The 139,858-nt window shown below is 41.0% G+C and overlaps 3 protein-coding genes and 1 non-coding gene across 4 annotated transcripts; 3 read left to right on the top strand and 1 right to left on the bottom strand.

The window, feature by feature from the left end:
- The first annotated feature begins 1,826 nt into the window (after window positions 1–1,826).
- AXDND1 (axonemal dynein light chain domain containing 1) lies at window positions 1,827–43,133 on the top strand. The gene is made up of 25 exons (XM_054587548.1): window positions 1,827–1,902; window positions 2,864–3,036; window positions 3,480–3,583; window positions 7,827–7,947; window positions 8,543–8,628; window positions 10,576–10,632; window positions 11,813–11,915; window positions 13,600–13,721; window positions 17,499–17,639; window positions 18,341–18,445; window positions 19,720–19,840; window positions 21,590–21,691; window positions 22,456–22,619; window positions 24,135–24,210; window positions 26,045–26,279; window positions 28,037–28,238; window positions 29,063–29,156; window positions 31,591–31,790; window positions 32,614–32,710; window positions 35,586–35,696; window positions 36,902–37,015; window positions 38,407–38,511; window positions 39,179–39,261; window positions 40,179–40,417; window positions 43,054–43,133. Exons 1-25 carry the CDS (start codon window positions 1,827–1,829, stop codon window positions 43,131–43,133), a joined length of 3,111 nt encoding a protein of 1,036 aa, XP_054443523.1.
- A 5,162-nt stretch (window positions 43,134–48,295) lies between these two features.
- On the bottom strand, window positions 48,296–61,263 carry NPHS2 (NPHS2 stomatin family member, podocin). The gene is made up of 8 exons (XM_054587518.1): window positions 60,747–61,263; window positions 58,979–59,082; window positions 56,794–56,866; window positions 56,440–56,522; window positions 53,681–53,884; window positions 51,259–51,314; window positions 49,732–49,810; window positions 48,296–48,574 (listed from the first exon to the last, which is right to left on the bottom strand). Exons 1-8 carry the CDS (start codon window positions 61,261–61,263, stop codon window positions 48,296–48,298), a joined length of 1,395 nt encoding a protein of 464 aa, XP_054443493.1.
- A 10,599-nt stretch (window positions 61,264–71,862) lies between these two features.
- TDRD5 (tudor domain containing 5) lies at window positions 71,863–112,820 on the top strand. Its single transcript, XM_054587547.1, has 16 exons — window positions 71,863–72,094; window positions 72,680–73,087; window positions 74,773–74,969; window positions 83,965–84,048; window positions 86,127–86,187; window positions 90,927–91,076; window positions 92,179–92,351; window positions 93,434–93,654; window positions 98,974–99,186; window positions 99,697–99,763; window positions 100,684–100,884; window positions 101,387–101,545; window positions 105,092–105,274; window positions 106,062–106,202; window positions 107,349–107,565; window positions 112,573–112,820. The coding sequence occupies exons 1-16, from the start codon at window positions 71,863–71,865 to the stop codon at window positions 112,818–112,820; spliced, it is 2,955 nt and encodes a 984-aa protein (XP_054443522.1).
- A 16,417-nt stretch (window positions 112,821–129,237) lies between these two features.
- Window positions 129,238–129,339, top strand: LOC129082105 (U6 spliceosomal RNA). Its single transcript, XR_008530368.1, has one exon. It is a non-coding gene; the product is annotated as a U6 spliceosomal RNA (small nuclear RNA).
- Window positions 129,340–139,858: the final 10,519 nt, after the last annotated feature.

The following is a 139,858-nucleotide window of genomic DNA, read 5'->3' as shown; positions in this document are numbered from 1 at the left end:
TTGGTTATGGTTCCAAACTGCAATGTAGAGTCACAATACCAGTGAGGAGCAAGGAAGGCAAATAAATTTGGGAAGAAAAGATTCCAACTTGTTGTGTATTTTATCACTGTTTTTTTGATGGTTGCCAGTACTTAAAGGTGAACTATATGTGTGCTGTATGTGTATTTTAATCCTTTGAAAATCTAGAGAAAAATTAGGGTGATAAGAGAGAGGGGCCTAAAATGCTGACATCCAGTGTTTTACTAGGAAAATTAAAACAGGTCTTGAGATTTATTTTTTTAAACCCTCACTGAGGATATGCTTATTAGAGGAAGGGGAAGGGAGAGAGAAAGAGAAACATGGTGTGGGAGAAACAGTTGCCTCCTGAAAGCGACCCACGGGATGGAACCGGCAACCCTTGGGTGTACAGGACTACGCTCTAGCTGAGCCACCCGGCCAGGGCTTAGACATTGTTTTCATTTTCAACATTTTGCTCATATTTCTCATTGCGATTTCTCTGGAAACCAGAAACCAGAGGTTTAAGCCTATCAACGTAGAAGCCGTTGGGATTCCAGCAGCATTATTTGGCATTAAGGCCCCATCTCCTACAAAACGATCCGTGGTTATGGGGCGGGGTCTCAACTCCATGGTGCAAATGCGTTTTTCACATTCCTTCTAAGGACAGGTTGTTATACGACAAGACCCAACGATTTTACTTCCGTTTGCTCTGCATAAAGTGCAATCTCCTTTCTGTCTCCGGCCTTAAAAAAAAAAAAGAAAAGAAAAAAAGAAAAGGAAAAAAGCCCCAACCAAGGAATGTCTTCCACGTGTTAGGGAGGGCAGTGCTTGGTGTCTAAAGACTTGATCGAGAGGCGGCAAGCATGGGGCAGCATCCACAAATAAAGCCTTAACCGATGGTAACTAATGAGTATTTAATTACCCCATTTCCCCGAGATTTTGGCTTTTAGAAAAATATGCACAACAGCAAGAAAGCGGGTGAGACAAAGTTAAGGGACCCTCGCTGAAGTTCTGTGCTTTCCCTTCGTGAGCCCCCGAGGTTGTCCCGGAGGGAGGGGTAGAGGGACGACGGCCACCGCCAGCGCCTGCGCACTGTCGCCAGCCGGCGGGCAGAAGCGTCGAGCTCAAGACACTTGAAGTCTCCGTTGGAACAGCCCGATTAAAAATTTTTATTCTCTTTACTACGGATCGTTTAAAACGCATCGAGTCTACGAGAGACTGTTGGAATTTTTCTTGCCTGTCTCCCTCCTCCGCAGGCACCGCCGAAGGCAGCCCCACTGAGAGCGGCTAAGGCTCGGGGTCCTGGGTTGCTATGACGACACCGAGGCGTTCCGAGAAAATGCGAGGCCGAAGATGGGTGGCGGGAAACATAACTTAGCCAGTGTCCGTTTCCCATCACTTCTGAGGCACAAACGGTGTGACAGGTGCCTGACCAGAGTCTGTGGAGTTGGCGTGCCAGGGCACTACCCGTGGGGGAGGCCGGAGACCGAGCCGACAGGGGTGCCGGCGGTCGGTGGGTGGTCGGGGGTGTCCCTTCCTGGCCTGGATGCAGACCCTGGCACACCCACTGCCTTCTTAGTCGTGTCAGGTGACCCGAGGGAACGCAGAAAACTTCCCAAAGAGGGGAAACCCATGCTGGATGAATTGTCAACTCCAATGTTTAGCATAAGCTCCTAACGGCGCGCGTCTCTCTCTCTCTCTCTCTCTCTCTCTCTCTCTCTCTCTCTCTGCCTGCACCCTGCCCAACATGTTGCTGACCTATTTCTAGGTTAGCTTTTTGGAAGACTATTTCAAATTACTAAAAAGAGTGATTGGAGGCATTGTTTATTATGGCTCACCCGCAAACGCCCTCCACGTCGCTTGAGGACAAAAAATTAGAAGTCTCTGCATCCAAGGAAGGGACAGGTAAAGTTCTTTGAGGGTCCGCAGGACATAAATAATCATGGCTATAGACAGAAATCATGATCCGTCCAATTTTCCTTAAACTGAGATTTTAGGATACCTTACTTTGCTTCGTTTTTCCAATACACTTGTAATAAAATCAAAAGTCATTCCTTTTATAGTATTTTTGAGTCAGACTTCTGTTTCATTACCCCACCTAAGGACTGCTGGTTAATTTCAAAAGCTGGTGATTATACATTTTTTAAAATTCACCGTATTTTATTTTATTAATTATTTTTAGAGAGGAAGATGGAGAAAGAGGAAAAGAAACATTGGTGTGTGAGAGATACATCAATCGGTTGCCTCCTGCACGCCCCCAACTAGGGACCTGGCCCACGGCCCAGGCATGTGCCCTGATTGGGAATGGAATTGGTGACCCTTTGGTTCACAGGCCAGCACTCAACCCCCTGAACCACACCAGCCAGGGCTACTTTTACTTTTAAACCCAATGCAGATCCTTTTCACTCTATATAAATGCCCCAATTTAATGCAATTAATGTCACCTTTGAACTTATATAGAAAAAAATATACACGAAATAATTTCACAGTTTTGAGAACAGGAGGTTTCTCTTGTCATTTTTACTTCAAAGGGAAAATAGACATTCCCATCATCTTAGGGCTATCCCAGTTAATTGAGCAAAGTTAAATTTATTTTTCAACTTTGAATTTGGAATAATGGAAGTTCATCTTTGTACATGAGTTTGTGAACCTGTGTCTGATGGAAGCGTGAGTAGGGCAGGCAGTGTGAGTTTATTTTTCTGGTGCAGACGATGTTCGATGTTTTAAATATACTTACTCTTCTTGGCAGCCAGAAGCAATGTTTCCTCTGTTAGAAACATATAGATGGGGTTGATGAGACAGCCTGGGAATTTCCAACTAATTCCGAAAAACCACAGTAAGCTTTTCTTTCCCATTACTTTCTTAGGACTTCCTGAACTAAGGGAGAAAAAAAATACGGTGGATCGTTCAAAACCCCTTCCTACTTCCCTTCAGAATGAGTTCATCCCTGAAGAAGTTCTTCTTTCTCTGACCTATGCAGCCAGTGCTGGTCCTTGTCCTGAATACTTATTGCCTCCTAAGAAAATTAAAACCCCAAAGGTGTGTATCTACATACAGAAAGTTCTTAGGAACACTTCTTTTTTGGTATGCAGTTCATTAAGTATTTATTTGGTATCCAGTTCATTAAGTTATATATTCCAATTGTCTTAAAAAGTATTTTTAAATCAATTTCTTATATTGAAAACTAAAATCGTTTGCATGAATGTTTCCAAGGAAATACTTGAGTATTTTCCTTTCAACTTGTTTTTATATGATTTACCTAAATGATCACTACTACTCTTAGTCTTGATATTTTTCTTTCATATTAAATAGTTTTAGTTTTATTCTTTCTCAATGGTGTGGAGTAAGAATTTTGTTCTCTCTTTTTTTCTGTAAAAGAAAAAAAAAAAGCCTTGATGTAAATACTCCAAATGATTAAGAATAGATTTTATTTGACTAGTGCGCCCTCTGCTGTGCATTCATTTTGTTTTGCTCTTTACCAGGGCACCCTCCCGCGCCCTGTGGATCATGTCTGGCATCACCCTATTCGAAGGAATAAATTCAGATATCTGATTGACCATCCCGTTTCCCTAACGGGAGCTGGAAGGTAAAGAAGGAGGCTAGGAGGGGTAGATGCAGATAGTTACTTTCTCATTTCGTATTATTTCCTTGGGTGGAGCACAACTGGAAAAATCAGAATCAAAAATTCTGAAGTGTGCAGTAACTTTGATGAATCACAATACAGTCTGAAGAGGGGAGCACCTTGTCAACAGGGTAATAGCAAGTGCTAGCTGCACTTACTTTTAGTCTGTTTCCATTTTCCATTTTGCATGCCTCTCTGTACTTGTCCCCTAACTCTCCTCTTCCTTGTACCCTAGTAAAAGGGACAAGATCAAAGGGACAGGCAAATGCCTCTAGTGCCTCTTTTATTTGTGCATCTGAGAAATGCCGGGTAACACAGCTTCAAGATGTGGAAAACCTTGAAAAACAAGTGCTGAATCCCTGGTTTTCCTCAAAGAGAACCCTTACCCTCCACACTGTTTCAGATCAAATCTGTAAATTCTGTTTGTTGTTTTTATATCATTCCTAAAAATATTCTAAATGTTAACATTTTCCTGTGAAAATTGCAACTGTCTCATTTTCTACATATGGTCCATTTATCAACTGACTCCCTGAGTGCTTCTTACTGAACTATCACTTCATCTCAAAGAAATGTTTAAATTTTCTAGTACATGGGTAGGTTATTTAGTCTCTCTGAGTTCCGTTTTCTCATTTTTAAGAAGGGATCAATAGACATGCTCCATTCTGTGTACTTGCAGGGATCTAGGACAAACGAATGAAATGATGAATGGAAGAGCACTTGTAAAACTACACAAGGCTATCGAAATATAAGGTTCTACTCAGCAATACCAGTGCTAGAAAAAGTGGCAGAAAATTGGGCCATGGACTTTTGCGTCCTGGGGCCTAAGTGTCATAAAGTATCTATATTTTATGCCTTCAGATCATGGCTATGATTAGTAATAGTAACAGTAGTTATAAGATATTTCAAGTGCTTTGGAAAAATAATTAGCTATATCTGAAATTGGCTAATAATCGACATAAAAGCTTTAATGTAAATCAAGTGACTTCCGACTTGGAATTTTGCAAACGCGATGTATTGTGGCAGGCGCAGCAGTGAGCTCCACCCAGATGTGCCCTCTGTAATCCTCAGAACCTTTCTTGGCAAAAGGGACTTGGCAGATGTGATTAAGTGTAAGGACCTTGAGAGATCGAAAGATCATCCTGGATTATCAGGATGGGCCTGAACTAATTGCCTGAGCCTTTCCACGTGGAAAAGGAAGGCAGTTGAATGGGTTGGAGAGATGAGACAGAAGGAGGAACACACATTCGAAGTGTGAGAGGCATTCAGCCTGCTCTTGCTGGCTCTGAAGATGGAGGAAGCGAGAAAACAAAGAATCTTCATTGGCCACTAGAAGCTGGTGATGGCCCTCAGCTGACAACCATCCAAGAAACAGGGATCTCAGGCCTAGAACCACAAGGAACCGAATTCTGCCAACAACGCAAATGACCGAAAAAAAAAACAAATCCTGCCTTAGGCCATCTAGAAAGGGACATAGCCCTGTCAACACCTTGATTTTATCCCAATGAGGGCTGTGTTGGACTATTAACCTACAGAATTATAAGATAACAAACTGGTGGTGTTTAAGCTGCTAAATTTGTGGTGATTTTTTTCAGCACCAGTAGAAAATTAACACATGTATGCACAATTCATAGTATTCATAATAAGAAGTAACTTGTATAGCAACCTTAAATATTCAGAGCAAAGCAGTAAAATATAGAACAATCAGGCAAATAGCCTCTGAGTAATATTTCCAACAATGCCTTCAGTCAGAATTCAGTGTAGAAAATAAAACACTAGATATTTTAAGCAGGAAATCAAGTATTTACAAAAGTGTTGGAAGTGGTTCCGGAGCAGGTGTGAGGCAATGCCTTTGGGAGTGACTCCCAGAGCAGGATGGGATGGACCCCTTGTGGAGGCCGCTGCCTCCAAGGCTGCATAAGGGTCCAAGAATGTGACTGCTTGGATAGACATTTGTCCAAAGAAGATAAAAATGGCCAATAAGCACATGAAGAGATGCTCAACTTCTTTAGCTATAAGGAAATGCGAATCAAACCACAGTGAGATACTATTTTATACCCACTAGGATGGCCACAATAAAAAAGCAGACAATAACAAGTGTTTGGGAGGATGTAGAGACATTGGAAATTCTACTGCTGGTGGAAATGTGAAACGGTGCAGCCTTTTTGGAAAAAGGTCTGGCAGTTCCTGAATGAATTAAAATAGAGTTGCCATGTGACCCAGGGATTCTACTCCTAGGTATACACCCAAAAGAATTGAAAATATCTATCTGCACAGAAACTTTACATGAGTATTCATGGAAATATTCATATAACCAAAAAATGGATACAACTCAACTGTTCGTCCAGTGATGAAAGGATAATCAACATGTATATCCGTACAATGGGATATTATTTAGCCATAAAAAGGAATGAAGTACTGATACATGCTATAACATTAATAACCTTGAAAACATGCTCAGTGAAAGAAGCCATTTACAAGAAGGCACATATTGTGTGTTTCTGTTTATATGAAATGTCCAGAATGGGCAAATTCATAGAGACAAAAATGGGCAGGGAGAGGAGAGCGGGGAATTACTGCTAAGGGGTAAAGGGTTTCTTTTTGGGATGATTAAAATATTGTACAATTAGGTACTAGTGATAATACAGCATGAAAAAAATAAATATTGTGATATATGACACATAAAAATTGTATATTTAAGGTGTACAACTTGGTGTTCTAATAAATATGTAAATCGTGACATCTCCACAATTTACCACTCCCTCTTCTCACATTGGAGGTCACATAGTATTTGTGCTGCTTTGTCTGACCTATTTCATTTGGCATAATATTCTCCAAGTTCATCCATGTTGTAACAAATGTCAGGATTTTCTTCTTTTTTAAGGTTGAATCACGTTCTGTTGTAAATATGCTCCATGGTTTCTCTATCCATTCATTTGTTGATGGACATTTCAGTTATTTCCATGTCTTCATTATTGTGAATCATGCTGCAATGAACATGTGGGCGCAGATGTTTTTGAGATCCAAATTTCATTTCCTTTGCATATACCGTATATCCAGAAGTGGGATTGCTGGATCATATGGTAGTTCTGTTTTCTTTTGGTGAACCAACATACCTGTATTTCATAATGGCTATACCAGTTAAAATTGGGGGGAGGGGCAGAGACATCTGAAAATTATGTAAGAGACAGGATTATAACCTCTTTAGGGAGGTAAACCTGGCAGAAGTATGTAGAATATACCAGAGAAATTTGAGAATCCACATAAAAAGTAATTACAACTTGGACTAGTGATGTTGGCATTGGCAAAAGACAAGAAAACCAACCACTGGAATACGATGAGGGCGGCTGTAAAATTGATGTGTTAGTGACAGGTGGACATTGAGGGCTAAGGATGGGAAGGAATCAATTATGGGTGCTGAGGCTCTGATGAGTAGAGTGGTGGTGCTGGCAGAATTAGTGCAGACAGCAGGGTGAAAAGCTAGAATGGAGGGCAATATCAGCTGCGCCTGGAGGCAACACATGTAATAAGGTGGGATCTGGTGGCATTGCCAAGGGAGAAAGTGGAGGGGAAGGAGGAGAGCAGGATGAGGACAGAATGTCGTGGGGCGTTCCCATTTAGTAGCCAGCAGGTCACAGAGAAGCCCCAGGAGTAGTACTTAATGGAGGATGAAAGAACCAGGAGAGTCCAGAACTACAGAGGGTAGAGGAGGTATTTTTTGTGTTTTTGTTGTTGTTGTTGTTTTAATCAGTGACCAACCCTGGAAAAAATCCAGGGAAATAGTGGAAAATAAGAACTGATAACTTAGCAGTGGAAGGTCATTGTCAGGTTTCTGGAGAGTAGTTTCAAAACAGAGATGGAGCTGGAAATCAGATTTTGGGGAAATTTCAAGACATTTGATGTGTGACAATGTGAGAGATAGATGATAGATCATCGATTGATCACTGATCATGGTAACATGACAATGCATGATCAGGGGAGATTTTTAGAAGGGGGAAGGACTTGAGTTATAGACCAAGGGGGATGTTCCAATAGAGTAGGAGGTACACGGAAGTTACGGCTGATGAAATGAGGTCCCCCAGGATGCAGGCAAAGATGAAACCAAGAGCAGAAGTGGAGGAAATACCCCCAGGGAAACCTTACCCATTCTAATCCAGTTGCCAGATAGAAAATTGACTTTGTATATATATATGTATTTTTTATTTTTCAGGGATATTTCTTTTCTGTATGATGTTAAGTTTGTTAAAGGAAAGACCAGGGAGGGTGCGCTTTGTCCCCCACGTTCGGACCATTCATTACAGTCACATGATGGTGTCATTGTGCCTCATAAGGTAAAGTATTTGATAAATAACTTAATCTTCCTCTCTTTACTTAAAAAAAGTTTTCCCAAGATAGAAAGGAACATTGTACTGTAACAACAACCTGCATTGCTTACCAGTTTTCATAGCACTTTTAATTATTTCTAGGAAAGGCTATTTAATGAGAAAGGATAAAAGGTGTCTTATGTTAAGTCATTTTCCAAACTACAGTCCTCCACTTAATCTAGAAAATACAGTATAGGAGACTAGATTTCTTTTTTTTTATTTTTAGAAACCCACAGTTTAAAGTTATAGAATTCTTATTTTGGGGATATTGCCAAGGTGAATTTTAAATTCCTGTTGAATTTTGAGGAGTCAATGGACTTCTGAATAGTTTAAGGACACCTATAACTAATCTGAAAACCAAGGTTATTATGTAATTTATTTTTTTTAAAGTATGCTCTACTAAATTTTTTTTTACTACTTAACATGTCCCATATTACCAATATTGTTATTTTTCTAATCAAAATCTCTTAATAAATAGCATTCCTTTGGGACAGGAATTAGTTTTGTGCAATTTACTTTTTTTTAATCTACTAATGTTTTCATTCTTGCCATTCTTTTTAAGCCAAAGAAACTAACAGATACTTTGATTCCTGAAGAATTTCATATTGTGTCAAATACGGGAGTCTCAGGTTTGGAGTGTTATGATGAGTGAGTACTATGGTATATACTGAGTATCTGACAAATGAACTTTTTCCTCCTTCCGGACATAGAGGAGCCTGAACAGTTCACTCCTGTCCCTCGGCCATAGCTACCCTGGAAGGAGGAAACATAGGGCCTACCATCCTCATACAGTTTCAGAAAAAAAAATCACTTAAAGAAACCACTGAAAAAGTCTTGAAAGAGTTTGGGGTTTTAGTGGTTAAACTCTTCTCTGTCTTTTCCTACTGTTTAGTTTTGACTTTAAAAAAACCACAGATCTTTGTTCTCAATGCTTGATGCACCTCTTTATGAAAGGTTGTGAACAGTGACTGTGGAAACAGAGGGAAGCAGCCCTATAAGCTGAATTCTCGTATTGCACAATTCTGGGTTTAGCTCCACGCTGTAGACTATTCACCTCCAATTTTCCTCTTTATGGGATTGAAAATGGGATCTTGTTTTTATTTTTTGGAACAATACTTGACTGTTTCACAGTTTAAAAAACTAGAACTTTGGACTAAGTTTTCATAATAAAATACCCAGAAGCTGTCACCCTTTTTACCTTACCCAGTACAAACGTTTTGTGGCATTTCCTTATAATGGTGCGTTTCAGAACCATATTTTGCCAAAGCACTAAAGAGATCTGATTTGGGGGTACCTTTTAATTTTTATGTAATTTCAAAATTATAAAAAAGTTACAAAAATAGGACAAGGAACTCCCCGTACCCTCTATTCTGACTCACTGAGTGCTTCATTTGCTTTAATACACAAATGCACATACACACGCATGCACACTTAAACTATTCAAGAGTAAGTTGGAGACATCATGACCCTTGACCACTAAATACTTTAATTTATATTTTCTAGCAACCCCATAATTATAGATCTTCTTGATGACTTTTCTTAGCTCCATCATTTCTTCTATATTTATTTGCATTTTACCATATGGATCTATGCATTTCCTTTTTTCCAATGGGTTATTATTTTTTACTATGATTATTTATTTTGATATTAAAAAAAGTCAGATTTTGCCAAAGCTAGCTCCTTCAAGCTAGCTCTTGTGTTCTCCAGGCATGTTCCTATGGTTCTCTGGATGTTCTTCTATTTTCTGGCTCAGTAAGATCTCTAGGTTCACCTGGAATGAACTCTGAGTCATTTCTCCAAGGAGTACTGATTTTTTTTAATGGAGAATGATACTTAGAAATCAAGATCTGGATGCTAGATGTGCTCATTGCTCCTGGGATATCATTGCTTCTAGTCCTTTGTACACATTCATTTTTGAAAATGAGTCTTAATATAAAGACTGGAGATTTTTCACTGGAGATTTTCCTGGAGATTTCTCTGGAGATTTTTCGCTGATCTATATTCTGAAAGTGAACCTTATTAACCAACTGTGTTCCAGTAGGGGGAAGAACAGAAGGAAATGCTTATTTACTAAGGGAAGAAAAAAAAGTGCATAAATAAGAATGAATTTAAAGGATTACCTCATCATTCTCACTGTGACACTCATTCTGGTGTAAACAAGCACTGCTAGAGGCCAGATAAGGCTGGGGCAGGGCAGGAAAACTGTGTTCTGGTTTTGTCTTTGCTTCTTATTAATTGTATAACATGTTTAGTCACTTAACATCGTTGGCTTCGGTGTTCTTAGAAAATCATTCCACTTTTGAAAAGGCTGTTTTTAAGTGAATCAAAGAAATGTTCATATTGTGACATATTAAGGAATGTAATTAAAGCTCCTTTACTTAAAAAAGTTCCAAATATGGTAAATTTCATAACACCTGTATCTGTAGATGTCTCAACTATTGAAGTATGAATTTGTGTGCAAAACAGTGGCCCTTTCTGATTACCTTCAAGCTTCTCAGGTCTGTGAGGTCTTAGGTTGATCATGCTTAGGTGATATGTGATAAGCAGACCAGATAATTTTCTTACAGTAACATTTACCTGTCTTATTTATTGCAGCAAATATACTACTCTCCTCAAAGATAGTGAAAACAGGCTATTGCTCTTCCCATCCATGTAAGTACAGTTTATTTTTAGAAGGGTTTCTTAGAAAGAATAACTATATACATATATCTTAAAATGACAGCAGAAACCCAAGATAATAATTGCCCACCATTCTATCGTCTAATTTGTCCAATTGCATATTCAATTTTTACATATTTATAATATTAAGTATTACAATGTGCTTTTTAAAACGTTTGAAAATTCCTTTTATTGTTTTTAAATTTTATTTTATTGTGGTAAGAATACAACATGAGATCTACTCTCTTAACAAATTTTTAAGTGTTAACTATAGGTGCAATACAGTGTTAACTGCAGGAACAGTGTTGTGCAGCAGATCGGTAGAACTTACCTTGCATAACCGAACAGTTATTCCTGTAGATTAACAACTTCCCATTTCCCTCTCCTGCCAGCCCCCCGGAACCACAATTCCACGCTATGATTCTATGAGTTTGATTGTTTTAGATGCCTCATGTAAGAGGAATCATGCAGTGTTGTCCTTCTGGCTTATTTCACTTAGCATGATATCCTACAGGTTCATCCATGTTGTGGTGTGTGGCAGAATTTCTTTATTTTTGAAGGCTGAGTAATGTTCCAGTGTCTGTATACACCACCTTTTCTCCATCCATCCATTCATTCTTTGATGGCCAGCTATGTTGTTCCCATCTACTATGACTAGTACTGCAGTGAATACAGGGTGCCAGTAATCTATTTGAGATCCTGATTTCATTTCTTTTGGATGAATACTTAGAAGTGGGATTGCTAGATTATATATAAAATACTCTTATATGCTGCATGTAACCATTTGTATTTTTCCATTTTACTACAGTGTTTTTGGTTTTTCTTCTTATTTCCTTCCTTTCTCTTACAATGTGAAATAACCAGTATTAATAGCTTGGTGTCTCTCTCTCCACATTTTCCTGCTTTTACAATCATACACAATAGGTGTATAGAACTTGGGGAGGAGATGTTATTTTCTTTTATGAAATAGAGGGTTGTACTATTTGCATTTTTTCTTTTAAAAAAACTGTATTACTGATATTCCACTAGATCAATACTTATAGGTCCAATACTTTAATATGCCATTAATATTTCATAGTATATGCGTTTTCTTTATACATACTATATTCTTTTAGCACTTTGAGGAGGACCTATTGTAACAGTGGTTACTAAGTCTGCCACCTTAATCTTTCAGGAAGCCTAATAAAAGAGTGGAAGTGACACGGCTGAATGATGTGATGGACACTATGCTGGAGAGGGCTGGTGCGGAAGATCAGGAATATACAGGGCCGACCAAGGTAACTGTGGGGACCGATGTAACCCAGCTGGCGGTTACAAGCGCACCCTGGTAGAAGGCCTGGACTGGAATCCTGGCCCCGCCATTTGTTAGCTGGTGACCCTGGGCAAGTCATTTAACGTATTCCTGCCTCAATTTCCTCAGCTGTAAATTAGAGAGGAAAATAATATTTACCTCATATGTTGGTTATGGAGATTAAATGGCGTAATGATGTAAAAGGCAGAACAGTCAGTGCTTGGCATGTGGCAAATACCACATAATTATTTGTTAGTATAGCTGACCCTTGGCGAACATAGGTTTGATCTACATAGTCCTCTTATACGTGGATTTTTTCAATAAATATTGTAAATATATTTTCTCTTCCTTATGATTTTTTCCACTTTAATTTTTTATATGTAATCTTTATTATATTTTTTCCATTACCTTTAGCCTCCTCATATCTCCCTCCTCCCTGGCTTTCTTAATAACATTTTCTATTCTCAAGCCTACTTTATTGAAAGAATACAGTCTATAATACATATACAAAATATGTATTAATCAACTGTTTATGTGATTGGCAAAGCTTCTGGTCAACAGTAAACTATTAGTAGTCAAGTTCTGCGGGGAGTCAAAAGATGCGTATGGATTTCCCACAGCGTGGGCCTTGGCACTCCTATCCCCTGCCCTGTTCCAGGGTCGACTTTTATTATTTCCGTATTCCGTTGAGTATTAGGCACTGTAGATTATAAGACCCCTGTTGTTTTTTGTACCAATAAGAAACACTGCCATTTCAGTTGTGCTTTCTTACCACTTGTAATTTTTATTTTGTGCTTAATAGAAGCACTCTTTCAGGCTTACATAGATATAGGTTTTTTTTTTTTAAAGGAAGGCTATCTCTTTTTTGTTTTGTGAATTTTTACTTTTATAGAATTTGAAACATATACATATGTTCCATATAAGGCGCCCCGATGTAACTGTTACCTAGATTCGCCCGTTGTTTACGTTGTGTCCGTTTTGCTTTATTGTTCTCTCCCCTTCTCTACATGTCTCTGTAAGTGTAGTTTTTTTCCTGAGCCATTTTAGAATTAGCTGGAAACATCATGCCTCTTTACTACCAAACATTTCAGGTTATATTTCCTGTGGATAAAAACATTCTCTTACATATCCATAATACAGTTTTCAAAATCAGGAAATTTAACATTGTTACGATAGTCCAAATTCATATTTCAATTTATCAGTTGTCCCTATAATGGCTTTTATAGCTCTTTTCCCCTCCCTTTCAGCATCCCAGAATCACACAGTGCTATTATTTGTCACTTGTCTTTAGACAACTATAATCTGAAACAGTTCTTTATTTTTCTTGACCTTGATATTTGGGAGAGCATAGGCCAGTTATTCTGTAGAATGTTCCTCAATATTGGTTTGTCTGATGTGCAGTCATGATTAGATTCAGGTTTTATATTTTGGCTGGAATAACATAAAAGCTATATCATGACCTCAGTGCATCATATAAAGAGCTGCAATGATTAGACACTAATTTTTAAAAATAAGATATCATTTTTGTATATATTTATAATAGAAAATGCTAGTGAAATAAATTAATCAAGCTGCTTCTAAAACTTAATTCACATTCAGAATGATGAACTCCTAAAAGGGTTTTTACTGACAAGACCATAATAAATGCTAATTAACTTATCTTCTGCCAGATGCACAAACTGCTACATATACTGAAGAAGGAACAGACTATTTACAATACAGTGTTTCATGAACTTATTCGGCAAGTCAGTGTAGACTGTGCAGATAGAGGAGAACTCCTGTCCAAAATCAGGTGAGAACAGTTCCTGGAGTATCCCAGTTTCCTTTTGGATTTTATATTAGAATTCTGTTTTTTTTCTCTGCTTTGGAGAAAAAAAAATCACAAAAGTACACTTCTCTATCTTATTGATAATAAGGAACCTAACTGCATTTTATTATATTTTCTATAGTAAAAATAAAATAGTTGAAAACCTCCTTAAGATGATTCCTGTTGAGATGTTTGACAGTGTATTCTTTTATGTTTGGGAGTTAAACTGCTTTGTGAAATGGTAGAAAAAGTATAGATTCTGAAGATAGACTGATCTAGGTTTAAGTTACCATCTGTGTGTGACGTAAGTAAAAGTCTGAGCTACACCTGTAAATGAAGATAATAGCTACTGTGAAAATTTCCATTTGTGTATTTGGTTACTAATCAGCCAATAGTATTTATTGAGTGTCTACTCGGTTTCAAGCATTAAGATAGGAGTGTGGTGAGGTTTATATGAGAATACAGAATTAGGTGCTTGATACAGTTGTTATAGATGATGGTGATAAATTCTGTTGTTACTGTAATTCTTCTTATGACACTGGTACTTTCCAAGAGCTGAAAGGAATAGTACAATTAGAATACTGGATTCAATTACATATCTGCAGCTCACTTGCCATAGAACCATAGGCATGCTATAAGATATCTCTGAATACCTGTTTCTCCTGAATTGGCATGAATAATACAAATTTGCCCTATTTGTCCACTATCTGATTGATGGAAGCTGAGCCACCCTGTCTGGCAGTGCTGAGAAGCTAGGAGCAAAGCCGTTAATAAGACACGGGTGAAGATGAGATCCTAAGGAGTAAGTTGTTGGAACACCAAGAGCTGGAGAATGCCAAATTAGAGTGAGGTTAGGGACAACTACAGTCTGAGTTGTCAATATAAGAACAAAGCCAGGCGGGATGGGTGAGGAAGTGCGGCAAAGGACGTAGATGACGTGCAGCGTATCTGAACCTTCCCTTCTGAGGAGTCGGCCTAAGCCTGACTCTGCTAGCGGATTTCAGGAGTCAGCTTCTAGGGGCCAAAATAGGGTAGGGTCCTATCCCAGGAAGTCTAAGCAGAAAGAGACAGGCAGGCAAGTCAAAATCACAACCCTTTAAGAAAAGTGGAGTCAGACACTACAGAGACAAAAGTATGAGTCCCAAAGTTCCAGAGATAAAATCAGAGGACGTTTTGAAGCCAAGAATTTAGAATAGGGTAAAGTTGGAGTTAAGAATACAAAGAAGGCCAGATTAGGCAATGAGCTTTCAGAGCGGTTGCTGCAAACATTCACGATGTGCTGTGGAATGGTGAAATACTCAATAGTAGGTCCAGAATAATCTAGTGGCCGGCCTTTTGTTGTTATAGGAGCTCTTTTGAAAGTCTAGGGACAACCATCAATGAGAAAGTCTCTGCTGTCCAGGGCCTGGCATCTTACAAAGTCCTCCTTGCATCACAAGTTTGTTGTGAGGATCCAGTAGAAGTCCCCAGTGAATGGTAATACCACACAAGCCCAGGAAATGTTTGCTATCAGTCTCAAACCTCCTCTCTCTGTTTGCACGTTACTGTAGCTTTGTGCTCTGTCTCACTGAGCGCTTTCTGATCAGCCAGTGTGTGTCTCTGCTTTTCAGGCACCTGCCCTCTGAGGCCTGTTGCTACAGGAGGAGTTTATGTGAAACAGCATTTCATAGTCACTGTTTTTTGTAGGAGGAAGAATGAGTGCCAGATGGAGCAAGAGCTGAACAGGGCTCTCAGGTTACACAGAGCCAGGGCTGATGCTATAAGTCATTTTGGCTGACATTACAAATCTCTCTGGATGCAGGCACATGGCTTTTTTCAGTTCTTGTTATTTTTTCCCAAATATTTTTTCAGGGAAATTTCCAAATACCCATAAAAATCAAATGAATTTCACAGTGAGCTCGTATGTTCCCACCATCTAGATTGTGCCGTGAACACCTGACCCGGCTCCTTTGCCGTTTGTCGGGCCATGCAGCCATCCTTGCATTTATCCACCTGTTTCATGCCCTTCAGAGTAAGTCGCAGACATCAGTGTGTTGTCTCCTAAATATGTCCGCATGTATATTATTAAACAGGTTTATTATTTATTTGTCTTGCTTTCTGTCTTCCCGTCTGTTGAGTTTACTATTCAGTAATTATATCTTTCCCCTAAGTGTTCTGTTAGTTTGTTTCCATATCTGTCTCATCATATTTAATAAGTTTTTATCACTTAATTACTTTTAGATTCTATCTTTTGTTTCTCAAACATCTCATGCATAGTCTTAAATTCTAAATATGAAAATTCTAATATATGAAGGCCGTTAGTGTAGAACTCTACTGTTTGCTGTTTCTTTTGAGTCTCATTTATGATGGCTTATTTATACAGTATTTTGCAATCTTTGCTTATGTGGCTAATATTTGGCTAATCTTAAGCATGAAATCCTCAGAATATAAATCATGGGTGCTTCCTAAAGAGAGGATTTGCATTTTCTCCCTTCTGGAATCCTGGCTAGATGCAGTAGTTTTAAACTCAGGTCTCCCCTTTAAAGGTTGCCAACGACTTAGTTTCTGGGACGCAATGTTGGTATTTTTACTGGGGCAACCTTAATTTTTGGTTTGCCTAATGAATAGGGCTTACCACCTCCTACTCCATTCTTAGCTTATCATATTTTGTTTGTTATTTTTCTTTTTAAAAAAATATTTTATTTATTTATTTTTAGAGAGAAGGGAAGAGAGGGAGAAAGAGAGAGAGAGTAACATTAATGTGGTTGCCTCTTGTGCTCCCCCTACTGGGGACCTGGCCTGTGACTCAGGCACGTGCCTTGCCTGGGAGTTGAACCACCAGCCCTCTGGCTTGCAGGCCAGCACTCAATCCATTTAGCCACACCAGCCAGGGCTATTGTTTTTGTTTTTCATTCTTAGAGACTTCTTATTCTTGCTGCCAGACCATTGATGCTTCAGAAAGCATGCTCTATCATGAATATAGCGGTACTGTGTTGAGAAGGCCCTGCAGAGTACGTCGCCATATATCACTAGGAGGGGAAGTGCAAAAGAAGGTGGTTTTAAAATGGGGGTTTCCTGATGTATGACCTGCATATTGAGCTGATAAACTTCTTTTACTTTAAGTGTTTAAATAAGACTGGATAATTCTTTCTGTCTGTGAGAGATTAAACTAACTGACCATTCTGATTCAAATACATTATAATTCTGGGGTCTCAGGGTTAGGATATAAATACCTTGATCACTTTTAATATAAATGAAGACTGCTCAATTGTAGTATTTGTAATTTACAATCTGTGATCATTTCTAAATATTTTGTTTGGTTTTATTAAGGAGCAAAAGAAATGGCTTTTTATATTTAAGCTCTTTATTTTTAAACAACGGGTACATTTGGTCAGTTTGAGAAATGTGGTTTATTTACAAATTCAACTATTTATTAAAATTCCACTATATTTAAGGCACTCTGTTAGATGTTATAAACTATGTAAGTACTTAAGACATGTTTCCTACCCTCATTGAGTTTATAATTAGAGGAAGGGAAAAAAGAAGTCCTTATTTTGTTTTATGTCTCAGATATTATATTCCAAGTGATTATGACTGGTTAAAATTCTTCACAGTTCATTCACTTGTATGAGTATGGCGGGAACACACAGCCTGGATCCCTTTCTTTTTCTATCTTTGGTCTGTTCACTATTTCTTTCTCTAGCATTACTTTCTCTCAGACGTATTTTCACTCCTTTTTCCTTTTCTTCTGCATGATGTCTTGCTTTCCTTCTTTTTCATGAGAGAGCGGTATGTACAAATGCTTGACCAAATTGCCCGGCAGATGATTGACTTCTACAAAGACTTGGTGACTCAGCGAATGATGGACCAGCGCATTTTACAAGAATTGTACAATTTTAAGAATGTTATTGAGGAACTGACCAGGTAAAAACTGTGGTTATCTTAAACACAAAACAAAAGTTAAAATCTTGTCTCTCAAGAGAAGTGAGAAATATTTAGGGAAAGTAGAATCATTAAAGGTGAGGACTATTTTGTTCTTTCTTCATGTGTAGCAAGAGAACAGAAAGGACTGGATATAGATGTAGATATAGATGTAGAGACATGGGTTGCACAGGTTAACACAAAGCTAGGGCACTGTTTATATTCAATAGGGGAAAGAGCTCGTTCTTCTTTCTAAGATAGAGAAGTTTTTCTTAATCAGGTTGACAGAGCTGTGCCTTGATTATGGATGTTAAGGTTCAAATGCCGAAGAGAGTAAACACTGTATAGCAACCAAGGTTAGTGATCATCTAAACTTGAAGCAAGATAGTTATGGGCAAGAATGAAGAGGGTAGGACAGAGGCATCTGGAGGCCTTGCCTGTCAGCATCTGTCTTCACTCCATTCCAGAGGACCCCCCCACATCTTCTTTTTGCCTTTCTAGCTGGCCCAATTCCGTTACCAAACCTGGCAGGATTTCACCCAAGTGTACACTAGGCTTATTGATTTGGTTTGTAAGGTGGGAAAACCAGAAAAAGATGTACGCATAAAAACTAAGAAGATTCCTGAGTGTAAGTCCGATTTCCTGAGTACAAACTTTTTGGAAATCGTCAACTATGGTTATAAAATAGCTTTGCTTTATTTCAGGGAGCTGTGTTTGGTTCGGGCACATGATGTGAAATTAGCAAAGGAAGCAGAGAAGGCCCACAAGGATTTGGCACAAGCTCTTTTAGATGCTGAAAAAAATGCCAAGTGAGTTATTGAATATTAGCCATTATGTCATATTTGTTTCACACTTTGTTTCAAAACTTTATAGAAGCATGTGACTTTTCTTTATTATTATAACAGTGTAAAGTTCATTACATACATTAACTCCTTTAGGCACTATGGTAGTACTCACTGTGTAAATGTCTTCTTGAATGAGGGTTTTCCAGGGGTGTAGACCTAGAAGCTGAGTCACTGGGCCATAGGATGTGCATAGACTTGTTTTCCTAGATGTTGCCGAATATTCTATAAGGTAGTTGTACTTGTTGGTGTATATATGCTCTCATCAGTATATGAAAGTTCCCCTTTGCCCATGTCTTTTATTAACTGGATGGGTATGAAAAAGCATCTGATTTTTGTTTGCATTTTCCTATTGGGTAGTGTGAGTCTGGCTTTTTGGGGAGAGGAATCTTAGTGGGTACAGCTTGTGGAATTTTTATATTTGTATTCACCTGTATGACACCTCAGGTGATTAATTATTTTCCTAGTGAATTGAACAAACGGAAGCCTCTAAATAGCAGGGGCTTCAGGAACTCATGCTGGTGGTTCCTGGTTTTCAGCAAAATTAAAAGAAATCTGTTTAGCTGGCTTTTCATTACTGTAGCAAAGTTAACATTCCTTAGGAGGATGTGTTTCAAGAGGTTTGTTCAAATGCTTCTGTTCATTTTACTTCTGTGTTTGTGTCTAATCTCAGAAGGGCTTTTAATTCTAAGAGAAGCTTCAACGTAAGTTAGAAGAAAATGTATGCTCTGGTAAACATGAAGAAAAAATAATTAGGAAAAATGAAATTATACTAATCTTTTGGTTTGTTGGTAGAAAATTTCTTTAAATCTTATACTAATTATATGTACTTTAAAAATATAGCGGCTCACAACAATTGGGCTTTGTGTCTTTACTAAAGAATCCTAATTCTATGAGAAATAAAAATAACCCTACTGTATTATTGCTACTTGTGTTCTGAATGTTTCATTAGATATAGTGTTGCTATACTATTGGAATATTATGTTGTGAAAATTCTAGTAGAAGAATATGATGAAAAGTATTTAGATCAGGGAACAATATATTGAACTTTTTACTTAACATGTAAGATTTACAAATGAAATATATTTTCTCTTATTTCTGCTATATATTAGTGTTATTAATATGTCCAGAAATTTTCATAACTGTCTTATGATGAGTTTTAAAGGAACAACTTGCCTTTTTAAAAAACAATGTTCTCCTTTAAAAAATGCCTATAAAGCTGTTTCTTAATTTTTTTTTAGGATTGTAGAAGAATACCATGACTTGTATACATTACAACGAGGAAGGATGGAGAATGATATTAAACAGTTAATGGCAGAAAGAGATATCTGGAGCTCAGCCACATATGAATTGGCCCTAAAGGTTGGTTCATCAGGAATCGTAAATCAAACTTCTTTTTATGGATAAAATTTCATTTTGCAAATTTCAGTTAGACAGAAAGTTAAAAAATGAAGATGCATATTTAACTGACAAATACTGTAGGTACAATGGACCTTGTAAAGGGAAAGTTAACATTTTTTGTTTGTTTGTTTGTTTCTTCACTATTGAATACCTGGCTATTTCCCAATTAAGGGCTCTTTTATTTTTTTCGCCCACCAGAACTTAGGAAGTCTGAGCAAGATTCTTCTTCTGTTGTTTGTGAACATGTTAAAAATTTTAGCTTTAATTTTACCGGTAATAAACTAGTAAAAGTGGTACTTATGTTTTCACATAATATAACTGTATTAGGATCACTGTATACCTCACTTTGTTTCTATTACTTTGGTATCCAAGATGACAAACGAATTGAAATGTGCTAGCCTGTGGACCACTACATTAATGTTTTAGAGAAATAGCAAAGTCCCACGATATTTTATTTTCTAAATGTTTTTTGTTTGGTTACCTATTCTCACACCTTGGACTTACAGTATTAATAGCAAATTACGATCTGGAACAGATTCCTGTTTTTGCCGCGTTTTCCTCGGGAATGGTCAGAGCTCATCTAGGACACAGTGTTCCATCTGGATCCAGAATTGTAAAAGGGACATCATCATGTCCAGAAGAAATAATCATGACAGTAAATATGTAATATAAGAAACAAATCTCGGAGCTAGGCAAGTTCACTAAGAGAAAAAAAGAAGACTAGTGAGTTCCCTTGCCCTAGAAATGTTTAAACAGCAGAGAACTGACCCCTGGCAGAGGGTTCTGTAAAAGAATACCTTGAATTGTTGGGGCTTCATGCAGGTAGTTTATCCCTAATGTCCCTTCCAACAGGAAATGACAGCTAGCATCTCACCTCCCTGAAAATAAGGACTTTATTTCTTTTGCCTACTGCTCTATGCACAAAGTCTAGAACAGTCACTCACTGAATGACTGTATAATTAATTCAGTATATCAGTGGTTCTTAAAGGAAGGTCCAAGCACCTCTAGGGGGTCTCTGAGACCTTTTCATGAGGTCAAAACTGGTTTCATCGAAATACTAAGATATTATTTGCCTTTTTCACTCTCGTTTTCACATGAGTGTATAGTGGAATTTTTATTGAAGCTGCATGATATTGGATATAGCAACAGATTGAATGCAGAAGCAAATATGAGAATTCAGCTCTATTCTGTTAAGGCAGATGTTAAAGAGATTTGCAAAAATGTAAAACCATGTGGCTCTTTTCACTAATTTTTTTTTGTTTGGGAAAATAAAGTTATTTTTCCATAAAAATGATATTTATGTTGACATAATGCATATTAATGTTATGTTTAAGTGAATTAACAAGTGTTGACTTTAAATAACTTCATTTTAATTTTCAGTACAGTACACATCAATAGATATAATCATACACACAAGAGCTCTTTGAAGTTCTCAACCATTTTTAAGAGCATTAGGGTTTTTGAGATCAAATTGTGTGAGAACCTTTGTTATATACTATACGTCAGTTTGGTTTTGGTTTAGTAGTTTTAGAAAAAATGAATTCATGATACAAACTAGCTCATGATTTACATAAGAAATTGCGATTGAGTTAATGATTCAATGAAAAATTGATGTGAAAGTGGTTTGGGTATAACAAATCACAGCCAAAAGGTAAGTACAGTGGCTTGTTAATGATTTAGGTTCTTAATTTTAGTCCTTTTTTAAAATAGGTAATTGAAAGAAATAGGGTCCTATTGGCTAAAAGACTCTACCTCAATGAGAAAGGCTGGAGGAAATACGCTAAGCATTTCATCACACTGCTGTCGAGCAAGGTAAACCTCAGCTCACTCAGGCCCTGGGGGAGGCTCCAGCTGTGGTGGCTGAAGCTGTGCAGCGGCTTTGCTAAAGTGATAGATTAAATTTTAAATATAGTTTTACATCTGTGCTGTATTGTGGGCAGAATGAAAAATCTAAGGGAAGGCTCTTCTTCCTATTTGTCTTCTATCCTAATTAAAGCAATTTAAGCAATGTATCTAAGTTAGTAACATTGCATATGTTATTTATAGTGTTATTCTATTAGCATTTAAACTAAAAAATTTTAAATAGCTGTGTTTATTGAAATAGTTGTACTATCAATGTATTTTATGCAATTTAATGGGAAAATTCAATGAGCACACTAAGCTGCAAAGGAGGAAAGTAGCATTTAGTGTTCCTAGAGTCAAACTATTTACCCTTGTCATTCCATTTAATTCTTAATTTAATTCTTATAACAATCCTATGAGATATATAGATGTGTGTGTGTGTGTTTGTGTACTACGCTGCCTCCCATGAACATTTTATGGGGAAATTGGGGTCTGTTGCAAACGAAAAAAAATCTTGTCTCTAAGACTTTGTGCCATGGGAAATCTATCTCCAATGAGACTGAGTAGTAGTGTCACTGATGATATTTTGAAAAAGGAATGTCTTTTTAACTTTTTAATCCATTTTCTATGGATGTTTCTAGTGTTACAGTATTAACAATGGCCTGGCATATTCTGATAACTATTTGTTACATGAAAAAATGAATAAGTGGTTTGATTCTATGCATTTTATCTAGGACACTTCAGACCTTGTATTGTTGCAGAACTTGACACAGAAATGGAAAAATTTAGTGAGTAAATTTAAACAGGAAGTGGAAGAGAATGAAGAGTCTACAAGGGAGAAATTGCAAGTCATTAAGGATTGCCTTACCGAATGGCAGCAGTTCTTCAGAAATAATAAGTGAGCCTCCAAGAATCTTGTTTGTCCGATTATACTGTGCCATGCCTGAATACTCAGTTTACTTCCTTCTCCCTCTCCTTTTGTCTCTTTTGCCTTGGGAGTACTCTTAACATCAATTTTGTCAGATGCCTGACAAAACCCTTAGAGGGTACCATCCCGTAGGAGCTTGAATGGTCCTGCAGTTTCTAGCACTGAACATCTTGATAGTCCATCCTGATCTCTCTAGCCACCTAGTGCTACTTCTATTTAAAGTCCAACTCTTTTTCTTTTCTTTTCTTTCCTCTTTACTACTGGTAAACTTGGATATCTAGATCTATCTGCAAATTCTGTAGCATAGTGCACGTGCAGAGAAGTAGAGTCGATGGGTGGCAGTTCTAAGGAGATTGGTTTTGATTGGCTCTCATACTGTCAAACAGAGCAAGCTGACAAAGAAAGAGGCTGCCTATAAAGTTGGTAAGTCTATGCTGAATGACCAAGTCACAGCCAAATTTTGTGGGAATCTACACTTTCAGTGCAGGCTGGACTCATCACATTTAGGTACCGTTTCCATTTCAGATTGAGAACAGCGGTTTCAGTTTTCCATATCCCTTAAGAGGTTTCCCAGGTAACAGATTTGGAAGTTCTGGAAGCTGAAGCGTGTACCCAGCCAGGCTGGTTGCCGCTGCCATTTCCGTTTGGCGACTCTCAGCACAGATGGCAGTGGTTGTCTTCTCCCTTTCTCTTTAGGAACAACTTCCTTTTTTTTTTTTTTATTCTTCAAGTACATTTGTCTCCATTTTCCTGCCACTACTTCCCCCTGTCCCCCCATTCCCACCCCTCAGTCCTTCCCCACTGTGGCTTTGTCCATGGGTCCTTTATACATGTTCTTTGATTTGACCTTTCCCCTTCTTTTTCCCCGTTACCCCCTTCCCTCCTTCTCTCTCAAGACTATCGGTTTGTTTTTTCTTTCAATGTTGCTGGTTATATACTTCTTGCTTGTTTGTTTTGTTAATTAGGCTCCACTTACAGGTGAGATCATGTGGTATTTGTCTTTCACCATCTGGCTTATTTCGCTTAGCATAACACTCTCCAGTTTCATCCATGCTCTTTAGGAACTTCTTTATCAAGAGCTTTAGAGATACTAAAGGAAATGTCCTTACCAGGAGTTGGGGCTCCTGACCTTAATTATTCATTAGGCTTCCTTCCTATTCATATATTGTTTTGACAGCTGTATTCAACCGGGATTATTTTTGTGGTGGGCCAACTTCAGATGCCAAAGACTCAGAGATCACCCTTTCAATACTATTCTGGCCTCTGACCCTGTGACCTTGTTCTAAGGCCTGATTAGAGTCTGAATGTATCTTTTTACTCATAAATTTAAAGATGATTGCCTATGGAAGAGGGGCTGAACCTGGAAGGCAGGCTTCAAAATCATTAGGGAAAAACATAATATTGTCACAGAGTGAATGGATTTGAGATTTTCTTTCTTTATACCCTGTTTTCAGACCCTGCTCTTTGTCTCTTTTCTTCTTTTAGTGGAAAAGACAGTTCATCCCTTAATAAAGAAAAAATATTTGAATCAGTTATTCTAGACTTCAGGCAGTGGCAAAAGGTAAGGCTTTCTAATGAGCAATGTGGTAATCAAAATACTTGCTGCTCCTCACCTCTGGCTGAGTCACGTGTCAGCCTTTAGAAATTCCATACTAAGTTCTCTGAGAAACAAGGAAAACAGCAAGGCTACAGGGGCTTTTACAATATTATTAAGTATTTTATTTTCAGTTCTAATTTAGATTTTTGGGTCAAATAAAGTTAGATTGCCAGAAAAAAAAACCACCCCAAAACACAAGGAAAAGATACTTGGGTGTTAGGGACTATCATTCTGATTCTCTCCTCTAATTGTCAGACATAGTGACATTTGTGTCTCTCCTACACCTGGCTTTTGTCTGAAGGACAAATTGGGCTTTTAAAACCAGTAACATCTTCTGAAAAATTGTGGTAAATTATCCATAACGTAAAATTTACCATTTTCACCATTCAGTGGGATCAAGTACATCTATAGCGGGGAGCAACCGTCACCGCCCTCCACGTCCAAAGCTTCATCTCCCAAACTGAAGCTCTGCCTGTTAACCACTGACTCCCGGTCCCTGGCAAGCACCACTCTGCTTTCTGTATTTGACTCCTCTCAGTACTTCATGTAAGAGGAGTCATTTAGATTGGGCCTCTTGTGACTGACTTATTTCCATGTGCCCAAATTGCCTTCCTTTTCAAGGCTGAACAATTCCATTCTATGTATTATGTCACATATTGTTTATTTATAACATCTTTTAAAAGTGTCTGAGCTATGAAAATAAGTTTTATTAATCAAATTACTCTCACGTTATAGTGGTCTGACAAAGGAAAATATATAAGGTAGTGAAATCCCTCCGAAGTGAATATTGCACTCAGGACCTGATGAAATCTCATCCAGATCCCAGGAGAACACTTCCTTTTCTTCTGGAATGACCCGAGCAGAATATGCTCAGAATTGATGATGTCTGTTGTCCTACATACAGTATAGCTAGTTTAGTGACTTTTTTTACTGTTTATCTGGCCATTTTGACATTGCTTAAATAAAATTGAAATAAATTATGCTTCTTTATTTAGTAGGAATAATAAGAACTCTCATTCACTAAACACTCTGTTAGGCGAAAGGTGCTTTCCATACATTGTCTTACTCCTCATGGCAGCCACTTGATGCCAGTTTTATCGTCCCCACCTCACAGACAGGGAGACTGAAGCTTAGACGCACTCAGTAACCTGCCTAAGTTATCTATAAATGGCAAGTGGCTGAATCAGAATTTCAGTCCATGTCCCCCCAACTCCAAAAATCCTACCCTGGGTGCCCTGAAACATGGCCCCCCTGTGCTGGCTACTCCCTCTGAAGTGTAGGTGACGTGGTTCCATTATCTGAGTCACATATAATGGCAAGCTTTACATAGAAATTATACTGTACTCTTTCTATAAATATTTATTGATATGTCATATATTGGACTTGGGGTTAGACAGACAAGTAAAACATGAATAAAATACAACCATTACATTCTAGGAACTTTCCCAGTCTAGTAGGGATCAAGTAAACAGATGTATTATATCCTTACCAAAGCACGTAGAAATTAAATGTGCTCAGCTCTCTGGGACTTAATTGCCTGTCACCAACTTTTTACCTGTATAGGATTTAATATAATTATTTTCATCCTGGTTAACTATGGATTGTCTTATAGGGTATCAACTTAATTTAAAGTCACTTCAATTTTGAAAATAAAATGTATGTCGTGTGAAGAAATTATATGAACAAATAATAATAGGAGATTTAACTCCCAAATAATTGAAGTAAAGATCTGGGTCGGCATTGATAAAATCATTAGTAGATAATGTGCTAATTTCCTTACTCCCTTTTCATTCTCTAGATACTTACTGAAGAAAAAGAGAAGTTTACTGGGGACTTTTTAGTGTCAAAACACGACTCTCTCAAGATTATTAAATATTTACAGGAAAACTGGACAGATATCGGCTTTAGGATATTTCGTCGCCATAAAAGTATGGAGGGAGAGATGCCGCCAGAGCACCAACAGATGGGGGAAATTGTGAAAAGCATAGGAAAACTCTACAAAGAACTTGAATTAAGAATAAATGGGGAAAATGGTAAGAAAAAAATGATAATTAGATTGCATGACATAAAGGATTTTAATGGTAATTATTTTCAATACAATTAAGATTTAAAATCAAGGTGATACATGAATATAGTTTTAGAAATAAAGCAGAATAAACCGTTGAGCATCACTTATGGAGAGATGATTCACATACCTTACAATTCACCTATTTAAAGTGTACAATTTGATGATTTTTAGAGTTTTCATAAATGCATACAACCATCATGACAGTTGGTTTTAGATAATTGGGTGATATCTTATAGGTCTTTTTTTCCTATTTTTTTTCAGTGACAGTTGATATATAGTATTAGTTTCAGGTGTAGTAGGTTTTGTTTTATTGTCTGTATTTTGTCTTGGTTTTGAGTCAATTCTTTTCATATTCCTGGATGTTTTTAATTAACGTTGGACATTGTGTGTGAGAAATTCTAGAGGCAATTTAAGCTTCTGTATGGCGCTATATATCAAAAGAATGATTTTAGTTTTTATCCTGGCAGGTTACTTAGTGTAGGGGCAGATCATTTTACTCCAGACAGGCACTGAGCCGGAATGAGTGTGGCTTCAGGCTCTGCGAGGGCCTGTCTGTTTCTGGTCCCCGCTCATTGCTAAGGTGTAGCCTCTCGGGGATTCAGGGGTCCCAGGTGAGAGCCTGGTGTGCTTACTAGAGCCTCTACTCCTTGGCAGATTTTGAACTTCAATTTTATTCCCTAGTGGGGTAACCAAATATCCCAGTTTGCCATGAGAGAAATTGAAATAACCCTCTGCAACCCATGAGAGACATTAAGAACCCATCACAGCTCTTCCAGTCACTGTGTCATATGTTAAGAATCGGTCCTTCTCAGTAAAGTGTCCCAGGCAACCCCGAGGCATCGGCTGCCACTGTCGTTCCACATCACACTACTCTGGGTGGGAAAGCACAATTTTAATGATCTGTAGCAGCAGTAATATAGTTATAGACAAGATGGCAGTGCTCATCCATGGGAATACATGTAGAGTAGGCAGAGAAAAATGGGTTAGGAAATGGCTTAAAATAATGAGAAGTCAAAATGATCATCACTTTGAATACTCTCAAGAGATCAAAGTTTACTGATGAAGGCAGTGAAAATATTTCATCAAATATAAGAGAAAGTTTGTTTTTAAAGTATTTTTCTTTATATATCTCTTAGATGGGAGCATTTTTATTTCTTATTTTGCAAATGAGATAAGACAGAGGAATAGAGAGGTGGTTTTGCTGTGGTCCAACAGGGAATCATTCAAAGACTGGGACCCATATGTCCCGCTGGCTCAGACTGAAACCATAAACTTCATGAAAACCTGAACAGCGACTTAAAAAATAATTCAAGAAGTAGGTTCTCCTTTCTCTTACTAACTATACCTATAATCATTAAGGACCTGTTTATCATTATTGACTTCTTAACAAAAAGACTCAATGAATTAACGCCTTTTACAGAAAACTAGTTCATAGTTTCTAGATTTAATGTATTTGGTTCTCTGCTGAGAAGACAGGAAGCCTAGAATATAAGCTGTGATCAAAGAAATAGTCTGTCAGTCAGAAAAGCACCGATTACACAGTGATCATTCACTACACATTTATTTAGGAACTACTCCTTACACGATATTCTGCTAAGCAATATATAGGATAATAAAAAAGTGAAAAACAATATACCCAGGCCCATTAGTTTTTATAATTTATTATTGAAATGGTACACTTACAGATACTTCTAACAATTCATGCTTTTCTTATTTTTGTAGGTATCTCTAGAATTCTTACGAGTTTGATTAGTTCTACTGACTTCTGTTCTTTTAAGATGGAAAGCCTCCTGGAGCTTCCTGAAACGTTTCCTGAAGAATGGGAGGGACTTAATGAAAAAATTAATGAAATGAGATCTCAGTTGGATACATCGTTAAACATTATTGGCACTGTTCCACAGTACTTAGACACAGATTCTGGCTCGTAAGTTTGCAGAGCTCTCTGCTGGACAGAAGAAGGGAATCTCGGTTTCTCAACTGCATTTTCCCAGTATCTAGGCTCAGCAACAGGGAGCTGGGGTCAGATGAGGAGCCTTGAAGTCCTGTTCCTCCCAGGAAGAAAGCCATCTGATTGGGAGTGGGAGGGTGCAGAGCCCTGGGTCCCTGACTGCGCGAGTCCTCAGTGGAGAGTCTGCCTCGCTGAGCTGGGAAGAGGAAGAGAGCGGGTAGCCTTGGTTCAGTTACCATGGACTCTTGCCTTTCTTACTGAATCTTCATAGGTTGTCTTGAACAGAGGTTTCTTCATTTGCCGTTTGTTCTTAGGACCATTTCCAGAGGCTTACAATGCTTTTTTTTTTCCTTTCTGTTTTTGTTTTTGTGTTTGTTTTAAAGAGACAATCCTCCCAGTTTCCCTGGGGAATGGGTCAGCTTTACTCTGTCATGCTGGAAGCTGATCTCTTGAGAGAATTTAGAAATTCATGCTTCTCACTTTATGGTCTCCCTGGTCTAGAAGTGAATATAAAGGGAATAAATGTGAGTTTTTACAGTAGAGAGCTAACACCGAAGGTAATACCTGCATTGTCCAAAGAGCATCAGCCCGGTTGCTGTTGGCGTTCGGAAAGCCACGTGAGTGAGGTAGCCCATATACCAGAGAAACCAAGGCTTTGTTCACCTTTCCCTGCGTTCTCAAACATGGGTCCACACTGAGTTTACTCGGCCCACCCAAATAAAACCCTTTCATTTAACTGATAGTTACTTTAATATTCTAAGGAAGTCACTTATCTTTATTTTACTTAATTTTCCCTCCAGGGTGCTTGAAGCACATATATTTAACATGATTCAACAATGGCATTTGAAGATAGGCAATGAGATTACCAATGGTAACATTGAACTTCAGCGCCGTGTACGTACTAGTAGAAATCTGTGAGGTTAATTTTGCCTTGGCTGGGAATTTTCTTTACAGAAAAATCAGGTCATGCCTATGCAATTAAAGCAGGAGATTGGGAGGGCAAAATGGAAACTTAGATAATTACTAAAGGATTTAAATGCAAAATGTTCCTGCCTGTGGAATGAAGTTTCAGAGGCGATAAAAAAAATTTTGAATTATAATTATTACCTCTGCTCTTTACTTGGTACTGAATTTTTTTCCCTTAATAGGGATGTAGCCATTTTAAGGATTTATGTTGGTGCCCCTGACTTGCTGAGGGGATGACAGGAACCTGTTACTGGGAGGAAAGACAAGATGCCACAAAACTATTATTGGCCTGTAATTATTAGAACCAATAGAATTGTTCTGCGGTTCAGAACAACTGAACCCGTGGACTTCTTAACCAGCACAATGTGAAATAACTTCCAATGGCCAATAAGGCCATATTACTCCTGGCCTTAATTATAATCTAAATTTACACAGAAAAGAATCTTATTAGAAGACTTAATATGATCAAATAAATTTAATTCATTTTAATATTGCTTAAATTAGGAATTTGAAAGGCAGTTTCTCAGTTATATGGGAATACTACTTAGGCAGCATTACACGATATCACAGCCTGTGAGCATGTTATAAATACGATATATAGACACTAAGAGTTGAGGAGCAAATATATTAAGACTGGAAATATGGATCCAAGATTGGGAGAAATGTCTATGATTTGGAAGGCAATCTAAATTAATTTAAAAAGGGGAGCAGAGTGCCTGTCACAGTGGGACTCACTAAATATTTGTTGAATGAAGTAAGGATGAACATTCCAGATATGCAAACAATTAAAATAGAGAAATGTACAAAGTTCTATAGAAACATAGGAAAGGGACTGCAGAATAGATCATATGTAAGCCTAGAACACTTGGGAACTCACTGAACAGAGAACAGGGCTGGGCATTTGAAGCGAACGGTGTGTTCAACCAATGTCTGCAATTCATAAAGCTTTTGCATTTTGTTTCTGCCACCGGCCTCAGCAAACGCCCTGACACGGAGGTTCCCAAACTCCCTGTTCATGGTGCCTGTTACGCCCCAGTATTTTCACACTCCTCAGCCAAAAGAAATGCCACCCAGCTCAGTTTATTAAGTAGGTAGGTTCAAACAATTTACCAAGTATTGATGTCCTAACAACTTAGTAACTGTTTGGAAAAGCAAAAATTGTTACCAAGAGTTACAACACGGAGGTCTAGCACTGAAGCAGCCCCACTGCCCCCGCGCCCCTGCCAACCAGCCGAGGCCGGGCGAGTGCACTCGGAACCAAGAGAAGGAAACCCCAGGGCTGCCAGCTGCAAGCAGTCAAATGGGTTTTCCTGAATATGAAAAAATGAAACTCAAGACTAATTATCGTAACAGCCAAATAACTAAATGTTCCCAAATAAGGCAAATGTTTAAATAACTATAGGCAATTAAATAATTGCTTTACTTCAGTGTCTTCTCTATGAACATCTTTGCTCCACCCCCTGCTCACAGAGCTCCACCAACAATTTCTAGTTCTGGCATTGCTTAATTGGAACTGTTGCTTGCTGAAGGAAACTGAAAAATTTAATGTCTTAGCTTACTTTTTTATATATACAAACATTGAAAAGAAAAAAAACCCTTTTTTTTGCAGTCAGAATTACTAAGGGATGTTATGAACTTGGGCCTTGTATAACTTCTCTAACCTTGAACTCAGATTGGATGTTGCCACCCTAGCGTCCTGTTTCTCTTAGATTTTCACACAGTGCTTGTTTTTACCACACAACCACCAATAAAACCAGCTTTGCAAAGGTATAGTGTCATCAGAAGTGAAATAGAGCATCTAACATTGAAATTGTGAACTCTGTCAGGTTCATGCTGTGCCTCACCGGTGTTGTATTTAAAATCCCGTCCCAGGGGAGTGGCTCAGTTGGTTGGAGCATCGGCCTATACACCAAAAGGTTGCGGGTTCCATCCCTGGTGGGGTGTGTACAGGGGCAATCAATCAATGTTTCTGTCTCATCTCTCTCTCTCCCTTCTCCTCTCCCTAAAATCAGTAAAAATATCCCTGGGTGAGGATTTAAAAAAAAAAAGAATTTAAAATCCCATGGCAGCCTTGAGAGTTCACTGTGGAGCCTAGGATGTCTTGGTGCACGATTTAGGAGCTGCATTAATACCCTTGACCAAACTAAGGAAGAGTTAGTGTAGTTTAGTGAGAAAGAAAAAAAAACTTTGTACACACACACACCCCAGCTGAGTAGTGATAATTTAATTTCATTAAGAAGGAATGACAGTGTTGTTGGAAATTAGACACAGGTATGGTCATTTCTGTTTTTAAATTTGGCCTGGCTTTTACGGTTTGGTTTACTTTAAATGGGTCATTTATGTTATAATTACTTTTTAACAGGCAGATGAATTGCATATATCTATGATCCAGTGGGTGGTGAATTTGCTGATATTAATGGTCCCTGACTTTCCTGACCAAGACACTCTCCTAGAGTTGGAGGAGAAAAGTGCTGAAAAACGTGACATAGGTATTGTGACGCTAGAGATAGATGCGGTTGCCCTGACAAAAAAGTTGTCCAAGTACTCCAGCTATTTGAACAGGTAACACTGGTTTTTTTATCCCTGCCCCTTTGAAGAAAATTTGGGACATAAAGCAGGGGGGGAAAGGGCAGTTAAGCAGCAGCAATAAGAAATCGTTTTAAAACCTAGAAACTAGTACTAGTTCAGTTTTTAAACCAGCTTCAGCACTGCCCAATGGAATATGAGATTTTGGTGTTTTCCCAATGGCTTTAGCATACTTTTGGAAATAACGTTAGCATGGGCAGGATGGGAAGTATGTACAGATGTGGGAGTGAGAATTAGTGGGGGAAAAAAAAGAAAGAAAAGAAAAGGCCCATTTAATTAGACTAAGGAAGAGACGTCTTGCACTGTTGCGCAGGCTAGGGGCGTTTGTGAAGAAGCTTGTCGTTTCCTGTGTAATTTCATGCAAAACTGAATGTATACTCTTACCTATTTCAGTAAACACCAACCAAAACATCTCTTAAAAAAACAAAAAATAAAAAACCCTTATATCTGGAAAGCTAGAGGATTCTCACCAAATAAAGACGAGGTCTGAAAAAAATGTAAATTATTAACTAGTAAGCGTACTGTTACTATGGTTGCTTCAAATTTGGGAGGTCGCCTTTATAATCTAGCGACTTCCCCCCTTCACTTCCATTTAATGTTACCGATGGTCAAGAGCGAGAGGAGGGGAGGGGAGGGGAGGAGGAGGACAGCTGTGAGACACTGAGAGGCAATTTACACTCTGTGGTGAGTCTGGAGCTTAATTACTATGGGAAATTCCCACTGTATCTGGACTTAAAACACGCAGGAGAGGAACCAACAATAACAGGTCATGCTGTGTGTTGTGTGCTTTCCCCCCCAGTTCTTGTAAAGGGATGGTAACAGCGATGGCTCTGAGTATAGCCGGCAGCTTACAAAAAAATCCTGCTAAGGAGCTCCACGATCTAAATAACATGAAGGTAATCCCTCTGCCTTCCCCTTTTGTTTTGTTTAGAGCGGATATTTTAGGCTCGTTACCCCCTCACTAGGGTTTTCTTAATTTCAAATTTATCCCTATCCTTGACTGCTAGCATCTTCCCCCCATCTCCCGGACAGCCTCTTCCTGACAACAATCTTTATGACGTCGAACTCTGGGACTCCTGTGGCTTCATCCATAGCCCACGAAGTGACGGGCGGAGGCGGGCCTCCCGAGGAGCCTTGTCTGATGCGGGTACGCTGTGGTGCGTGCCGCTTGTGCCACCCCAGTCACAGTCTAGCATTTGAGGAAGACCATCTTGCCAACCTCCCGGACTGATACTTGGATGACATTAATGATAGTTCCCCGCAATCTAATATTTCAGGCAGTTCCTTTGCCATAAATGAGAGTTGCACGGTGTTGGATAGGATTCTGGAGTGGGAGGACTCTTAAGTAAGATTCTTTTGGAGTTTGGTCACTTACCAATGACTCTTACCCTGGCCTTCCACCTTAACTGCCAAAATTACTTCTGCAAAAAGTCTTGGGGATCACCCAGTTCCCCGCCAGCACCGAGGCAGCCCAGTAACTCATGGCCCTGTTTACCGTTCACCTGACCCCGGCCTGTGTTGATTCAGTCTGGCCGTGCAAACCGGAGCTACAGAAAAATGCCGGGGGTAGTTTTCCAAGAGGATTCAGTTCTAGAGATCCTTGTTCCTGCTCCTATTTCTGAAAGAAGCTGGTCAGCACATCAGCTGCTCCACTTGGGAGTGAGAATTGCTGGTCATTAAGGCTTCGTTTGAGGCGTGGAGACACCATGTCAGAGTCCTGGCATCCACCGAGAGTGGCCTAGGACCACTGCAGCCTAGACCACCTCCTGGCAACCTAGAAACTCAGCCCCCAGGAAAGAGACAGCCATCTTTTTTCATGGACTTTACAGGTGGACCATCTGCACTGGTCCAGGCATCTGGAATTAGAGTCACTGATGCCCTGGCGCTTAGTCACAATCCGAGTAAGTGACAGACTGCTTCGGAAGGATCTCTGAGATAACCCTCAGCAGGCCAAGACTGGGAAAGAGACACACACTGACCAACCCCCATAGTGCTGAGGATACGTGGGAGGGAAACGTCTCCTCTCGGTACCAAAGACACACCCGCCATGGTGGAAGAGAGAGGACTCCCAGCTCGGAGCCCGCCAGACGGGCTCCAGCTGCCGCTGACCCCCTCCTGAGTAATTCATTAGGGTCCTGCCATCCACCTGGGGCTGCAGTGACATTCATGTCGCCCAAGTGCTATTGCCAGTTTCAGGGCCTCGCCCTCTGGTAGGATTGTGACTCTGAAGGGGAGTGGCTGCCGCTTGCAGCGTTGCAGCCAGGGAACTCAAGGAAGTCCCAGCCTTCCTGCCTTTTGGGGGGGGCCTGGGATGATGGGTTCTTGAACTATCTTGCCACCACAGTCTCAACAGTGCCGCCCTATAAAACACTGTCTCCCACAGTCTTCTCTGCCTCCTGCTTTTGACCCACCGCAAGAGGCTTAACATGCAGGACTATCTTTTTCCTCTTAAATTCTCCTTCCTCCCAGACATGAATTTTAGCCCTTTTACTTCCCACCAGAAGCGTTTATTAACACAGTCCTGAGTCAGACTTTATTAGCATTAAGTAAGAGTATCGATGGAAGGAGATCCACATGCATTGATTAGCAACCAAGCTAACCTGGTCTAAAGCTGGTCAAAGGTAATGTTGAAGGTTTTGAAAGAAAATTTGCTTATCTCTGTAGATTACTGTGAACTTTTATCAAGAAACCCCTATTGACTTTTTCCTCCCATCAGATGTCTTATGACAGTATTTTCAATGTCTTAGAAGTTCATAAGAAAATGACTAGGATATGTTTGACATAATGCAAATTCAACTGTAGAGGTTTCTCATGAATGATGAATTAACTGTGAAGAAATAAAATTTCAAAAATATCATTACTATTTTCAGAATTAACTAATATTCTAGGTACAATATAGAAAGTTAAATAATCTGTGCATCAAATTTTGTAGCCGGAAGGACCTGAAGAACTTTCTGTGCCTCAGTAGACACGGGGTGAGCACCTTTTCTAGAACAGAGCTTCAAATCTTTATTCATTCACTTAATTGGGGCACGGTAATATTTTTGTAGTGGGAAAGAGCCCAGGTCACCTGGATTAGAATCCCAGGACCATGTTTCACTACATATAGGAGCTTGAGCAAGATATTCAACTGCTTCTATTCCTTAATTTCTTTATCTAAGAAAAATGAGGATAATAATAGTATAAATCTCAGTTCTCATCACAAGAATACAGATTTTATAACTATGGTGAGAAATGTTAACTGGATTTATTATGGTGATCTCTTAGTAATATATATAATATTGATTTTCTATGTTGTACACCTGAAACTAGTATAATGTCATTACAATTATACCTTAAAAAACAGTACATATCTCATATTGAAGATCAAATGAGTTAACATGTGCACAATGCTTAGAAAAGTCTGGCATACAATTAAGTACCATGTTAAGTGTTTGCCACTTTTATTGTTATGGTTAAGCAATCACAGTTGACCTGGTCAGCCGCATAGTTGTTGGGGCAGACCATTTGCCCACAGTAAATGCAATGTCTCTGCATCTGATTTTATGACACTTAACTACACCTTTTCTCATTCTAACAGTGTTAGTAAGCAATGATAAGGTTTTAGGTCTATATTCATAGAAAATCGCTGCTGCACAAATCTGTGAACTGAAGTGATACAATGTTAATTGAATGGAGCTATACTTGGAATTGCATTTAGCCGTTCCTCGTTCCTCGGTAGGAGTGAGTGAATAAATGAACTGGTGTAATCTGATTTTTTCTGCTTCTCAGAAAGAATGTTATGAGTGGATCACTACATGCTCTCACCTCCTTTCTGGGATGAAAGGCAAAAAAATAAGGTTATTGACACCTAAAGAAAAGGAACACCTGCTTGAAGAAGAGGTATTTGCCATGTGCTAGCACTGGTCATTATTCAGGTTCTTTGTGTGTTTTAGCAGACGAGAGGTCAGCGACATTTCCCAGTGCGCGTCCCTGGGATCCTCTCCTATGTCCCACACAACTCGGGGCCCCCTTTGCAGGTTTCTCTTTCTTCTCTAGTCCCTGATGTGAGTAGGTTCCTGTCCTAAGGCCTCGTCCTCCAGCCACTTCACAAGTTCTTTGGTGACATAGTTCAGTTTCTTGGCTTTAACCCAAATCCCTCCATCCAAACTTCAGACATCCTGCTACTTACCGGATATTTCCACTTGAATATCTTAGGGATGCCTCAGACTCACACAGCCTCATCTGAACTCATCCATCTCCCCAAACCTGCTTATCCAAGTTTATTATCCCTGTGAATCTCGTTAGCATCTCTGTGGTGACCTTAACCATAAACCAGGTATCATTCAGGATGCTCCCTTTTCCTAGCTGTCCCATGTCCATCCATTCAATCAATCAATCAATCAATCAACCAACCAACCAATCAATCACTAAGAGCTGCCTCCTAAATATCTCTTGAATCCTTATCCTCCTCACTCCTTCGACCCTGTGTTGTTCACTGCCTCCTCTTGCCTTTTTCTCTTCTCCCTGTTCTTCTCTTAGCCCACCCCCTGCTTCCTCCTCTTCAAATCTACTTTCCTGTTGCTATAGTGATTGTTTAAAATGTAAAACATATCAATCAGTGTATTGGTTTCTCGTTGCTTTCAGGATAAAATCCAGTCTTCCTGACACGACACACCACGCGCCCTGGTCTGTCTGATCCTAAGTTTCTATCCTGTGAACTAGAGCACTTGCCTTCTCAGAGCCGGTCATGCACACAAAGTATCCTCTCCCTGTGCCACCTGTTTTCTTTCACTCACTCTTCAGGGGACCCAGACATTATCTTCAGAAAACCTGCCTGGGCAACCCTCTCTTTTACCCGCATCCACTACCAGAGCAAAATTAGGTATTTCAACTATTTGTATGTACTCATAGCATTTTTTTGTTCACTAAATTGTGAACTTCTGAAGGGCAGGGACCATCCTTAACCTTTTGCATCCTTATCATTAGCATAGGGCTCAGTGGCAGGATTAGTGCCCTTTAAATATTTTTCAATAAATAATTGCTAATAAAGCACTAAAATATTTATATGCACTAAAGTATAATTATAATATTTTTTTATGTCATAGGACATTATAAAAGAGTACATTGAACCTGAAATCGACGTGCATTTTGAAGAGGATGAAGAAGGAAGTGAGAAGGATAAGAAATTTGAGGAAGAACAGGAAGAAGAACAAGCAGAAGTAAGATTATTTAGTACTATCTTTTTAAAGAACTTACATACGTACTGTTGCAAATAAGAATAGATCATCTGGAGAGAACTCTTTAATTTCAAGGAAATGCCTTTCCTCATATAGATTTAACCATATCTGTAGACACACTTATCTCTTAATTTTCTGAGGGAGGAGTGTCCTTTTACCTTTCTAAATCCAGCCGTTTCCATTGGCCTCGTTCACAGCTATACTTCTATTAACTACATAGTCAACCTCTCACCCGGATGCTGTTGCTCTATCTCTTCATTGCCTGATTCTTTAAACAGTCATGAAAACTCCATGTTTCCACTTCTGCAGCTCTCATTCGGGGCTGCCCTTCTGCCCTCCTCCCAGACCCCCTCTGTCTCCCTTTTTCTCACCCAGGCTTCACCCCTGTTGGGGCATTATTAGTAATAGGGCAACTGAAATACTAACAAAAATACAATGATAATTACCAGTTACTGAGCACCTATATGAGCTATATGCTTCACACATGTTACCTCATCACCTCCCCCATTTTATAGGTAAGAAAACCTAAAATGAAGATAGTTGACTGTCTTACCCAAAGTCACATAGCTGTAAGTAGCAGAACTAACATTCAAACCCAGATAAGTCTGGCAAAGAGCCCTTGTCAAATAGAGAGAACACTGTCTGAATTCACTTCCCTGATGTTTCTTCTCTGTGATAGTTTCAATGCTGGCATGATTGGCATGACCCCAGGCGCCAACCTAGGTCCTCCACTCCCTGTACATGCAGGACAACAGACCAAGAAGGTCGTACAGCACCCAGGCCTCTTTGGACAAGCATTTTTCTTTTTTATTTATGGCATAGTACTTGCATATAGGAGGCACGAAATAAGCGGACAACACTATTATTGTGTCACTAAATTCTGTTATACCTTTTAAACCTGTAATGCATTGCCTCTCTTCCTCCTTCTGTGGCCTTAGATCAGGCCATTCCCTCTCTATTTCACAAACTCCTATTCAGCTTTCAAAGACCATTTCCTCTGCAGAAACTTCCCTGATTGCCTAGGCAGAATGGAGGGCCCTTTTCTGGGTACACACAGCTCTTCAAACACACCTCTTTGCTGACAGTAATTGCATAGACCATAATTATTTTATGGCCTATCTCTCTTACTGTACTGTAAGTTCCTGAGGTCTAGAAGAAATCCACTTTATTTTTCTCACAGTTATCTCCCCTTGTCCCTGCTTCCCCATCCACCATAATGTATCGCACAGTGTTTTCTGTAAGTTTTCAAAAAATGCTTGTTAAATCGTTAAAGCAAATGGAAAGCGAAAGCTTCAGACACAGGCCAGGCACCTTGCCATGCCACTGTGTCACCGCCAGCTCACTGATGGGTCCTTGGTATTTCTGTGTCCTAGAGAGCTGCGACGTCTACAGAGAGTGAAAAACTCATTCGATTCATTGGAGAAGACGAAAATGTTCATTCCAAACCTCTTTTTGAAAAGGATATGTTATCTTCCTGGGTATGTATCTGAAACCCAGTATTTAAATATATTCATCCAGCATATTTCTATTGATAACTGCGATAAGCACACCTCTAACCATAAGAATCATTGGGAAATTGGAAACCTTTAGACAGTGGCTGTGGAAATTCAACAGGAAAACAGATTTAAAATTCCTCCACAGAAAGTTCTAGGACCATGGTAGAGGTGTTTTTCCCCCCATATTTTTATTCCCTCGATATTTGTAAAGTTTCCTGTTGAGCTGAGAGATCTTATTGGATTTTGCAATGTTATGTACTTAGTGAAGTAAAGTATTAAGATAAATATAGATAATTTCCTTGATATTTAACTTGATTTATTCAAGAAACATGTACACCCTTCTATTTATTTTTTTAGCCTTTTCTTCCTTCCCTATTTCTTTCTGTTGATGTTGTTTTCCCTGCTTCTTCCTTACAACTCTAATCAAATCTGTGTCCACCTGCAGCATGAATAATTTGGAAGCTGGTGTGCTATTGGCCATAGGAAATCCCTATTCTTTTTGGTTGTTAAGAGTGGGCTTAATTATCTACTGTATAAATATTGAATAGGAAAAAATATTCTGGAAGGCTTGGTCCAGAGCATCCTGAAGAAGTAGAGAATTAATTGTTGGGATTCCCATTTTATTCATTGCACATATTTCCTTTGTCAGAGAAAGTCAGCTCATCAAGGCACATTGGCCCCAAAGTATCTTGAAGCAATGGCTGTGATCGAACACACACAGGAGAAGTTAATGTGAGTATGAAGCACCACAATGGTAAGGAGACGAAGAGGCTGGCCAGGAGGTTTGGCCAAGAAAGCCGCACTTCTTGGCTGACCACCGGTTCTCATGCTTCCTTCGTCCTCACTAGTGGGACGGGCATCTCCAAACACTCTGCTAGAGTCAGCGAGCTGCCCTGCTGCTGTAGGGACACTTGTCCTACCCATAGTGGAGACGGCGGAGGCCTAAGTGTGTGTGCGGGAGGGGAGGGGAGCGGGATGCTAGACGCGATCCACTTCAATGTGTCTCTGAGAGGTGAGCAAGAGAAACAGATGGAGCAGGGGGAAACTGCTGTGTGCAAGAGAGGATGTTATATAACCCCCAACGCAGGAAGGGCGGCAGACTTAACATGGCTGTGGATGGCAAGACGGCAGCGTAGCCGTGTAGACAAGTGCTGTTGTTATTAAGAAACACATCTCAGGCTGATTGTAGAATCTGTTTTTAAAGGTTCTGGAAAAGAAGGGAATGAAAAAAAAGACTCTGTGTTTCTGGGCACTTATGCTCAGGATTTTCTTTCTAACTAAGGGACACTATTGGATTTAGTTTGTTGAAGCACATCAATGAAGAGAAGCAGAAATAAACTTCTGAAAAGGGAGTCTTTGGCTATTGACAGAGAATTTCAAATAGCCGAAGGTCAGATCTCGCTGAGACGTGATAACTATGCTCTTAAACCCCAGCACGGCTGCCGCTCTGCCATGGCCGTCCGGAGTCACTCCCAGGTCCCAGGCCATGGCTGATCACTGATTCGCCACTTCCCTTATTTGCACCCGCCATCGTCAGACGCATTCGTCTGATCCCACTGTCTTGTTTAGGCAAGGAGTTTTCATAAGTGACTGACATGTTTCTGAACCTTTCCATTTTGTTGTGTTTCTCTGGACTTGGTCCACATCAGAGAGGTTCAAGACCGAGCCAGACGAGCAGAGCAGAAGTTTGATGAGGTAAAGGAGAAATTTCATTTAACCCTCATGAGAAATAAAGAACTGGAGAAGGAACTGGAGGAAATATTGATGAAGTCTAAAGAGAAGGAGACTGAAGGAGGAGAAGAAGAAAATGAAGGAGAAAGAGAAGGGGAAGAGGACGACGAAGAAGAAACCGGGCCAGCAGGAAGTTCCTCAAAACCTCTGAAGAAAGGTGAGGCTTGCTTTCCCATTTGCTTTATTTAAGTTGTATTTATGAAAGAAAACTTGATTGGGTCACAGATATTTTAGAAAAGTATCAATAAATTTAGTGTTATCTCCTAGTTCATATTTCTCATAGGCCTGCACATACATTTAACTATGTAACTATCTTATTTAGACAACTCACAAAAAAAGAAAACCAAATGACTAACAACTGTAAACTAGTAAACTAACAGAGAATTTTGACTTATAAAACTGGCAAAGATTTTTTAAAACAAAAGAATACAATGCTGGTCAGAAGGGGCAAAGTAGTTAGTTTTAGAGAAAATTTGTGGATAGACAGGCAGATATACGCCCTTCCAAAAATAACTTGAGAGTACGTGTGGATGTGCCTTAGTTGAATTAATAGTTTCACCTTTGAGAATCTAAGGAAATAATCTGAAGTACAGGGGAAAAAATTAATGCACAAAGATGTTCAGTGTATTATATATAATAGGAAAAAAATAGATGTAATGTCTCTCTCCAATCATGGAAGAAAGATTAACTAAGTTATGCTACATTAATATACCCGAATGTTATAGAACTATTAAAATGGTGTTTTTGAGGAGTTTACAATGACATGGGAAATTCTTGTGTTAAAGTATCAAATGCAAGAAATCATATATGATAGTATTTTTTAAAGCTAGAAAGAAAAGGCCAGAAGTAAATATACCCAAATATTGACAGACATGATCTCTGGTTGATGGGATTTTATGAGGAGTTTTTGTCTTTTTTTTTGGTGCCTGTTGGGTTTTCTGTGATGGGAATAACCTCTATACTCCAGGAAAAGGCATTTAATTCTTTATTTTCTCATCTCTAATTAGTGCTGTAATATTCCCTCAAGCAGTTCTCAATATCTCCAATATTGGAGACTCTTTTTATTTTTCTGTCATCTTCAGCCTGTGGTCTCTTCCCAGGACAACTCCTGGCACAAGGACTAGGCAGGTACCACTTTCTGTTTTCTGCTGTCACCCCATCTCTGCCTGTGTCCCCAGCAGCAGCCGTGAGGCATCCAGTCCCTTGTGGCCTCCAGCCCCAGGTATCATGTATCTACAACACTGTGTGAGGAGGAGTCTGGGCCCATTTTCTCTCCTCTTAACTCTGAACTGGTAGAACGTTAACTATTCCTCATGTGACAGTCCTTTTGCTTAAGGTTTAGATATGGGTCAGATAAGTTTCATAAATTAAAAAAAATTTCATCATCTTAAATTGTGGAACAATTTTATCCTGGTAATTTGAAACCTGAATTTTTTTCTTGATGACAGAAAAATAAATATGCAAACCACACAAAAGGCCTATGAGTTAAGCTAGAGAGGTCACCTCCATATGGAATGAGTGACTTTAGTTTTGTCCATTTCCATAAAGGTCTTGGGAGTCAGGTGAAATCCAGAATTTAACATTTTTAGTCATCATAGATAGAGCATAGCTGTGCACAGTTAGTCCACAGTCTACAAACGATAACCTAGACAAACACACAGTCCCCTCTCCTGCCTTCCGGACACCCGTCAGAGCCATTGCCTGGGGCTCGGAAGTGTAGGAGGGAAGCCTGACCACGTTGAGGGGAACTGTTTCCTATGCAGGGTGGTCCCCATCCTGTGTAGGTGACTGGGACATTTTCTCTGGAAAATCCTGTTACACATTCCTTCGGGTTAGCAGGCAGCTCCTAGTAAAAACGCAGATATCCCTGGAGCAACGGGACACTCACTTGCCACATACAATGTCATATTGTTAGGAGTTAGTGCAGGGAGCCCACTTTTCTCCTGGGAGCTGCGCAGTGAAGGAAGGGAAGGTGATAGCGGTAAAAGCAGGAGCTTTGTGAACGTCGAGTACAAAGAAGATCTAGACAGAGTAGAGAGAGATAAATACTTTTGTTTTATGTCAGTATTTTTAATAATTAGCAAATCATTGTGTTCTGAGCTGTGCATGGAGAAAGGAATCAAGAGGGGTGTTCACAAAGATGAATCTGACCTTGGTGAGGCCCATGATTAGGAGTGAGGAGACCCACTTAACAGCAAGATGAGGGTGTGAGCAAGGTGACACTTAACAGCAGGACGAGGGTGGAATGAGGCGACCAAGCGTGGGACGGAGGTAGCAGCAGCCAGTCAGCAGGCTTCAAACTGCCAAGCTGGGTGTCGTGGAGCAGCCGCGGGCAGCAGGCTCGACGGCCGGCCGAAGGCCTCCCGCACCCATCCTGAGGGTGGGGCTTGCATAGGGCCTGGGTGCGGGAGGCTGGACAGAGGGACCAGGAGACAGGACGGGGGAGAGGGATGGACATGGTGGACCCTGGACACCCCCTCTATTTGAATTTCTTTTTTCTGCCAAGCTTGTGGTACACGCAAGCTGAAGGGAGGAAATGTTCTTCCTTTTTCTCTTCCCTCCTTGACCTCTTCCAGGACCCAGAACTCAGGCCGACTGACTACACTTAAATGTCAGGAAAATGCGTTCTGAATCCCATCAACAAAGTCAGCTTCAAATTTGGGGCACAGAACCTGTTTGTAGCTTAGCAGTTGCTCAAGCAAAACAGAATTCTAAAAAGGCTTTGTAAAGTAGAACATCTTTAGTAACCATGAGATAGTGCTACTAGAACACTAATTGTTTTTGTCTTTTCAGGGGCGCAGCGCAAGGAGGGTTCTCTCACCAGCAAATCCAAACCCCGGACTAAATCCAATAGTAAGACCAAGCCCAAGTAGCATCCATAGGGCACTGAGCGTCACCGTGGCTGCCCGACCTGGACATACTCCGGTGTCTCTGTGCTGGTGAGGTAACATCGTGGCTCCATTGGAGGGACCCCCTTTGCAACAGCTATTAGAGAAGCCACGACATACAACCCAAGACATTTTCTTTAAAAGTCACGGTGATGGCTGTAGGGAATCAGTACATTAGCTAATTTTCCAGATTAAATACAGCTTGTGCAAAAGTTTGCTAGCCTCTTTAATTGATTTCCTAACAGAGGTCTGTGAAAATAGCTGTTTCTGTCAAGAAAATACTGCTTTTTGAAGACTTTGCCCTCTGTGGAGAAGAATGACAAATAAAAAGCATTAATTTTTCAATTTCAAAGAGGATCCTGATATTACTCTTAGGTTTCTGAAGCATTTTCAAATTTCTTATGGCATTTCTATTTCAGGCAATCTTGTGATGTATCTGATCTTCACAATAACCCTATAGAGGAGGTGGGGGAGATACTGTTATCCCCATTTCTCAGAAGATGAAACGGAGGCCCCAAATTATTATAAGACTCCCCGAAGGTCACCGAGCTGATTGACATCAGGGCCCCCAGCCTGGTGGACCCGTGTCTAGATTGTTTGACAATGGCTGTGGGCCATCAGGCCATTGCCCAAATGGTTTCCTTTACAGGGGCCGGTGTTGCTGAACATTCATCTAGAATCTTCGTTGTTTGTTTTTATTGGTTCATTTATCTGCTCTGTTTGTGACCTTGGATCCTTTAAGGCACTAAAGCTGGACTAACCTGCAAAAGTAAGTTGCAAAAGACAAATGCATGTCCTGAGCAGCCACTTGGCAGGAGTCCCTCCCCACCTTTCTGCTCCTGGGTCGCCAGGATCTGCTCTTGTATCTCTGGCTCCAAACATCTGTGCTGAGATTTCTGCACCTGCTTTAGCCCCATGTATTTTGTCTTCCTTTGGAATTTTAGATCTTTACCTGTTTCTTAAGCCTCAAACACCCCCAACCCCAACCCCAGAGCCCTGAGACTTCTTTAAGCCAAACCCCTGGCCAGGCCTGCTTCTGGCTGCCATCAAAGTGAGTGTGGAATGGGTTTCAAAAATACTAAGCCTGTTGGATGATTCTTTACTCGTGGGGGAGAAAACATAAAATGTTTCAGATAGTTGGCTGTGTTTGTGGTCAAATAAAAGCTGAAGGGGAGGCTCACACTTACTGCCACCGCCTGCTGGGGTGCACCCTGCTGCACTCTTGCTTTCCCAGACAGATCTTGGATGATTCTATCAAACTTGGGGGCTTTTAGGTGGGATTTGAGAATACTTTTCTATTAGTTTTTTAGAGTGCTTTTTTGTTAACTTCAGGGACCTACGGAAGTTTGATGGACAAGGGCCTCCACCGCGCGCCCAGGCCTCCGCTGTGCGTGTGGGCGCCCTGCGGCTCTCTCCCAACAGGCCTGGTCCTGCTGCCTTGGCCGTGGCCAGGCCACTTGTCAGGCACTTTCTGGCACACACTGACAGGGCTTTCTTTTTGCTCTCAGCCTTTCCTGGCTGGAGACCAATGACTCAGGAAGTCCTTGGGTAACCTGTATTTTGCATTTTACTTTCAAAGACTGCTGGGAATTCTGCTTGCAGCCCCAAAGCTAATAAAGCACCATTCGCCCATTTCTGGAATTCCAAGCATGTTGCCCAATGGCAAGTATTTTCCCCATAGGAAGCAGAGAAGCAAATGCACTGACATAGAAGTCAAAATTCTAGAGGACACCAGAACCCTCATAGTCCCAATGGAGTCTGTCAAAGAACTTTGTAGGGACCAGGAGCAGCCTAATGAGGAGCCGCCCAGGCACAGCCCCACCCCCCAAAGATATAGAATGCAGAGGCACTGGCAGAATGGCCTGCCGGGCCTCCCAGGTATCGGGGAGCCGACACAGCAGAACTGTAGCACCATCGTCTCACATCAGAAACCAGCTGGAAAGCGGCACCCAGGTCTCAAGAGAAGAATTCTGCTCCTGGGACCTTCAGGCAGCACTGTCAGCTCACCTAATTGGTCTCTGAAGAATTTGCTTTCACTTGTCTCTATACCCTTTCACCGAGAATACAGTTTCATAGAGCCTCATCCCCATTATTTCCCTTCCCATCCAGCCCTCCCCTCCCAGCAACTGGCTAATACTTGAAGATACCACAGGCCACTCTGCAAACCCAGAAGGCACCCTCGGGCAAGCTAATCAGAGACTGAGATGTTGACCAGGGGCATCAGAGCAGAGCAACCAGTGAGAGATGCCATAGGCGCCCCCCAGGTATGCAGGCAAAGTCTGCCTTTGACAAAAATAACTATGCCACAAGGAGTTATTAAAGGTTCATAAAAGCCACTTTATATTATTACATTATTACCCTGGCATTCACTTCTCTCATTGTTTTGTTCCTGGCTCTGGTTATACCTGAGCCAGCATGGCTCTACCTCCTTTTTCTTTAGTCATTCCAGTATCATCTGACCTCTGTTCAAGAACTGTCTATATGGGGTGAAAAGCGACCAGCAACTCTCGATGCCATTTTAACTTCAATAAACAGTACACTGGGGTGGGTATGGGCCAACACAGTGGTAATGAAACATTCTTCAGGAATTGTTTAATTGCCATTGGCCACTTAAATAGGCTGGACCACCTATAACTGTGCCCTGGTTGGTCCACAACAGTAAACTGCAAACCCTAATAGATTAGACATTCTAGAGAATCCCCCAGAAGTGCCCCCGACTCTCATTCTGTCTGCCTCATCGGTGGTTGCTTTCCTCTCTCCAGCACCGTACTCCTGGCTTGGGCAGATTTCACTACCTGCCTTTGGCTTACTTGGATTTGACCACTGTTTGGATTCCACACTTTGTACTTGGGCACATTAGCATGGTTCAGAGCTTTGCCTGCTCCTTTGGCTTCAGAATCTCCCATTGCCTCAGAGGTTCTTCATCTGTGGCTTCCAGTACTGCCGCCCTCAACAACCAAGTCTGAGCCTTGGGAGTAAGGACTGGGGGGGCTTTCTCCCAACAACATATGGAAATATTTTTCAGAACTTGATGAAATAATCTTTTAAAACAAAATTGAAAATTGCCATCGCAATATATAATAACCTTCTAAGCAGATTGTTATATCAATACGTGAATTTGACATGGTTGAATGAGTATGTATGTTTTGAAATCATCTTATAGTCCCGCATAACCTGGGAAGACTCATTGCTTGGCTGAAGTCAAAGGGCACAGCAAGGTTGGGCTATGGATGAAGGTCAGAAGGTGGCCTAGAGACACATGACAGAGATGGCCCTGAGGTTGGCATCATGACGGACTGCTATATTAGACTGCTAGGGAGTTTTTGTTATTTTTCTGAGGGCAGGAGGGATGGCAGAGGGAAAGAGTAGTGAAGCAATTGAGAGAAAACAGGATAGGCAAAGTGCTCTTGGTTTTGAGCCTTGTTCCTGCTATTTATTTATTTAATTGGGGTGACATTGGTTCACAAAACCATACAGGTTTCAAGTATACAGCTCAGTAAAGCATCATCTGCACACTGCATCGTGTGCCCACCACCCTAAGCAAAATCTCTTTCCGTCGCCATTCCCCCCACTTTGCCATCCTCCACCTCTGGCTATCACCGCACTATCGTCTGTGTGTATGGGTTGTGTACGTTTCACCCAGGCCCCCAGCCCCACCCCTCCTCTCCAACAGCGGCAGTCTGTTCCAGGCGTCCATGCTTCTGTTTCGATTTTCTTCCTTGGTTTATTTTGTCATTAGATTCCATATCTAAGTAAGATCATACGGTATTTATCTTTCTCTGGCTCATTTCATTTAGCATAGAGCAGCCTGTCTTCAACACAAAATGCTACAAAAATTTCTAGGTCCATTGTTAAGAGCTCAGAATACATTTCTCTCTGAAATAATGTTCAGCAGGGTTTTATGAAATAACATTAATAAACAAAACTCCTTTATGGGTGTTTTTATACAGAATATTTAAAGTTCCCACTAAGGACAGCACGAAGACAACTCCAGTGATAACACCGGATACCACGAAGCATAAAGAGGTGCTCTGAAGGAGAGAAATCACCACCCAGTGGGCACTGGGGGTGGCTACCACCGTTTCTTTCTGTTACAGCATCTTGGAAATTCCCATGTTACTAACATAATGATTTTTAGTCATGTTTTTTTAATGTTAGTAATGTTTTTGATTGTTAATTTACTTTTTTTAAAGTTCACAGAAGATTTGCTATATACCTTTGTGTTCTTATTTACTTGGCTAATTTTTTCTGTAGATATATATTTCTAAGTGTATAAGGCAAGTTAATAGAAAATAAGACCAATTATATTATAGAAATATATTCATATTAGGGAATATCTATAATATATAAGAAACGAATAGTTCAGGGTATAATGTAGATCACATAATGTTATTACTACTTGAAAACTAAGCAAGCTGGTCGATTCTATACTGAAAATATATCTGCCCCATATTTATAGGGCTGCTTCCGCAGATTTTAAGCACCACGTGTCAGATAACTGGTTTTGTCCTTTTATTTCCCTATTTAAAAAGGAGTCTCCATAAAACAAATTCCTTTTAAATTCTTTCTTTATATTCAAGTCATGTCTCTTTCATTCATTCAGGAACATTTGTGTGTCACTACAGCGCAGTTATCAGGATTAGGCGTGAGGCTATGGGACAGAGTGGGCAAGGTTGGGTGTGGTCAGGGGAAGATGCCTACGAAGTGCCTTTGAGTGCCTAGTACAGAGGGAGAGAAGGCTGCATCGTAAGGACAGGCGATGCCTTCCGGTGTGATGAGCACAATGGTAGGGGCATGGGAACAGCAGAGACCTCACCAAAGGGGCCAGAGGGCACAGAGCAAAAAGGGCCTTGAACTGCATCTTCAGAAGTCTAAGTCTAGCCATAGATAGACTCACTATCCTTTCCAAAGTAGGATATTGGCTAAGGCTCTTTCTCATAAGTCCTCCAATTAGATGGTTCACTTAAAATTGTTATATGGCTTCTCAGCTGTTACGTGATTTCATGGTCTTCTCATGCATTGTGACTTCACACTTTCCAAGAGCGTTCATTCTTTCTGGCAACCAAAGAAAGGGCAGCAAGTGAGAACACTCAGGGACGTGGCTGTTGCGGCAGGCCCCTACACAGTCACATTATCCTTTGCTCCTCCTATAACATGGGGGAGTCTCTCTTTTTAGGATTCAATGGTTCAACTGGTTTGGAAGGACTTGGGAAGGGGATGCTCCCTTGAGTTCTATTGCTGGGAGGAGACAGGACATTTAGCATGTCAAATGGCAGCGGTAAAACCACAGTGGACGGCTTCTCTGTGGACAAGGACTGAAGAGTGTGGAGGTATCGAAGCTGCACGGCAGCTGGAGTGCCCGAGAGAATCTCAGCCGCCATCCTCAGGGACTCGGAGGCAGCCTTCTCCCCTTCTGCCGCGATCATCTAGGGGACAGACAGGAAGAAAGCAGAGTGATTTTTCTTCTTGGTCCTTTGAAAGCTTTAATCACTATGCAGCAAGCACTGAGCATCTATTATGTGGCAGGTGCTGTTAAGCATAGAACAGACGGTCTTCGTTTTCAAGGATCTTGCTCTAGGGGACACAGATGACACTATTAATTGTAATTATGGCAGAATCTGTTAAGGACCCTGGAGAGTATCAGGAAGTGTTTAGGGAGTTACTAATTATGTCTATGGGGCCCAGGAAGATCAGTAGGATTTTGCCACATAGGGAAAAGACTGGCCAATGTCCCAGGCAAAAACATGGAATCCTGAAAGGGTGACTCCCAACTCCAATAAAATGAATGGGTACGCATTACAGAAGAAAAAGCACCAATCTCACCACCTAAATGCCACCTTGTGTCCTAAGTGGACAAAGAGGACTAGATGCAGCTGTGCCCTGAGAGCCATCTTCCTCCCCTTCCTCCTCCACTCCCTCTAGTTACCAACTTTCTGTGTGGTTAGGGTTCCCCCACCCTCTTTTCTCTCCTTTAAAGGAAACCGGCCTCCAGGTCAGTCCCCATACGCCCCCTCCCACCCACACTAGCTAGGAGCTGCTGGCTCATCTTTGCCCTTCACTGGCACATCTGAGTAGAGGCTGTGGGTGGCACAGCCTCCTCGTGGCTCTGGTGTTGAGGGGACTGGGCCCTGATCCTGGTTGTCCCTCCAGAGCTTGCGCAGGGCTGGGGAGACAGGTCTGGGTGTCATTAACCTAGAGGTGACAGGGGACTCCTATTACCCAGGAAAGCTGCCAGCGTTAAGAGAAGAAGGATGAGTGGTAAGAAGCCTTGAGGGAGGAAGAGTGAAGGCAAGACTCAAGATGGAGGAGATGGTTGCTACCAGTGCTCTCAGAGGGAGGGTGTAACAGGAAAAAGACGTTGCATTAGTCAGTTAGGAGCGAAAAACAAACTTTACAATAGCGATTTTAAGAGTTGGTTGGAGTGGGGGTCACAAGCCAGATCCCTCCCAGTACCTGGAGGAACCGGAGGTTAGGACGGGAGGGAGCAAAGGGAAAACGCTGTGCGTGCGCAGGCAGTTTGGACTCTGCGGGGCTCCTCAAACAAGGGCCCCGTGGGTGGGGCGGCTTGCGCCCGGCGGCTCACCCGCACTCGGGCCTGTCTCTGCGCTTCAGCTTCCACCGCCAGGGATTGCTGGAGCCCGGCCGGCAGCCGCACGTCCTTACTGGAAAAGAAAGAACGTGGCCAGGTAGGTGCGCGGCACTGCTTTTAGCAGCCGGAGCTCGCATGCAGCCTTCCCTCCTCCGCTGCTGTTGTTCACGTTGCACAGCAGATTCTGACCTAACAGACCACACACCGTCCCCAGGCTTCTCATTAGACGGTGGGCGGGGTCCCTCGTGGGTCAGTGCCTCCAATGCAGATTTTTATGATCACTGATGCTGCGCTAGAGCTATGGTTGTCTGTTTCCATGTAAAACACATTTTGTGATGATGGATTATGTTGATTGTTTTCCTTGCTTAGTTTAATCTAAATCCCAGCTATTAAAGTTGAACAATAAAAAAGGCTTGAAGAGCCACGTTGTTAATAATGAGAGGTCATCTAAGTTTTTACAAGAGAGTTGACCTTAAAAACAGTAGAGCTGACTTAATAAGAATAGTACTTAACGTATTGCATGAACAATACACAATTTTATTTTTATCCTGAATGTAACTGTGAAAAATACATAGATGGAAAACATTCTGGCAGTTCCTCAGAAAATTAAATATAGAATTACCGTATAACCCAGTAATTCTACTTATAGGTATCTACCCAAGAGAACTGAAAACATGTTCGCATAAAAACTTGTATACGAATGTCCATTGTAGCATTATTCAAAATAGCCCCAAAGTGGAAATGATCCAAGTGCCCATGAGTCAATGAGTAGATAAGCAGAAAGTGGAATAGCCACACAATGGAATAACATTTGACCATAAAAAGGAATGACGTCCTGATTCATGCTACCACATGGATGAACCTTGGAAACATGCTAAGTTAAAGAAGCCAGACACAATGGCCACATACTGTATACTTACATTTATATAAAATGGCCAGAATAGGCAAGTCCAGAGAGAGAATAGATTAGTGGGTATCATGCACTGGGGGGTGAGGGGAAAGTGAGGGGTTCCTGCTTAATGGATGCAGGCTATCTTTTTGGGGTGATTAAAATGTTCTAGAATTAGATGGTAGCAATGGTTGCACCACTTTGTGAATATACTAAAAACCACTGAATTGTACTTTAAAATGGTTTAAAAGGTGAGTTTTTAAAAATTTTGAATATCTTTTTTAAATCATTTTTTATTTTTAATTACAGTTGACATACATTTTTATATGAGCTTCAAGTGTACACCCCAATGATCAGATATTACATAACTTAATAAGTGATCATAAAAGTTGAGTTTTATCTCAAAAAATTTTTTAATCCATAGAGAGAAAATGTGTAGGTACTTTTCCCAAATGTCACAGTGATTGTGTTATGTTTATGAGATAATGGGTATTTTTTTTCTATTTCCTCCCAAAATATATGGCTATAGTCATACTTATGCAACAAAAATAAGTTATCAAATAAAACATTTTAAATGAAACCACAATATTTCTATTTATCATTTTGTTCTTCCCAGTGAATTTCCTACCCACATTTCTGTTCTTTCCACTTTGAGTCCCCAAATACAGGTCACTGAATCCAAGGCAACCTGTGAAGGGAAGAGTTGAGATGTCAGTGACAACCTCCAGGTGGTCCTTGTAAGTGACCTTACAGGAGGGAAGTGTGGGAAGAGGAGGGGGGCGGGGTGGGAGCAGAGAGCCCGGTGACGTGTGCTGAAGGTGGAGGAAGGGCCGTGGGCTGAGAAAGGCAAGGAAAAGGATTCTCCCTTCAGAACTTCCATTAGGAACCAGGCCGCTGACACCTTGCCTTTGACCCAGTGAAACTGATTTTGGACTTCTGGCAGTCAAAGCTCTTAAAGGTTAAACTGATGTTGCTTTAAGCTACCACGTTTGTGGTAATTTGTCATAAAAGCAATAGGAAATAAACATGGTGTAGTTGTTAAGTCTGTTTTAAAATGCATTTATTAGGCCCTGGCCAGTGTGACTCAGATGGTTGGAGCATCATCCTGTAACCCAAAAGGTTGCAGGGTTCGATCCCCAGTCAGGGCACGTGCGGGTTCGCTCTCTGGTCGGGGTATGTACAGGAGGTAGCCAGTTGATGTTTCTCTCACATCAATGTCTCTCTCCCTCTCTCTCCCTCCCTCTCTCTCTCAAAAAGCCATGAAAAAAAATGTCCTCAGGTGAGGCTAAAAACAAAATAAAATAAAATGCATTTATTAGAGAACTAGAGTCTGCAGCCTCTCTCTCAAATGGCTTTCAATTACAGGTGCTGGCACGTCTTTCCTATTGGTGGCTTCCGTTCTCCCCACGTCCCAGTCCCAGGAGGCGGGAGAAAATGAACTGTGGGTTCTGGAAAAAAGAGGACAAGGCATGGAGCTGCACCTGTGGGCTCATATTTTTTTCCTTTTTAATTTACCTGATGATTTCTTGTGGCTAGAAAGCTAAGAAGCTTAGTGCATTGAGAATGAGAAGACTGACTCGTTGGGGGGGGGGGGTTGGTGAGAGGAAGGAATATGAAAAAGATGTCACAGAGGAGGCAGCATCTTAAAGAACAAACAGGATTTGCCTGCGGGGGAGGGGGGGGGGGAAGGGAAGTCTTCCCTGCTGAGGAAGCAGCCTGAGTGTAGGCCAGGCGGCTGGAGAAGCGCTAAGTGGGCTGGATGCTAGATACACTGGCGGAGGGGCAGCCAGACATGAGGCCGGCACAGCTGGGCCATTCTTCCCTCAACGAGAACACCTCATCAGGCTGCTGCAGGACAGCCCAGTGTCAGGTGCTGAGGACAAAGAGCTGAGTAAAATGCGACCCCTGTCATGATAGAGTTCATAACCTGGGAAGACAAATGTATAAATACATAAAGTGCGATTCCATGTGACAAGGCAAGTTCGAACGTCAAGAGTCTGGACTCGGTCCTTTATCCTTTGAAGGGGGGGTGCGGTGAACAGGAAGAGAGGATGAGAGGGGACCGCAGGGGAGCACTCTTGGAGGTATTGAAATTCCAGAGCAGCAACTCCCCTGCATGCCTCTTGTTATCACTTTTTCCTCTTTTTTAACTTCTCTTATTTCCTGAAGTCTTCCCTTTTCCACCAGAATGCTAATCACCATTTTGTCAGTAAAAAGTGGGACGACTCACAAACATTTGGACTCTTCATTTCCTCAGATCAGTGTCTGCTCAGGCCCCATCCACACAATCACTATCAGTGCCTTTGACCCTTAGATCCTTCTGTTCGGAGGCCCCCCTATCAGCCAGTCGTGGGTCATCGCCCCTAACTCCGCTCCGTGCCCCATGGCCTCCATGACGGGCTCTGTCACTGGTGGTAACTGCCCCCTGACTGACCAGTTTCCTGGAATCCTGCTTTGTTCTCACATCTCTCCTTAATGCCTTTGGGGAAGAATCGAAGACGCCTGCCCCGGTTAGAGGAGGCTGCTTGGGAGGCAGCTCTGGCTCTTCTCTCCCTCCCCTGATTCCAAATCAGTTAAATCTATATGGTTGGGAAATTGATCCCATAAGGGTCTGTGGCATCTTTTTACCTGAAAGTCTGATTTGAACTCAGCATTATTTAACTTGGTTTCCCCAACTAGGCTGTAAGCCCCTGGAAACCATTCTTTATCCTCCTTGTTTGCCACCAGCCCCTCCTGTCCAGCTCCCTGCCCCCACCCCACCGTCCCCTAACCCCACTGCTCTGTGCTGTGCAGGCACCTAGCAAGGAGTCTAAAGCTGCCAGAGGAGGGCGGAGAGCAAACACGATGGCAGGAACTGACTGACCTGCACCAGACTGGTGTCTATGATCGGCTCAGGGTCTGTTTGGTGACCTTTTACTCACCTTTCAGCTCCTCAAAGGGTGGCACCTCCACTGGGGAATGGCTGGCCCATGGAAGATTCAATAAATGACGAATGAAAAAAACGAAAGATAAAGAGAGATTTCAACGTGTTCGATGTTAAATTTATCGAAGTACCTTTACATCTTGGGCGAGGCTCTTCCTCTCTAGGAGAATCTCCGTGAGGGACCGGTGCGCTAGCAGACGTTTCATGGTGGTTTGCACCAGGAACTGAACAGCCTTGGACACCTGAGCGAGGCTGCTCAGCAGAAGAGAGGCATTTTCTATTCGGTAGTAGCAGATGGCATCGATCTCCATTATGAACATGTCTTTGGTCACAACCTAGGCAGGAAAAAAGTGTGGCCGACAGGCCTGACTCTCGGGCCCCCTCCCATGCGGACTTAGAGGAATGAACGTGTTCAAGCGGGATTTTCCCAGAGTGAGGTTATAGCAAGGAAGAAAGTGAACAATTGGCCTACCTTTTATTCAAAATACATGTTTTTGAAGATTATGGCACTTTTATTAACTACACTAAAGAACTCATGATTTAAAGGAATCCTGTTATAAACTCTTTTGTAAAGAAAAAAATCAGGAAGAGTTTCTGATATGAAAAAAATCAGTTGTTTATCAGGTCTTTTTAAACTGATGCCCCCACTCCAAAAAAAAATGTGTTAAAATAGAAGCCCGGTATATAAGCTCTCGGGTGCTCCGTGTGCCAGGGGCGCAGCGGAGGGGAGGTTGGTGACGTGCCTCCAGCGCCCTGATGGAGGCGTCTTCTCAGCATTTCCTTGTTTAGACATTATTGCAAGGACATACTATCAAGATTTAGTTGCAAGGATGTTATTCATGCTATTGCTTACTGTAATAAGAGATTGGAAACAATTTAATATCAGTAATATTTACAATATCACAATATTGTAAATTGTGGTATACACATACATACAATAGAAGTCTAGGTGTCCTTTTAAAATAAAAAGGTAGAAACATAGCTAATATATGAAAAGATGACCACAAAAATTGTTGGGTGAACAAAGCTATGCTACCAAATATAATGTATGGTTTGATATATATTCCTGTGTGTAAATATAGCCACATACCTAGATAGGTCTGAAAGGGTACACTCCAAGATATCAACATCTATCTTTAGGTGATAGGATTATGAGTACATTTAATTTCTTCCTCTTTTATACTTTATTACCTAAAGTAAGCCTTTAAAGTATATATAATTTCTGTTTACAGTTCTATTTAACAAAAGAAAAAATGAGAAAGAACTTCAAACTGAAAGTGGGGGACAATTTAGGAAAAACTTATAAACCTCAATTACTAATAGAAAAACCTAGGTGTTATATCTACTTTTCTTTTAATTTTTATTGTGGTAAAATACACATAACATCAAATCTACCATCTTCCCCATTTTTAGGTGTGCAGTTCATTAGTGTTGAGTACATTCATACTGTTGTGCAACCAACCTCCAGAACGTTTTTCACCTTGTAAAACTAAAAACCACGAAGCCACAGCTCTCCATTCCTCCGCCCAACCCCTGTAACCACCATTCTGCTTTTTCTCTATGCATTTGACTACTCTAGGTACCCCATATGAATGAAATCATACAGTGTTTGTCTTTTCATGACTGGCTTATTTCACTTAAACTAATGTTCTCAAGGTTCATCCATGATGTAGCATATGACATAGAGCGTTTCGAAGGCTCAATAATATCCCATGGTAGGTACATACCACATTTTGTTTATCTAGCCAGCCATTGATGGACACTTGGGTTACCTTCGCTTTTTGGCTATTGTGAATAATGTTGCTATGAACGTATGTATACAAATACCTCTTCAAAATTTTGCTTTCAGTTCCTTGGAGTATATACACAGAAGTAGAATTGCTAGACCAAATGGTAATTCTATTTTTAATTTTTTGAGGAATTGCTGTACTGTTTTCTATAGTAGCTGCCCAATATCACATACACACTAACAGTATATAAGGGTTCCAATCCCTGTTATTTTCTGGCTAGTTTTTTTGCTCTTTGGTAGCCATCCTAATAGGTGTGAAGTAGTGTCTCTTTGTGATTTTGATTTGCATTTCTCTAATGATTAGTAAAGTTGAATATCTGTTCATGTGTTTGTTAACCATTTGTATATTTTCTACGGAGAAATGTTATTTAAGTCTATATTAGCCAGGTCTCTCCAGAGAAATTGAGTTGTGTGTGTGTGTGTGTGTGTGTGTGTGTGTGTGTGTGTGTGTAAAAAGAGAGAGGAAGAGATTTTAAGGAATTGGCTCACCCACTTGTAGAGGCTGACAAGTCCAAAGTCTTCAGGGTAGGTCAACAGGAGACCCAAGGGAGAATTAATGCTGTAGCTGGAGCCTGAGAGCAGTCTGTTTGCAGAATTCCCTCCTCCGCAAGGGGAGCTTAATCTTTCTCTTAAGGCCTTCAGCCGACTGGGTGAGGCCCAGCCCCATTATGGACTGAAATGTGCTTTACTTCAAGTCTACTGATTTAAATATTAATCTTATCTAAAAAATACTTTCACAGCAACATCCAGATGTTTCTGACCAAATATCTGGGTACCATAGCTTAGCCAAGTTGATACATAAAATTAACCATCACAAGTCCTTTTTCCATTTTTATTTATTTCTTTTGCTTTCTTGTTGAGTTGATTTCAACCCTTTATCAGACATAGTTGAAAATATTTTCTTCCACTCCATAAGCTGCCTGTTCATTTTGTCATGTCCTTTGCTGTACAGAAGTTTTTAATTTTGATGTAGTCCAATCTCTAGTTCCCTTTTCTACTTTCTATCTTAAATAATCATTTTGCTCTGGACCAGAATGGGCAGAATTGAAAGCTCAGCCATGGAAAACAGAGAGAAAAAGAAACAGCCATCATCTGGCTCACCTCGTGAAAGGGTATCTCCAAGGTCTGGAGACGAAGGTCGACCTTGTGGTAGGTATCCAGGCAGGGCAGGAAGAAGAAAAGGCCTAGAAGTAGGGGAGGAGAAAGTGACAGGCGAACTTGCTTATACTCCAGCCTGCCTGGCCCTGGCATTTAGCTCTCTGCACCCACCCACCCCTCTCTTGGTCATTGTGACCTGACAGTAATGCTTTCTGAAGAATTTCTTATAACCCATGTTACAAGTAACAGATCAGAAAATGAAGACATAATGAATCACGTTACTTCATGTAATCTAAGGTCTGTATTACAAATATGCACGGATTGAAGAAATTGGCAAGTCTGCAGGGGGTTTCTTACCAGGGCCTTTGGCCCTTCCAGGAAGCAGATGTCCTAGTCGGAGTATAATTACTCTCTCATATTCCTGTGCAACCTGAAAATAAATTTCATACTTTTGAATCACCCCAAGAAAGCAAAAGTCTTCAAAAGGCATTAGTGCAAGAGTAATCCTAAGTATTGGGAATCTTTTATTTTGATAACCGAGAAAAAAGACTTCGCTTTTTCAGTATCTACATTTAGTAAGTGTAGAATTTCAGAAACCAGTGAAAAAGTATATTGACCATGGTAATTTTTGATCCCATAAACAGTCATGATTAAAGAGTCATGATCAAAGAGTCATGATTATCTAAATCAAGGAATCGCAGCATGCCTGCCACAGTACGCTCAATCTTTTATTTTCTGTGACTTCTGCATTATTAGCTTTCATATGTACTAATTATTAGTTATTTAGCAGAAAGAGGGGTATATTTTAATACCACTTTTTACATTTTGTTTCAAACTGCGAGAAACATCTCAAAATAATACCTTAATTTTCTACCTTAGGACGCTAGAAATAGAAGAGTAAACTAAGCCTAAAGCAAGCAGAAAGAAGATAATAAAGATCTGAGTGGAAATAAATGCAGTAGAAAATAGAAAACCAATAGAGAAAATCAACAGAATCAAAAGTTTGTTCTTTGAAAAGACTGACAAAATTGACAAATATTTTGCTAGACTGACCAAGAAAAAAGAAGATCAAACTGCTAAAACCAGGATTCAAAGAAGAATGATGACAGGGACATCACTACTGTCCTTAGGGAAATAAAAAAAAAAGAGAAAATACTATGAACTATGCACCAACAAATTAGATAACTTAGATGAAATGAACAAAATCCTATAGATACACAAACTGCCAAAGCTGATGCAGGAAGAAAGAGAAAAACTGAAAAGAACCAGAAGTAAAAGTTTAAATTAGTAGTTTAAAATTTCCCCACTAAGAAAAATTCAGGGTTAGATGGCTTCACTGGTGAATTCTGCCAAACATTTAAAGAAAAATTAGTACCAGTTAGTCACAAATTCTCCCCCAATTATAGGAGAGGAGGAAACCTTCCCAACTCATTCTCTGAGGCCAGTATTACCCTGATACCGCAATAAGCCACATTAAAGAATTATATACCATAACCGAGTGGGACTTATTTTAGGAACAAATAGTTGGTTTAACATCCACTCATAGGATGTAAAACACAGTATCAATAGAATAAAGGGCAAATGCCACATGATCAGCTCCATAGATGCAGAAAAGGCATTTGACGAAATCCAATGCCCTTTCATGGAGAAGGCAAAGAGGAGGAGGAGGAGGAGGAGGAAGATGGGGAAGGTGGAGGAGGAGGAGGGAAGCGCAATCAGCAAATGCCCCAGCAGCACCCATAGTGTTCTAGTCAAGGGCACTCTCTTGCCTGGCAGCTCCGGATAATGACTAAGCAGGGCAGGGCACCAGGGCCTGGCCATTTCTGCCCATCGTGGGACTCCTCTAGGAAGCAGACTCGGCCCTGGGGTTCCCTTCCAGCCTGGCCAAGGCTTTCTCCGAGCCAACCTTCCTTCCTCTTCTCATAGCACAGGTGTCGACTGCATCACTGCCTGAAGGCTTTCCCTGCCTGCTCTTCTCTCTCCCCTTAACATTTCACAGACAATGCCGCCCAACACACCCGGCACTTCTCATCCTGTCTTGGCATGTGCTTCCCAAACCGACGCAGGTCTTCATTTACTTCAGCGACCGGCGAGTGTAACCACCTGCAGGCCAGAGATGATTCACTCATGGCCTACGGAAGCTGCTGGAGAAGTGGGCACCATGATGTCCTCTGGGCCAGCCTGTGTGGTACAGAGTGCAGATGACCTAGGCATGGTCCCTGCCCTGAAGGGGCTCCTGGCCTAGCGGGGGAGGCTGGTTGTCAACAAATACTGTATTGATACATGTGGTAAGTGCTAGAATGGACAGGAAAGCAGAGTGACATACAAGCGCAAGCAAGAGATGACAAGTCTGGGGAAGTCGAGGAAGGCTTCACAGCTACAGCTGAGCAAAGCCTGAAAGGGGTGAGCGCTCTTCTGGAAGAGGCACGGGGAGGGCACTCCACGCAGGCAGATGGCCTGTGCGGAAACACAGGGGCCAGAGTGGACCTGTGGTGATTGGTGAGAGGCTCCAGGGAGCTACCGGGTCCTCAAGGGGTCTCACCTTTATGCAGAACCAGATAGAAAAAGGGAAGGTCACGATGATGAAGAGCAGGGATGTGAGGACAAGGAGCCACTCACAGACCCCCAAACCAGAAGACTTGGTACCTAAAAAAAAGAGTAAGTATACTGAAACTTCACCATCTTCACTGACTAGCAGCTGTTGGCCCAGTCCTTTGGGTCAGAGGAGTTTGCAGACTTTGGAGGGAATAGTAGAGTGAGCTGGACGTGGGAGCGGTCAGCTCACAGGGCTGGGGTGCCGTCTGGGAAGGGCGATGCAGCCGTGTGGCAGGTGAAGTAGCCTGGCCTGGCAGCGCAGCGCAGCGCGGTGCTAAGGGACGCAGAGGAGGGGAGGTTGCGCCTCTTGCTCCCCTTCCCCCCGGAGCACAGAAACCTCCCAGATTGGGCTTAGCAAGGCCGCCTCATCCTCAGTGATACCCTCTCATCCACTGCTTAGGGGCTCGGGATCTAGCCACTTGATATGCTGGAGAGACTGAGTGACGCCCACGCAGGCGACAGTGCTGGGACCCTGACCGGAAATCAGGGGCCGCACCGCGCAAGGACAGGCTTTTCGGCCGGACTGCCTTACTCTAGAATTGCGGCTTCTCCGCCTCCCAGCTGTAGGTCTCGGGCAAATTACTTAATTTCTCAAGATTTTCCCTCTTCCGTGGCATGCGAATGATAACGCTCAGTAAAACACCTGGCTTCCTTCTTCGCCTCCCCTCCGATGTGGTCTGAAGCTCATGCAAGGCCTCTAATCTCAGCGTTACTGCAGCATCGAGCCCAATAACCACTTAGTGACTGGGAGTTTTTGACTGACGGAAGGGCATCAATTGGGCAGAAGAGCATTCTCATGGTCCATATCACATGGTCCTGATGCGCGACTCTTCCTCCAATCAGCGCTTTCAAAGCTCCAGCATATCCTGCATTGCTGGTAACCAGGAAATGTCAAAATTTCAAAGCCAGCAGAAAGCAGTATAATGCAACTATTCCTTATTCAATTTCCTTTAAGCTTCATGCTATACTTAAGGTGTAATAAAATTTTTCCTTTCATTCATGATAAAGAGGATTGGAAGCAGATAAATGTGTTCCTAAGTGTTGCTCTACTTGCAGAAATCGCGCCTTCCCGGTCATTCCCTCCCGTGGTCTAACTCCCCTCTCTCCCAGCTGGCCGGGGTCCTGTTCTGAGCGGGTTCCTTGCTCCCCCGCTTTGTGCCCAGCGCGCTTGGGACGCTTTAACTCCTTTTAGCTTCGCAGCTACCCTGTGAGCCAGGCCTGGTGTAATCCCTAAGAGTGAGCACATACATGGCTAGCAAGCAGCTGAGCTGAGATTTAAGCTCAGGTCTTGCTCTTCTCTACTTGCCTCTGCTGCCTCTACTTTTAGGAAAAAACGATCATCCCAAAGAAACCCTAACATGCTTTTAGATAGGGCTGAAGGTTGGGATGAGGAAGGAAGAACAAGCTGCATAGTTGCCGGGAGCCACCAGCTCACGCATGGCCACAGAAACCAGCCGCGTGGTTCCTTTGCCGTGCGGGTCAGTCCCCAGCCTGGACCACACCCCCTCCCGCCCCAATCCTTGGCTGGCCCTCGAGACCAGCGGTAGTTAGGTGATGTTATTTGTATTTCTCTGATGCATTTGGTTGCTACCCCTGAGGGGTGGGTCTAACAGGCTCTGGCCTCGGTGGCTCAGGGCGCGGCGACTCTTCCACTTTATCTGACATACCTTGGGTACCACGTTCTCCCTCCCAGGTCCCCAACCTGCCCGCTGTACCTTCCTCGGGCCGCTCGCTCTCCAGCAGCGCCACCACCTCGGTGCCCTCCTCGCAGGAGCCCCGGACCTCATCCACGTCCACCACGGTGACCGCCGCCGCCGCCGCTCGGGGCTCCGCGGGGCTCCCCGCCCGCCCGAGGTCCCGCCGCTCGCGCCCGGCGTCCCGGCGCCCGCGGCCTCCACCGCCCCGCTCGGCCTTCGCCCGCTTGTTCTCCTTGTGGGGGGACCCGCCGCCTCGCCCATCGGCCCCCCTGGAGGAGCTCCGAGCCCGCTTCTCCGTCCTCTCCATCCCCAGAGCGGCCGGGCCCGGGAGCGCGGTCCCTGCAGAGTCACCCGCTGGTGCGTCTGCCGGGGACCCTAAAGAACCTGGGCGGGGGCGGGGGTGGGACCCGGGGCGTGTTGCCGGGCGGGGGCTTTGGTCCTGGTGACAAGGGACAGCTGCTTCTCCGAAGAATTGTGGACAGAGAGTGACTTTCAACACCGAGTTTGCGTGAAAGCCCCTGTCCCCTGTCACCATGTTTGACAACGTGTCTCCTACAGAAGATGCACCTGAAATACCAGCGCAGGGGGCTGCGAAGGCCCTCGGCTGCAGTGGGTGGTCCTCGCTGGCTGCCAGAGAGCTCGAGGGGACACAAGACGCCTCGAGTTAGGGTGGCTTTAGGGTAAAATCCTCCGCACTCCCAAGCCTGCTCTTACTCCCTCCTCCCCCTAACTCATTTCATATCGTGGCCCTGCTGTCCGTGAGAATCCTTTGACCGGAGAGGATGTTGGCGTCCCGCCTGGGAGGGTTAAGATACTAAAACCGAGAAAGGAAAACTCTTTTAGACTATCCTCTCTCACACACACTTCTCATGCCTTCATTTTTATTAATGTATTATTTTTACTAGCGCTTGAGCCTGTTAAGATGATACTTCTTTGACTTCCATCGCTGGCACTGTCGCGGATGTCCCCGTCCCCTGCCTTGGCCCCCCTCTGCCCAGCCCCCCCCCCGCCCCCTCCCCACACGGCTGCCTGTGTCTATGGGTCCCGCGCATGTTCTTTGGCGAATCCCTTCACCTTCTCTCATCCAGTCTCCCCCTCCCCGGCTCTGATGCTTCCCGAAGAGTCACAGCAAGGGAGGGATCCGGGTTAGCTTCTGTTTGGGGGGGGGGCACCCTTTTGCCCCGGAAGAGGCCCTGCTCGCTTCCCAGAGGAGGCAGGAGCTTTGCTTTTCCAAGTTTCACTGGCGATGCTCCATCCTGCAGCCAAAAAGGGGGAGCAAACCTGCTCTCTGCCCAGGAACTTGAACATTGAATACGTTTCTCCTCTACGCCCTATTCACAATTTGTTTCTCTCTGGATGTGAGGTTGGTCTAGGCAACCCTATGTTTTCAAGATTTATGATTCTACTCAAAGAGCTCAGACCACATGATGGTAAAAACAATATTCACTTATTTTTATTTGTCAATGTTTGAGTTCACACAGCAATAGCTCCCCTCTCCCCCCCAAAAATATTATTAAAGAACAAGGACCTGAAGGAACACCAGTGGGTCTGGAAAAACGATTCCACTACTACCTTCCGTCTGGTCCAAGTTAGCCCGCTGGGAATAAAGTATTTAAAAGATTAGTAATAAAAGGAATTTAAATAGATTCGGTTTTTGCTCTCTAAACCTGATTCTTGCGTGGGCTGCGTGAAGGACAAATGTCTCCTCTCCAGTGCCGGCCTCACTGAACAGGCCCTGCCAGGACAGAATAATGAGAAAAATTCTGAAGCTGCGTTTGGCCCGTGGAGGGAAAGGTATGCTGATGAGTATTCGCTCAGATTAATACTCGCTACTAGACATAGCTAGTTTATCATCCTGTAAAGACATCCTTGTTTGAAAAAGTATGAAACTGTTGGTAGCACTTACTTTTTTTTTCCTCTGCCTTTTACAGATTAATTTGAGCTAGAGTCCTAAACGAAACTCTTAAGCTAACATTTCACCTCAATTTTTGCTGCAAGAATTGGCAGGATATGCGGAAGATGATGCTCTCAAAGCCGCACCCGTCTGGGGTTTCGTGTGGAAGCAACGCTGATGAGAGAAGGCCCCGCTTGCTGCTGGCGCCCGCGTTGGTGCTTGTTCTCAGTCTCTTTGGCTGCAGGACCAGCGCCAACGTCCATAACCATTACTTCGTTTTTTATATTCATTTATAACAGAATCAATACAAGCACCTGCCTCCGGCACAGGCCTGTTGGGATTATAAACGGCAATAATGACATCCGAGAGAGCGCACCGCGTTCCCTGGCGAAAAGGGCGACGCAGCACCGCCGGGAAGCGGGGGAGGGCAGAGCGGAGGCGCCGCGAGTCTGGAGCTGGCTGGCCTCAGCTCCTCGCGTGACCGTGCCGCTGTTTTCTTTCAGATTCCTTTTTAATTGATGTTGGTCATCCCTCTGTTGAACATATTATAAGTACGCATTTTTAAGCCCTTAATACTTGACTCCTTGTTTGGACTTGTTAAGAGACTGACATCTGGGGGAACGGGGTTACTAGGAGAACGGGAGGGACAGCTAGAGTTGTTGACTTTGGAGTTTGTTACCAAGACCAAAGCTCATAAAAGACTTCAAGGCTTTTAAAATTATTACACTTATTTCACTTAGCGTTTTGAAATTTTATGTCCGGCCCTCGTCGAGCAGCTCAGTTAGTGAGAGAGCCGACCAACTGCGCCACGGTTGAGGTTTGGTCCCCAGGGAGGGCACATAGACGCAGCCACGGGCGACTGCATAGATAAGGGGACCAGCAAATCGGGGGTGGGGGGTGGGGTGTGTGTGTGTGTGTGTGTGTGTGTGTGTGTCCTCTCTCTCTCTCTCAAATCAATTTAAAAAACCCAAAAATATATATAAAAGAAATTTTATATCCATTTGGATAAACCAAGGAGTGACTATATAAAAATTATTTCATGAAAAAGCTGGAATTCATTGTCACTAGATAAAAGTGCAAATCTTAGAGCTTTAAGAAACTCTGGGGATTGAGATTTGAATTTTTCAATCTGACTTTGTTAAATTTGACTTTCCCAGTTGGTAGCTGGCAGACTGGCCAGGCAGGCACAGCAGCGGGTGGGGGGCGGGATGCTGGTGGGGGGCTGGATCGGAAGCTTCGGCCGGGGGTGGCCTGGGTTCAGGAAATAGTTCGGAGGGAGAGAGGCCACAGAATTCGGAGACTGCAGGGGGTAATGGGGCCGGGCGGGGCGGACCTGGGGGAGACGCCGGTTTTGACCTTTCCGGGGTGGCAGCTGCCTACAGCCGCAGGCCGCGCCGCACGACCGCCTCCCCCAACTGCGCTGACCTCAGGCGTCTGCGTCCCGCGTTCGAAGGCTGCTGAGAGAGATCGTGCAAGTCCTCATTACAGGGGGGGGGGGGGCGCGGGGGGGGGGGGGGACGAGGGGCGTGGGGGGAATGTATAACTCTGAGGGTGGGTGTGGATTAGATTTGCTGTGGTGATCATTTGCAACACAGACAAATACCAAATATGTTGTATATCTGAAACTAACGTTATATATGTCAAGTATACCTCACTTTAAAAAATTAAAGTACACTTTAAATGAGCAAGAAAAAGAATCTTGAGCTTCCGCAAAAATTAATTTTATGTTTGAAAAGGCTACATGAAACTCCTAATCAAGGCTTCTTAGTAATTTCTTTAAATTTTTGCTACATGAGAGACATGTTCACACAATTTAAAAAATGTTTATTTATGTATTTATTTTCCAGCTTTATTTGGGTATAATTGACAAATACAGATTGTATATGTTTAAGGTGTACAACACTGTGAAATGATTTAAAATATTTTTAAACCATTTTTACAACCACTTAAAATTTTCCAGCAGTTGAACTTAAAGAACCGACTACCTTTTGTATCATCAACAAATGTAAGTTGGTACTTCCTGAGACAATGCAAATGGATTTCAAATGCAATTAAACTTTTTTATAATGAGTGCTTCAAAATAGACGAAACTTTGGGGAGCCCAGCATGGGCATTACTGAGAAGCAGACTCCGTGCAGCCAGAGGGGAAGCCACCCCTTCTGCCAGGAGACACCCGCTGCCCTGGCCCGCCCTCCGCCCCTCCCTGCCAGCTGCCCCCACCGCCCCTCTTGGCGCTGAGATTCCTCCTTGCTCAGCCAGATGGTGAACTTCTGTGGATCCACAGGGGAGGCCCTGAGGCAGAAGCAGGTCCTTGGCAGAGCCCAGTGTCTTTTTATTTTTTCTTTTCTATTGAATTTATTGGGTGACATTGGTTGATAAAATTACATAAGTTTTGGTGTACAATTCTATATAATCTGTATATTGTACTGTATGTTCACCACAAGTCAAATCTCCTTCCGTCACCATTTATCCCTCCCTGCCCCCCCACCTTCCTCTTCCTCCCCCTCCCCAACACCCCTTTCCCTCTGGTAATCACCATACTATTGTCTCTATCTATGAGTTTTTTGTTTTGGGGGTGGTTTTTTTTTTTTTGCATAATCCCCTCACCTTTTTTATTTTACCCAGCTGCGAAATTTCCCTCCCCTCTGAAAGCTGCCAGTCTGTTCTCTTGAGTCTCTTCCTATTTTGTTAGTTTGTTTTGTTCATTAGATTCCACATATGAGTGAAATTATATGCTACCTGTTTTTCTCTAACTGGCTTATGTAACTTAGCACTATGCTCTCCAGGTCCATCCAAGCTGTCACAAAGGGTAAGACTTCCTTTTTTATGGCTGAGTAGTATTCCATTGTGTAAATGTACCATAGCTTTTTTATCCATTCATCTACTGATGGGCATTTGAGCTGCTTCCAAATCTTGGCTCTTGTGTGTAAATAATGCTGAGTGAACACAGGGGTGCATATACAAGGGGAGACCCAAGAAACTGGAATTTATAAAAAATTGTGTATTCTTACATGTTTAAACATCAGTCAAAGTACTCTCCATTTGATGCAATATACCTACTGAGACATTTCTCTGCTGCTCAGAATAGTTTTTGAACTCGTCAATTTTGAGGTTTTTAGTGCATCTGCGATTTTTTTGTTTCACCTCTTCTACATCAGCAAGATGTTTCCCTTTGAGGACTTTTTTCATTTGGGGAAACAAAAAAAAAAGTCACTTGGGGTGAGGTCGAGTGAATATGGAGGGTGGGGCACAGGGGTTATGCCATTTTTGGTCAAAAACTGCTCAACACTGAGCGCAGCGTGGACAGGTGCATTCACATATCACCCACCATGAAATAGACAGATGCACTGAGTCTTCAAAAAAAAATTCACTGAAGCTGAAGGCAGCCTCTCACAACAACACCAACTGGTACGCTGATGTAGAGGGGTTGCTATAGCACTCTCCTTGAGGGGGGAAGCCAGTACTACAAGGGGCCCACTTTGCAGAAGATGATTCCATTTTTCAGGGGGTTCCCCCTCATATTCTTTCGAATTAGTGTTTCAGTTTTTTTTGGATGTAGTTCCAGAAGTGGAATCGCTGGGTCATAAGGCAGTTCCACTTTCATTTTTTGAGGTAGCTCCATATTGCTTTTCACAGTGGCTACACCAATCTGCATTCCCGCCAACAGTGCACAAGAGTTCCCGTTCTCCACATCCTCGCCAGCACTTGTTTGATTTATTAATGGTAGCCATTCTGACAGGTGTGAGATGGTGTCTCATTGTGGTTTTAATTTGCATTCCTCTGATGATTACTGATGTTGAGCACCTTTCCATATGTCTATTGGCCATCTGTATGTCCTGTTTGGAGAAGTGCCTATTCAGGTCCTTTGCCCATTTTTTTAATTGGATTGTTTGGGGTTTGTTTTTGTTTTTTTGTTTGTTTGTTTTTGGTGTTGAGTTGTATAAGTTCTTTATAAATTTTGGATATTAACCCCTTATCAGATGTGTCATTGGGGAATATGTTCTCCCATTCTGTGGGTTGTCTTTTCATTTTGTTGATGGTTTCCTCTGTTACACACAAAAAATTTTAGTTTGATGTAGTCCTACCTATTTTTGTTTCCCTTGCCCAAGAAGATTATCAGAAAAAATACTGCTACAAGAAATGTCTGAGATTTTGCTGCTTATGTTTTCTTCTAGGATTTTTACAGTTTCGTGTCTAACATTTATGTCTTTGATCCATTTTGAGTTTATTCTTGTGTACGGTATAAGAACGTGGTCTAGTTTCATTTTTTTTTGCACATATCTGTCCAATTTTCTTTCCCAACACCATTTATTGAATAAACTATCTTTGCCCCACTGTATGTTCTTGCCTCCTTTACCAAATATTAATTTACCATAAATTAATGGCCTGGATTTATTTCTGGTGCCTGCTTTTTTAACATATCAGTGAGTGCTGAATGGCTCTTTCCTTGCCACCTGCAGGCCTGTGGGCAAGCCAGCTAACCCCAATTGGTTGCCACCTGAAAAGTCTGGGTGGATGTTACTTGGGTCACACCCTTCCCCCAACCCTCAAGCTGCCCCATGGGCTGAGAATATAGGTGTTAGACAGCACACCTGTAATCTGTTCACGGCACACGTGACAGAACTGCTCCAGAGGGGTGGTTCTCGCTACGGTGGGCATCAGAGTCACCCGCAGGGCTTATTAAAACACATTGCTGCGCCCCTACCCTCCTGCTTCTGATTCAATGGTCCGGGGTGGGGCCTGAGAATGGGCATTTCTAACAAATTTCCAGGTTATGCTGCTGCTCTGGAACCATATGTTGAGAAACCAATGTCATAGAGGTTAAACAAAAGTATACATACTCCACTTAAAGCAACCCCTTCTCACTGCCTTACCCTGGTTTATTTTTCTTAAGCGCGCTTACCCTTACTTGACAATATGTATAACATATTTATCTGCTTTGTTTTGCTCACTGATGTAGTTCTATATTCTAGAACAGTGCCTGGCACATAGTAGGAGCTGAAGAATGTTTGTTGCTTGAATGAACATGCCTTTTGGAAAGTATCAGCCAAAGCTGAAATTAACAGAGTGAAAAAGGTCATTCAAGGAGAAGGGGAAATCTTAAAAAGGAGAGTGGCCGAGGAAAACCCTGGCGCACATTGGAATAACAGTAATAGGAAACAGAGCAGAAGGCGAGGAACCAAGCCCTGTGCTCAGTGCCATAGAAATCCGCAGAGGAGAGATTTTCCAAAGGGGAAGGGACAGCACAAGTGAACAGCGGAGATCATCTAAGATAAACAGATTGAAAAGTCCTTAAGGTTTGTCAATTAGAAGATTTGTCGTTGATTTTGAAAAAAGTAAAGTAAGAAAGATGTCCAGAGTAGCAGGCTCATTGTTTTGGATTGAGTATTGAATGGTGGATGGAAAATTGGGGTAGAAAATGAATGCGGACTGTTTATTCAAGGATTTGGTCATGAAGGAGTGGCTAGAGGAGGGTGTAGGTCAAAAGAGTTTGTTTCTCTGTCTCTTTCTTTCCCTCTCTCTCTGTGTCTGTGTAAGACAAAAAGGATTAGATTAGTGCACAGCTTTATGTTATAGGAAGGCAGTATGTAAAGAGAGGCTGAATGTACAAGACTGTAATAGCAATCAAAGGTCAAGGTCTTGGTCCAAAAAGAGTTGGGGGATAGACTCAAGAGTAAGATGGATAGGCAGAATGGATGGCCCCTCACCCTCCAAGACCAGGAGGAAAGACGTGAGGGGGGCTAGCGTAGAGGCCTGGTGTGGAAGTTGAGGACTTTCACATATGAGAGCCTCCATTTTCTCTGGAAGTTGGAGCAGAGTCATTCTGTAGGGGGAGGCAGGAGTGGGTAAGAGGTGTGAAAGGGAGGGCAAAGGCTTGGAGTAATTGCTGCGGGGAGCAGAACTGAACAGTGGCATCAAATCCTCCCTGTCCCCCCACCTGCCATGGGTCATAATGTTAGGGAAAAAAAAAACCAACAACAAAGCATTTGAGAGGCAAGAATGCTGTCTTGGTTCTATCATGAGCTTCTAACTCACCCATCCCTAGGTATGTTTTTCAAAAGATTCTCTCATTCTGGTCACGAGGCATATATTAAATCTTCAGAAGCTCAACAAACACACACACACACACACACACTCCTTACTGGCTGTTTTCTAAGGCAAGAATGCTGGTAGGAGCAGATGCAATGAAAATACACTCCCACATGCAAGCAGGGCTGGGAGACGACCAGGTGGAGACAGTTAATTACTAGGAGAAAAAGGGCTCTGGTCATCACAACGGGCGGCAGGATGGAAAATGCTTGGTCTTGACTCACAGAGCTTTCTGGTTGTGGTTAATTAATTGTAGGATCCAAGGAATGAGCTGAACAATCTTAGTAAGTCTTTTTGACTAGTGTAACAACAAAAAGCAAAAAACCAAGGAAGTACAGTTCTAGGTCTGGGGAGATATCTCAGGAGTGAGAGACATGACTTGTCAGGCCGTTCCCAGAACTAAATCAGATTCCAGACCCAGAGCTTCTGGAGTGAAGCCCAGAAGGAAGGCTGCTGCTGAAACACTGTCCCTAAGCACCGCAAAGCTTCATCCCAGCCTTTCCCCAAAGGCCTTGTTATTGTTTATGGAAAACTGCTCTGGAGAAAAGAAAGTACCCAAACTGTTCAGTGGCTGTCACTGATTTCTGAGACATAAAACGTCATGGTTGGCCATTAACATTCTGAGCTTATATAGGGGTTAGGTGATAAATGAACTGAGTTTTGGTCCAAGTTCACCTTTAGGCAGGGCTAGAGGGACTGAATGTACCGTATGGTTATGTACCCTACTTGCCAAGTGACTAGCTAGACCAGGTCATCTTAGCAACTGACAGAATGTCTTCACTGGTGTGTTCACTCATTGAGTAAGGGCTATGCTGGTAGAAAATGCACCTGGAGCCCCCAAATAGTACATCAAGAGCATTGCCACATATCTGGAGCATTGCGGAGGCGAATGTCGCCTTGAAAGTGTGAAAGAGGCACCTCATTCCCATTCATTTCCCAGGTTAGCCCCCACAAAAGACAGTCTTGGAGGATGACAGTGCGTTATTGTAAAGCCAAGCGAGTGAGGACTCCAATTGTAGAGGCTCTTCCAAGTGGGGTCTCCTTGTTGAAGCAACCCAGCCAGCCCCTGACACTTGGCTTACAGCTACTGATCTGGGAGTTAGCTCCAAAATACCTTTTCACAAATCTTTTTTCACGTTATGTGCCAGTAACTGTCTAGATTTAATCATAAGTTTTATATTTTAATTGCCTATTACTTTTTGTTATATCCTTGTCTATCAGTCTCTTCACTTTCAAGTGGGGATCATAATTGTACCTTTCTCAGTGTAATTCGGAAGAAAATTAGACAGTCTATGTAAAGAGCCTGTAGTAAATGCTCAACATGTGTCATCTATTATTTAGATAGTTGGAGATGAGAATTTGGGATAATGTGGTGTTTTGTTTTATTTTTTTTTCAATCATTTTGCATAAGTCATTCCCCAGTGAGATGATAAACTTTCTGAATCCTTCAATGTCTGAAAATGTCTTTTCTCCCACTTCAATGTTGAACCGACCCGGCAAAGGGTTTCAGTTTGGGCTTGGAAAATACTGCTTCACTGAAAAATCCAATGGCAATCTAATTTCCATTGCTTTACAGGTAACCCTTTGTAGGGGTCCCACCTCTCTCCCGGAATTTTCAAATTTTAGATAGAAGGTAAGGTAGATGTGTCTGCTTAGGTTTCCTTCTTGATTGAAATTCCTTGGTTATCTTCTGGTTTGTCTTGCTCCTTTAGTTAGATTGTACATTTTAAGGTAATATACTATCCCTATACTATCCCTCTCTATTCTATCTCTTAAACTACTGTTTTCTGGTTTTCAAGAACCTTATATATCTGGCTCATCCCACCCATTCAGTAAATGCATCCTCGTCTTCAGTTTCCCAGCTCTTTTTGTCTCCCCTGGAAAGCTCTTGCCGCAGGCATTCCTCTAGCACTGCAGGAATCCTCCCCCAAGCATCGGAATTGCCTGTAATCACCCCTAATAGACCTACAGCTACTGAATCAGAATCTCTTGCTGATCAGACCTGAGCTTCCCCCCTCCCACCCCGTTCCTTTCAAATAAGCTCCACAGATAATTCTGAGGCACACCCAGGTTAAGAACTTCTTGACCTTCTCCCGGCTGCCGGTCCCTAGGGCAGGACAGCCGACCTGCCCAGACGCGGAAGGTGGTGGGAGAGGTTCTCGGGCGAAGCCCCACCTCGCATCTTCCAACCACGTCGGAGGAGGTAGGCCGCCGGCGACCCCTGTAGGCAGCCAGCGCTGCCTGGGAGCCGGCCCAAGCGGCCCCGCCACTGGGGCAGCGCTCAGACCGGGCCCCCGGACGGCCAGCCCGGCCCAACCGTCCGAAGGACCGCGCGCCCTCGGGCGGGATCGCGGCGCCGGGGCGCGCTGCGCAGGCGCGCCGGCCGCCCCCACCGCGCTTCTCCGTAGTCGCCCTTCCCCGCAGAGCTCCTTGGACTCTCCCGGGCCCGCAACGGCAACGCCGGCGTCGGGGCGAGATCGGTGAGGGGCGACCGCACAGGGCCGCGCGCAGAAGAGTGCTCCACCTGCCTGCTTCCTGCCGGCCTCTGCCCGCCCAGGTCGTGCGTAGTCCCCGGGGCAGGTGGAAGGACCACTCGCCACCCCCTGCCCCCGGGGTTGGTGAGAGACGTTGGGGGCGGGGAAGGGGACGCCTGCCCCGGGCAAAGTGGGGCTGCGCTGGGCGTAGAGGCCTTCGGTAGGAGGAAGCGGGCCGCTGCTCGTCGCTTCGGGCGGGGGACGCTGAGCTGGGCGAGCGTCTTTGCTTGGAGGCCAGGCCACGTTGGGTTTGCTTCATTCCCAGTCCTGGTTCCCCGAGTGGCTTGTGAGTAGATAGGCGAGTCAGACCCCAACTGGGCCCGACTTAATGCTGCAGAACTTGGGCGTCTCACGCAATAGCCAGTGGTCGCGATTTCTTGAGTCCCACGTAGATTGATCAACACAGGTTGAGGTTTAGAGTTTGTGTTGCGTGGGGGCTTTGTGAAACCCACGTTTCAGCGGGCTCCATATGTTGCTTCTGCCTTCACACTTTGAAAATTCCCATCGCAGTTTATATGTCACCATTGGTCGTTTCAAATGTTTTGCTTTTCTCTTCCATCTTGGGTTTGCCTGCCTGTTATTAGCGGTGTTCCTGTCTTCCCTCCCGTAGGGTGCGATGTCTGAACAAGAACGCCTACAGGAATGCCTGAGGAAAGAGATAAGGTCCCTTCTCATTTCTGCCAAAGATGGTTTGACCCCGCAGCAGTTGGAAAAGGAGTACTTGGTGATGGTGGGGAACCATTTACCACTCCGCATCCTTGGGTATCGGTCCACGATGGAGCTGGTGATGGACATGCCGGACGTTGTCAGTGTTTGCCCCTGTGGGGATGGGACTGTAATACTGAAAGGTGAACTTTGGAATAATAATCACGTAGTGAAGTTTTAGCAGTTATCCTGCATCTTAGGGAATTTTAATTTTTTTTAAGGGGGAGGAGGCAATACGGACCTTGGAGATTGTTGGTGACGTTAGAGCTTCGGCAAAATTGAGACCCCGTCCCCCAGAAAAACGTGCATTTACAAAAACTGCATTTTGTTATATGACTTCAGATTATGGAACCTTAATTTGGGAGAAACAATAATGTGACCTTTTAATTATAAAATCTTTTTTTTTTAATTCCATGAAGCACATGCAAGCAAAATCATAAGGAAGTTTGTTGTTCATCTCAAGAGTTTCAAGCCTTTCAGGAGTAAATTAGCATGATATAATGATGATATATTGGGTTTTAACTTTGGATAGTATATATGGTAGAGGAGCTCATAAGCTGTTGTCTAAAATGCAAAAAATGAAAGAACCAAGGGTTCATATTTTCATGCTACCTAGATACACAGCTCTTTGGAGAGTTAAAAAATATCTCTATAACCACAGGTACAAAGGATAAAGAAGGGAGTAAGATTTTACCTACATATGATCTCTTTTTTTCACATCTCTGCAGCCATTCCAGATGAATCCACCAAAGGAATAGCAAGTTTAGTTGCAAAACAGAGGAGCAGTCAGAAGGTCCGAAACTCCATGCAGAAGGGAAGGGCCAGCGTGTGCTCTGGGCCCAGCTTTCATCGGCAAGTCCCGTACCGAGGAAGGGTGCCCCCTATTCTTCCAGCTGTGGTGAAGAGTGAGTTGAAGGACCTCCTGGCGTTATCTCCTGTTCTCCTTTCTGATTTTGAAAAGGCATTTGCCAAGCGATTTGGACGATCATTCCAGTACATGCAGTATGGGTTCCTGTCTATGTTTGAAGTGCTGAATGCCGCTTCGGATGTCGTTTCTGTAGAGCAGACCAGGGCAGGTTCCTTGTTGACACTAAAGAAGAGCACATCAGAGGAGAAGCAGGGAGGATGGCCGGCAGGTAAGCACGTTAGCATCGGTAACTGTATTGTGGGTGAGCACATTTTGGAGCGCTTGTGACACATGGAGAGGTATGCAATGGCTAAGCCCCACCAGCTGGTTGAAGTTAAGTGTCGGCTTTACTACTCAACTAGCTGAGTGATGTCAGGCAATTTACTTACAATGTCTAAGCATTCGTTTCCTCATCTCTAGATAGAAATAATGCTACTTGCTTCTTGGAATTGTGCTGAGAACAAAATGAGATGAGGTTTGTAAAGTACCCAGCGTTTAGTAAGTGCATAGTAAATCATATCTATTATAAAAACACAGGATCGGCTCTCTCTAGAGCACTGTAAATGACCATTAGTTCAGTGTGTTCATGTAAAGAAGATTAAACATGAGTTTAACAAAGTTTTAAAACTGACCTTTGACATCACTGATCTCTGATGTGGTAGCAGGCACTGCATTAGTTTATGTAGTGAAATGATAAGCACCTTGTTATTGCACAGCATTGTACCTTGGGTTCTCATTGGCACACCAGAAACAAGTAGGGTGAGTATCCCCATCTTACAGATAAGGATACCAAAGTTCAGGAAAGCTAAATGACTTTCCTAAAGTCACATGGTTGGAAAAGTGGTACAGCCAGGATTAAACACCCAGCTCCTATTACTGCTCATCCAGTGCTTTTCCTTCCCAATCATTCTCATTCTCAAAGGCTCAGAAAACCAGTATGACCATTTGTACTGTGTAGTGTTTCTCTAGACCCTCGATGGTATAGAGTCTATACATGAGCATTTTGGGGGGATTCTGTGCTTATTTTGGTGGTATTTCTTTTTGTCAAAAATCTGCATTTAGATTAATATAGGTGAACCATGAGAATATCATGAGTTTACAAACCAATATTTAAATAGGGGTGGATGTGTCATTGGACGAGGATATGCCGGGGCAGGGGGTTACATGCTCTGGTCAGGGAAGGCTGTGGGGTCACTGAGTGCCTAGAGTTGAGCCCTCAGCTGTATCCATGTTCTTGAGGTGCTCAAGCCTCGGGAGGCTAACTCGTGCTGTTAAACTTACAAGAGTTAAGTTCCCAATCCATGGCCCTTCTTGCTATCACCGGGATACCTTGGAAGTAATTGGCTTTTGTTTTTTGAACTTGATCTTCGAATAAAGAAAGAGGTGAAGTCCAGTGATACATCTTTTATGTTGTACAGCAGAATACACCCCCCTCCAGGGCTATTTCTCTTCCTACAAATTTTGAAGGGAAAAAACCCATACTCTAGAATAATGTCCTTGTTCTGTAGGTTTTCATTCCTCCCCCTGCCCCACATACTGAGTTTGAGAAGCGTAATTCTAAGCAGACTGCTTGCTTGGAGACTTTTTGGTCTCCTAAAAAGATACCACTTTTGGGGTTTTTACCTATTGAATCCCCTCTCTCTGTAATTGTATTCAGATGACCTTTGGTGGACTTTTTAGATAGTCCTAACTTTTTCAGTGACACATTATGATCTCTTGGTTTTCTTCTATAGGTGATGAATCACTTCCATTATGTGTACATTTTATTGGCTTAATATTGAAAATGTAGGCTTACTTTCCTTAATTTTTAGTTCTAAGTTTAGGGCAATGTAGCTCACAGTAGCCTCTGTATATAACCACCAGAAAATAAACTAGATGCTTCCAGTGACAATTTTTCTCTCCTTTTATTCACAGAAGGTAAAATTTTTGCCCAGCCTTTTAGAATGAAACAAGAAGGGTCAGCCCCCCCAGGCTTCCCAGTAGCAAAGGCACGCTTCCCACGACCCACTTCAAACATGGAACCACTAAAGCAAATAATGAATGCGAAAAAGACGTCTAAGTCAAATATTGTGGAGACTTCAAGGCTGACTCACACTGAAAAATTAAACCAGGTGAGACATCAGAGTTTGGAGGTATAAATGCACTGAAAATGTGCTTAAATTCAGTGGATACTACTTGGATCTGATGGAAAAGCTGATCTTTTAAAATTCAAGTCATTCACTGGTTTGAGATTTAACTTACGTATCTTCTGTGGTTCTGTGGGTTAGAAAGAGGTGAGAGGTGGCAGTGAGGAGAGTACAATTTTGTCAACTCCGTGGTTTCTACTGTTTTCTGCAGATGACTCCCAAATCTGTATCTCTAGTTCCAGCTTCTCACCAAAGTTGTAGAAGCATACTGTATGTGCAGCTGACCTCATGAGTGCCTTCACCTGCATGGCTGGCCCTGAGCACTACAATCCTGGTATTTTTCTGTGACTATAATGCTGAAGGACTTTTAGAATATAACCAACAAAGGTCTGGTTAAGTTAGCAAGATAATTTGAGTTGAGCTCCGAGTAGGCACATGGAAACTAAATTCAAGACATGAAAGTGCCTTATTTCGATTACTTAAAAAAAATTAACTTTCCTTTTATCTCTTCTTGGCCTTTTGGCTATGATCAAGTGTAAAAAAATTAGCTTGAGTAACATAGTTTACACATAATAAAATTTACCCATTTTAAATGGACAGTTAAGAGTTTTGACAAATATATCTAGTTATGTAATAACCATCAACATCAAGAAACAAGACTACTCCTATCATCCCCCAAAAGTACTTTCATGCCACTTTGTAGTAGATCTCTTTCTCAAGTTGGAGCCATAGACAGCCACTGCTTTCTATAATTTTCACTTTACAAGAGTTTTGTATAAATGGAATTAAATAACATCTAACTTTTTGTGTCTAGCTTCTTTATCATAGCATGATGCTTTTGAGATTCACCCAGCATCAGTAGTTTTTTCCTTTTTCATGTTGAGTATCTGTCCATTGTACTGATGTACTTCAATTTGTTATCCGTTCCCCATTTGGTGATATGTGGGTTTTTTATTTGGGATACTATGAATAAATCTGTTATGAACATTGGTATACATTTTGTATGAAGATACTCATTTCTTTTGGGTAAATGTCTGGGAGAAGAATTGCTGGGTCATGGGCCAAATGCATGTTTAACTTTATAAGAAATTGCCAAACTTTTCCAAATTGGTTGTACAATATTATTTTCCCAGGAGCTATGTTACATCTTTGTTAGCATTTGATGTTCTCAATTTTTAAAATATTAGACATTTTAACTGGGAGTATAGTGATACCTCATTATGGTTTTAATTGAAATTTCTATAATGATGAATAATGTTGGGCATCTTTTCATATGCATATTTTCCATTTGTATATCTTCTTTGATGTGTCTATTCATATCTTTTGCTCATTTTTAAAAAATTGAGTTGTGTTTGTATTTGCTTGGAAGAATTATTTATATATTCTGGACACAGGTCCTTTTTCAGAGAAATATTTTCTCCTGGTCTGTGCTTGTCTCTTCATTTCTTTAATCTGGGCGGGGGGGCGGGGGCGGGGGTGGGGGTGGTGGTGGTGGTGTGTGTGTGTGTGTGTGTGTGTGTGTGTGTGTGTAGCAGAAGTCTTTACTTTTGATGAAATCTAATTTATATTTTTCTTTTGGTTCTTGCCTACCTATTTTTTTGTCAGATTAGCAAAAAATATATTTTTGGTGTGCCACAGAATTTTAGTAATTAGTTTATGTGTGCCACAAGGTTTAAAAAAAGGTTGAAAATTGCTATATTAGATCTTTACTTAATCCAGAGTTACAAAATGTTCTCCTATGTTTTCTTTTAGAAGTCTTAGGATTTTTAGTTTTAGGCCTTTTATTCATTTCAGTTTAAATTTTGTATAAGGTATGTGATATGGATCAAGTTTTAATCTAGCTGGATTATAATTTTGAGGGTGTGTATGTGTGTTTCCATACCAGTTCTATTTTGGTAATTCTAAATTTACCTTAGTGTTTGTTAGGGCAAGCCTCTCCTAGTTTGTTTTCAGACCTTTTTCTATTGTAATATATATATTTTCCTGGAAGTTTAGAATTATTTTTGTAAGTTGATAAAATTTCAATGAGGTATCTCTTAGAATTAAATTTTTAAAAATTTAGAGACTTCATACATTACATTAATATATTTATTCAATATACAGCTTTCTGTTTATTATTATCTCATGCTCTTCAGTGCGGATGTGTAGTTTATGAGTTTGGTACATTTCTCGTAAGTGTATTCAGTATTGTATAGTATGATACTTTCGTTATTGAGAATGGTGTTCTAACTGCTTATGGCTTATGAGGAGAGAAATTGATTTTTTTTAAATATTATTTTGAAACTGGCCATCTTACTGAATTTGATCTTGTTTAATGGTTTTCTCATAGGTTTTCTGAATTGACCTCAAAAATGTTTATAAATAACTTTCCTTTGTGTTTTTCAATATGTAAAGTTCTTATTTTCATTTTCTAAATTTAGTATACTGACTGAAAATTCCAGAAAAAAATTTGAACGGTGAATGTGCATATTTCTTTCTCAGAGACTTTAAACCTACAGAATGGAGGGGGAAGAGCCTGCCTTTAAGCTGGGCAGCAGCATGTGCAGACCTCAGGGCCGCCCTCCTGGCTTGGCTCCAAGGAGGGCCTGGACAGGTGTAGATACACTGTTTCTGTATCTTTATTTTTCTTTTCGGGTTTCCTGTGTTTTGCAGCTCCAAGACTTCCTCATAGATGAAACCTAATAACTACATTTTACTTCCATTCCTGAAGTTTTTGCCATTGGAACTATTTAAATCTTGTTCTAAGGAGTGGGCTCTAATTCCTAAACTGTGTATTTTAGTTTCCCAGCAGGACAGACTCTACATAATTAGTAGATCCTACATAGCCCTATGTATAAAAAGTACAACTTTCCTGGCCTGAGCAAAGGTGGTGGGAGGCAAGGGCTGGGTGGAGGTGGTCACAGGGGAGAAAAAAATGGGGACATCTGTAATAGTGTCTGTAAACAATTCAAAATTGTAGATCTGTCAGTTTCCAAGGTGTTACCTTACAACTCTGAGAATATGTGTGGGGTTTTTTAAATCCTCACCTGAGGATATGTTTATTGATTTTAGAGAGAGAGGCAGGGAGAGAAAAAGGGAAACATTGATGTGTGACAAACCTGGATCGGTTGCCTGCCTGACAGGCCCTGACTGGGGATCAAACCCGCATCCTAGATATGTGCCCTAACTAGGAATCGAACCCACAATGTTTTGGTGCCCTGGACAATGCTCCAACCAACTGAGCCTCCCAGCCAGGACACAAGTAAATAAATATATATTTATTCCTTTTTATGTGCATAGAAAAGGAATAAATACATAATAACATGGAATTTAAATTGTAAATTTTTTGATCTGTATTGTATGTTTTACACAGTGAACATAGGTTATTTGTCATTATAAAAACATATCATTAAAAAGAAAAAATCAGTTTCTTCTGTGTAAAATGAGGATTAGTGTTTCTTCATTTTTACTTGCAAGAGAAGCAGCTGGGGTGGGTCATTAGCACCATACCCTTGCCCATTGCCAGGCTTTGTTTCCCAGAGCACGTGGCCTAGAAGAATTTAAAGCCTCTCTCACAAGACATGCATAATCTTTTTTTTAACCACATCTATTCAATTTCCCTTATTTTGACCTGTTGAGAAGAAGTTTAGACGAGGAATGAAAATGTGAATGGGTGCGTATAGATTAGCCGTATTGTCTAGCGAATGAAGCCTCAGATGCTCTGTCCAGCCCAGTTTGTCAGCATCCTCTGCCTTCGTGTGTGGTCCTAGAGCTCAGCCAACACTGGTGTGACTTCACTTCCCATTAATAGGTCATTGCCTGTAGGAATGTTTGGTCAAGGAACGGGAAATTGGTGTTTCTGGGGCCTCTCGCCTCAGTACCATCTAGTACCCCTTCCAAACCTACCTGCTTCGGACACGTTAGCAAACTTGGTTGTAATATTCAGCATGAGATTTTTAAGTAGGCAAACCTGGAATTATAAAAGAAGATCTGCGCTTATATGAATTAAAAATTAGGGCTGGGTCTTAGTTTGTGTCTAACTTTTAATTTCATGAATTAGATGCTTTACTTGGTATTGCATGTAAGAAAAGAAGCTTTTATATTTCACAGGATGACGTGGCCCAGCTATCTTTTATGAGTGTTCTGGACAAGTGGCTAGATATGTTAAACAATTGCTGTCAGAAGGAGCAATTCAGGGGGTTCATTCATGCACTTCTCTGGAAGTTGTGTTCTCTGGCCAACTTAGAGTAGCTGTTCCCTACCTATTTTCCCGTGGGTTTCGATAAAATTTTTATTATGGCAGGTCAAACTCTGTAATTGCCTAGCTTTTAGTTAAACAAGCCACCTTGCAAATACTGCTTTTGCTTGTGTGTCTGTGCCAGCTTTGTGATCTTTATCAGAAGTCTACTAATGTTTTTACCACATGGCCAAAGACCTGTAGTATAGTCTTCTAAGACGTAGCTTCTGTTCCTTTCTGCTTTTAGCCTCATGCATCTTGTTTCCAAAATGTTGTCACCTTCATATTTCTAAAAATCACCTAGGTGTGTGTCTGTTTTTAAAACCTTTTTCTTATCACAAGAGTAACACAGAATGATTGCAGAAGATTTAAAATACAGAAAAGCACAGCATAAAAAAAAAATCACCTATACTTTTATTGCCCAGATAATTTGACATTTTCTTTTATTGAAAAAAACATTAAAATAATTCTGATTCAGGTTTGTGACCTGTTTTTTTTAATTGTACTTTTGCACTGTGACCAATCCCACACTGTTAAATATTGCTAATAGAACATATTTTTGATGTCAGTGTGGATGTGCCAGAGTTTATTTTACTTGTGACCTCGGTGAGGCATGTAGGTGGTTTCTAGTTTTTGCTACACAAAATATCATCATGATGAAAATCTTGCTCAAATTTGTACATATTTCCATTACTCCACAGGATGAATTTCTAGAGAAGCAATCACAGCACCAAAAGGAATGTGTACTTTCATGGCTTTTATCTATGTATTAGGCTGTCCTCCCTAAAAGTCGTTGCAGTCAGCATGCACATACCTGTCTGTGAATGTGCTGCTTTCCTTGTATGCTTGCCAATACTCAGTGTCAGTAGACCCCCTGACCTCCTCTTTGCTGACTCCTCGTCTCCCATTGCCCAGTTAACATCTCCCGTTGCTTTCCTAACACCTTCAGGCATATTATCCTTTCATGGCTCCGTGTGCTTTTCATTTATCATAACTGTAATTATATATTTATCTATAGGATTGTTTGTCTCCCCACACTAGACTGCAAGTTCCATGACGGCAGGAACCATATCCAATTCCCCTGTACATTCAGCTTTTTGTACAGTGTGAAGCACGTAGTATGTGGTCAATACCTGTTTGTTGAATGGATAAATGGGCATTTTCGTAAAAATAATTTTCAATTTGATTAACAGATAACTGACTATTGCTGTCTTTACGTTATTAGAGACTATATGTTTTTGTTGACTATTTAGCATTTTTATCAATAGCCTGTTTTTTTGTCCATTTTTCTGTGTATCTCTTCGATTCAAAGTTCTCCTCTGCTTCTTCTCTGGTCCTATGGGCTCCTTTCTGAATATGGCTTTTTTTTGAGGGGAGGGACAATTTCCATTTTATGCATGCCCCTATATGATAATCTTTTAAAAAATGTATTTTTTTAAAAAAATATTTATTTATTTATTTTTAGAGAGAGGGAAAAGGAGGGAGAGAAACATTGATGTGAGAAAGAAACATGTTGCCTTCTATATGTGCCCCAATGCACCCACAACCCTGGCATGTGCCTTGACCAGGAATCAAACCGGCAGCCCTTCATTTTGTGGGAATAATCCTCCAACTGAGCCACACCAATCAGAGCTGTGTTACAAACCTTTGTTTACTTGATTTATTGCCCATTTTTTGTATTTAGTATTTGGACACCTGAGACTAAAGCATTGTTGAAATCAGGGACCCGCTTGATTACTTTCCTCACATCAGTCACGGATCGCTTCCAGCTCTTACCTTCTTCCACTTTATAACTTCGACCCTCTAATTATAGATACCCCCAAGATTGCCTGGACTTTACAGTAATCTCCCTCACCCCATTCGGTTTAAAGTCAGCTTAATTTAGTCAGTTAACTTAAGGCAATAACTTTATTCTTCATCTTCCTGAGGCGCACTCTTTTCCTAGTCCATCATTTTGATATCTAAAGCCTGGGCTCAGCAAATGTTTTCTCTAAAAGGCCACATAGTACATAGTTGAGGCTTCAGGGGCCAAATGATCTCTGTTATAATTACTCAACTCTGCCCTTGTAGTGCTAAACCGAACTTGGACACTATGTAAATGAGTGTGGCTGCGTTCCAATAAAACTTTATTGATAGATACTGAAATTTGCATTTTACATCATTTTCATTGTCAGAAAATATTATTATTTTTATTTTTCCCTCAACCACTTAAAAATGTCAAGGTCATTCTCAGCTGTGCAAAGACAGATGGTGGGCCCGATTTGTCCCATAGACCATAGTTTGCTGACCCTGTTACATGCCATTCTTCATAGAGAGGAATCACATTTGTATTCACCATCCTGCCATTTACTTCCCAATTTCCCAAACTCTTGGAACTGAGGAAAAGCCAGCAAAAACCTATCGTTACATCTAAGGTCCGTTAGCTTTCTGCATAGAATGTGAGCCCTCTGAGTCAGTTAACTTGGTGTCTTATTATTCATCCCTGTAGAACTAGCAATTCCTTCTCCATTGTATTCCTTCCTAATTTCTGTGGATTCCACCCTTGTATTATCTTTTGTTTCTATTTGTACTCTTAGCACCCTAGTTAAAACTCTTTGCCAGAGTTGCAGTGGTCTCCTAACTGGTTGCCCATCCCTCCCAATCAAATTTTCTGCATGATTAAAGTACTGATAACATCTCTCCATAGCTAAAAATCTCTAGTATCAGTTATTGTTTACATAACCAAGAAAACTCCTTGGTTTGGCTTATAAGGTATCCTGTAATACAACTTCAGTCTACCTTTTCCAGTTTTCTCTTCCACTGCTTTCTAATGCCTTCAGGCAAATTATCCTCTTTTTTTGTTGTTGTTTATGAAATTCCTTATACCTTCATTGCCCTCTTTACCGTTCCTCTGCAATATCCTCACCATCCTTTAAGGCCCTTCAAAAAGGAGAGAGCTCCTGTCTATATGGACATTAATGTGATGTATCCTTCTGCACTTTTGTACTTTGATGGTACTTAGAGTCAGCCTTAGGTTATAGCTGTTTACACATTTATCTCATTTTCCTACTTAATTGTAAGTGGGTTGAGAGGAATAATGCTATCTTTTAATATTATTTTGCAACACATGAAAAGTGGCTATATTTTTTGTGCCCTGAAACACGTAGCACAGTGACAATATAACAAATTGTTGTATTGAATCTTCAAATGGTGAGAACCTGTTAAGATGTGAAAAGCCAATTACTTTAGATTCTCTTATGATTCATTGGGAGAACTTTAGGGAATTATAGCAGATGCAGAGAAAAATAAAGAATATGAGGCTGAAGCCTTTGGTGAAAGCTAGTGCTATAATCATAGGAATCTAATCTCCCCTCCCAGATCCCATTTTCATGTCAGCTTTATGAGATATTGAGATTATCTTCATTTTTCAGATGAAGAAACAGACCTAAAAGGTCACAGTTTATAAGCAGTGATTGGCCAAGTGACAATAAGAAGATTACAAAGTAAAAAGTTTAGAAGGAAAAAATATTGATAGTGATTGTGTCTATGTAATAGCATTTTAGGTAATTAGTGTTTTTCTTTATATCTTTGTATCTTTTCATATATATATATATTTTTTTCATACAGTCAAACCTTGGTTCTTGAACATTTTGGTTCTCGACCAGTTTGTTTACAAAAAAAGTGCCTTAGTTGTCCAATAAAATTTTGCTTCTCAATTCTCAACCCGATAACCCTTTCTTGTTTATAATCTGTATGATCAGTCACACGTCTCTCAGGTGACAAACAAAGGAGATTTGGTCTTCAAACAAATCGCTTCTCAAGCAGTTTTCCGGAAAGAATTAAGTTCAAGAACCACTGTATTTACTTGCCTCTTTTAAATGTAACTCCACCATCTCTCATTCCACTTTAGGCCTCCCCTGCCGTGGCTGTTCATGGACCTTGGTCATCTGCATATATCCATGCTGTTCTCTGATCGTAGCATCTGTGCTTCCAGCTCATTTTTCCAGTTCATCCCATGCCCCTCTTTTTACCTTATTGCAGCCTACCTTTGCCATTGGCTTCTCTCCACCAAAGTCCTCCTACCCCTGCTATCTTAACTTGGGCCTGTCCTATCTTTACTCCCCATCCGTTGAGTTCAGATAATCACCCATTATTTCCTTAACTTATTTTTCCGCTTTCTCAGCTGTGTGAGCTCCCGCTCTTTCCCCTCTTTTCCTGGGAGTGGGCCTTGCCTCTGAACGCAGAATGCATCAGGTAGTCACTCTCTCCGCTTTCTGACCCCAGTCACAGAGCCTTTCTGTGTCCTTACTGGTTCTTCATTTCTCTTTCAACAGAAGCGCTTTTCCTTCTGCCCTTTAGGACCAGCCATTCCCCCAAAGCCCTGGCTCATACTGAATTCCGCCTGCCAGGGACCTTGTCCCTTCCCATCTCTTCCCTGCATTAGTGGCGCACTAAGAATATGTGTAATAAACATCAAAAACTTATAAAGAAAATGAGTAACAAAATTTCTTTCTGGGTAAGAGTATGGGGTTGATGACTTGAAAACTCTAGAATCTAATTGTCATAGAAAATGTTAATGACCTTGGAAAATTTCAGAGTGTTTAGTTTTACAAAGATTTCATCTGAATGTGTTTTATATGTATGAAATGTTACAGTGCCTTTTGAGAACAATCTTTATCCATTTGATTTGAAGTACTTCTTTTGATAGATATCTCCTTTGTATACTATTCAGATTTATCTTTGAATTTTTTTTTACTGTAACTTGAACTTTTTTTTTTCTCATAGTTGGAGAACACCTTCAAATCAGTTATTGCACAAATTGGACCTGGTGGGACTATCGATCCAGAACTAAAACATAAGATAAAATTTGTAAGTGTTTTCTGTTTCTGGGAAATGGAAAAGAATACCTGATTAGACATGTAGATGTCATTTGTGGTTAAGCTTAAGTTGCCTATGAGTATTTATTACTTTTATATTTATATTTATATTTATATTTATATTTATGCCTGATCTTTTTAAATGTATTTCAAATGCCATGGCTATTTAAGATCAGAAAATACAGTAAATAAATTACATACTCTTAAAATTTTTAAAGAAAAATCTGTAAAATGTAAGTTCTTTCATAAATGTGCTCTCTTCCTTTTTTTCTTCCTCTCACCCCAATAAATCATTGTCAAGATCTTTCCAGTACCAGTTTTATATATAGTTATATCAAATATTATTCCAGCTGCATATGGAATCCCATTGTTTTCATGTACAATATTTCATTTACAAGATTTGTTTTTGATGAACATTTGGGTTATTGCTAGCCTTCACTATTAAAAAACGCTGCAGTTAATGTCTTTTAACATTTATCTAGAAGTGGAGTTGACAGGTATTGATTGAGATTTGATTAAATATTACTACATTGCCCTCTAAAAGGTTTGAAGAAATTTTCACTCCCACTGACAGTGAAATGTTACTGTTTAGTTGTGCTGTTGTAACTTACAACTCTTGAATTTTATTTTTTTAACTCTTGATTTTTATATTGAGCATCTTTTCATATGCTTAATAGCTATTTATATTTCTTATGCCAATTACTTATGTCCTTGGCTTAATTTATTTTTTTCTCCTTATTAATTGTAAAAGCTCTTTGGCTGTTACGTGTAGGGTCAATGGATATGTACACTTAAAACTTTGGTGAGAGCTGTTAATTGTAATTAGAATAATCAGAGTGCCATTATGACTCTTACTGCCTTGTGTTCCATTTGAGCTGTCGTGGTTTAAATGGGAGAAACACGAAAACCTTTGTGTAGTCAGGCTCTGTCTTCTTGTTTGGACATTTGTTGAGTATGACTTTTTATGGTAACAAAATATTAGAGAAATATTAAGTATTCATTGGTAAAGGATTGGTTAAATTATTCACCCAAACTAGGGAATATCAATACATGTGGCTCACAGGAAAGTTTATGTATATCTCAATTAATTTACATGGAAGTACCTCCTTACCATGTTATGGAACTTTAAAAGCAGATTTCATAGAATGACACGCTTGGTGTTGTCTGTTCACATAAAATTACAAATAATGTGAATGTGTTCGTGCATAGACTGGTTTCACAGAGGACGTTTCTGAAATGCAGCACCAGCTGCTTCTAGGTCATAGGATTCTGGAATAGTTTTTACGTCACATTTTTCTGAAACTTGAGTTAGAATTTTAAATAAAATACATAGTATCATGAAAATTTGAGGAAAATGCAAAGCTTTTTTATACTTTATCGGGATAGACTGAATCCACTTATGGGAGTTTATCCTAAATGAATAACTGACAAATGTGCAAGATCCAAGTATGAGGATAGTCACTGCCATGTTTGTGATGTTTGAATATTTTGAAAACTGTAGCCAGTAAACATGTTGATCCATATTTACTGACATGGTAATATGTCTCTGGCTTGATATTTAAAAACTGGTTATAGAAAGAATGACAATTTTTGTATTGAATATAAGTGTTTTTATGTGCACATGGACAATGGCTACTACCTGGATATTTTCTCTTTGCTTAACTGTATTTTTCAAAGTTTTCTGTAATATCGATTGGACTTTTCTGCCATTTAAAATCCTTGAAATTGTGCTGTAGAATTTTTTTTCAGATTTTTTTAATGTGCCCTCAAGCTAAATGTGTTAGCTGAGCTAAAGAACTATAGGAATTTCTGGAGAGTTGTGACATTGCAGTGTTATGCAAGACTCATTTTGCAACTCTGGAAATGTTGGAAGGCACTGCTTTTTTGTTGTTAAAATGTTTTTTAAAAACAGGAAACTGACTTAAAAACATTGCCACTCTATTTCATTCACTCAATAACATGTTTTTAAAAAATCTTTGTTACTATTTAAATTTATACTTATTTTGATATTTTATCACACAGCACTCCCGTGGTATCTATCTATATTTTATTTCATTTTCTATTTATTAGGTTGTGTCCAAGTTTCCAGAGGGATTGCTTATTTCTAAACTGCTTAGAGAATTTGAGGTGAGTGTTTCTTTTTCACCAACCATGGTTTTTTATGGCTCATGTTTTTCTTGATAGATAGAAATTTTGTTGCTACTTCCTGGATCCTCCAGTTTGTGCCCTAGAACTTAAACATCTTGTTTTGCATTTTGATAATGCCTTTCTTTACTAAAAGAGTTAAGAATATGATTCTTAACAAATACTTAATGATACATAGGAAGGATATTTTTACCACTTATCATTCTGGTATTAGAATAAAATTATTCTAATTATTTCTAATGTCTGATGATACCAAGTGGCAGAGGGGATGTGGAGGAACACGGTACCTCTCCACTGCTTGTGGGACAAGACCCCTTTGGCCGGACCAAGTAAAGCTGGAGATTCGCACCCACTGGTCCAGCAGCTCCACATCTGCACATGCTCTTTGGAGAAATGCTTACATATGTGTACATGAAGACATAAGATGTGTGCACATTGCCATATAGTAAAAAAGTGGAAACATTACATGGCCACCATAGGAGAATGGATAAATAAATCTGGATTGACATTTATGCAATGGAATAATATGTAGTAGATAAAAAAAAAGTAGATTTATTCTGGAACATGAAACAATTTTAGAACCACCATGTTTAATGAAAAAAACATCAAATGGCAGAATGATAATTCAGATACTGCTATATATCCAATTTTTAAAAATGGTTAAGTCCGATACGTATGTTAGCTGTGTGCCACATTATGTCCTGAATGTCTTTCATGCAGTAATTCATTAGATTTTCACAACAAACTGAGGCACAGAGGAGTAACTTGCCTAAGGGTCAGGTAGCTAGTATGGGTGGAGTCAGGATTTGAACCCCAGCAGCCTGTCTTTTCAGAATCCTGCCTCCTAACTGCCATGCCATAGAAACTGCCACATATTTGCAGATACGAACACAGATATGGTGAGATACTAGCGCATAATGGTTAAGATACATCGCTTCTGTGCTATTTTATGGATGATATGTAAAGTCAGGTTAATATTACCTAATTTTATAGAGTTTTGTGAAGTTTAAGTGACTTAAACATAAAGTACTTACTACAGTACCTGCCATAGAGTAACCATTCAATAAATGTTAAAAGAAGAAAATTTAGGGAAAATATACATCACCCTTTAGATAGTGATAGAGAAAATTTAAATTCACCTTTTTTAAAGAAATGTCTCTCTTAGTGATAGAGAAAATTTAAATTCACCTTTTTTAAAGAAATGTCTCTCTTAGAGGCACCTTTTTTTAAAGAAATGTCTCTCAGAGGCACAGTGTTTCTCAAGTACATGGGAGAAGCTGAAACAAAGGCTTTTGATGTTTTTTGGATTAACAAAGTTACTACTTATCTAATAATGAAATTACAGAATAAAGTCTGTAAGTAATAGAGTATGATTTAATTATCCAAAATTTATGGATAAAATCAACCTCCTATGCCAGACTCACAGCTCGGAGTGAGCAGTTTTCTATCACAAACATTTCACCAAATGTAGCTTCTTGTGATAAATGTCTAGGATATTAAGGCTAAAAGTCAACAATCCTGGAGAAATTAAAAGAAACCTTCTAATGTTACAGGGAAGCTCTTTGCTTTTCTTAGTAAACAGGCAGAAATTCAATTTTATGATTATAAGTGTCTAGTAAGTTTAGACTTAATTTAACCTTTAATTTGTAGAAACACCTGGCGACGCTCTTTTATGGAGCATGATATATAACTACCTATATGATTTGTCCTCTTAAAATACCTGGTCAACAGTCTGCCATTTTTGAAAATCCCTTATTAAATTGCTAAATGAAGGGAGATAGTACATCAGCAGTATAGTTTTTGGATCTTCCTGAAGCTCCATGTAAAGACGGAGAGAGAAACTGGATAGCAAAACCAGAAATCCACAGACAGTACTTAGAATAGAACTGGGTAATACAGAGTGCACAAGAAACTGGTGATAGTGGTCACCTTCCCGGAGCTGATCTCTTGGGTGACTGATGGGTCAGAGTAGGACAGAGACTGTTTTTGCTGTATACCTTTTTGAGACTTTTGAATATCACTTACTCAAAAAATTAATACATTATATTTAAAAATCCTTTCCAAACTAGCCTTTCATTGAACTGAATTGCTTATTCATAGTACTTACGGAGAAGGTAGAGAACCATTGAAGTAAATAATGAACGAAAGGGAAAGAAACTGTAATACACACATAACGTACAAAGAAGTAGAGATACTAAGTCAGTTCCCCGGCACCCTCCCTGTTTCCTCTCCCAATTCTTTATCTCTTGGGGTATTCATGATTGGCTGCAGATAGGATATGAATACGACCCTTTTAAACCATGACCCGACTGATACTAGGCTCCCCTGGGAGAACTCATCAAGAGTTGCTTCTCAGAGCATCACACAAGCAACAAGGTGTGCGTTGTAACAGTCCCGTTCTCTGTCAGGAATCAGCCCTTTTAGAGTGTTTGCCTTCTCTGCTCCTGTCGATATCCCACAAGGTAATAAAGGTGGAGCGTGGATTTCCTACTAACACCTAGTCGGAGGAAGAGAGCAATAACTATGTAGACATAATAATGTTTAGCTCAACTGCTTTAACTTTGGCCAGGGAGACAGAAGCTCCATTAAGCGTTTGAATTTTTAATGCAAGGGCTTATGAACAAGGGCCCAGTTGACAGTTCACTGCGCAACCGAAACCCAGCCTACGTAGTGCCCTGACTGCGAGGGCTGCCCGGGCCGCGGGCGTAGCCGTGACGCTCGGAGACGTCACAAAGGTAGGTGGTGCAGGCAGGAACGTCTGGGAGCACAGGGTCTCCTTGGCGACGCCGACCCCGCTTCACCACGGTCATGGGTAACTACCTGAGCAGCTGTCTGGACAGGTACCGGACCACAGCCAATGCCACACTACAGTCCCCCACCCAAGGGCGCCGGACCCTAGAGTCCATGCCCTCTCTTCGCCAGCGGCGTCCGGACCAGATCCGAGACCCCCGCATCCCTCGGAGGCGGTGGCCCTGGGTCCGGACCCAACGCCAGCTGGGACTGTCGGGCGGGGACTGCGCCAGAACCCGGAGGGCCATGATGCCCGAAGGTCGGAGGCGCCTTCCCAGCCAGCCGCTCGGCCGGATCCCCAGGGGCCGGGATTTTTCCGGCATTCCCAAGAGGAGGACGAAGCCGCAGCTCTGGTATCCCCGCCGCCACCGAAGCGTCTTGAGCCCGGTGACTGTCAAAATTACCCCTCCTGGGAGCAAACCAAACTTCCACATATGTCCACTACCCGAAGTGCCCCCCGACCCCTGCGCGAAGGAGACGGTGCTGAAGGCGCTCAGCCAGTGCAATAAAGGGAAGAGGAAGTTCGACGGGCCACTCTGGTTCGAGATCCAGGAACCCAAGAGGAGCCGGTTGTCGGCCTTCAGGCCCGTTGTGAGAAACGGCGTGTCCCTTCCCTTCGTGCCCAGGCCTGGGCCTCTGCCCCGGGCGCCCGCGGTGTAGACAGAAGACACCGCGCCCCCCCCCCCCCCCCCCCCCGCCCCTACCCCTGCCTGAGCCCTCCCCGCCGCCACCCGCCTTCTGCAAGGACACCGCCCGCCTGGGCCATGCAGTCGCGGCCTCAGCCGGAGAAGCGGCAGCCTGTGGTCACCCTTGTGTCCTGTTAGTCCAGGCCCTGCCGCCGCCGCCGCCACCACCACCTCCTGAGATGCCAACCCACAGTTCTTTTGACCATGGTGAGCCCTGCCTTTCCCCCGAATGAGTCGCCGACACAGGTGGCCTCCTACCGCCCCGCCTGGCAGGTGTGCTAGGCTCCAGGCCCTCGCCCCTCCCCCCCGCTGAACTGGCAGCACCCACCTGCAGAATCACTGCGATATCAAACCTTGGCCGTCCTCCCACGCGCCCACCCCTCCTGCCTTTTCCCAGGAAGGCCTCCCGCTCCCTTGTGCTGAGTTTGTATAGTGAGAAGTTTGTACTTATCCTACATGGAGAAAAAAAATATATTTAGTATTTATCCTGTGTGTATTCACTTCTATTTATAATATACTTGGTATAATTTTTACTTTTCAAGGCAAAAAAATCAAAGAGTGTGTTGTAGAAAATGCACTGATACCTGCTTGTTTATCCCAACTTCCAGGGTGAAATAGACGCAATTTTAAGGAATTACTATTTTTTAAGTATATTTTATTGATTATGCTATTAACAGTTGTCCTATTTTTTTTTTCTCTCTCCTGTGAATCGGATGTTGGAACGTTTCTTCATTCTGCTCTAGTTGAATGTTTATTTCTTCCTTCTGCTCTAAATGGTTGATTTGAATCCTAGTTTCCTTCCCTTCACTGTTGGTTCCCTGCATATTTTTCTTTATTTCACTTTGCATAGTTTTCCCTTTTTCCTCCATCTTGCAACCATACTCAACCACTTCTGTGAGCATCCTGATTACCAGTGTTTTGAACTTTGCATCTGATAGATTGGCTATCTCTGAGAGATAAAAGGGTCTCCTAATTTTCACTTCAATTTACCATTTGCTCGGAAATGAATTTTACGCTGGCCTACAGGTTTTAGAGTGAGGAATTATAGGTCTCTTGGTTTGTATTACACTTGCATGGAAGCAAGCCTTTACTGTAGCACCTGAGTTCACTGATCCTTACAAATTTAGCTTGACTGAGGCCAAATTAAAACACTGTCCAAGGATTTTTGTAAATATTATGTTTCTGTTATCTAACATTGCTGTTCCATGTTATTCCTTTTTCTCCCCCCCCTTTTTTTTGTAACAGGTAGTTTTTAAAGAGCAACTTTCACCAAAAAAATTGGGCTTCTTAAATGTTATAGAACTTGTTGGAGCTCTTGGTGACATTCTCTATGTGGAGTTCAGGGAAGGAGAGCAAGACTTACTGGTGTTTGATGCTGATATGAAGCCTCTACCACGTGGTGAGTTGAATTACAATAGGAAGCAAACCTGATTTTTAGTTTTTCCTGTAAGGACAAGGAAAAAGAAAGCATTGGTTATGTAAGATTCTTTGTTATAACCAAACAGATAATACATTAGCCTTGAAAATGTATGGAAATGTGGCCTAGAATTTTTATATAGACTTCCAGACTTTTTTCATTGCATATGTAAGCATAGCTAGGTTTTTAAAAGATTACAAAAGTTATATTTGCTTGTTTAAATAACTCCAACAATGCAGAGGTGGCAACTAAAGATAGTAGTTTTAGTTGGTCTCTATGGACCTTTTCTATGTAACATAGTTGTATAATGTATTTTACACAAACCGATATTACATAAATATTGTATAATCCTTTGCTTTTTATACTTCATAAATCATGAATGTTTTTCCATATTAGCATATACAGATTGATTTCATTCTTTTTAACTACATATAATTCTTTTATGTGACTATGTAATAATTCACCTAACCTCCCATCAATGGACATGTAGGTTATATCCGTTTTTCATCATCATGAAAAAACATAGTGATACATAATATATCTACCTCTTTGTGCACTTATTAGTTTTATTTTTCGGGGAGACACTATGGTTTTAGATGTATCTGGGTCTGTTTTAATATGCCAGATTCTTGTAAGCATCATATACATGTAAGTTTGAACAAAATATGTGATTGATTTGGGATCTTATTATGGACTACTAAGTAGTCACATACATGATACATTAAGCAACAATGAAATGCTTATGGCTAGAATTGCTAGAGTTGAAGAAATAAATTGAAATCAGGTTGTTGAAAAATAAACAACCTATCACCAAAGTTTAAGAAGCCTTTCTTGAATCAACCTGTCCCCCCAACATAATTAATTTAAGATTTGTTCCCACCTAGAACTTCCTTTACACGTCTCCATCTTGAAAGGCTGTGCAAAGACAGGTTTGTATCTCATCTATCATTGTCTGCCCGGTGCCTGGCACATAGAATGTGCTTAGTAATGGTTATAAAAATATTTTAACAGCTATATTGTACTTAGGCTACTCTCTTGGTCATTTCAGATGGAGCTGTTTCATCAGTCAGAAATACATGTTTAGTTCAATCAGATAAGCAAATAGAAGCCAAACCTTGTGTCTCTAGCCCCCCTAGAAAGGCATTGTCTACTACTGTTGTTAAGGAGAACACATGGGCTTGGTCTTTTAAAAATCATAAAGAGCCGGAGCAGAAGATTTACAAGAAGCCTAATCTGGTGGTGAAGCCCTTACAGCTGGTGAGTAAGGTTTACAGACTTGTGCCTGGAGACTCAGCGTTATGGAGAACAACTGAATGCTTAAACCAAAGTTCTGTTTTAGAAAAGTCTTATTTCTGGGTATTTGATTTCTTGGAAGAGATCCAGAGCTTTGGTCTGAAGTCACCTTACGCAGCATTTGTTCCGGTTTTCAGTCTGTTTTATAACTAACTTCCCCTCAAGTCTTGTTTTAAAGTTTCATATGGCTTTGAAAATTGCCTTCTGTCAAGGTGACATCGCTGATTCTCTGTCCAAGATTTTCAAAATGTGGGCTTGGAAACCCTGCACTGCTTTGGAGGGAAGAAAGGAGGAGCGCTGTGTTAGCTGTATGCCTCAATGGTGGCAGCTGTGGCTGCCACTTCCGCTGCCCCGCACCCACCCTCAAGTGTGGGGGGCTTCTGTTGTTGCTTCTTCGTGATGCCTCTACACAAATTCTCCCTCTTTGTGTTCTCATCCTCCATTACTTGCTTTGTTGTTACTAAGGAATGAATTGCTTACTCTTCTTCCCTTCTACCCTCTATACCTACTTCTTTCATGGAAGGAAAATATTTTGTTAGAAGAGCCTGCTGTATTTTCTGGACAGTAGAAAGGCCTAACGGAAAATAGTATGTTTTAGAATGAGTGTTTGAGAAACCCTATTTTTGATTATAAGACTAGTCTGAAATTTAATCCATTCTTTAAAGTTACCTTTTTTGGTAAGTTTGGGTGGGATGAGAATCTGTCTTAGTGCAGCCTATTTGAAGTACCATGTGTTTGGTTTTGTATATGGTAATTATGCAACACATTTGTAACTCTCTACCTAATATCATAAGGCAGTACTTTTCATATTTTGATGTAGTTAAGGATTACCTTAGGAAAATTTTTTAATACATATTTGTGGGCCCCACTTCCAGGTGTTCTGAATTAGTCAGTGTGGGCTAAAGCTTAAGAATCTTCATATTTATAATTTCCTAGGTGATTCTGATAAAAGTGACGCATGAAATATACTTTGAGGAATGTTGTAGAGTTTGAGATGTCACCCAAAGATTTATGGTGGCTTCTTGGATTTCTTTTTTAACTTGTAGCAAGTAGAAATTGACAGATCACAGCTCAACATGGCAACGGCAAATCACGACATCCCACCAGATGCTGTAAGAGACAAGAAATTATGCAGACTGCCACCATTAGATACCAGTACCCTCGTGGGAGTCTTTGTGGAGTATATCATCTCTCCTAGTCAATTCTACATCCGAATCTATAGCAGGGACTCATCAGAATTACTTGAAGACATGATGATTGAAATGCGGTAGGAGTCTATTATTTTCAATGTTTTGTTCACATATTTCATTCTGAATCAGCAGTTCTCAAACATTTTGGCCTCAGGACTCTTAAAAATTAAGGACCCAAGAGAACTTTCACTTATTAATATTTAACATATAGAAATTAAAACCACAAAATTTTTAAAAAACCTTTTGTTTAAGAATAATCCATTTGTGTGGATATAAATAACATTTTTATGACAATCAAATAAATTAGAAAAGTTGCATTGTTTTACATTTTTGCAGATCTCTTTAATATTTGGCTCAATAGAAGAAAGCTAGATTTTTTAAATATCTGCTTCTGTCTTTGCTATCTTGAGATACACATTGTTTTGGTTGAAGTAGAGGGATACACCTGACCTCTCCTACACAAGTAATTGGAGTATTTTAATTACCTTTTAATAGCCTTTTTATTTTAATAGCCTTTTCATATAATTGCTAATTTTCTTTGATAGTATACCAAAACTTGACAGGTAGGAGTTTCTTGAAGATTGATTGCAATGTGGCATTTGAACTTCTTATATGCTACTGTGGTCTGCCTTTGCACTTTGAACAGATCCAGGACTGACTGTGTAATTGCAGGCTGCAGTGCAAAATTATGCAAGGCTCCTTGTTTAAAAATTATTAAGAAGTCAAGGCAGCAATAGCAGTGTGTTAAAGCAGTCATGGGGGCCCTTGTAAGTGTGGACTCAGTGAAACTGACTCTGACTGGATCTTTTACCCCCATCTATGATTTAAAACATCATGCATTGGTCATTTGGAAAATAATCATTCACTAAGTTATGTTAATCTTCCAAATGTTGACATATTTTATCACGTAATATTTTTAAAGATCATCTTCATTAATATCTCACTGATCTCATCAGAAAAGCATTAGGAAGCCATCGAGCTCGTGGTGGTGAATGCAACATATCAAGAATTCTAATTTTCATTTGAAAACTTTGTATTTTGTCACTGACAACATATACTCTCGATATTTTCCTTGAAGTGACAGACTTGTTTCATTTTTGAAAAAAATGTGTGTCAACATACCCAAGTCTGAATAAATGTAGTTTGTTAGTGGTCCATTCAAGCAGAAATGGTGTTCTGTGAAAATGACATCTTGTTTATCTTCCAGATAAAAATAATACTCCACCAAAAAAGCAGCTAGTTCATTCACAAGTCACATGCACAAGTGCTTTCCTTTAATACAACTTGGAAAGCGTTTTACACGTACTCCATCTTTGTCACAGAGACTATTGACAAGACAGTCACTCAGTGGTTGAGATTTAATAACTTTAACAAATTTTTTGTTGCTTTATCAAGGATATTTTTAAGGGAAATTAGGCTCTTTTTTCTTTTTCTTATGTAATGTGACAGACAAATGACTACTAGTAAAGTGACAAATAAATGACTACCAGTAAAGTTTGGTGCCACTGCCTTGGTTTAGCTAAGCCACCTGGCGTTTTACCCACCCTTGCTTTTTACTACATCAGTGCAAATGTTAACACAGTGAAAAGAGCAAATAACTATTTTCATAGTAACGCTAAAATGGTAAAATAGCTTTGATCTTACAGACTTTTTGAAAAGGGGTTATCAAGGTTTTCAGGGTTTGCAAACTACGTTTGGAGAACTACTGCTCTAAGTTATCTCTTTTCTCTCCTGAAAAATGATGTCCTTTGTTAATAAACACCATGCAAAATGTGTACATTTTTTTATCGCTTTATGTTTATTCATGAACAACAATGTCTAATTTTTACGTTGGTGTCACATACCAGAATATTTTTATTATTTATGTTGCGTCTCTCTAAAAGCCTTTCATGGGTTTTTTAAAAAATTCTACCGCATTAATCTCCCACCCAAGAACACCTGGCATAGTGTTAGCCACATAATAATCACTTAGTAAAAATATTCTCATATATTCCATTTCAGCATGACTCTTAAGAGTCAGTATATGTTTTAAAGTGCACTTGCTGGCTCGGTGACCTTGAAGTTACTTTAGTTCTCTGGGCCTGGTCTTCTAATTTCCCAAATGGGGATAATAATAGTACCTACCTCACAGAGCTGTGAACATGTAAGTTCTTAGAACAGAGTCTAGCTGAAATGTTGGCCAGTGTTGTTATGGATGCTGTATCTGCTCTTGCTTGGTGTTGGAATGTAGAGGTGCTGGCAGTACCAGGAGGAGACAGGTCTGGTTGCTGCCTTTGTGAACACTCTGGTTGGCTAGGAAGACGGGAGTGGTAAGTGGGTGCTGCGCGAGGCAGCAGCTCGCCAGGGCACAGTGGGGCAGGGCTTCACAAAGGAGGCACTTGAGCCAGGCCTCAGAAACAAGTACCAGTTTGCCAGCCAGGAGGTGTGAGACGGTGTGTGCAGGTCCAGTCACTGGCACCGAAGCCAACATTAACACAGGAGTGAGCGGTGTAGTTTGGGAACAACAAATAGAGGAGTAAAGTCACCGCTGGGTGAGACCGGCGGTGGGGGGGTGGGGGCCGGTGGTAGTGACTGGATGTGAAACAGGAAGGCTAGGGAAGAGCTAGAGCGTGAACGCTACAGGAAGGATTTTGACTTGTTCTGTAGGCCAGCCGTCCCCAACCTTTTCAGCATCAGGGGCCAGTTTTGTCGAAGGCAATTTTTCCATGGACAGAGGTAGAGGGATGGTTTGGGGATGATTCAAGCCCATGACAGTCAAGCTCATGTCCTGTTGTGTGGCCCAGTTCCTAACAGGCTCAGACCACTACCAGTCCATGGCCTGGAGGTTGGGGACCCCTGCTGTAGACAATGAGGAACCTCTGAATGTTTTAAGAAAGAACACCCACAGGTTTGTATTTCAGAAGGAAAACTCTAGTTGTAGCGTGGAGGATGGACAGAGTAAAGGGGAGAAGATTTGTTAACAGGCTACTGTTGGTGAGGGAGAGTGGGAGAGGAAAGGAAGAGAGACATTGGAGAGAAACTGGGAAAGTATAATTGTCGAGTCTGGGCGACAAGAGTGGGATTGAGAAGGATAATAGAGAAAAGGAAAATACGAAAACAGCTGACTTTAGAGATAAGGTGGGTTTGAGCTGAGGTTAGAAGTTAGAAATGTACACAGAGTGCTGCTAGGGAATCCGAAGATAGTGAACTGGCAATAATCTCCAGGTCACCTAGATAATATTAGGATTGAGTGGATAATATCAGGATTAGGGTTAGCCACTGTCACAGAGACATAATTTAGCCATTGTAGCATGCAGATAAATGTTTATTGCTTCTTCCCATATTGTTGCCTGTGAATAAGCAGTATAGACCGGATAGCATGGCTCCAGGTGTTTGCTGTCTTGTTCCCCCAGGCAATGTACTGGCCCATCCATATGGTACAGGACATAGCTCATCAGCAGGCCCACTGGGTCTTCATTCCAGCCGGTGGGAAAGGGAAAAAGGGGGGGATGCTTGGAGGTATCCCCTTTTCTTTGAAAGACACAATGTGTATTTCCACACTTTACTTTTTTTTTTTTTTTTTTTAAGATTTTGGTTTTAGAGAGGGGGAAAGGATGGAGAAAGTGAGGGAGAGAAGCATCCATATGCAAGAGAACATTGATTAGTTTCCCCTTCCATGCCCCCAGCCAGGGACCTGGCCTGCAACCCTGGCGTGTGCCCTGACTAGGGATCGAACCGGCAACCCCCCCAGTCTGCAGGTTGGCGCTCAGTCCACTGCGCCATACAAGTGAGGGCTCCACACTTTTTTAAAAACTGTGGTAAAATACACATTAATTCACCATCTTAATCACGCACACTTTACTGTTTCCTATTGGCCAGGACGTAGTATTCACCTAGCCACATTTAGATGTAAGGGAGCCTGGGAAATCTGAATGGCCACATACTCACTTAAAAATAAGGATTCTATTACTACAGAAAAAAGAGAGAAGAATGAAAATCAGGGGACAACCAACATCTTTTGCATACAGTTGGAATTAAAGTCCTAAAGTGCAGAAGGGATGCAGGATCTAAAGACAGATGATTCCACTTACATGTGGAATCTAAAGAAGTAAATAAATGAGCAAACAAAATAGGAACAGACTTAGAGGAACAGAGAACAGACGGATGGTTGCCAGAGAGGAGGAGGTTTGGTGGGCTTGGTGAAGTAGGTGAAGGGGTTAAGAAGTACTAATTGGTAGATACAAAATGATCATGGGGTTGCACAGTACAGCATAGGGAATAAAGGCAATGGTAGTGTAAGAAGTATGTATGGTGCTAGCTGTGTGCTTGAAATATTGGGGGGATCACTTTGGAAAGTATATGATGGTTTACCTCTAAGCTGTTCACCTGAAACTAATAGGAAATAATATTAATTTTTTTTTAAAAGGAAGAGATTTCAGACCATCAGTGAGATTCAGGAAAATATGACACGGTAGCTGATGACAATTGGGAAAGCTGTGTGAGAACAGTGTCCCAAGGTGCCTACTTTGAAGGGGACTGAGGTGTCGTTGTCCTATGTACAATGTTTCTTGTATCTTGTTCAATAAATGTCTCTTTTTTATAACAAAAAAAGATGGAGAATCATCAATTAAACAGCAGTATGAAATATAAAAGTGGATGAGACGGTATACAGGAAGGCTAATAATAAGTAGTTACTGTTTGAGTGTTTATTTGGACTTGTGCTAAACATTCACATGTTGTAACTAAGGATTTATTATCACCATCCCCATCTTCAACAAGGAAATGGAAGCACAGAAAGATCAAGTCACACAGCTAGTAAATGATGGAGTCAGGATGTGAACCCATATTACTGGTTTTAAAGCCTGAGCTCTTAGTTTGTTGTACTTCCTAAAGACAAGACCTCAGAGAAAGCAAACTTTCAAGGCAGTTACAGAGCCAGTAAAGGAATTAATTATGGGCAAGGCAGTAGAAGGAGAAAAGAGTGTCTTGGAAATGAAGGAGGATAGAATTTGAAAGAGGCAGGATCAGGGTCATCCTGCAGAGCGAGTAAGTATATTGAAAGTTGAGGAGAAAGGCTGTTGGATTTGGGAATTAACAAACCATTGGTGTCCTTAAAATGTCCATTTTAGGACATTCTAGGGAATGAAACTGGATTGCAGAGAATGTGAGATAAAAGTAAGTGTGTAAGTTTCTATTTGAAAACGGTTGTTGATGAAGAGAAGGGATTTGCATAAGAAAAAGGAAAATAAAACTAATTGGTACTAATAAACATTAACAAACCAGAAAAAGTGAAGTTGTTTTGTTTTTTTCTTGTTTTTTTTTTTTTGCTTTTTGACCAGACTTTCTTTTGATATATCAATAAAAATAATCTTTAATTTTTTCTTCTCCACGGGTTTCCATATCATGGAATTCCACAGGCGCTGTTATTCTAATCAGCTGGTTTCTGATCGATATGCCATGCCAGAATATTTTATGCAACCGGGACATCTCTGTTGTGTAAGGATTTCTGAGGATAAGTGGTGGTATCGGGTCGTTATCCATCGAGTCCTTGGGAAACAGGAAGTTGAAGTGTTCTACCCTGACTTTGGAAATATTGGAACTGTTCAGAAGTCCTCCCTGAGATTCCTCAAGTGAGTTCACAGATTTAAAATAAGGACAACTTAAGTTTTGAATCATAATGCTGAAGGTCTGTGGGTTTAGTATCTCTATTTTCTTTTGCCTTCTTCCCTCTATTCTTCACTCCTTACCATCCCTTGTTGTCCTTAGCATGGACTTGGCAAATAGTAGTTTAGTTTCACAGTTGGATTATAATCTCTTGTGTCTTCTTTCATATGTCTATGAATATGAATGGACCATGAGACTAAATTTCAACCTCTTATTAAGAAAAGGTTTTTTGGGGTTATGCTACGAGTTGCATTTATATAGCATGAAGCTAATGCTCTTCGTACCTAGATTTTAATTGCATGGTTTTCAAAAACTACTGTTTATCATTTTATCTCTTAGATGGCTTAAAGATACTAATGTAACATACATGAAGAAAGTACTCTGAAATGGTGTGAAAAGCTAAAATCAAGAAATGGGTTAGAAATTCATAACATGAAATTTTAAAAAATGATTAAATATTCATATATCTTTTGCAGGTGCTGCTACACAAAGCTTCCAGCTCAGGCTATTCCTTGTTCTTTGGCATGGGTGAGACCAGCAGAGGTATGTGTGCTTGTTCTCCCTTAATCAGAAAGCATTTGATGCCAAGAACAGTTCTAGGTTCTGAGGATACAAAAATAAAACCTGGGATGAGCCCTCAAAGAAATCATTGTAGATAATATGGAAGACAGACATGTAGACAGAAATAGCTGTACTGTGTCAACCTTTGCTGTGTGTGGTAGAGGTGTACAAAGAGGAGTACACATCTCTGTTCAGGGTAATCAGGGAAGGCCCCATAACAGGTGGCATTTATTAAACGGAACTTTGAGGGAAGATTAATACTGTAACAAAACAAAAAAAGAGAAGACATTCCAGGCAAATTGAGTAGCATAAAACATCTCAAATTTGAGGAGTTTGAAGTGGTTCTCTTTGGCTGGGTAACGTAGGATGAGCTGGAGTTGGTGCATAGTGAATGATGTCAGAGAAATAGACAGGAACCTAAGGTAGAGATCCATATTCGTGTTCAGGATTAAGGAAAAATGATTAAAAATGTGATGGTAGAAAAAATTTTATATTTTTATATGATGAAAAACTTTCATTTTCACATATGATTCAGTAAGATTACTAGACTAGTCCTCTTTCAGAAATAACTAAAAATTCCAGATAAAATATTTTTAAATGTGTCCAAAAAGTATCCAAAAAAAGATGATTAAGGGAACAACAAATTATCAAGCCAAAATTAAATGGAAGCGGGGAACTATTTTTGCCATAAGGCTATCTGCTAGTCAAGGCAAATTTGAACTTTGGTTCTGATGCTCTCATAGGTCAAAAGGAACAGAAATCATAAGCATCCTCCAGTGTGGTGTTCTAGTATCTTTATGGTTTTATTTTTCCACTATAATCTGTAGTCCATCAGGAATTCAGTTTTGTACATGGTTACTGCAATTCATGTTTCAATTTATCCTGTCTTGATTATATTTCAGGAATATTGGACTTCCAGAGCTATTTTGCAGTTTCAGAAATTGTGTGGTTTGAAGCCATTAGTGGGGGTAGTGGATGAATACATAGATGGAATCCTTAACATTTTTCTGTGTGATACATCCTCAAACGAAGACATCTATTTCCATCATGTCTTGAGGACAGAGGGCCATGCCATTGTATGCCGAGAAAATGTCCCTTCTAAGGTGGAGCAGTCTGGATGTATTTTGTAATATGTTTTATTTAATCTCAGCACTTCAAGGTAGAGGAGAATTAAATACAGAAGGTTATTTGATGGATTCTTTCATCTTAGAGTTACCTGTGAGACTCTTGCCAGCTTAATGCAGAGTGCATTCTTCATTTTCAGATGACCACAAAAAAACTGCATTTGGCTGACTGTCCTTTAGACTGTGAATATTTATGTTTTAAATAATTCGTTGAGAATTTACCCCAAAGTACTTAATTCTCTCAGGTTTTCTTAGAGAAGAACAGTACTCCCTTAGTTTGCAATTATTGATAGCAATGTCTGCATCACTGTTAATATTGATGTTGATAATTTTTGTGACTAAAAAAACCTTTCAATATAGAAATTTTTTTACTATTAAATTTTAGAAGAGAATACAGTTCTACAACATTTGAAAATTATGAAGTGCTCACTTTTCCACATTTCTCTGAGTAACTGAACCCTCCTCCTTTATTTACTCCTAGGGTTTCAGCGAACTCAACCCTTTAGCTTTATACACCAAATCCAGCGCAGGGCCAGAGGATGCCGCGCCGACAGAGCGGGGCTGCCCCTCCCAGCACCACTGTTTTAAGGAAGTCCAAGAGATCAGTCTGCTGTCAAAAGAGAGTGATTCATGTGCTCTGGTAATAGGTTTTTGCAAATATGATTATAATTCTTTTTATTATTAACATTTAATTAGTAGTTACTATGTGCCAAACATTGTAAAATAGAATTTGAAGTATGATCCACTATTTAATCTTCATAAAAACCTCTGTGACGTAGTTACTGTACTTATCTTTATTTTATAGATGAGGAAACTGAGGCTTTCCAAACCTAGGAAATGATCTTCATAGCTACCTACATCTCTCATTAACTGCTGGTTCAAACCTTTACCTCAGTCATGCTTCCTCCTGTATGAATTCTCAAGCACTCAAGGCCATGGCAGCCTCAGCACGGTCGTGGCTTTGCTGCACCTGTCCGAGCACTGACGCCCCTCAGAGTCTTCAGCTGCTCTCATTTTGTCCTTTCTCTGTAAGCCTTTTGTAGCTCCCACCCACAGCAGTGAAAGTGTCATTACTACTGTTATTCCAGTAGCAGTAATAAAAATAAATACATGCTATGGGGCAGGCACTGTCATACGCACTCACATGTTCTAGTTAATCTATCTTCACAATCGCTTCACCAAGTTGGTACTTTCCTACCCCCACTTTAGATATAAATGAAACACAAGTAAGAACTTAATGATTTTTTTTTAACCAATGAACAAATAAACATGTCCTTTGAGCCTCATATTCCTCATTACAGCAAGTACTAGGCTAATAATATAGGGCGTGTTCAATGGGAGCACCAAAAAATGGTCTCTTTGGACACAATAAGGCTTATTTTCTTTGAATAAAATATCATTTTGTTTAGGTGTATTTTATATATGTGACTTTAAAAATTATTGATATGACTGTAGTTTTTAGTAGATACTAGTTATTAGAAAAGAAAAAGGAAAGGCCATTTTGACTACCAGGAGACTAACTGGCTTTGAAAAATATATGTGAACGTTCCCTGTGGCACGTTTAAAGCAATATAAGGATTTTTGATGTCCTTTTTTTATGTTAAATTTTTATGTTAAAATTAATTTGTCTTGTTTGGCTTCCTGAAGCCTGAGTTTTTCTTAGTCATTATTACTTGATTAGAACAATTACATTTCCTGATTCTTAAATAGTGAATTGAATTCAACCTTTAAAATTTTTAGAATATCCTATCATCACTCCGTTGACGTCTTCAGATAATCATGGTTCAATCCTAAAAAGGAAATAAGGCCATCTTTTTGCAAAAGAGATAAATCTTAGAACTCTCCTATTTCATTCAGCCTACATTTAACACATCAACACTGCCACATGCTATAAATATACACCAGCCTCTACACACCTCATTCCCTGTAATTCCTACCCTTCTTTTAAGCATCCCAGCAATTTGTGTTAAATTCTTCATTGTGTCTTCTCAGAATACCCTTCTTCCCTGCTTTTATTTTGGTTCTATCTCTGTGAGGGCTCTGCACTAACAGTTGTACTACAATTACCCGATGGTGTGTCTTCCTGCTATATTTGAGTTCTTTTAGAGCTGGGACCTGTTGCACTCATTTAAATCACAGTTACTCTGCACACATTTCATAATATGTGCTAGATAAACGTTGGTTGCTCTGAACTAGTTTAGCAGAATGGGAAGACTGAGGGTCATGGATAAAGTTAGAAAATAAGGTAGCATTTGTCAAAAAACCGCCCCCCTCCGCCCCGCCCTGAATGTAGGCATGTAGATTTTGGGAACAGTGTTAGTATAAAAAATAAAATAATTTATTTTTCATATCTACTAGCAAGATATTAATGATGAAAAGGCTGTCATTGACTTTATAAAATATGAGTCAAAGAAGCCATTAAAGGATTCTGAATTCAGCTCTTTGAAAAACCAAGATAAGAGCTGTAAAGAAGATGCAAAGTGCTCCATGCCAGAGCTAAAGGAGCTGAAGGAAGAAAATGAGGTAGGAGAAGGAAAGACAGTCTTTTAAAAAATGTAATTAATGTAACACAAAGGGGCTGGAATAAAAGAGCTCAGTAACCCTGCTGCTTTCAGTGCAGTCAGGGCGCCGCCCATGGGTGAGTCCCAGAGCTGAAGCAGCAGGAGCCTCGATCACAAAACACAAAGGGTGTCATCTGGCTTTGCGGCATCAGTGACTGTCCCATAGCTTTGGGCAGTCTTCAAGAATTATGCAGTGATTAGAAACTAGTACTGAGAAACAGTATGAGGAGAACCCATCAGGAAAAAATGTTGACAACTTTTCTGGAAGAATTTTTATTTAAATTAGATGTTTATGCGCACATAGCTTAGGGTCCCTCATAACTCTTTCTCCTACATTTCCTGTCTCACAAAACAATCATTTCCATCTCTTTTTAGCTAATGCTTTGGGAATTTACTTTGACTTTTTCATTAAATAACATGCTTATGTTGTCATTTCTTGATTTTTCAGTTTTAAGTATGTATGCATGAACCTCCCCCCACCACACACAAACCTGTCCTTTTTGTCTCCCCCCACTGTCTCACTAGTAGTTTTCAAACTTTGTTAGCTCGCCATTCGATGTTTGTGTTATTCGACTCCGTAAATGCTATTCACAGCCAAGTAGTATGTTACGGCAACTTTTTCTTCCGTGCATAACTATTATTTTCTTTAGTGTTAATGTTTCTGTTTAACTCAGCGTACAGTAAAGTTGACTTTCTTTTGGTATACTGTCCCATCAGCTTTAACACATGGGACGTTTTGTGCTCCACCCTCAATTTTACCCGGAGAAGACCCTTGGGTCTTTCAGGAGGAGAAAGGTGTGCCGTTTCCTGGGTCCTTGAGATGGGGCATCGGGGTGGGGAATCTGGTGATCTAACTGCTGCTGCTTTTTGTTGTTGCATTTTTTATTTTTATTTTTCAATTACAGTTTAATTTCAGTACTGTTTTGTATTGGTTTCAGATGTACAGCATAGTGATTAGACAGTCATATACTTTGCGAAGTGTTTCCCCCAGTATTCCCAGTACCCACTTGGCCCCATACGTAGCTATCACAATAATACTGACTGCAGTCCCTATGTTGTACTCTGTGCCCCCATGACTGTTCTGTAACTTCCAGTCTGGACATCTTAATCCCTTCAGCTTTTCCACCCAGTTCCCCAACCCCCACCCCCTCTGGCAACCCGTAGTCCACTCTTTGTGTCTATGAGTCTGTTTCAGTTTTGTTTGGATCTGTTTCTTACTCATCCAATCAGTGCTTTTGTTTTCATTTCCATTTTACCCCTCCTTCTAAGAACCTATGTACTAGTATCTGCACTTTTGTGGTATCGATGGTATAAATTTGGTTCTCCTCCGTTTTTCCGCTACAAGCTTGGGATTCCACTCTCCCAGGACTGCTTAATCAGCGGTCCCTTCTGCTTCCCTGTATGTATGAAGAGAACATTGATGGTGTTCTCTCCTCTTTGACTATGAGTTTATACCTTAAATCTTTTTATTTTATTTTGGTGATCTCTCAGGAGGGAGGGAGTAATAAATTGTGTATTCAAACTGCCATCTTTACCTGGAGTCAGGAAAAAATGTTAGACTTAAATTTTAAAATGCGCTGATACAGGAACTAGAACACTTTTCCTTGTCTCCTGATACCTTCCAGGATGAGATCCCCACGGGAATGCCGTGCCTGGAGTCAGTGACCATAGGTGGTGATGTTTGGGACGAGAACTGGTTGCCTCTGCAAGCTAAAATGGGAAAAGGAGGTGATGCTGCCTCCCACTTGTTTACCTCCAGCCATGGGGGAAAGAAGCCATACCAGTCATGCAAAGAGATGCCCGAGAAGGTTAGATACTGAGAAAACAGCAAGCAAATCACTACTAAAAAAAAGAAATGTAAACTTAATTATCTGCACCTCAAGAAAGCTCTCTACTCTGGAATTCAAAGTGATTTATCAGAAGATAACTCAGAAAAATGCCCATTTTCTTCCCAAGATAGTAATGGGGGGAGAGGGGCAGGGGCAGGGAGAGAGAGGTTGAAGCAGGGATGAAGAAACCATAGACTTTTTGTGCCTCTCTAACCTGTTCAGTCATTATGATTTTTGCTTCATCATTGGCACCTGGCCAGGGCCATAGGATCTATAAACAAACTGTTTTCCCTAATTTTATTTTTGTCCCATTAGTCTTGTAATATAACTTCTGGGTCTCTACAGTGAGGACATTTGCTAACATTGGTCCTAACTATATGAGTATATGTAAATTTTAATTAAATAATTTAAAATTTTTTAATTTTAAATAATCCCACTGGTTATGAAAAAGAAGAAATATCTGCAGTTAAGGTGCTCCTTATAATTCATGCCATTTAAATACTAGATGAGCATGAAAATTATCTAGCCATGAACACAGTATTGAAGAAAATACTATGAATAGGTCACACTTGTTTTTATGAGATCTGCTGTGTTCAAAGGAATTTGGGATACTGGGTATGGATCAATAATGCAAGAAGAAGTCACACTGACAGAGGATGTTAATGGATACCTTTCCTTGTTTCATATACGTCACCCCCTTGCTTTGACATTGCCCACGTCATGTGGCCCTACATCTCAGTTTATTGTTGCAATTTTTTCTCTGTAGGACTGGTGTTTTTCCACACAAGATACATGGGATGATTCATGTCAGCCTTTAGGGCTTGAGAATGGAACGCAGGTAGAAGCTGGAGAACCAGAAGGCCTGGGTGCTCAGGAAAAGAAGACCGGGACAACCGGAATTGGGAAGGTAAATGTCTAATGAATGCTATTCTCACAGGTTTGCACGAGGAAGTAAAATTCTGGTTAATGGCCTCGCCCTTACCATTTCGTCGACTACGTATACATACGTGTGTGTCGATTTTAAAATGTCGGTGAACCTAACATAGTCATCTCTTCAGAAGAAACTCCTGAGCCTAAACTTAGAAGACTGACTAAACATCTGTGTTAGGGATTGACAGGTATTTTCCTGTAACTTCGCTATGAATTTTAAGCTCTATGTGTGTCCTATCATCTAGGCCTGTTTTCTTCTTTTATGTTGGCTTTGGCGGACACACTGACCCTGGAACAGAATGACTTCGTTTCTCCTCAACTATATTATGAGCGTCCTGAAAGCAGCGGGGCGGTTTGTGGGACTCGTGAAATTTGGCTGCCGGCGGCTGCACTGGCGCGCGTCAGAATCCCGTGCTCCCAGTCAGTCTCCGTCCGGGGCCTGCATCTTTTTCTCCCACACCCGGGTTCCCAAACACTCCGTCAAGTCACCCCTGAGGAGCCCTCCCTGCGCCCCTTCGTGCCTCAGTTACAGCGTGTGTCCGCGGCCAGCCGCCTCAGGGACGCCGCTTTCCTGAGGCCTGTGAACACCTTCGGGACCGCGAACGCATCCTGCTGGGAGGCGAAGACAGACCGGACTGAGTTCACATCTCGGCCTTGTCATTTATCGATTGACGTGGAAGAACCTACTACATCTCTCTGTAAAAGTCGTTAGACTGAGTGAAAAAGCTGGAGTACAAAAGCATAACGCCTAACCAAAAATTGGCTGTTCTGACGCTGAAATGAAGCAGCACAGGCGAGTCGCCGGCTGTGGCCTGACCGAGGACTGCTCGCGGGGCGTGGCCTCGTCTCCCGCCACTCCGCCTCAGTGCGCATGCGCGCCAGCTCCTGTGGGCACCGCGTTCGCGCGTAAAACGTGTTCTAGAAATGTCCTCTGAACTGAATTGATGGTCGCTGGGTTAGCGGACTTTTTTAGAGAGCATTTAATTCTTAAAAATGAGATCTATTAATTTATGATATAAAAATATTTGTCTTTTGTATAAGGGGAAAAAAACAACAGGCCTCATTCTTACTTTACAGTAACAGTTCCTTTTCATGCCTTTGCCTCATTTTTCCCGTTCTGCAGCAGCCAGACTTGGACGGCCCTCCCGACCCTGGCCCCTCCACGCTGCCCGAACTGGGGGAGCTCTACGGCTCCTGCGCCCAGCCGCCGCAGCCCGCGGCCGGCAGCCGGGGCCGCCCGCCCGGCGCTCAGACCCCGCCCGAGCCGGCCCGGCTCCGCGCCGCCGTGCTCGATGCAGCGCCTGCCGCGGTGGATGCCGCAGAGAAGCGCTCGGGCTCGGGTAGGTTCACAGAGGATTGAGACACCCGGCGGCCCGCCACGTTGCCAAACCTTCTCTTCTTCACAGCAGGATTTGGAAAGTGCCGACTTTAGCGTTTGTCTCCAGGCCTGGGGTCGGTCGCTCCCTTTCACTTTGCCAGTCTTCCTTTTTACCTGCAGTTCGGGGAGCTGTCAGGTTTACATACAGAAAAATTTGCCAGATTTTAAGTGTACAGTTCTGTGAGTGTCGACAAGTGTACACAAGTCTGATAACTGCTGCCACGCCCGTGACGTAGGACGGTTTCCTCGGTCTTTCCCTCCGCCTGCCAGCTGGCTTCGCCCATTACTCTCCCCTTTCTAGCATTTTATGTTAAGAGAGTCAAAGTAGTAGGTCGTTTTTATGTGTGAAGAAGAAAGTGACTTTTTTCACTTGGCAAAATTATTTTTGAGATTCGTTCAAGTTGTTGCCAGTGTCAAAAGTGTGTACCTGTTTCTCCCTGAGTAGCACCCAGTTGCAGGGACATACCGCAGTTTGTTATCTGGCCCCCAGGTGACGGCCACCTGGGGGTTTCAAGATTTCTGCCGTTACGAATAAAGCTGCTGTGAGCCTCGACATGCAGCTCCTTGTGTAGACACAATGTTGTTTATTTCTTTTCAGTATATATTTAGGAGTGGAATCGCTGGGTCATATGTTCACTGCATGGTTAACTTTTTAAGAGCTGCCAAAATGTTTTCCAAAATGGCTGTGCCGTTTTGTATTTACACCTGCAACCTGTGACAGTTGTGATTGCTCCACATCCTTGCCAACATATGATACTGTCAGTCTTAATTTCTGGTGGGTGTGTAGTGGTATCTTACTGTGGTTTTAATTTACTTTTCCCTATTTGCCAGTGATATTGACCATCTTTTCATGTACTTATGTGCCATCTCTGCATCTCCTTTAGTGAATCGCCTGTTCACGTATTGCCTCATTTTTATTGGACAGTCTTTTTATTTGTAAACAATTCTTACGGACACAAATCCTTTGACAGATATAATATTGCATATATTTTATCCCAGTTTGTGGCTTAATTTTTCATTTCCTCACTAACATCTTCGGGAAAGCAAACACTTTCATTTTGATGAAGTAGGATTTGTTGATTTTTTTCTTTATAGAGTTTGGAGCATTTTGTGTCCTATGTAGAAATCTTTTCTAACCCAAGTAAGATTTGTTCTTACTTTTTTTTTTTTTAGGAAAGTTCTGTGTTTTAGATCTTATATTTAGGTCTGTGATCCAGTTCATTGTTTTTTGTAATATAATGTGATATAAGGATCAATGTTTACCTGGGTTGCATATAAATATTCATTTATTCCATCTCTGTTTGTTGAAAAGAATATCCTTTTTCCACAAAATTTCATATCTTTTTGTCAAAAGTCAGTGGGCCACATACATGAGGGTCAATTTCTGGGCCTTCTGTTCTGTTCTGCTGGTCTCTATGTCAGTATACCACTGTCCTGATTATTGTGGCTGTAATAAACCTTGAAATCATACAACTTTGTCCTTTCAAATTGTTTTGGCTATTCTAGGTCGTTTCCATATAAATTTTAGATTTAACTTAATTTCTACACAAAGCCTGCTAAAATTTTTATTGGGATTTTTAACACGAATGGTCAGTTGGGGGAGGAGGGACATCTTACCAATATTGAGTCTTCTGATCTATGAGTGTGATCTGTCTCCCCATGTATTTTAGTCTTTGTTAGTTCCAGCAGTGTTTGTAGTTTTCAGCATATAGGTGTTATTCGTATTTTGTTAAATTTATGCCTAGTATTTAGGTATTTCATATTTTTAATATATAGCATAAATGGTATTTTTATTTCAATATTTGATTGTTGCTAGCTTACAGAAATACGGTTGATTTCTACGTATTGTCGTTATATCTTCTGACCTTGCTAAATTTAGCTTGTTTTGTCTTTGGGATTCTCTATAGATGATCATATTATCTGTGTGGGGAGGGGGGATGACGACAGTTTATATCATATGAAATCTTTTGCCTTTTTTCTGTTTTCTTGTGATGGTCATGACCACCAATATAGGGTTGAATAGAAGAGATGAGTGAAATCCCCTGTCTTGTTCTTCACCTTTAGGGTTGCATTGAGTCTCACACTAGTAAAGTATGATGTTAGCTGTAGGGTTTTTGTGGATGCCCTGGCCAGGTTGAAGAAATTCCAGTTTATCCCTAGATTTCTGATAGCTTTTAGCATGAATGGATATTGAATTTTAGCAAATTATTATTTTTTTACCTCTATTGAGATTATCCTTTTCTAAAAAAGTCTGTTAATAGGGTGAATTGCATTGATTTTTCTAATATGAAACCAACCTTTCATTCTCAGGATAATGTCCTCATAATCATGATGTAGGATTCACGGACTCTTTTGTTAAAATCTTGTTAAGAAGTTTTGTCTTTGTTCATGGGGGCTGTTAGTTTCTCGTTCTCTTGTGAGGTCATTGTCTGGTTTTGGTGGCCAGAGAATGCTGCCCTCATCAAATGAGCTGGAATGTTTTCCCTCCTCTTCCCTTTTCTGTAAGAATTTGTGTGGAAATGACATTATTTCTTTCTTAAACATTTGGCAGACTTCAGCAGTGAAGCCCCTCTGGGCCTGGAATTCTTTTCTGTGGGTTTTAAACCACAAATTCAACATCTTTAATAGATATAGAGCTATTATATAGATATCAGTTTCTTCTTCAATGAGCTTCGGTAGTCTTGATGTCACAGATTTTATCTATTCCACCTAAATTGTAAACTTTATTAGCATAAAATATTAATAATATTCCTATACCATTTAAATATCTGTAGGTGATATCTACCCTCTCATTTTTGATATCGGTAATTTGTGTTATCTTTTTTCCCCTAATCAATCTGCTTAGAGAGTTATCAAAGAAACTAATTTTTGGTTCCATTGATCTTCTTCTGTTGTTTTTCTGTTCTCTATTTCATTAATTTATGCTCTTTTTTAAAAAAAAAAATTATTCTGCTTGCTTTGATGGTAATATTTTCTTCTTTTTTTAGTTTTCCAAGTTAAAACCTTAAGTCATTCATTTTATAGCCTTTTTTTATAATACAAGTTTAATATTAGATTTTTGATACTAGAATATTTAATGCTATATATAATTTTAAACATTAAAATATTTAATGCTATAAATTTCCCTATGAGCACTGAATTGTGGTGTGTTGCATTTTTGTTTTTATTAATTTCAAAATATAGTCTAATTTACCCTTATGAGTTTTCTCTTCTAGAAGTGTTTGTGTAATTTCCAAATGTTTGGAGATTTTCCAAATGTCTTTGTATTATTGTTTTCTAATCTAATTTTGTGATTAGGAAACATACTTTGAATCCCTTTAAAGTAGGACACTTATCATATAGCCTAGAATACATTCTGTCTTTTTAAAAGTTTCATGCATACTTGAGCACTACGTGTAGTCTGATCCTGTGGCCTGGAAAAGCTCCCCAGGGAGCTAAGGTGCTCGTAGGCTCACTTCGTTTTGTCCCTCTTCTCAGGGGTCTCTGGGCTGCACACATGTTGCTCAGGTTTCAGAGCTGTTGTTTCACATACTTTGTCCAGTTCTCCTGTTGTTTTTCAGTCCTGTTAATATCATGTCCAAAAGCAGAAGTTTTGCTACTCTTTTAAATGATGGCCCTGCTTTCATATTTTTATACTTTTTCAAATCTGAGCTCACTGAAGTAAAACCGCATTATTGTGTTAAAACCGACATCTCTTCCTCTCTAGCGGGCATAAATTATAGTTTTATGATTAGAGTTTTACTTTTTAGAATAACCTGTCAAATCCTCCTTGAACACAATTCATCACAAATGTATGGAACATATACCACATGCTAAACAAGCAGAGATTTAAAAAAAAATACTGGATTATGCCTGCTTTTTTCTTGGAATTCTTTTTCAAATCTGTGTTTTTAAGGTCTAGAGCAGTGCTTTGCAAAATGCAGTCAGCATATGGACGGCAACCTGTGGGGTGTTTATGGTGGTGGACAGCACAAGAGCACGTTGTTTAGCTCACCTAGATTTTTTCCTGAAGCAGGACTCTCTTAAAGGAAGCAGTGTGCTGGCAAAAGCTCCTTCTCACATCGTAGGCAGGTAATAAACGCCTCATAGACCAGCTACTTTTAGCAGAACTGTCTAGAGTACGCACGTGGGAATGCCTAACATTCCCTCCTTTGGCTGTTGGGAACTCTGAGACCCAAAGCAATGTATTTCATTTAAAATGTTCTTTTTTAACTTCTTTTTTATTTATTTATATTATTTTTCTACCGAAGTGTACATTCAGTATCATTCCACGCCAGTTTCAGATGTGGGGCAAAGGGGCCGGAAAAGCTTGTGCTGGACAGAATGGTCCCTCCACAGCCCCAGGCACCCACGGGCCCCGCCCCTGTTATCTCAGCATTATTGATCATATTCTCTGCACTGCAGTCCACATCTCTCTGGCTGTTGTACAACTACCAGTTTGCACTGCTTAATCCTTTCACCTAAAAGGTTCTTAGTTGAAACTAATTCCTAAAGAATTCATGTTATGGCTGATAACCCGTTTTTTAGAACTTGTAGCAACCACAGCCTTGGTCAGTTTCATTTTCACACCGACACAGAATTGGAATCGGGGCCCCTTTGACAACAGAAGACGCCCAGGGAAGGAAGTAGGGGCGCTTAAGGACTCTTCCCTGCAACTGGAATCACATCCCATCTGTTTATGCTGTCCTACAAAGAAAGCTTCCCTTCCTTGCTCCAGGGGCACTTTTCCCTCTCTCCTTTTGCCCTCATCCAGATAAGAATCTATTGTATGGAGGGCACAATTCCCCATCCTCATTTCCTCTCCATTTGTTGATTGCTTTCTAAGTCTCATCCTCTGATTTGCCATTGGTAATTGTCACCACCTATCAGAAGATGGTTGTGACCCTTGGAGCAGAAATCTAGAACAAGAGAAAAAAGGCAGTGAGTGTGAGAACCCCTTGAAAAGACTTGCGCTTTCTTTCTTTTTCAGTGGAAAGCTCTCCAGAGAGCCTAAAGAATGAAGATTTTTCTAGTAGCCATGCTATCACAGTGTTCAAAGACAAGAGCTATGGAGCCATGGACCAGCTCTCTTTGATTTTGTCTCCTGAGCACCAGATTTCTCAGAAATTCTACATTCCTCGAAGCACAGCCACTGCTGCCTTAGGAGCTGCTGCCCGGTTAGCCATGTCCAGGAGCTTCCTACACTGGTACCCCAGTGTGAAAAGGGCAGAAGCCTGAGGGAGGGAGAGAATGCAAGCCCTCTGCTTCCAGCTCGGGGTTCCAGGCCCCGATGAGGAGGACTTAGTGAGACAAACTAGTATTTTGGTAGTTGAGGCCTTTGTCTCTCTGTGTGACTGTATGTTACCTTTATTGTGTTAACAGTCCAGTTTGTTGTGTAAGTATTCATTTTTATTCATTTAAAAAATTTTTATTGATGATGTTTCTTATTCTGTATAGTTTTGTTCACCTTTATTTAATGTAGTAATGGAGCTTTTATTTTTTTTATGTTGCTATAAATGTTTTCCTTGTGCATATCATGACTGATAAATGAAAACTGAAAAACTAATGTTTTGTGATCCATATTAAGATAAAAATGACCTTACATCCCTATCTCCAGAAAAAGAATGTCTGAATTTTAAAGCTGCTTTTTCTATTTCTATCTCAGAGAAAGAATTCAGGGCTTGAATTCTTAACCATCATTATGTCTTTGAAGTACTGCTTTGAAGTACAGCAAGGAAATCTACACCTGAAGCTTTGATCATATGAATACTTTTACATTAAAAACAGTTGAGCTGTCTCTCAGTATTAGGCAATTCCTTGGAGACAGTAACAAAAATGTAGACGGATTGTTGAAACTCAGCTGAGCCTCTTTGCAGTCATCACCGTTCTCAGGAGCCTTCATGTAGCGATAGTTCAACAGCAGCATCTAAGCATTTCTATAACATTCTGTTCTCTGAAGTGTGACACATTATATGACATTCTATTAAGCTCATAGTATAAACCATCAAGAGAAAAGAAAAACCTGAAAGGTGAAATTCAGGAATATAAGTGATATTAATTCATTTGTTGTAAAATACCAGACTTATCCACAAAATTTAAAAACTTGATGCAGAACCATTTCTTAGATATAAAAGCAGAGAAAGATGTTTGAATGACTGGCGCTGCGTGTCACTGGGTTCTCGCCACTCTGGCCCCTCTCCCACGGCCTCCATCTTGGCGCTAAACGCCAGCACTGCCCCTTGTTCTTTCTATAATAAGGAACCTCTTCCCTTCTCAGCTACTTGATCAGCAAAATGTCCACTGAGGAAGCAAGTGAGATGAGAGTGGATGTAAAAGTGCATTTAAATTTAAAATCTTACTGGCTGAAAAATTCTTTCTTAGGAGTAGGTCATGAAACAAAGTTAAGCCAAGAGTCTCTAAATGCTGATGGTTTTTGGTTTAAAAACCTTAGAGAAAATGTGTAATACAATAAAATGTAAAAATCTAGATTCACTTTTAATTCCAATTATCTCTAAGAATAATGATCTACCAATTCACCAAAAAAAGGAAAAAAAAACTAATCTAGAAATATCACTGATGACCCAAAAGAAAGAACAGGTTCTCCTTGGGATTTTTTGTGATTTTACATCAGACATTTTTATTGAAGACATTTGAAGAGTTATATGGAGGGTCAGTCAGTCAATTATGACTCTTAAATGGCATATGAGATCCTGTGATACGGACTGGAAAAGCTCTGTTTTTCCTATAGGTTTAGGGGTAATTATTCACAATTTCTGTCTAAAGAAGAAAATTTATTTTGGAATGATGCATCTTAGGGTTCTTCCTTTAAAACAGAAAGTGAGTTTGACATACTTCTCCAAGTGGGCTGTCATTGGTTTTGGGGCAAGGTGAATCTGATAGAAGCAGTTCTGCATATTTAGCAGGTTAAATTGTAACCCTCCCTGTGATAGCACTCAGCTACCAGCAGGAACTCTGACAGTGCTGGGCCCCCTGGCAGCAACGAATCTCCCCTTTTGCCAGTCAGATGGGGTTACGGAATCCCTGTGTGAAGGCTCTGGCAGAGTCCAACCATTTGCAACAGGCCCGATAGCGAAGAGTCACTGAGACAATCTGTTGACACACTTAGAAGCCTATTTAGTAATTCATAGTAGCATCCTATTTGAGTTAGCGGAGTGAAGAACGGACCTTTGAGCCGGTCGTATATTTGACCCCTTGGCTTTGACTAGGAGAGCCAATCTGCCCCTCTATTTACCCCCCTTCTCCCAAAAGGTGGGCTTTGTTTGGTAATTAAAGCATGAAACAAATTTAATAAATTATTTGAAAATGAGCGATTGGGTATCTGTGGATGGGCTGGGACAGCAATAAGAAATGTTGAAGGTAAGTAGATGATCTGTGGCCTAGAGTTAAATTATATTTTATTCTTAAAAGATTGGCTGACAGCTCCTGTGCTCAGAACAGCCTCCTTCCCACACATTTGGTGTTAGGGATCTACTAGAAGTGATCAAGGCCCCCAAGAACTGTTGCCTGGGAAGCGAGAGCCTGAGGTGTGGGAGGGGGAAAGGAGGTGAGAACATACAGGAAGTTTCTGGCTATAAACTTGAGGATCGGAGAGGGAAAGGCTTGCAGCCAGTACCCCTCTTCCTTCTAAAAACACCATGGGCTATCCAAAGAGGGGCTGTTCCAGACACAGTCAGCCATGCCCCTCCCTCCAGCTCCCACACATCTCAGGGGCCAGTTGTCTGTTTCAAGGCCTGGGGATTAAAGAGGCTTCTGCCTTCGGTCAGACTATGTCTAACCTGGAGACTTAGAATTACAGAGATTTGATCTAGAAGGCACCTTTGATGAAGAAATGTGAAGCCTGGGAGGGCTGACTTGCCTCCAGTGACACAACTTAAATTCCAATGTCTGCTGACTTATAGCTCCGTGCCCCTTCCACAGGAAAATATTGCAGCTCTCTCTCAGGAATTTGAAATGGTTTAATGCCAAAAGACATAGTGTGTGGTAGATAGGTATGTCCAGAAGAAAGACGGTTCTGATAGCAGAGCAAAACCCTGGTTGGGGGAGGGGGGTTGATTCCCTAAGAGCTCGTATTCTTGAACATGAGTCGCTTAAAAAGTGGGCCAGCTCTACTGGAGAGCCTGAAAGGGGCACTGGAAGGGATGAGGACCCAGCATCTTACAGTCACCTTCCTGAGGCTTCCTATTGACATTTATACTCTGTAGCAGGCCTTACCGAAGAAACTCCTGATGCCTTTTCAGACTTAAATTCATCTCATTTCTACATCCAGTGCCACGGACAGCATTATTCATGGTTTTGCAGGAGCCATTACTAAGACATTTAAAAGATTTCATTTCTTATAGCCCGTTCAGATCTTGTGTCTCACGTGGTTAGTCACCAGTCAACCCACTAAGGTTTTGGTAACATTAGCCTGTTGGAACCAAAACCCTTAAACTCTGCTGTTTTAACCACCTACACAGAAATTGTTTTAACTTCTCAGTCAAGGACTGCTCTGATATTTAGAGCCACAATTGACTTGTGTGCCACTTTTCACATGAAATTCTTTGATCTATCCCAAAACAGTAGAGAATTTATTCAGAGCTAAAATTTCTTGATTATAAACATAGTTTTCAGGAAATGATTTTAGCTTTCTATTTTAAATTTTGTTTTATAGCTCTGTTAAATTAAAAAAAAATTTTTTTAGCCCTGGCTGGTGTGGCTCAGTTGGTTGGAGTGTCGTCCCATAACCGAAATGTTGCAGGTTTAATCCCCAGTTGGGACATATACCTAGGTTGCGTGTTTGATTCCCAGTTCCAATGTGGACAGGAAGCAACCAATTGCTGCTTCTCTCACATCCATGTTTCTCTCTTCCTTCCTCTCTCTCTAAAAAAACTGAAAAAGATGTCTCAGGCAAGGATTTTAAAAAAAGGTTTTTTTAATTTATGGAAAAATGGTTATGAGAAACTGTTTACTTGACTATTCTTGGTGCAATTTAGATAGATAATTTGATGAGGAAACCAAATTTGTGAATCGCTATTCTCTATACTGTTGTTACAGAACGAACGGGTAGTTATTGGGACTAAGGAATTATGATTAGCCTAGTCTTTGGAGTTAGTAAACAACATTTTGCTTAATTTATTCAAATATTTATGAAGTTGGAATTTGTTTTGTCAAAAATGTCTAAGTGTTTTTCATAATTTTTGTTGTGATGATTCTGCAGGAATTAAAATTTCACTTCAATATGTGACTAAAAGAACTCCAGTAAAATACAAAATTTTCTTGTGTAGTTGTAAAAGCAGATTTGATATTCCTCTTGACGCAAGTATTTGTCTTCATTTCTGGCATGACCTCTTTATTCTTAAAGTACTTTGCCCTTTATAAAACTGTGTTGTATTGTAAACATTTTCATTCTATGAAATTGGAAATTAATTTGCACTGGAGCCATTTCTTAAGTACCTGACAACTTCATTTCAAAGATTTTTGTTCTCTTTCTCATGTTTATAGAAACATATCAAACCCTTATAAGCCATCTTTCAGTTTCTTAAATTCTCTCTTGAGCCTGCTCTGCACAATGAATACCACCCTAGTTGCACCTTGTGGCTGCGCTGACTTCCTGCAGCCACATTCAGAGCCTTTGCTGCAATAGTTCTGCCGATAGCCCATTATTTCCAGACGGCTCTCGGATTCCTCTCGGGTGATGTTTGGTACAAATGTTTCGTTAATCTGTCTTTCCACTAGGCTCCTGCGTAGAAACCAAAGACAGCTCAGTTCATTTCCTACTAGAAAAATGACTTTGGGGCAAAGCATCCTGTTGCTGTAGTATTGTTACTCATGTTCTGATGGAAAGCCTTTTCTCACCCTGTACATGTGAAAATACCTGTCCGTTAAATAAGAATGTGTGTGCCATTTAGGATGCTATTAGGCAAAGCATATTCCCCTGGAATGTTCCATATTTCCCCCTAATGATTCCTTCCTCTTAATGGATACCTGTTTCGACTTGCCTTAGGAGGATGAAACTTCAGCAAATATATGTGATGAGGGCCAGAACCAAAGGCTTATCCTTTCTTTTCTGAATTTTATAAGTAACAGCGTTCCTGTATGGATCTGGAGGAGGGCAGTTAAACAAATTGAGAGTGGAGGGGTGGAACACTTGGTTGTAAGTAAGTGGTAACATCCTTTTTGCATCCTGTTTTAGGCAGAGGATCAAACAGACAGAATGGGTTTTTCAACTTTTCCTGCAATTGATGCAGATTTATGTTTGTTAAACTTTTTAGATTCAGAACCATAACTCCACCAAAACTTTTTGGTTTTTATCTAGTTTCTACTTGGAACTGGCCCAACAGTTGACTTTATCAGGATTCATGAGGCTCAGCAAAGTTGCCTCAAAATCTTGATTTAAGAGAAAAATGGCGAGTTTACAATAAAAAAATCAGTTGTAGCAAACATCATGTAATTATCAGTAAGCCTGCATTCTGTACTGGCTTTGCTTAGGATCTTTTTGGGTTTACAGTCATTCAACATTTTGTGGAAATCAGTTTGTGGTATCCAACCTAGAGTTCTGCAGAACTTTTGTCAAGTCTCTCAGCCAAGTTGAAGGAAATTCATGATCATTGGTACCTTGTCCCTGGAGCAAGCCGTAACCATGGGATACTCCGGGGATGGAGCCTTATTAAAGACCACGTGCTTGAGCAACTTGGCAGAACCATCTGACACGAACGTAATGTTTAAGAATTTCCAAGTTCTATATGGACAAGTGATTCCTAACCTTTTGTGGGGTCATTAGCTTTATTTTAAATAAATGTCAAACACTGAGGACTGTCTCCCCAGAAAACACACATTCAAACAGATTGTTCCCCAATTTTAGGAGTCCATGACTCCTGAAACCCATGCAATGCTTTCTTAAACAGAAAAAGGTGAGAAAAACGCCCCTCCTCCTCCCTGCTCCACCTTCGCCTGCTGTGTCCCCTGCCACCACCCCCTAATTGCCTCAGATACAAACTTAGTAGAATCATCCTTGACTGCTCCCCTCATCCAAGGCCTGTCAGATTCTGCCTCCTAAGTACCTCATTCGTCCACATATTTTTCTGTAGATGAGCTGCCACCACCTTAGGCTAAGCCACCTTCATGTCTTTTTTGACACGTAGTAGAATTTCAGTAAGTTTTATTGAGTGAATGAATGAGTACACAGGACAAAGAGTAAGACAAATAAGGTCCATTGAAGTCTTGCTGTCTTTTCTATAATGCTATGTTCTGAATGTCCATAAAACAGGGCTTTATTGGGAAGAGTCTAATCAAACATGAGCAAACACCCCATTTAAACTTTGCATTTAGAATTAAATAAAAAGTGTGTCCTCCAGAGAAGAATTGAGTAGAAAGACTAGAAATATTTTATCTAGGTTATTCTGCACAAACCGTATTTGGTTATTTTTGTGGTTTTGTTTGTAAAAGGAAGTGCCAAAAAGAAAAAGAGAAAGAAACAAAGAAAAGAAAGAAAAAAGAAAAAGAAGAAAGAAAAAAGCAGTTTGACATTTATAGGTTCTCACCAATCAGCCTCTCAGCCTCCTTTTAGAAAAGTTTGATTTACCAAAATGGCTCTTTTTAGTTTGCTTATCGTACTTTATTCTTGGAGGCACACCTCTGACTTTCCAATTTATTTTCCAGAAATATCCTTTCAGACCCCAGTTATGTGGACAAACAGAAGAAATTCATTAAAAAGTTCTCTTTAGGGTTAGTGTATTAGTTTTTTGGATGTGAACTGTTCTGGTGGCCTCTCAGTTTGGGGCTCACTTCTTCTGACACCAGATGCAAAAACAAAACAAACTAAAGAATCTGCTTTCCTTACCAAGAAAGTCCTTTTTATTTTTTGGTGACTTTTCTGCCATTTATACGATTAACAAATATCTAACATTTACTTTGAAGATTTTTGTGAGGTTTTTCTGTTTTGAATTCAGTGTGGTGTGAGAAAAATGTAGTTTAAAAAAAATCACTAATGTAACTGAAGAAGTGAGCAGGGAAACCATCAGCAGGTTTAAATTTGTTAGATGGCAAAGGATGCATTATGGATTAACACGGAAAAATAAAGCTGATGACTAACCATTTCCGGGCATTACCGAGGCAGCAGGCAGAGCAGCAGCTCGCGAGCCTTGCCTTGCATTTCAATCACCAGGATGGGCTTTCAGAAACTTCCACAGCTTGGGCCACACCATCCTCCAAAGGTTCTTACTAATTGGTCCCACGTGTTTCAAGGAGCAGCAAGGGCTGGGAGCTATAGCAGGAGGGTCGCCCCAACTATTATTCAAGCGACCCTCCCCCCCCACGTCTAGCCCCTTCTCACTGTAAACTTGAAACTTCAGAGTGGTGATTCTCAGGGGAGGGTTTGGAGAGGTGTACTGCCGGGTGAGGGGGAACTTGTTCAAAGCGCTCCGGCGGGCCCCTGGGCCTGCCCATTCTCAAACCCTTTTTCTTTGGAGATTAGGTGTTGCTGGCTCCTCACTGCTAGGGGGCGCTCCAGGACCGGAGTTCTGGTGCCAGCCCTGTGCCAAAACTCCTTTCCTTCTCATACCTGGTTTAGTGGCCCTGTAGTTTCAGAGCTGAGAATGGAGCCTGGAACTTAGTTCATCCAACCTCTATTTACTTGAAAAAACAAGTTACGTGACATAAGTGAATTTTCTGGGAAGTAAAGGTCTTAGGGTAATTCTCATAGGATGAGTATTGAAAGTTTCTCCTCATTTGACCCTACAGGAAGCTGCCGCAGAACTTTGGGTCTAGAACCTAGACTGCAACACTGTGTGTCTGGCTTTGTTACATAAGGCGGTGGGGAAGCACCCACCAGCCCCCAATCACAATCGGAAGCTGCAACGGGCTAATACTACCTGGCTCCACTGAAAAAGTTCAGAGGGAAAAGCCCCATTTTCCTTTCTTTTGGACTTCCCAAGTAGATATATTTTTACCTCCATAAATTTTTGCTTTAGAAAAATGCAAAATTCTTACAGTTTACACATATTTTGAGTCTTTAGGAGGATTTTCTTATCCCAGGGTATTCAGTTCTGCGTGGTGGTATATTTTCTGGAGGCAGGTCCTTAGCTGCTTCCTCAGATTCTCAAAAACGACTAGAAACACCCGTAAGAGTTCTGCAATCCTGGGGTTAGTAAATCTATAAGCGCTCCAGGTTCTCTGGGGAGATGGAAAGCAACCCCAAGCCTTTGTGACTTCACTTTCAAGAGAAGACAAGCAGCCGCTGTGGCTCGGAGAGCGGGCTTAGATCCCAGCAAGGTCTTGAGTCAGTTATAGTAACCATCACTTGTGCAGGGTGTTTTACATGTCACGAAGCTGCATTGACACTGCCATCAAAAGTTGATGCGTTTATGTCACATTAACACAAGGACTGTATCTAAGACAGAAAGTTTTAAGTTCAGCACCCTGTTCACTTATGGGCAGCATTGCATTTACAAAAGAGGTTGGCCAGCATTTACAAGAGAATTGCTTGGATAGTTAGAGCTTTACTGAGTTCAAATAAGGTGCCACAAGGAGCTTGTTCCAAGTGCTTTATATAGATTATCTCAATCTTTACAACAACACCATGGGGGTAGGTACTATTATTACTCCCATTTTACAGATAAGGAAATTGAGGCACAGAAAGTTTAAGTATCTTGCCCACATTGTGACAAACTCATATTGTGTCATAATACTGTTAATTAAAATCAACATACTAAGTACTTAATACATGCCCTACCCATTACATATCTTATTTAATTCTCACAGCATCCCTACTACTATTCATTTTTTACAAGAGGAGAAACTTGAAGCTGAGAAAATTAAATAATCTACCCAAAGCCACATATAGTAAGTGGCAGGAACTAAATATGTCTGGTTCCTCCAGAGGGTTGTCTATACTGTCTCCCATTCAGCTTCTTCTGTTCCCTCTTAAAGCCATGCCAATTTCACCGACCCCACTCTACCAAAGGCGCTCCTGTGGGAGCCTCCTGGGACCTCCTTGTTGCCAAATCCAGTGGCCAGTCCTCCCTCATCTCAGCTGACCAATCAGCTGCATCTGATGCCCTTTCTCTCCTTCAGGGAGATCACATCTCCAGGGATCCCTTCTACTTGTCGGTCGGTCCTTCGCGTCTCCTTTCCTGGCTCCTCCCCTTCCCCTGCCCTCTTCAGACTGGAGGGCAGCGGGTCTCACGGCTTTAACTGCCATCTCTATGCTGAAGCTTCCCACATTTCTATCTCCAGCACAGACCTCGCTCCTGAACTCCACACTCAACTGCTTATCTGACCTCTTCACTCAGATGTCCAAACGACATTTCAAACTGAGCAGGTCAAAAATGGAACTCGCTATTCTCATCCCATCTGCACCCCAAACTATACCACCACCAGAGCCTTCAGTCACCCAGTTGATAACAACACCCTCCATTTAACTACACAGCCAGAATCCTTGAGGTTATCACCGATTCTTCCTCTTCTACCGCGCACCCCATCAACCAGGAGATCCTGTTGTCTGTACCTGTGCAGCGTGTCTGGAATCTGCCCCCCTCCCACGACCCGCACTCCTGCCACGTGGTGTGAATCAGGATTTTAGTCTTGGTAATTTCAACACCCTCATCTGGTTTCCCTGTTTCCTACATTGATTGCACTTTCGCTGTTTTCCACAAAGAGAGCCTTTCAACACGCATACCAGCTGGACTGCCTCTCTGCTCAAGGCCCTGGGAGGGCTCAGAGTCCCTACAATGGCCCTCAGGTGGTGTTGCTGGATTATGTGCAAAATGCCCAGTTAAATTTGCATTTTAGATAAACAGCAAATAGTTTTTTAGTATGTCTCACACAACATGTGGGACATAGTTATACTTTTAAAATACTCATTATCTGAAATTCACATTTAACTGAGAATTCCTACTTTTATTTGCTAAATCTGCCAGCCCTCCTCACAAGCCCACAGGTTGTGTGCCCCCCGTTAACCTTTCTGACCTCACCTCCCGCCGCCTCCCCCTTGCTCAGCTCACCCACCCACACTGAACTTGCCTCTCTTAAGTCCAAACAGGCAGCTCCCCGCTTTGGGCTTTGCATTGGCTGTTCTCCCTCCAGTTATCTGCATCTTCTCAAAGGCGTCATCTGAAAGTCATTACTCGTCCTGATCCCTTACCCTCCTCTACTATTTCCCATTGCACCTACTTTCGAGGATATAATATAACTTTTTACTGTTTATTGCCTGTCTCTAACAACCAGTGTAGAAATCCCACACGGTAGGTATTTTGTCCATTATTGTATCCTAACAGGCTAAAACAATAGCACACAGGTAGGTACACGATGAGTTATTCCTGAATGAATGAATGATTTCAAAATCTCATTCTCCTTTTCACTGCATTATATCCCCTCCATTTTAACATGTCTGATGACCAATATTTGAAGAATCTTTTTAAAAAGATTTTATTTATTTATTTTTAGAGAGAGGAGAAGGGAAGGAGAAACAGAGAGAGAGAAATATCAATGTGTGGTTGCATCTCGTGCCCCCAACTGAGGACTTGGCCCGCAACCCAGGCATGTGCCCTGACTGGGAACTGAACCAGCCATGCTTTGGTTCACAGGACAGCACTCAATCCACTGAGCCACACCAGCCAGGGCTATTCAGAGAATCTTAGAATGTATAGCCAGGAGAGATTATTGGCTGTGTTGGGGAGAGCTCACTCACCTGCCAGCTGTTACAGTCCTTCTGTCCTGGGATATTCTGGGTCAAGGCACAGGGCTGACTGTCCATGCCTCTCTGCCTGGGCAATTACCACATCCCACACTCTCAGGATCGCCTTCTAGCCAAACACTTGTTTATTTTCTGTATGCCAGGCCCTATGCAAAACTCTAAGGATATGAGAATAAACAAGATAATTCCTCCCTAGAAAGACCTTACAGTGAGGCTGAGGTTCCTGCCTGTGTGATAAAATGAAAGGGAATGGGGCCTCACCAATCACATTTGCCCCTTTCCAAAGAAAGCATACAGCTCCCAAGTCCCCCTTTGTATCTTCTCATCTCCTTTAGGGTTTTCTCCTACTCTGGTAACCCTCAAGAGAAAAACAAAGTGAATATTAAGCAGGAGCAGTGAGAAGAACAGCTTCTCTAACCTCCCTGTGACCCCAACGCAGGCGCTCAGCAGAGACAGATTAAAGCAAGCCCGGAGGCCTGTTGGCGTCAGCCCCGAATGACGCCAACAGGAAGGTGCAGCGGGGAGGGAGGGCGTGGGACTGCGCACGGGGGCACGGAGAAGCGGGCCTGCTGCCGACAGTCGTTTTCCCCACGGTGTCCCAGGAGAAAAAAAAACAAAAACAAAAAAAAGACGTTATGCCCTGGATAATAATGTTTACTCAATAGCTTTGTATAAATTTTCGGCCCACCTTATTTCTGCATCCTATGTTCCTGAATTACCGACTTGAGAAATTACCATCTTCCTATGCAAGTGCCAAGGAGAAGAATCTAGGGCAGGTTACAGAGGTGTGGTAGTAAGGTGGCTAAAACGCAGAGACTGGAAGATGGAGAGAGAAGTATCTTGGGCGGCAGATGGCTTTCTTTTCTTCCTTCCGCCTTCTTCTAGGTGAGCCTTTGGCTTGTACCAGTCCGCTGGGTGAGAGGGCTGTCATCTTCTAACTCAATGGACTGGGGCCTATTGGACGCAGGTGGTGTAACTTCCTGTCTCCATGGTGTTAAATTTACTAAGAGAGCTTGTCCTTTACTGAAAGGAGACAGCCCCGCATGCAACTGCCCAGGCAGAGGCGGGAATAAAAAGTAGGCCTAAGGATCAACTCAGCACCAGAAGCAACAACTGGTTCTTTCTTCCTGTAAAAATGACAAGATGCTGCAGAATACCTTCAATGGCAGCCCAGGGTTCTACAGGGAAACCCTAGCCCTGGGAGATCTTGCAAGGTAGGACTGGCCCAGCAAAACTGGGAGTGAGCGGTGCTCATTCTCAGCACTCTCTGATTTTCATTTTCAGCTCTTCTCCCTCTGGCCTTTATTCACTGAGCTTCACGACTGGCCACCAAGTTCCCTTGCTCTGCATCTATGAGTTTATTTTGGTTTTGTTGGTTCATTTGTTACTTTTCTGTTTTGTGTTCCATGAATGAAATAATGGTTTTTGTCCTTTTCCATCTGACTTACTCCACTTAGTGTAATACTCTCAAGATCCATTTATGTTGTTGCAAACAGCAATATTTCATCTTTTTATGGCTGAGTAGTACTCTTCATCTTCTTTATTCATTCATCCATTGATGAGCACTTGGATTGTCTCCATATTTTGGCTATTGTAAATAATGCTTCAAAGAATATTGGGATACGTATAGCTTTTCAAATTAGTGTTACCGTATTCTTTGGATAAATACCCAGAGGAGGAATTACTGGATTACATAGTAGCTCTAAATGTTCTGAGGAAGCTCCATACTGTTTTTCATAGTGGCTGTGCCAATATACAATCCCATCAACAGTGTATGTGGGTTCTCTTTTCTCCACGTCCTCTCTAACACTTGTTATTTTTTACTTTTTTTACAATAGCCATTTTGACAGGTGTTGGTGATAACTCATTGTAATTTTGATTTGCATTTCTCTAATAATAAAAGATGTTGAACATCTTTTCATGTGCCTGTTGTCCATCGGTAAGTCTTCCTTAAAAAATGTCTATTCAGGTCCTCTGACAATTTTTTAATAAGGTTGGTTGTTTTTTTTTTGTTGTTGTTGTTAAATTGTATGAATTCTTTATATATTTTGGTTATTAACCCCCTTATCGGAAATATCATATGCAAATATCTTCTCCCATTCAGTTGGTTGCCTTTCTGTTTTGTTGATGGTTTACATTGCTGTGCAAAACTTTTAGTTTGATGTAGTCCCATTTGGTTTTTTTTGTTTGTTTGTTTTAAATTTGCCTTTAGAGTCAAATTTGCAAAAAAACAAAACAAAAACCCCAAAAACCACTAATATCAATGTGAAAGGACCCATTTTAACCTGAGGTATAGGTTCCAAGAGGAATGTTTGTAGAAATAATGGCCAAAAACTTCCCAAATTTGATACAAAACAAAACCCAAAAGGGCTCTGGTATAATAAGCTTGTACACATCCACACCTAGACACATCATAATCAAACTATCTAAAGGCAAATAATATTGAAAGAAACAAGAGAGAAGTAATTCATCACGTACAAGGAGCCCTCAAAAAGCTTATTTCTCATCAGAAACTATTGGCACCAGAAGGCAGTGAGATGACACAGTGAAAGTGCCGAGAGAAAAAGACTTTCAACCGAAAGTTCTAGAGCCAACAAAAATATCCTTCAAAAATGAGTGAGAAATTATGACATTCCAAAATAAATTAAAAACTGAGAGAATTTGTTCCTAGCAGACTTGCTCTGTAAGAAATTGTATGGTGAGTACTTTGTGCTGAAGTGACAATAGACAGTCACTCAAATGCACAGGAAGAAATAAAGAACACCAGTCATGGTGTCTACATAAGTAAATGTGTACGAGTATAAAATACACTTTTGTTTGTAACTATTTTTCTTCTGATTTAGAAGACAAATGTATAATGTGATAATTGTACATTTTTATTGATGGATAGAAAATGCATACAAATTTAATTTGTACAAAAATAGTAACACAAAAGGTGACACCATGTAGGAGCAGAGTTTTTGTATACTATTTATATTTATATATAGTTTATATTTATATATATTCTCCGGAGAAACTGACCAGTAGGATATTCATTCATTCATTCATTCATTCATTGTGAGCTGGTTTATGTGATTCTGGAGTCTGACAAATTCCAGGGTCTGCAGGGTTGACCAGCAAGCTGAAGACCCAGGAGAACCAATGGTATAGTTTATGTCCAAGCGCCAACAGGCTCAAGACCAAGGAAAAGCCAATGTTTCAGCCCAAGTCTGAAGATAAGAAAAAGTCAATGTCCCAGTTTAAAGACAGTCATGTAAGAAGAATCCTCTGTTACCCAAGAGAGGGTCACTTCCTTGGTTTAATTTTAGGCCTTCAACTGATTAAGTGAGGCCCAGCTACAGCTGGGAGGGCAATCTGCCTTATTCAGTCCACCAATTTAAGTATTAATTTCATCTTAAAAACACCCTTAAAGAGATACTCACCCAGAATTGTTTGACCAAATATCTGGGAACCACATGACCCAGTTAAGTTGATTAATAAAATTAACCATCACACTATTGAAATTGAATTGAAAGTTGGTATTAATCTGAAGTATTTGTTATATTTAAGATGGTAATAATAATCTGTATAGCAACAATAAAACAATAACTCAAAATATGTAAAGAAACTACATGGTCATCTCAATGATGCTGAAAGCATTTGACAAAATTAAATATCCTTTCATTAGTAAAACATTCAACACACTAGAAATAGAAAGGAACTTTTTCAACTTATTAAGGGCCTTGATGAAAACCCACTGGTACCATTGTACTTAGTGGTGAAAGACTGAAAGCTTTTCCCAAAAGATCAGGAACAAGACAAGGATGTGCACTTGTGTCATTTCTATTCAACATTATGCTGGAGTTTCAAGTGCGGACAATCAGACAACTAAAACAAGTGAAAGGCATTCAGATTGGAAAAGGGAAGAAAACCTATTCCTACTTGTAGATAACATGATCTCATATAAATGAATATCCTAATAAACACACACACACACACAACCTTTTAGAGCTAAGAAAAAATTTCAGCAAGGTCTCAAGATATAAGATCCATATACAAAAATCAATTGTTTTCCTTTACATTAGCAATGGACATTCTGAAAATGAAATTAAGATAACCATTTAATTTACAACAGTATAGAAAAAAATAAAATATTTAGAGATAAATTTAGCAGAAGTCTAAGACTTCTAAAAACTATAAAGTGTTGCTGAAAGAAATTAAAGAAGACCTAAATAAATGAAATGATAGTCCATGTTCATGTACTGGAAGACTTAATATAGTTAAGATGTCAATACTCCTAAAATGATCAATGCAACCCTTATCAAAATCCCAGCTGGCTTTTTGTAGAAACTGATAAGCTGATCCTAAAATTCATATATTAATTCAGGGGACTCAGAATAGCCAAAATAACATTGGGAGGGAAAAATAAAACAAAGTTAGAGGTTTTACACTTTCAGATTTCAAAACTTACTATAAAGCTGCAATAATCAAAACCAGGTGGTACTTGCAAAGTATAGACATAAATCAATGGGACACAATTTGACAGTCAAATATTAAACATACACTGTGATCAGTCGATTTTTGACAAGGGTGCCAAGATAATTCACGGGAAAAGGATTATCTTCAACAAATGGTGCTGAGACAAATGGATGGCCACATGAAAAAGAATGAAATTAGGCCATACCTTGCATCATATACAAAATTAACAGAAAGTGGATCAAAGATCTAATTTAAGAGCTGCAACTGTAAAACTCTTAAAAGAAAATATAGGTGTAAATCTTTGGGATCTTAAATTTAGCAATGACTTCTTGGCTATGAAACTAAAATCATAGGCAACAAAGAGAAAAAGTAGATAAATTAGATTTCATCAAAATTAATAATTTTCATGCTTCAAAGGATACTTCAGGGACTTGAAAAGATAGCCCAATGAATGGGAAAGAATTTTTGCAAATATATATATGATAAGGCACTTATATCAAGAGTATATAAAGAACTCTTGCAGCTCAATAATAAAAAGACAAATAGCTCAATTAAAATGGATAAAGAATCTTTTAAAATATGATTTAAAATTTTAAATTATAGTTGACATATTAATTTCAGGTGTACAACATAGAGATTAAACATTAATATAACTTACAAAATGATCACCCCAATAAGTCCGCTACCCCACTGAAACCATACAGTTATTACAATATTATTGACTATATTCCCTATGCTATACTTTACATCCATGTGATTATTTTGATAACTGCCAATACGTACTTCTTAATCCCTTCACATTTTTACCCATCGAAATGGGCAAAGGAGCTTAATAGACATTTCTCCAAAGAAGACAAACAAATAGCCAATAAGCGCATTAAAAGGTGCTAAACATCATTAACAATCAAGGAAATGCAAAGAAAAACCACAACATAATACTTCACACTCACTACCGTGACTATAACAAAAAAGACAGATAACAGCAAGTGTTGGTGAGAATGTGGAGCAACTGGAAACCTCATATGACCCAACAATTTCACTCCCAACTTTTACCCATGAGAAATGTAAGCTGTTGTCCTTAAAAAAACCTGGACATGAATGTTCATAGAAGCATGATTCTTAACAGCCAAAAGAAAGGGAAAACAACACAAATGCATCATGACACCTGATGGACGTATAAACAAAATCTGGCATATTTATAAATAGAATATTCAGCCATTACAGGGAATGGAGTTCTCTGATTCATGCTACAACATAGATGAACCTTGAAAACATTATGGTAAGTGAGAAGCCAGACACAAAAAGCTGCATATTGTGTGATTCCGTTTAAATGAAATTTCTAGAAGAGGCAAATCCATAGAGACAGAAAGTAGGTTAGTGATTGCCAGTGGTGGGGAATAGCTGCTAATGGGCATGGAGTTTCTTTCTGGATTGATGTAAATATTCTGGAATTAGATAATGGCAATGGTTGTACAACTTATGAACAAACTAAAATTAACTGAATTAGTGCTCGCTTCGGCAGCACATACACTAAAATTGGAACGATACTGAGAAGATTAGCATGGCCCGAGCAAGGAATTTTATTACACAGTGTCTTAATAAACAGTTTATTCTGTTTACTTCAAAAAAAGATAAAATAAAATTAACTGAATTGTACAATTTAAAAGGATGAATTTTATGACATAAGTTAATTTTTTAAAAACAGCCTCTTGTTGGTAGGAGTGACGCTTCTATCTGATCAAGCAGGGAGCTGCTGACTTCACAGACTCCAGAGAGGCCGCAGGACAGAGAGTGTGGTACAGGGATGGGTCTCAGCCAGAGGCAGAGAGCTATTCGAAGGTACAGACAACAGGCCCTCTTTTCAGTTTTTGATTTTGTGGGTCTGGTGGGAACATGAGTCCATGCCCGTCCCCACCCTGTACCTAACGTGTGGATTTCCTATATTCCTGGCTTAGGTGTTGAAGACTGCTCAGTTATTACAGGACAGCATTAGGAATCAGAATCAGGAAGTCCTGCTGCCTCTCATTGTAAGCCATTTTGGTTCTATACCGAGATTTCTGTTCTATACTCTAAGAGCAATTGCTAATACTTCTTTTCCAAATTCATGCCCACACAGGCATGTTAGAGGTACTCAGTAAGTGAAATTTCTTTTCCCTTGTTTATGTCAACTTATGTCTGAGCTCCTAAATCCTTAGGCATAAAAAGCTTTCCCTGGTGGGCTTTGGAATAGCAGCTTCTGTAATAACACTTGGAGTATCTTATGCATAAGGATTACTTTTATTTAAAAGTAAATATGAAGTTTAGTGAAAATTAGAAACCTCCATCACTGAATGGCATTATGTCTGTAAGTCTGTTTCTCACAGCCTCAGTCTTGGCAAGTGTTAGAACACTAGCGCTCTAGGGTTGTCCCAAACACAGCGGTCCCAGAAAAAGAAGAATGACTCATGCCAAGAACCCTGCAGAGCGCCTCAATCTGTTTGCGTGATTTATGACCCCCACGATTCAGCCCAGACCTGCAGGGGCCATGTCTGACATTTTGGCAGAGAGAAGGGCATCTACCACCTTGAATCTATCTTGGGCTTACAAACCATCTTTCTTCCCTGTGAAGTTATCATCTGCCTAAATATAGGTGAAAAGTTTTGCTTCTGTGGCCAGAAACCAGGGCCAGGTTTAATAAGCCCTGAAGTGGCTCCCAGTTCCCAAGGACAATCCACATCAAGGAATCCCATGGCAAACTCTCCCAGGACTATGGGATTGATGGAAAAAATACAAGTCGTCCCAAGTATAATGTTTTCTCAGATTTATGAATGGCTACTAATGATGTCTAATAAAACAACCACGAATGCAGCTGAGTTTGAGTGAGGTGACAAGAAAACCAAAATTCATTATCAAGGTGACATACAAAAAGTCAGTTCCCATCTGTCTTCACTCCTCTTCCTCTAAAACAATATGCAGAGCAGCTGTGTATGGCCCTGTGAAAGGTAGGGGAGAGGGCTGAATGAGTTCTCAAGATTCTTTAACTATCCATAGTGTAAAATCTAATGTTTGGAAATTTTTGTGCAATTCTCATTTTTATAGCTACTAACACATACATTGTATAAAACTGAAAAGATTTGAAAGTATCTACAGAAAAATGTCTCCCTCCCATCCATTTCCCTTAATCCTCCATTGTCTTATCCGAGGGCCAATGTGCCAGGTACTATTCTCGGTCCTGAGCACAGAGCAGCAAACACAACAGAGTCCCTGTCCTTGGTGAGCCTGCATTCTAATATGGAGAGACACAAAAGAGCTTTAGGTACTGATAAATTCTATGAGAAAAATAAAATAGCCTGAGAGGGACCAACCTTTGAGGTTCTCAGAGAGACCACGCTCTGTTAAATGCTGCCAAAAGGTTAAGTAGGGATTAAGATGTAATGATGTGTCTACCAGGTTTCTCAACACGAAGATGGTTGGTACCTTTGATAATAGAGAAAGAGCTTGATTATAACGAGCAGAAGAATGAATAGGAAGTGAGGCAGCGGAGGCCACGTTAGACCGCTCTCTCTAGATCTGTGCTGTGAGTGGGCAGAGGATGGGGGCAGCTGCTCAGAGGCTGCCATGCGGGTTAAATGAAGTAGGGCCTATGAGGTGCTGAGCTTGGTGCCTGGCATGGAGTGGGCACATAGCTATTCTTAGTATTATATTTCCTACCCCTAGTCCTTTCTATGTCCATTCAAAGTTCTTTTTCTCCCCTAAAAATGCTTTCCATCTATGACTGTCTTATTTGAGTCCTGGGAATGTACAATGACCCAAAGAGTCATCCAGAGTTACAAATGACCGTATCTCTGGGCATTGTAGACAACATTGACTTTTCCAGAAACTGTAAACGGAGGGATTTTGTGTCTTAAGTAGCCTGTCGGAGTGCATTTGGTGCTGATAGGATGGAGTCAGCTTGAAATAGCGCTTTCAGAGGGTGCAGTGTAATCCCACATTGCAGGCGGTAAACGACCTTTCTCCTTTTTTCTCTGCTGCTCTGTCCCACTGCCAGGTTAATCACAAGACAGATGCCAGAGCATCCAGGGGATTTTTTTTGTCTCTAGACAGGTTTTTTGGCATTTCCATATTTTCCTGTGACAAATCGGGAGGGGTGGTGTTGGCAGTTTATGTTTTATTTGATTTTGGTCTTTTGTTTGCTAAATGTCTGCCAAATAGACACATTTCCCCAGTTGTCGCTATCTATGATCACTTAAATGGCCAACGACTATCCACAGGGATAAAAGGACAAAGCACCTCGGAGAAGGGAAAGAGGGCTAACAGTGCTCCTCCTTACGTTGCTGTAATGCTGTCCTTCAAGGCGCCAGCTCACTTCCCAAACAGCAGATCCAGATTTGCTTCTAAACCTGGACCTCAGGGCACCACGTAAGCTCTGTTGAAGAATCAGTTCCCGTATTTTGCTGTGCATAATGCTCACTTTTTTGCCCAAATTTTTGAGGGAAAAATAAGGATGTGTATTATACGTGGATAGTACTAATTCTGTATCTATATAAATGTTTTAAATTCTTTTATTTACACTTATGCATTAAAAGTGCAATTCTAGAAAGCAATAAAGATACCCATATGCAAAATAATATCCTGGAATATGATAATCGGTTTTGTTTCGCAATATAAATAAATAAATAACTGAATAAAAAAATTAAAAGTACAAGTTTTTTTTTTCCTGAAAGTTTGGGCCAAAAATGTGTTTGTGACTTATACACTGGAGTTCATTATACGTGACAAAATACGGTAGTTAATCCCAGATTCTCAGTAAATGCATCTATTTGTACCCAGCTGGGGAACCATTGTTCTGGGAAGAGAAGAACATTCCTTCTTATCTTCCTGGCTGACAGAGTCAGAATAGACCCCTCCGTTTCTCCTCTTACCAGCTGAACTGGCAGCACCCTAAAGCTTCCTCTCTGGGAGCTGTTGCTTCATAGAGCCCTCCCTGGCTGTCTCTCCAATGCAGCCTCCTCCCAAAGCACTGTGGTGGACGTTCATTACATCGCCCCGGGTGGTTGTGGCTTCAACCAACCACTGCCTTGCATTGACATATAGTTGTGTGTGTGTCTTACTTCTCCAGCTATAACTGTGAGCCCCTTCAACTTCTTTGAATTCCCTTCAGCTGAGTATAGACTATAGACATTCTATAAATATCTTTGAATTGGTTTTAATGTACTGCTTTACCCTCAAGGATCTTAGAATTTCACTGAGGAGGCAAGGGATACCCAGACGAAATAGTTCAGTAACAGGGCGAGGCAACAGCCCAGTGCCAGAGTGGAAGTGTAGGCCCAGGAGGTTCTGTGCTGAGGATGCTGGGAGAGAAAAAGTCATGAGGCTGGGCCGGTGAGAAGGCTCTTGCTTGCCTGTAACAGCTGCCGCTTTGCCCCAAGAGAAGAAGCCAGTCACTGCTTTCAGAGGTGGCCTGGTTTGACAAATGAGTCTTGCCGGCATAATAGCATTACCGCAGCTGTCACCTTGTCCTTTGCACGCGGGTCACTATGCTTCCCAAAAGGAGTTTGTTCTACAGAGGGTTTCAGCTCCTGTCCCCTAGAAATCTCACAGCAAAGTTCACTTCTGTCCTCTTTTCCCAGCAGCCAAAGCTCTTTCATCACTATTCCTTTTTTTAAACCTCTCTTTCTATGGAAAGATTTATCTTATGGTTCAGCTCTCTAAAAGAAAGGGCCAATAGCAGGAGAATAGGGGCAGAGTGGGTGCGCGTGCTTTGCTGCGCTGCTTTCTGGGTGCTGCGTTTGTGCTTTTAATCCTGCTTCTGTCAAGCTCCATTAGGAGATGTGAGCATCAGCCTGCTACCTTGGGGGCCTGGCCTCCCATCAGCCCTGGCAGAAATGAGGACGGCGTTTGAGATGGGTCATCAGGAAGAAAGACAGGTTGGGTATTGCAAAGAGCACCCCCCATTCTAACAGCCCAGTCACCTTTCCTAGTACACGGGGGCATTTACCTTCCCACCCGCAAGCACCAACTGCCTTGGGAAGCCATCAGGCGGCCAGACGCTGGCATCCATGAGATGATTTGAAAACAGTTATAGAGAATCAAGGCTAAGCCTCTGTAACTTTTGTACACCTTTGAAAAGGAATGAATTCCCCTTTCTGGGAATGTGGAACAGTGCTGGGGCAGAGCCCCCACCCCACCAAAACAGGCAAAGTCATTCCAGACAGTCCTGGTGATCACGGTGACAGACATCGCAGCCAGACGGCCTTCACATCTGGTCTCTGATGTGGCTTTGGTGGGTCAGAGCAGCACTTGGACTCAGGCCTCAGAGGCCTGGCAGTGAGTTCTGGGAATAAAGGCCCCTTGGACATTCCCTTTCTCAGCATTTGATATAAAGTAGAAACCAGGGCCATAAAAAGAAACTATCTTGTTGAGATTTTTTAAAAATTTCCAATTGTGGATAAGGGATTGTAGAAGACCTGTAGGAAAAAACCCACTGACCTAAGCTTCATAATCTGGTCCCTCTCTAGAGAAATCTGCAGTCTTAATCACTGACTAAACAGTATTTGACATCTTTAAAAAGGAAAACTTCAACCCTCGCTCTTATTTAATACATGGCTTGAATGGCGGATGGCAGAGCTGGCCATATGGAAGAAATTAACTAACGTTCCTTTATGATATCTCAGGAAGCTTCCACCAGAAAAACCAGTCTTTAGATTAAAAATTTTTTCCCCAATTACACTGATAACACCAAAACTGTTCTGGAAAATGAGGAACAGCCTCATCAGGTAAGGGAGAAGGAGACACTGGCCAAGGGGACTGGATTGGGGTCTGAGTATCATCTCACTCCTATTAACTGATGTGGCACCAGTCTCAATGGTCCTTTTATTTTATAATGAAAGTCAATAGACAAACATTATTGACTTTACAAGTTACTTTACTAGAATGCACCCAAGAGAGCAAGGGATTATGGGTAATTACTTTTTTCCTGATGTAGTCCTACATACCTTTAGCAAAAGGCAGTTTTCAAAATAAGTCCTCCCAGATGAAAACAACAACTCATAAACACATATAGCTGGAGGACTTCTGCTTCTGATAGTGGCAGATTAAGGAATTCAGACCCCTCCTCCTGAAGCATAAGCTGAAGGTAACTAAAAGGTTAGCTAAAGGTTTATTTTTTTTAACTAAAATATGTTTAACATCTTCTTAAAAAACATCAAAGAGCTAACAGGTTAATAAAGAATTACTGGCTTTAGTATCTTCACCCAAGAGAAGACAGAAGCACAAAGAGACGAGCCTTCCAATTGGGGCCACTAGGAGACTTTGGGTGGTCCTGGTTAGGGGTCTAAAGCCGGGGTCCATGGTTCACCAAAGGGATGGGTGCAGCTAAAGTGCCCCCTGCTCTGGGTTGGACTCACATCCTGTAGGGTAGGGTGAATGGGAGGGGAACAGCACTTGTATTGTACCTGTAAACATCAATATTAAAAAGTAAGGACGCACCCTAACTAGTGTGGCTCAGTTGGTTGGGTGTGGTACACAAACTGAAAGACCACTGGTTCAATTCCTGGTGAGGGCACATGCCTGGGTTGCAGAAGTCAACCAGTCAATGTTTCTCTCTCATATCAATGTTTCTCTCTTTCTCTTTTTCCCTCCCTTCCCCATCTCTCTAAAAAATAAAAAAAAAGAAGAAGAAAGCTCTCAAATAAATTACCTAAACTTCCATCATAGAAAACTAGAAAAAAAGAACAAACTAAACCCAAAGCAAGAAGAAGGAAGGAAATGATAAAGATTAGGGTGGAAATAAGTACAACAGAAAATAGAAACCCAATAGACAATCAACCAAACCAAAACTGCCTCTTGGAAAAGATCAACAAAATTGACAAACTTTTAGCTAGACTGACCAAGGAAATAAGAGAAGACTCAAATTACTAAACATAAGGATGAAAGAGAAGTAATCCCTACCAACTGTACAGAAATAAAATGGATGATGCAGGAATACTCTAAACAATTGTACACCAACAAATTAGACAACCTAGATAAAATAGACCAATTTCTACAAAGATACAAACTACTGAAACTGGCTGAAGAAAAAATAAAAAATCTGAATATACCTGTAGTGAGTAAAGAGGTTGAATTGGTCATTTAAAAACTACTTATAAAGAGAAGCCCAGTCCCAAATATTTGATGAATTACATTGCTTAAAGATAAATTAACCCAATCCCTCACAAACTCTTCCATCAATAGAAGAGGAGGGAACACTTCCCAGTTCATTTTATACTGGTGTTACCCTGATACCAAAACCAGACAAAAAGAAAACTGCAGACGAATGTCTCTCGTGAATATAAATGCAAAAAAAAAAATGCTTTAAAATATATTAGCAAATATTTCAAGCAATACATAAAAATAATTATATACCATGACCAAGTGGGCTTTATTCCAGCAATGCAAGGCTGGTTCAGTTGTCAATCAATGTACCATAGTAACAGGCTAAAAAAGAAAAATTACATGATTATGTAATCTGAAATAAAAGCATTGAACAAAATTTATCACCCATATATGACAAAAACTTTCACAAAAATAGGAATAGAAGAGAAAATTTTCAACTTGATACCTACAGCCAAATCTTTAGGATTTAGGATTATGTTAACAGTTTTTTGACTTGCACCATGACCATAGGAAAAAGTAAAAATTTGGACCTTATTAAAATTAAAATCTTTCTCTGCAAAGTCCATGTAAAAGGACTAAAAAGATAAGCTACAGATTGGGAAAAAATATTTTCAAACCACATATCTGCAAAAGGACAAGAATCTGGAATAAGAACTCTCAAAATTCAAGTTAAAAAAAAACAAAACCGAAACAATTCTATTAGAAAATAGCCAAAAGACATAAACAGAGAGTTCGCCAAAGAATGTATTAGATGGAAGTATAGATGCAAAAAAAGTAAATGGAAAGATGTTCAACATCTTTAGCCATTAGAGGAATGGAAATTAAAACCACAATGAGGTACCACTACCTACCTGTCAAAATGGCTAAAACTAAAAAAATAGTGACAACATCAAATGCTGGCAAGGATATGGAGAAACGGGGTCACTTAGACATTGCTAGCAGGAATGCAAAGTGGTACTGCTACCTCGGAGAGCAGGCGGGCAGTCCCTTAAAAAACTAAGCATGCAACTACCACATGACCCAGCAACTTTACTCCTGGGCATTTATCTCAGAGATATGAAACTCATGTTTACACAAAAACTTGTACCTGAATGTTTATAGCAGATTTATTAGTAATAGCTCAAACCTGGGGGCGGGGGGAAACAACCAAATATCTTTTAATGGGTGAGTGAATGGTTAAACAAGCCACGGGATGTCCATGCCATGCAGGACATAAACCTGGATGAATCTCCAAAAAATTTCACGGCATGGAAAAAAAATAAAAAAGGTTACATAATGCATGATTCCAATTTCAGAAATGGTAGACAGAAAAGTGGTTTCTAGGGGTAAGGGATGGGGAGGCGTGTCAGAGGAAAGCAGATGTGGCTATGAAAGGGAAATAAGCGGGGTTCTTTTGGTGACAGAGATGTTCCATATCTTGAGTGTGTCAATGTCAGCGTCAATATCCTGGTTGTGATATCGGACTAAAGTTTTGCAAGATGTGAACAACAGGGGAAACTGGGTAAAGGGTACCTGGGATCTGTCTGTCTTATTTTTTAACAACTGCATATGAATATACAATTATCTCAAAATAGACATTCTCTGATTATTCTTGATCAAATGATTGAGATTAACGAGTAGGAGAAGACATGTGCAGCCTATAACGGACATAGGCATATAGCCAGAATATACAAAGAACTTTTCTGAACCAAGAAAAAGTCAGACAACTCAATGGGAACATAGATAAAAATTTTAACAGGCACTTCACAAAACAAAATTCAAATAGACTATAAACACATGTAAAAGTGCACAGCCCTATTAGAAATCAGGGATATGAAGTGATGGCCACAATTTGATACCATTATGCATCTACCAGACTGATAAAAATTAAGAAGCCTAACAATATCATGTTTGGCAAGGATGCAGAGCAACTGAAGCTACCCCATGTCTCTGGTGGGTGTGCAAATTTTATGACCCCTTTGCCAAACAGTCTGGTGTTATCTAATAAAGTTAGATAAGCATACCCTTTAGCCCAGCAATTCTACTGCAAGGTTTGCACTTGCACACTGGGAGATATATGCAAGAATTTTATTAGCAGTCTTATTTGTAATAGCCCCAAATAATACTACATGCAGTAAAAATGGATGACCTCACAGGCAAAACCCAGAGAAAGAGAAGTCCAGTAACACACACACACACATTCATGCTGTATAGAGAGCAAAACTAAGTATCCTGTTTAGGGATGCTCGACAATTTTATAAAACTCTAAAGCGATAAAGGAGGTAATTACTATAGAATGAAGAGAGCTATTGCTCTGGGGGAAGGGCAGGGCTGTGCAAGGAAACTGGGGGGCAGGGGAGGTCCTGGGGTCATGGCAATGGCCTGGGTGCTCATCACACGGCTGTGGTTCATGACAACTCCTGAGGCTATGCATGTGCCTTGTCTTCACTTTCCATGTCATTGTTTATAACCAGTAACACACCACCTCATGTTTTGGTTCTGCCTTTGAGAAGAAATGAGATGAAGAAGGAATTAGGTGTGAAGTTTGCTGCTGTGAAAAAAGGCAGCACATGAAAATCTGAGGTCAAAATTAAAAACCTGTGATGAGAGAAACAAGTGGAGTGTTGAAGCCACTGGTAAACCTGCTGAAATGGTGATAAGGTACGGATGCCTTCAAATGGTTGTTTTTTGTTTGTTTGTTTTTTTAAACAAACAGTGCTTTAGGAATAATACAGGTTGCTTCAAGTGCTAAATTTCTGACTCCCCCCCCCCCCCACTTTACAAGTCTGAGGGACCAAGGTTTTGTTTTGCTTTGTATTGTTTGGTTTTTATTGGCACATTATTCGCCATTGACTTGAATCCTCCAGACTATCCAGAACGTGAGGAGGAAAACATGTGGTGTGAGCAGAACCCTCCCGGCCTGAGCATTAACTCTGGGTGACCCAGTTTCTCCCTCCTCCGCTGTCCTCAGTCCAGCCAGGATCGGGAGCAGAGCCAGGAGAACGAGGAACAGACGCCAGCAAGGAAAAGTTCCATACTGAGGTGCTTTGGAAGTGCTAAAAAGTGACAATTTCCTTCCACCTCTTCCCGTCATGTTCTCTGAGCAGACTGATGTCAGACACTGTCGTCAGGAGTATAGAACAGAAGCAACTGGTAGCCTTTTAAAACATTACGAAAGGTTGATTTTAGACAAGAAATCTAGAGCACCGTTACCTGGCGGGGGGCGGGGGGTGGCGCTTCCATTCTCCTTCACTGCCAGATGTCGCACCCCAACTCTAATTACACACAGTCGCCTCCCCACGAGGACGGAGTACCCTTCAACCTCAACGGCGGGGACAGCAGGTGTCATTGGACTTCCAGGGACCCGTGCGGGCCAGGGACAGGCGAATATAAAAGCCTTTAGAGCGGTCGCTAAGCAAAGTCCAGGGGACAGCGACATACCCTGGTCCTTAAGACTCGAGCACTCGGGGCTTTCCAGCTGGACTCGGCCTGCAGTCCGAGAGGCTCCGGGGGCGCCTGGCTCCGGAGTTCACATTTCTCAGGCAAAACGGCAGTGGAGCCAAAGGCGGGCTCTCTGGAAGGAACCAGCCTGCGCTGCTGTTTTGTCTTTTCCCTTCGCCTTCGTGCAAACAGCCTCTCCGGCGGGGAATTCTCCGAGGACTGGGGCCAGCGCCAATCAGGTCGCTCGGTACTTGCCCCCAGCGCCGGCCACCTGCAGGGGCAATGAGGTTCTCGGCGCGCACGGCCAGCCCTAGGAGCGCCGCCCCAGCCCCCCGCGCCCGGAAGGACGGGAGCGCAGACCCCGCGGGAGTCGCCGCTGTCACAGAGCGGCTCAGCCTCGATAACGGGTTGGGGCTGGGGTGCTCCTAGGTGCCCGGTTCCCGAAGGAAGGAGGAGGAGGGCAGGGCGGGCCGAGGATCCGGCGGTCATCGGTCAGCGCGTGGATGCGCCTACCAGGGCGCACTTCTGCGGGCGCCTCCGCACCCGGTAAGCACGTCCCGGCCGCCTCCGCCGC

This window comes from Pteronotus mesoamericanus, unplaced genomic scaffold (genome assembly GCF_021234165.1).
Source record: "Pteronotus mesoamericanus isolate MK-2021 breed Mesoamerican mustached bat unplaced genomic scaffold, CSHL_Meso_final scaffold_1186, whole genome shotgun sequence".
NCBI classification, from domain to species: domain Eukaryota; kingdom Metazoa; phylum Chordata; class Mammalia; order Chiroptera; family Mormoopidae; genus Pteronotus; species Pteronotus mesoamericanus.
This window is presented reverse-complemented; position numbering and strand designations above follow the sequence as displayed.

Coding starts and splice junctions, on each gene's coding strand:
- AXDND1 (XM_054587548.1), top strand. CDS start 1,827: ATGGCTCACCCGCAAACGCCCTCCACGTCGCTTGAGGACAAAAAATTA. Junction 24,211..26,044: donor ACTTCAGGCAGTGGCAAAAG/GTAAGGCTTTCT, acceptor TTCATTCTCTAG/ATACTTACTGAAGAAAAAGA. Junction 29,157..31,590: donor ACATTGAACTTCAGCGCCGT/GTACGTACTAGT, acceptor ACTTTTTAACAG/GCAGATGAATTGCATATATC.
- NPHS2 (XM_054587518.1), bottom strand. CDS start 61,263: ATGGTGACAGGGGACAGGGGCTTTCACGCAAACTCGGTGTTGAAAGTC. Junction 56,523..56,793: donor TGGAAGGGCCAAAGGCCCTG/GTAAGAAACCCC, acceptor CCCTACTTCTAG/GCCTTTTCTTCTTCCTGCCC. Junction 53,885..56,439: donor TGGAGATACCCTTTCACGAG/GTGAGCCAGATG, acceptor TTTCCTGCCTAG/GTTGTGACCAAAGACATGTT.
- TDRD5 (XM_054587547.1), top strand. CDS start 71,863: ATGTCTGAACAAGAACGCCTACAGGAATGCCTGAGGAAAGAGATAAGG. Junction 84,049..86,126: donor TAAAACATAAGATAAAATTT/GTAAGTGTTTTC, acceptor TCTATTTATTAG/GTTGTGTCCAAGTTTCCAGA. Junction 100,885..101,386: donor GAGAAAATGTCCCTTCTAAG/GTGGAGCAGTCT, acceptor ATTTACTCCTAG/GGTTTCAGCGAACTCAACCC.